Consider the following 144179-nt stretch of genomic DNA (forward strand, 5'->3'; position numbering starts at 1 on the left):
TCTTTGAAAATGTATTTATATCAAAGAACTTATTGCTTTATTTTTGTGAAGAAATAATGCATGGTAGTTACTATTTTTCCATTCACTGTCAGGTGTTAGCAAACAGGTATGAAGTGAGTGCTCCAATCAAGCCAAACTTGCTTGAACATCCCTAACCAACAGCATAAAACACTCACATAAACAACAGGTGTAACTTAATTAAGATGATCTCTTATTGAAAGATTGCTGAATGAGATGAATGATGTAGTGAAATAGAGCTCAAGAAGACCTTGCTGGAAAAGTTATTTTTTTCCACTACATTTACTGACAATGTTGAACAAGACTTGACTGTGGACCTCACAAGAGAGCAAGAGATTTGATTATAACATTAAAAGGGGCTCAGTTTAACGAATTACTCCAGGTATCAACTGCTGGCAACATTAGAAAGTGAAATCGCTCAATTTGGAACAAGAGACAATCTAGCAGTAGATGGAAAGAACTAATAAGAAGAAAATAAGTATGCAGAGAAGATAGTGAGAAATTGATGGAATTATTATCAAATTTGTAAAAAGCAACACAGAAATGGAAGAGGTAGCCTATAATTAAATAATAATAATAAAAAAGAGACATTAAAGCTGAAAGAGAAAACAAACTACAGTCCCATCATACATTTAATCATGTGTCACCTGTTAATTTGAAGATAGTTTTCAATGTTTGGAAAGCAATAGTAACAACCATTTCTTGCTTTCCAAGACATATTTGTTGGCCACAAAAACTTTCCATATGACAAAATATTGAAGTCTCACTTACACACACAATTGTATCCATGAATAAATCCAGTTGAAACATATAAAATGCACTAGCCCATTACTCTATAATGCGTGAGTCACAAACAAGCTGAACAGAAGAAAATAAAATTACCTATCTACTGACTGTTCTGACATAGATGTTCAGTGGGGTTTTAAAGTCAAAAAGTTTTATCCAATATTCAGAATGTTTTGCTGTCAACAGATTAGGGGGATGTTTTGAATATAGAAGATAACTAAATCAATCTGTGGGCAATGCTGACATAAATATGTCAAGCCACTTGTCTCTTGAAAAGAGTGCTCAGCAGTAAGAATCTCAGTTTCATATTTTCCAGAGGATGGGGTTTTGATCTGATATGTGTGTAGAACACACTAAATGTTATGTTACTTAAATATCTTCTGGTTATTAATGCTATTATATTACATGTTAATAAAATATATATGAAAACATAAAGAAGCTGCTTGGTTGACATGTAACCTAACAAAATGTAGCAGCCATGCAGCTGCAAGCTTGCAATAATTCCTTCACTAGTGGAACAATGAAGGCAAATTCTTCATATCCAAAATTTCTTACCACAAAATATTTATTGTTACAAAATTTCTGTCCTTTATCATTTACACATTGTTCAAAGTGTCTAACCATAAAATAGGAACATCATCATTTCCCAAAGTTAATATCTGATGATAAATTTCTTTCTTATATTTACAAAAATCTAAAACCAAACACATAAGTCATAAATATTTAAGTCAGTCAATGTAAACAGTCATACAGATTTCTCTACTAAAATATACTTTGGTCATACAAAATTGTAGGCTAATATTTTACAGTTTAAAAAATAGGAGAAAAAATGAGAGTAACTAATCATGACTGGTATTTGCTCGTGAAGAAAGAGCCATCACTTTGCGGCTCAAGCGAGCATTGTGCTCACGAAGGTGTGTTATTACATCTGCCTGGCGTTCTAGAAGATCTTGCAGATGATCACTGTGTATCCTGCAGGTCAAAAGAATCTAAATTAATTTCAATACAGAAGATGCTGAAGCAAGGAATGTACATCAATCATTTGAATACAATTTTTAGTTACCAAGATTCCATCCTATAATGCATTCCATACCCTCCTCTTCCCCCCAAAAAGAAGGAAATTTCTTCTGGATGTATTAAAATTACATCTTGGACTCCTTACCTTTCATTTGTTCTACCTATCTCTTGATTTATTGAATTCCATTTTGCTTTACACAAATGTATCTTCATATACTTCTCTAAGCTTAAGTGCAAGCCATTCAGAAAAAAAAGTAGAAGAACCTGTACTTAAGGAATTAGAGTCCCTACTTAACTGGAATTATTTAGTGCAGTATTATTTCATTATATCTGCCTAAAGACTGCTCCCTCATTCATTAACATTATTTGCTCCAATGTATTACATTATATCTCCCTAAAGATGGCTGTTTCAACATTCTTTCATTTTTTTTCTGTGTTCTTTCAGAATCCAGCAGGAATTTCAGTTTCAACACAATGAAGTTAGTGTCAATGCCGCCTAGTGCAAGACTTCCGTTTAAAGAGGGTAAGAAAGAGGCTGGACAAGAAGTATCATACCACTGTATGCCTCAAGCTCTTTCTCATGCACTGTCCTCACTCACTCACATTACAATATTGTATCAATACCAGAATGATGCTGAAGATGTTTAAAAATATATCTATAGCCATATTCTGCAAACTACTGATATGAGAGTAGAAAGAAGCATATGTTATGCTACTGTTGTTTGCAATGATGATATATTTGTGTATATAGGGTGACTTTTTTCACCATGTACAAACTCTAGGAATCAATCAATGTGAGGATATGGAACAAAAAGAGGCGTAATGAACTTATGTCTGGAAATGCATAGTTTCCATGCTAGAGACCATTCATTCAGTCATGCATTGTTACAGAGACTGTGGTCTAATATGTGCTGTACCATGCAGCCACAGTTACAGTATGTGTTGAAAATGGTTTCCATGTACCTCAATGCATGCGTGTATGCACCATAGCGTGTTCTGTCTGACACGTTCACATTGGCTAGGCTGCATCTGAACAGTGTCAAAGCCAGCATGAATATGCTGCTCCAGTGTCTCCACATCTGCAATGGGCTCTGCATACACAATACTTTTGAGATGGCCCCATAACCAGAAATCGCAAGGGTTGAGATCTGTCAAATGAGCAGGCCATGCAACTGGGCCCCCTTGTCCAATCCACTGACCACGGAAGACACAATGGAGATGCGCCTGGATGTTAATGGTGAAGTGGGCTGGAGCACCATCAGGTAGCGGCCACATAACCTTTCAAATTATCAATGGCGCATCTTCCAGCAGGCATGGCAAAATAATTCACAAGAAATGTCAATAGTTCTGGCCTGCTATGTGACATGGGAGGAAGACCAGTCCCAAAATATGGTCGCTAATTATTCCAGCCTATATATTCTGGCTGCACTGAGGCTGATGATTCACTTCATCATATCATGGGGGTTCTTCATACTATTCCACAGATGACTGTTACTAAAACTGAAGATACAACTCTGCATAAAGGTGGCCTTATCTGTGAATAGGTTGGATGACACAAATCCTGAAATCATGGTTACCTGATGAAGAAACCAATAACAAAATTGCTCCTGATGTGGAAAGTCTGTCACTAGTAGGACCTGCACAAGGTGTAAGTGATAAGAGAAGTAACAGTTGTGGAGAATGTTCCACAAGGTCATCTGGCTTACCTTGTACTGGCAGGCCAACTGCCTGGTACTGACATGGTGGTCGCCTTCCACAGTGTTAATCACATTTTCCTTTTCCTTTCGGGTACGCCCTTCTTGATTTCCAACTTCCTGAAGCAGCCCTGTCTCAGACAAGCAGCAAAACACTATTGCAAACATTCAATGCTGTGGCTGTTATTGGCGGGGATAAGTCTCCTGATACAGTCTTGCTGGTTGCTGTCCATTGCCATTTGCCTTTCCCTAAGTACACACCATGTCAGCAAGTTCTCGATTTGAATATGGAATCATTGTATGCAACGTTGTATCACATCCACTACAAGGTGAGTCAGAAAAAGAACTGAATCAGACACATCACTACCAATTACTATGGCAGGAGAGGATGCTAGGACATGATGTATGAGGAACAGTACCATTCTCTAGGAGGAAACCATTGCATACTGTAACTGTGGCTGCATGGTACAGTGCATATTAGACCACAGTCTCTGCAACATGATTGAATACATGGTCTCTAGAATGGAAACCATGCATTTCCAGGCATAAGTTCAAGAGACCTTTCTTGTTCTGTATCCTCTCATTGATCAATCCTTATAGTTTGTACACAGTGGAAGAATCACCCTGTATAGGGCCAATTTTCTCCACTCTGGACATATATAAAATGGCTGTAAATATAAAACTTACTGAACACACAGAGAAGGAACCACTTTTCAAATAGTTGCTGCTTTTCCAGCCACAAGTCAGCAAGTAGTGTGGTAGAAATAGTTCCCCTGTTAAGGAGTGTCTCTTCAATATTTTGAAGGCCAATACAGAGAGAGAGAGAGAGAGAGAGAGAGAGAGAGAGAGAGAGAGAACAAGGAATGGAACAAAATATATTTTTTGTAAAACTTATTTACGATGTCATTCAAATCACTTTTATAGACAATATTTGTCAAGGCATGATCATTAGTGATGACTTATCACTTATGAAGTTCACTGAAATGTCCACAAGTTCACATGTCAGCACAAATAGAATTGCGGCAACCTTCTGCGTTACCATTTGTCATGTACCAGCTCCTCCACCATTGCTATTACAATGCTTTATGAGGCACAGACATGAGACTTGCTATTCAATTCATGCTCGTCAGTGCCACATGACGCAGGGCCATCCGCCACATGGCGGCGTGATCAAACATTAGAGAACAGCATCGCATCACGGCCTCATGAGCTGAGGAATATCAGTGACGCTGTGGCTCACCAACAAACAAACTACTCTCTCTCTCTCCCTCTCATTTCCCTATTGTACTTCAATATAGTTACTTACTTGGAGTCTGCTCTCGGGAACTAAAAGTGAATTGTTTTGTGAACTTGGGCTAGACTGTACTCTGGAACTTGTATGGAACATCAGATATGTGTTCTCATTAAAACTATTGGGTCTTCGCATGTATACTTAGCTGTGGTTGGGTTACTACACTGACAATGACAGTGTTTGGGCTTTTGTGTGTCTTTATTGCTGATTCAACAATGACAGTTAGTGTGTCCTTTGTGGTGGTACTTCAAAGTTTATTTCAACAGCAACAGGAGAGCCAGTAGTGCTAGGAACTGCAACTGCAAGAACACATGGTTCTGCGGGACAGCATGTTGATGGGACTACTGGCCCAACCACAACAGCTTCCAGCACATCTGCCTCCCTTCCATGCTTACAATGAGTCTGCAGAGGATTGGGAGGCATACAAAAAACAGTTACAGCAGCATTTTGCCATCTACGAGGTAACTGATCCCGATAACATTAAAGCTCATTTTCTGTCATGGATTATTCTCCACATGCATCACTTGTTAGGCAAGTTGGCTCTGCTTCAGGAATCCACTTCCCTTTCATTTGATGAAATGTGCTGCTTACTGCCAGCATGCTGATGTTATTTATTTGAGGGTGGAGTTCTATCGTGCAGCAAGCAACCTCACCAAACGTATTGTGCTTGGACAGTGGAATTACAGGATCTTAGTCAAAAGTGGTGATTTTTTGCCACTCAATATAAAAAGTCTTACACTGACACTATGGTCAAGGATTCTATCATTAGGTTGGACCCCTACAAAGAGGTTCACCAATGGGTGCTGCAATTTGAAGACCCAATCTCGAAGAAGTACTTTCTGTTGCTCATTTGTTTGACATTTCCCATGTGGTGGGTTGCCAATTGGAATCCAGGGCAGAAATGGCCACAGTAAACAGTGCCGACAGCAGACGCTTAGGTTCTGGCATGTCATCCGAGGTAAAACTGTGGCAGTGCAGCATGCCCATAAGTCACATTCCACACGTCTGCAGTGGGCTGCTCCCCACAAGCTCCTTGCTTTTTGCCCAACTTGTTTAGTTCATTATGTCTGGTCTGACTGCCTAAAGTGTTGGTCTTCCTGCTGTAACTATCGGAAGAAGGGACACATTTGGCAGTGAGTGATTCTCTGCCCATTTGCTCTGCAGCCTCGGCTCCCCACTGCACGGACGTCAATGTTGTCAGCCCTATGGTGACATCCTTGTGGCAGTATCCAATAGTTGCATACTATTGTGCATATCAAAGGGAAGCCACTTCATTTGCAAATCAACACTGGCACCACGGCTTCTCTCATTAATTATCACACATATGTGCACCTCAGTGAACTGTCACTGTCACCAACGACGCATCATCTTGTAAGCCGGAGCAGGCAACATATCCCCATACTTGAGCAATTTATGGCAGACACAGCATGCAAGACTGTGGTTCACCTATTAACCTTTCTTGTGGTGAACAGTGCCTCCACTGACAACTTGTTTGACTTGGGTGCTTTCATGGCCTATGACTTTACAGTCTCCGATTTGGTTCGCCTGTTTTCCAAACTAGTGCTGTACAAGGAACTTTAAGAACTCTGCAAGGCATTTTCGTATATTTTTTTTTTTTTTGCCTGGACTTGGCAAAGTTAAGGACTTTCCTGCTTGTATTACCCTTAAACCAACGGCATAGCCTCGTTGTTTTTTGGACATGGCTGTACTGCTAGCAATTCATGACCAGGTCGAGCAGGACCTAGGCAGTTTGACAGCTTTGGATATGATTGAATCTGTTCCATTCAGCCAATGGGCTATGCCACTGGTGATCATCAAGAATCCATCTTTCAAGCTCTGTATCTGTGGTGATTTTAAAGTGACAGTCAATGCTCAAGTGGTGACACACCCCATCCTGTATCCAGATGAATTGGTGGTGAAACTCACAGGGATCATTATTTTTCAAAAATAGATCTTTCTAAGGCATATTTGCAGCTTCTATTAGATGAGGCACCTCAGCAGTTCCTGGTAGTCAATGGATTGTACAAATACAAATGGTTAGTCTTTGGCAAGTGCACCGGCACTTTTTAAATGTTCCTTCAAGCAACTCACTAGACACATTCCTCGTTGTATTAACATCTGCATGATATTGTGGTCATTGTCCCTCCAGGGAGGAACATCTTCGGAACATTTGGCTTCTTTTTCAGAACCTACACAACATAGGTCTCAAGTGCAGACTGGATAAATCGTGCTTCTTTCCACTTCTATTGAATGCATTGGACACGTATTTTCCTGCCAGAGTATTCAGCTGACAGACAGTCACATCACTGCCATTATATACATTCAAAGCCCACAAATCTTAAAGGAACACTAGGTTTTTTTTTTTTTTTTTTGAAGGGGTGGGGGGAGGGGTCAAAATTGGTTATTATCATAAATTTAGCACATAAACTGCTGCCATTGCTTCTCCTCTAAATCAGTTACTGAAAAAGAGTGTACCTTTTATCTGAACAGCTGCCTATGACCAAGCATGCACTATACTGAAAGACAGTGTTCATTCAGCCTCTTGCTTAGCCATATTTAAGCTGGGTAAACATGTCTTCTTGGCTACGGATGCATCCCAGTTTGGGCTTGGGACTTTTGTTGTTCATCACAGTTTTAACCGTTCAGAGCAACCGATAGCTTTCACCTTAAAGATGCTCAGTGTGTCACAGCAAAATTATTTCCAAACTGAAGAGGGGGCCATCATCATTATTTATATGATCAAGAAATTTTATGTTTTTATACATGTTGTGGAGTTTCAACTTGTCATGGATAACGAGCTGCTCTTCACCCTCTTTAGCCACTTGGCATATCTACTGGACACGACAGACCACAAGCTGCAATTATGGGGGCCCTGTTTCTCAGCTGTTACAGTTATGAGATCCACTTCCACCTGATGGCTCAGCACTTCAACGCAGATGCCCTCTCTTGTTTCCTATTGGTTCTGGCCCCTGCATTGACCAGAAAGAAATCCTATATTTTTATTTCGATGAGGAAGCTGAGCAGGCAGTGGATGACTTTCCTCCAAAGAGCTCACATATTGCTGACATCGTTAGCACAGATTCTTTTTCATCAGGCGAGGCAGCGTATCGAGGTAGGGTGGCCAGAATGGTCTCCAGCATGGGCCTAGGACCCCGCCCCTTAATTATTTTATGCTGTTCTACAAACTGATTCTTATTAACAGTGTGATGTTGTTGATGATGGAGCACACCGTGTTAAAGGTGGTCAATCTCGCATCCCTCCAGAGTGACATCCTTCAGTCCTTCATCACAACCACTGGGGAGCATCACCCATGAAGATGCTTGCTCGCTGCTATGCCAGACTTGTAGCCAGATGTCAAACGACAAAATGAACACAGTTGTGTTTCCAAATTTAAAGTTCATCAAGACACTCTCCTGTGATGTTATTTGCTGGCATCCATGCAGCCACGGAAACAAGTTCACTTAGATTATGCTGGCCACTTCTTGGAAGCATTTTGATTGATAGTCGTGGATGCATACTCCAGCTTCCCATACATCATCAACTGCTGCCCCCCGATGACAGAGTCTCATATCTTTTCCATTGAAGATCTTCTCCACACACTGGTGACAGGTAACGAGCTGCAGTTAATTTCTCAGATCTTTCAAGAATTTTGTGGGCAGCACGGCATGCACCATATCAAGACACCTACATTGCAGCTGCGTCCATTGGGGAGACAGTGTCTTGTATGGACCTTTAAAGCACAGATAAAGAAATACATCAGGGACACTGCAATGGAAGAGGCACTTACATTCTTGCTTAGTTTCTACAGCTGGAGCTGCTGCATGGAAGCCAGTCACACACCTTGCTGCACCTCCTGCTGGTGACCTCTTGCCCACCTCCTGTGTCGCTGGGACCTCTGACTGGGTTTGTGCCTTCACTTGTTGTCAGTGATGTATTACAGCACTGGTCCATGGGAAATGGAGTCAGCATGTCTTTATACTACAGATGGAAGGCAGTCTGGAGGCCTGCCATTGCAATCAGTTACATCAGTGGGTGGAGGATGCACACACCCCGGCCCATCTCATACCTCCCACACCACTCCACTTCTCGGATCCTGATTTCCCGCTGTCTCCTCTTGGTCATACCCTTCCACTCTTGACTGGCCCCTTGCATTATGCTGCCCTTTGCTCCCAGCACTTCACCCGCTGTTTTTTACCAGCCCTCCACAGGAGGGGACTGGTGGCAGAAGATGTCCTTCCATGAGAGGAGACACTGAGTGGACTGCTGGAGGCACCTCAGCACATTCCTGCTCCTGCCTCTGAAGAACTGGATGTTCTCATGACTTCCGCTCCAGCAGTGGGGAACCTGGTGGCTGTCGGTGTGGCATTCGCCCATCGCAGAGTCATCAGTGTCAAAACCACTTACAGCCCTCCTCTCCAGTTGCTCCCAACAGAGAGATTCTGTCTGTGCCTTGCTTGGTGGCCTCTGATGCCTGAGAGGCAATGAACAGCACTTTCTTCACCACAGTAAATGGTGCAGTGTGGGAGTGAGGGGGAAGGGGAGGGTGGGATGCCTGGTTAGCACTGGCAGAATGTCTTCCTTGCCCCCCAAGGGAAGAGGACTGTGGTAACCCTCCATGTTACCACTTTATTAGCGCCACTACAACCACAATGCTGCATGAGCTGCCAGTGTGAGCCATCGCTACTGAACTTGCCTGTGCCAGTGCCAAGTGACATAGGGCCAGCTGCCAGGAGGTGGCATGATCAAACAGAGGACAGAGCACTGTCTTGCAACCTGTGTGTGCCACTGCCAATCAACACAACCATGGCTCACCAACACACAAACAAACAACATATAACACAAGAGCGAAGAGCTCTCTCTTTTATTTTGTTATTGTACTTCAAAGTAGTTACTTGGACTCTGCTCTCAGGAACTAACTGTGAATTGTATTGTGGACTCAGCATGGGCTGCACTCGGGAACTTGTATGGAGTGTCGAATTTGTGTTATAATTAAAACTGTAAGGACTCTTAAGTGCGTATTTACTTGCTATCATGGAAAAATCACTGTTTGTGTTTTAGAAGATTTCCACTGTGATTTAATCATTAATGTACAGTAGTTTTATCATAATATACACACTGATGAAATTAATCATGAGAATATGACTGGTCAGTGAAAGGACAGAAGATTAATGTTTAATGTCTTGTTCGTGAAATGCTCATTAAATACCGAGCACAAACTCATAGTGGATAACAATATAAAAGGCAATCAGCTGTGCTCTTTTCAAAGGAAACATCCTGGCATTTGCCTTCACTGATTCAGATAAATGACAATAAACCTAAGTCTGGGCAGATGGATGGAGTTTTGGACCCCACTACTCCCAAATGTGCATACTGTGTCAAAACCAATGCCCCACAATACTCAGGGGCGTAATACTGAGGCCCAATAGCTATAAATATACTGTATTATGATGGTTATATGAAATGAAAATAAAGGTGGTGTTGTGTGAGAAAAATTCACTATAGGTGTAAACTGTAACTTAATTTTTTAACTCCTAAGAAGCATATGCCATGGAACAAATATTGCATCTGCAAATATGTTGACTTTTGATAACAGTTTAAGATACAGATTTCAAATTGTAGCTTACTAGTAAAAGCAAATGAATTTCTATTGCTGTTAAAATGGAATCTTAAAAAAGGCATAAAAACAAAGGGATTTTGAGGTGGGGAGGAGTAGTCTTCGAAACATACTTGTTATAATTTGCTTATGACTTTTCCTGTGTTTTGCATCATCATTTTTGTGTACTCATATTCACAGGTTGAGTCAAACCTTGAAAAATGCAATGTACTATTGAAAAATACTATGCTGTCAGAGACTGTGTGGTACTCAAAACATTAGCTACAAAGACATAGTTCATGATTCAGAAAGTGTATAGAAGTGAAAGCCTATAAAAACTGCTGTTTTGAGATGACACAAGTACTTCAAAGATGGTTAAGGGAGTGTGGGATGTGAACTCCATACAGGATGCACCATCCATCAGTGGGAACAGGGACAATGTGCAACATGCCTGTAATATATGGAACTCAGCCCAGTGGTAAGCCTTCAAAATGATCACAGACCACACAGGAATTGATAAAATGACTGTGCACACCATCTTTGCCCAGGATTTACAGATGAAAAAAATCTGTGTCAAGCTCATCCCAAAACAATTGACACATGACTGAAGGCAAAACTGTGTGCTTCTTTGTGAAGTTCTTTTACAGTGCCTTGAAAGGAAACTTCAATTTTTTTGACAATGTGATAACTGCTATAAAATGTGGGTTTCTGAATACAACCTCCAAATAGCACACACTAGCATCCTCTCACTAAACAAAGACTCGAATGAGCAGTTCAAAGGCCACAGTCATGGTCTTCTTTGATGCGAAAGGTGTGGTCCATCATGAATCTGTACATGAGGGCCAGAACATCATAGCTGCTTTAAGTGCTGCAAAAACTGAAGGGAAGGGTGAACTGAGAGATGCTAGATGCTATTCCCAATTGGATTTAGCCACTAAAGCTTTGATGTGCTGCTTGAGGGACATTTTGTAAAGGTTCTTCTGGGCACCTTTCAACTTGTCAGAAGTGTGTCAATGCTGAGGAGTCCTGCTTTGAAGAATTTTAATTGTTTGTAGCAATAGCTTCAGTATACAATTTTCCCCAAATTTGGACTCATTACTTTTTATAGACACCCTGTTTATAAAATTGACATTAGATGGAAGATATTAAAATCTGGAACATAATTAGCAAAGAAAAAATTCTCTACAACAAGAATTTTTTGTCAGAAAGGAGTGGAACAATATTCTGCAGCTCATTAAGGCTTTATGAACCACATTTCTGTAAGAGCCCACTTGATAGATAATGAATAGGACAATTTATAAATACACAGAGAATACTAAGTAAAAAAAGTCATGTACATACCTGTAACCAACTTCTGAAGCACTACGTTGTCCTGTTTCTCTTTGTAACAGCCATTCATCACGCTGCGCATCAGGTAGAGGACATTTCTTGTTAAAGTTGTACACCTTTCCTAGTGTGTGCAGAGATATTTTGCCATTACAGTATGCGTAATAATACAAATGAATGTATAAATGCTTTTACTTTTCAATGTTTCAAAGCACAGAGAAAGCAAATCAATATGAGGTCATTCTGAACCCCATTAGAACTACTTAATTTTCATAGTAAAAACTGGCTCCAAGTTTGCAAAGCAGATAAAAATGTAATTCAGTTATATACATTACTTTTGAATCTTATCCGAGCAGAAAAATCCGAAAGTGAATGCTAGGCAAAAGATTCAGGAAACAAAGATTTGTTTTGGATGCTAATTAGGAAAAAACTGCATAAGCAAATATGAGTAAGCTCGGATACTGTGATACAGAAGGACAACAAATATGTGTGGGGGACAGGGGAGCGGGAAATTAATGGGACTGTAGTCATAGTCTCACAAGTAATGATGAACAGTATAGTAACCATATGCAATGCAAATCTAAAGAAAGAATAACATGTCGAGAGAGGAAAACTCATCTTGTAACAAATCAGACACAAGCAAAGACGGATTGGAGATTGAGGTATTTTGAGAGTAGGTTAAACCAAGTAATTGAGGAAAGTTAACAAAACAAAAGCATCCAGTATGAATTTTCACTCTGTAGCGAGTGAGCACCAATTTGAAACTTCCTTGCAGAGTAAAACTATGTGCTGGACCAAGATTCGAGCCTGGGATATTTGTTTTTCTGAGCAACTGCTGTACCAACAGCTATCCAAGCACAACTCATGTGCTGCCCTCACAGCTTTACTTATGGGTCATGAGTCATAGTTGGAGAGCTCAGTCAGTAGAGTACTTGTCCATGAAAGGCAATGAGTCCAGATTTGAGTTCCGATCCGATACACAGTTTCAATCTACTGGGAAATTTCTAAATAAAAGTAGATGACAATGATGATACAAACAGATATGAAACTAAATTAAACATTTACTGTCGTATGAAACACTACTAACAATTTTAGATCTGCAAATACGCTTCTCGGGTTTGCCACCAGATCGTATTGTGTAACTCGCACAAATTTCATCGATGCAACTGCTCGACATCATCAGGTGGTGATAACTGCTGCTGTCACTGCTGCAGGGTGTGGCTGATGATAACTGCATGGCAGCGTCGGAATTATGCTGGGAGCAGGCAATACGTGTGCGCAGGAAGATGCTCGTAGTTGGGGAAAAGTGGCACTCCTGGTGCCCCTGCTGGAACCCGCTGGGAGATGGCCAACGACATACACGAGTTTGACAAGTTGTGTAATAAGAGAGGTAGATTGCCGTGCACTATGGCATTTTTATTGAGATGCCATGACAAGCAAACTGTCCCAATGTTTGCTAAATTTAAAACATAATATTGAGTCTGTGGCCGCTGTTAGAATTAAATGACATGCGAGTGTAGTCCTAGTGAGAGAGAGGGTACGTTATACAAGACGGGAACTGCACATGGTGTCCACAAAATTACTATCACTGCATCTGAAGATCTTTTCAAAACTCTCAGCATTATTCTGGGATTGCATAGATAACACTACCTGGGTGCCAGCTGACTGGTCAAAACAACAGGCTAAGGGCCGCCAAATGACCAAGTATTACCATCTCGAGACCCAACAGCAAGAAGGGAATGCACCACGCCAACGCACCGTGTTTAATCTCATGGATAGAATCCTGGATGATGCAGCTGTTGCATTGCTCAAGAAAGGTTTGAACTATGCACCAACACCACGGACAGCTCCAATCAGAGATCTCATAGCTGGCATAGAACAGGCAATGTTCAAGGTTCCCAGTGACGTTGCAGAAGAGATTAGGAGGCACACCCGCCAAATTTTAACATGAGCCCCACCGAGCAAGTTCAACATCAGCTCAGCAGAAAGGAAGTCTCTATGAGACTTGAGAGCAGACAAAGGACTCATCATTTTACCTGTCGACAAGGGGAACGCCATCATCGTCCTCTCAAGAGTTTAATACAACAGCAAGGAGGTGCTGCTCGACAATCCTGCCTATCGCAAGCTAAGAGAGGATCCGACTGACAAAATCCAGAGAAAAACATTAGATCTTCTCCAGAAGAGTTCTATTCCTTCTAAACTGACCAAAGCCTTCGCTAACAGGCTGCAGTTCCCCCAAGACTACAGTCTACCTGAGACACACAAGGATGGGGCACCTCTTCACCCAATATTGAGCAACATTGGAGCTCCTACATATTTTCTGGCCAAAGATCTTACTACACTGTTGGGACCTCTCATAGGCAAGTGTGATCACTATATCCGGAATTCAGAGGACTTCATAGGACACCTGAAGAGACTCAAGCTACAAATATCACATATTTTGGTTAGTTTTGATGTTATATCTTTGTTTATGAAAGTACCTCTGCAGGACTTGTTAGAGCTTATCAGCAGCCAGTTTTAGAGAGAGATTGTAGCATTATTTAAACATGTGCTTACCTCAACTTATTTCTTATTCAGTGAGCAAGTGGACGGTGTTGCCAAGGGGAGTCCTCTGTCTCCCTTGGTGGCCAACTATTTTATGTAAGACTTTGAGGAAAAAGCACTGCAGTCGGCAAGTCTCAAACCTTCTTGTTTCTGGTGGTATGTAGTTGATACTTTTGTGGGTGTGGCCCGATGAAATAGAGACATTATCTGTGTTTCTCCGGCATCTCAACTCACTCCATCCCAATCTACAGTTCACAATGGAAGTGGAAAAGGGTGGCATCTTATCACTCCTGGATATCTTAGTCAGCAGAAAAGCTGATGGTACACTGGGACACAGCGTCTATCACAAATCAACTCATACGGAGCTATATTTGCAGGTCACATGTTGCCATCATCCTGCGCAACGTGGTAGTATCCTAAGCTCTTTGGTGCACAGAGTACTCAGATGCCGACAGTCTACCTGGTTAGCTACAACACCTGAGAATGGTATTCCAACAGAATGGCTATTCCGATAGGCAGATATGCCATGCATTCTGTTCTAAGCAAACTTGAAGCAGGGATGTAAATGAAGATGTGGAGGCACCAACTGCAACAGTGTTCTTGCCCTATTTTGGTGGCATGTCTTCGAGAATAGAAAGAATCCTCAAAAAGCATGACATCAAGTGTGTTTTTTGGCCACCAGCAAAATTTAGCAATTTATTGTGCTTGGTCAAAGATGACCTTGGCATCAGGAAACACTGTGTGTATAAAATCCCATGCCAATGTGGAAAATCTTATACTGAACAGACATGCCAAACCATGCAAGAACGTTGCGTTGAACACCATTGTCATACATGCCTGAGGCAAGCTGATAAATCAGCAGTAGCAGAGCATTGCCTAGACACAGGACATCATATGATTTATGAACAGGCAGAAATTTTATTCCCAGTATCATCTTTCTGGGACTGTGTTGTTAAGGAAGCCATAGATATCCATACGGCGGACAATCTTATCAACAGGGATGCAGTTTTCAACTAAGCACCACCTGGAATCTAGCACTGGCTGCCATGAAATCAAAACATGGAACACAAGAACTTCCAATTCATCAAGTGATGCAATGCGCAACTGAGATTTAGTTCAGACTTTAACTGCAGGAGCATCTGGCAGCACAGTCTTTGCCCATAGTGCATGCACAGATGGCCTTTCTGCGGCTCCCAGCAGGGGGCACCAGAAGCACCGCTTTCCTCCAACTACGAGCATCTTCCTGCGCACGCATATTGCCTACTCCTGGCATGATAAATTCCGACGTCGCTGCGTGATTATCATCAGTCATGCCCTGCAGCAGTGACAGCAGCAGCTACTACCACCTGTTGATGTCGAGCAGTTGTACTGGTGAAATATTGTGTGAGTCACACAATATGATCTGGCGGCAAACCCGAGAAGCATATTTGCAACATATCCATTGGAAAGCATGAAAAGTCACAATTTTAGATCTGCTTATATGACCTTAGCATTGACTGTCAGCATTTAAGGATATTTTAAATGACACATTTCACATAACTGGCAAGAAAACAATTAGGTCAGTGGATCAAGAAAACAGATTGTGCTCCTTGTAGATTCTATCGCCCGCTGCTGCAATGTGCTACTAAACATTGATATTGCTTGCTAGAGAGGTGGAGCTAATCTTAAAAGATCAAATCTTGTCAACAGAAGATTTTTTTTTTTCAGCAGAATTTGACCAATATGAAGAGCAGAGGTGATAGCTTTCAGTTCCTGGTCTTCAGACAGTGCATCAATTCATTGGGTTTAGTTCCAAAACTATGCAGCGCCTCATGGAGTGAAGGCATGTGATTCTGTGATTCATCCATCAGACTGTTACATAACACTCACTGACCCCTTGCTGCTACAAGGAGTCTGTTTTTCATGTTTTCCTTAATCATCAATTATACAAACACAGCTACCTACACTAAAAAGTTAAACGTAAGATACAACAATCACACATTATGTTAGATTTAATTACACTGATTTTGATGGTGAACAGTTGGTCCCTGCACCACGTGTTGATTCCTGCAGTTGTTCAGGCATTTTGTCAGTTTTCTAGTGCTGCAACTTTTCTACATGCAACAACATAGTCCTGAAATAGCATCATGGAGTTTCCTACATCATCCCAGATTTGTGTGTGTGTGTGTTTGTGTGTAGTAAAAACCCCAAAACACTCCCTTGGCGTACTCTCAAAGTTACCATTATTAGCTGACGATTTGGTCCCACTAAGAAAGGTGTGCTGAATTCTACCTGTATCTACTAGGAAGTCCTGATTTCACTCGAAAAATCACACAACCCTTCATGAAAATACGAACCATCTGTGCCGTTTTCCACTGACAATTTTAGCTGATTTTCTCTTTCACAATCCCTTATCTTGTTGTTCGACATTTCCTTGTTTGTCTAGTGACAAAGTGGAAACTTTACTACAGTCTTCTGAGGTGAAACAGTTTCAGAAGACTGAATTCACTGTTTTGACCTTCTACCCATAATCTTCAGTTTGGTGCCACTATGATTATAAGTGACTGACTAAGCGATTTTCATCCATTGATTGATTTCATTTGCATCCAAACCTTCTTTTAATTTCTCAGCAGACCAGTTAATAAAATTTTACTTTTGAATTCTCTGAATGCTTCTCCAATTGCTCTCATTACATGCATTTTGGGTTGATTCAGTTATTGTTTTTCAGTGTGCCAAAGACTTCAAACATGGCTATTGAACCAACGTGAGTTCCTCCCATCTCTCACAACCTTACATAACACAAACATGTTGAAATGAATCTCATACATGCAGTTATAGAAAAAGTATTCATACACTGTTGTTTATGTAGAATAACTTCGTTTATTAGAACTAGAGGTCACAACCAGAGATCTTATTTGGTAAACTAGCAGTATGGGGTTTCCTTCTTAATCTGAACACAGAAAAGGATTAACAAAATCAGCCTTCTGCAGAAAGTAAATTAAAATCTGTACAGCGGGGTTCACACTGCGGGGAAGAAAGTATTCATAAATACAAAGAAAATTACAAAGTACTTAAATATAATTACAATGTTAATACTGTGTACGCATTCCTCTTCTATGTACCACTTTTGTTAACCTCTTTGGCATGAAATCAGGCAGTTTCTTGGTAGCCTCTGATGTAATATTTTGCCATTCTTGTTGTAGACATTGTTTCAGGGCAGTATTACTTTGTATTTCATGTTATATGACCATTCTTTCAAGTTTATGTCAAAGATGTTCAACTGGATTAAGGTTTGCAGTGTCTGGGAAACTTGAGAACATGGGGACTATGGTACCACAGTTAAACAATTTTCACTGTATGCTTAGGGACACTGTCTTGTTGAAGGTAGTAATCTGTGCCTAAGCTCAAGATGTCAACAATTTTTCATATTTTCCTTTAGGGTATTTAAATACTGAAATCTAGTCATGCTGCCTTCAACAAAAACAAGCTTCCCAACACCAGTTCCTCCAACACTGCTTTACTGTGAGCTGAATGTGTTTGGGATCCAGCTCAGTATTTGGCTGGCCAAACACCAAAATTCTGCCATCATTTAAAAATATCGCCGGTGAAGAAACAATACCGTGTGACTGACAGCTTCTTGGTTTTGCGTTTTTCTGCCACTTCATATCCTTGAGTCTCAATGCACCTACTCTTACAGCCAGAATGCCGATTTTTTTAAAATTATCTACATAAAAAAAGTACTAACACAATACCACATATGTGGCACAGGGAGAAAAGTGCAAAGGAACAAAATACTGCATAACTAGATTGTTTTGCATGTAGTAAACAGTACCGTGTAAATGCAAAAGTGCGTGCAACCACAGCACATTGTTATTGCTTACTACATACCTTCCAGTGTTGGAATGTGGTTCCTTGGTTCTACTTGCAGTTCATGAAAATGGACATTGTTTTACAGGATGATCTCTTTACTTAGGAAGAAATTGTTTCCCAGCTGAACTTAGCCCATGAAAGTGGAGAATCATTCTTGAGAGTGACTGGCAGTGGTAAGAAAATTTTTTTATTACTTACCTCGCATTAACAGCAGTCTGCTAAAACTCTAAAATTTAGTAGTAACACAGCTGCTTTATATTAGTGCCACACTTCACTTATTGTGCATTTTAGTCCTTTCTGCTAAAAATGTTTTGAATACCCTCTTGATTACAGGCTCTCATGTAAATTCAGAATGACAAACAAGAGAGAACAGTAATGACAATGAAATTACAAGCAAAGAAGAAGAATTAATTTTGTATATGTGGTTCTCAGTCACTTTTTTTGGGTCATCTAATAACACAGGTAATTTTTTATTGTGAGCATAAGTGTTATAAATTATACAGTAATCATCTTCATCGTAAAGACTTAATTTGAAATTCAACTTGGGTCTGCTTAAGTTAATTTTTCAAACATTTCTCGTCTAGAAACTTCACTGACTGCATCCAAGAATGCTCAAAATGATACAGCAATCACAGTTGCCACTGGAGATGACAGTACTTCTTCACATTTATTGCTGCATGATGCTGCTGATTTTTTTCCATAAAATTCAGATAACTTGTTGGGAGTTGACGGAAGCAAGGATGTTGAAAGTGGAAGTCAAGAATTTTGTAGTGACTTAAGCAGTAACAGAAAAAGGAAATCTAAAGCCTGCCCTTAAGATTGGAAGAAAAACACCAACAAAACTCTGAGAATTTGCGGACAACTATATGTGGGATATAAAAGAAATTGTGGCAAAATTACTCATAACACTATACAAGAGGCATGAAAATTAGGTCCAATGTGTACTTCAAAGATGTGTCAGAAATAATTTTAAAAAAGTGTCATCAAATTTCTGCTGGTACAGGCAGGCAATTTTTAACACTTTCTGCGAAAAAATGTCATGGGAGCTGAGGAAGATTTACATAATCAATCCTGTGGACATAATTCCAATCAAATATCCAGGAAAGATCACTGGTGAATCCAGAACAAAAGGCAATCTGGTTTATTATCAGAGAAATAATACGGGAAAACATCAAGAATGCAAAAAAGCGTTTCTCATTACTCTTGGCAGTAAAGAATGGACAGTGAGATATTGGCTGGATAATTCCACAGCTGGGATGAGCCCTGATTCAGAATTGTCATGTTCCTGAATTAAACACATGAAGAAGAAAGATGAGGAAAACTTTTTAAAAGAATTCCTGGACTGTCTTCCGAAACTGCCATGACATTACTGCAGGAAGTACTCTTCCAAGCTGTACCTTGAGCCTAATGCAAGAAGCAAACAACAGCTGTATGGACTCTACACTGAAACATGTAGTAAAGAACAGGTTTCACCATTAAGTCGGGCTACCTTTAATTCGATTTTTGAAGACTGTAACTTAGCTCATTTTCCCCCAAGAAAGACCAGTGCGATTTGTCTTGTAGTTACTGGCTTAGAAACTTGAGTGAAGACACATGGAAGCAGCACATGCAATGGAAAGAGCAGGCAAGGTTGCAGGAAGATCTAAATAAGAAAAATGTGAAGCAAAGGCTCTGCATACTCTACAACATGGACTTACAGGAGGTAAAAGCAGCATCACCTTTACAGGCAAGTTCAGTTTATTATAAAACAAAATTTGCTGTCCATAACTTCACAGTGTATAATTTAGAAAGTCATGATGCAGTGTGTTACTGATCCCATGAAGCACAAGGTGAATTGACGTATTCAAGTTTTGTCTTGTGCATCGTGCACACACTATCCAAAACGATTAAGGAAAATCCTGTTCCAGTTATTTTGTATTCTGACAAACACTCTTTTACAATTAGCAATTGATTCAGGAGTACTGATTATGCAAAAGTTTTTGGAGAGAAGTCATTCTCAGATGGAATGTGACTCTGTTTACAGTTCCACTGAGTGCAAGATCAAAGTATGTGAAGTTACACTTCTTAGCCAATATGCCTTGATCCCTAAAGCGTCGAGAAGAAAGCCGCGACCTTACAAAGTCCATTACCTAGGTTACTCCTTTTTCACTAACTATGCAGAGAAAAGTTTGTGGCTGTATGACTCAATTAGGCCTGGAAGAGCTGCAAAGAATGAGCCAACAGTTACTGACCTGAGGGTGATACAGTACCATCCAAATGGTGGTATTTACTAAAAGAGCACTTTGAATGATGTGTGGCAAGAAATACCAATACGTCCAAGAAAAATTTCTGTAAAAGTTTGCTTCCCAAAACTATACAAAGAAAAACTGAAAATTAGGAAAGTCAAATGGGATCATTTACAACAATTTAAAGCCATTGTTCCCAAGGATTGTCACTGCTATTATGACAACGTTTCTTACGAATGATGATCATCTTGGACGTTACTGTTTCAGTAGTGACAGTGCAGTGGAGTTGAGTTCTTTGTTTAGCAATTTTTTCTTGAATAAATCTACAGAACTTATCAGACCTATGTGAACCATGTATATATTTGATGTTTTTTCATGAAGTCTTCCAATAAAGTTTTTGGAAAATAATGATGTTACTGTTTTTTCAGCACCAAAAACACCGTAAAAGCACTAAGTCATAAAGGAGACTGACAAACCAATGCCACATAAAGAACACTCCTCTTCCATAAATACCAAAACAATTCCACGTATCTGCTGTAATTTAAGCTTTCTGAAGAGTATTTTCTTTGTTTCACTTTTTGTTATGATCTGGAATATCATTGTAGTGCAACAATGCAAATTCTGTAACCTTATGAAATGCATCAGATACTCTAGACAGTTTTTTGTCTCTCCCGTAAAATTAGTGTTTCGCTACTTACACAGTATTGCCTCTTCACTGATGATATGTTACATTTACTTTGATCTGTGAACAGTACCTTGTCCTAGAAACTTATATTCTTGCATATATGTTTTCAAGCAAATTCGTCTCAATTTCTTGCTTTTTTGCTGATATATGGTTTTCTTCTAGGTACCCTAGCTACATAATCTGCACTACTTACAAAAGAATGTACATCCCTTGGTGTGTTTCCTTCCCAGACTGATCATTAACATGAACACAAAATGCAGTAGCTGCCACTTTACTATCTTTCTTGACCACCCTCATCAACTAATTTTGTTCTCCTTGCATTATCTCTTGTGGTTGACGTCTTATTTAGCTATTAACGACATTATTTCTTTGTCTAAATTGTGAAATTATGGACTACACAGTTGCCAAGCTTCCTTCAGTAATATCAGTTGTTTCTGAAAATAGTCTTCTCGTTTTGTATTAGTAGGGAACTATTTGCCTTTCCTCTATAGCTGTTTCCCTCCCTTTGCAGCCCATTCTCCTGTTGTATGCCATTTTCCACTTATCATAACCAACAAACACAAGGTGCAGCTTGCCACTGAATGTGTTCTTTATTGCAAGTGATTCGTTAATCATTTCTATGTTCACATTTCTGGTAGTGTAGGAACACTTTTTTCCACTCTGTGTGAAGTCAGCTGGTACAAAAGTTTTATTTACTTTTTGCACCACAACCAGTGTGCACTGTTTTAACAAACATTTCATCCCTCCAACTGGCATCATAATTTCAAACATAGATGAGCATAGTGAGAAAATACCCTTCTTCTTGTCAAATGATAGCTTAAAACTAGAAAAGTAAAAGAAGAAGACATATGCAAACCTGTTTAAATGACAGAGTAAACCAATTACATATTTGAACAATTCTGTCATCACAGAATGCATCAGTGAGAACAGCGTGCAAAATGGAATCAAAGGAGGAACTTTTGAACTAAAGACCAATAACTTTAATTCTCAGAGTTGGCAACATATTTGAGATTGTGAGGCTAGCTCAGATTAATGCCTTCTCCCATGAAACAATTTTCAAGTAGAGCCCAGAATATTTTTGGAAAACACCACAAGAAATCTAAGGTTCTTATGGCACTTCTGCACACTATTTTGACAGAGGGAAGAATGAAGAGAGTATATTTTCAGACTTCACAAAGACATTTTATCTGGTCAGCTAAGTACTGTTTTGGAAGAAACTAATGGCACCTAATAACAATTAACTCATGTTTGCATATCAACACAATCGTGAAATTGGAAAAATATGAACTATCAATGCAATCAGAAGAAAATCAATATTCAGCCCATAATTGAAACAGTACTGCACAGTGTCCCACAGGCCTCGATTTTTGTATCAATTCTATTTCTCATGAATGAGGCATGTTCACAAAGTAAATGTACTAGATGTTTATAATTGTAAAAAAAACTGTATTTGAAAAAAAAACAGGATATTGTTATTTACTTGTTGACTATTTTTACACAAAGCCCCCCCCCCCTTTTTGTTTCAAATGCTCTTTTTCAGCTCTTTTAGGGTCTCACAATATTGCTGTGCAGTGACGGTCTCCCCCTGAGCCAGAAATGTGACCAAAATGATGCCCTTTCAGTCGCAAAACACTGACGTCATGATTTTTTTTGCACAAATTGTGGTTTTGAATTTTCTAGAAGATGGGGAATTGGCATAATGCCACTGTGATGTCTGTCTTTTTGTCTCAAGCATGTAATGAGCCACCCACGTTTCATCTCCAGTCTCAATAGAGCTCAGACAATCCTCACCTCCTATTTCAAGTCGCTCATGAAACTCGCAGGCGCTACTAACCCACAGTAATTTTTCTTGTGCTGTTCTGTCAGCTGTTTTCAGATCTATCTTGCACACAGTTTCCAGTAACCCAGCATTTCTATGGGTGTCCCATATAATAGAGTTGTGGAAACAGTGCAGAATTTCACCCACTGTCAATCGGCTGTCTTCACAGAAAGTTTCCTCTATTTTTGGTACAAACTCATCAATCAAAATGGAAGGCCTTCCACTGCTCTGTTCATCATGAAAATTTTTCTGCCTTCACTTCACTCATTATACCGCTCAAACACACTCATTCTGTTTATAACACCTTCGCCATAAACTGTTTTGAATCACGAAAAAATTTCAGTAGGTACTATTCCCTCAATGAGTAGGAAAAGGATCACAGCACGTGGTCACCTTGTAATCAACTATCTGTTGTCTTTTGAAGTAGTTGAAATTAGTTATGGTACCATTTCTATGACATAAGACTAAAAATGCAATAAAATAATTTTGTATTTAAAAACCATAAAATGTTTAAAAACTTTTTTGCAAACTGAGGCATTCTACCAAAATCCATAACTCAGAGTCTCAATATGGCACAAGAAATTATTGGATTACGTATACACACATAATGAGGAATTACTTAAAACTAAATTAAAAAACGTTTCTCATAACCAAGGGGACATATTCATCGAAGGAAGTCTCAAGTTTTTAACAGTTTGAGCAACAGACCATGAACAATAACTTAATCATAGCCAACACTTGGTTCAAGAATCATAAAAGAAGGTTGTATACCTGGAAGAATCCTGGAGATACTAGTAGGTATCAGATAGATTATATAATGGTAAGACAGAGATTTAGGAACCAGGTTTTAAATTGTAAGACATTTCCAGGGGCAGATGTGGATTCTGACCACAATCTATTGGTTATGAACTGCAGATTGAAACTGAAGAAACTGCAAAAAGGTGGGAATTTAAGGAGATGGGACCTGGATAAACTGAAAGAACCAGAGGTTGTACAGAGTTTCAGGGAGAGCATAAGGGAACAATTGACAGGAATGGGGGAAAGAAATACAGTAGAAGAAGAATGGGTAGCTCTGAGGGATGAAGTAGTGAAGGCAGCAGAGGATCAAGTAGGTAAAAAGAAGAGGGCTAATAGAAATCCTTGGGTAACAGAAGAAATATTGAATTTAATTGATGAAAGGAGAAAATACAAAAATGCAGTAAATGAAGCAGGCAAAAAGGAATACAGACGTCTCAAAAATGATATCGACAGGAAGTGCAAAATGGCTAAGCAGGGATGGCTAGAGGACAAATGTAAGGATGTAGAGGCTTATCTCACTAGGGGTAAGATAGATACTGCCTACAGGAAAATTAAAGAGACCTTTGGAGAGAAGAGAACCACTTGTATGAATATCAAGAGCTCAGATGGCAACCCAGTTCTAAGCAAAGAAGGGAAGGCAGAAAGGTGGAAGGAGTATATAGAGGGTTTATACAAGGGCGATGTACTTGAGGACAATATTATGGAAATGGAAGAGGATGTAGATGAAGACGAAATGGGAGATAAGATACTGCGTGAAGAGTTTGACAGAGCACTGAAAGACCTGAGTCGAAACAAGGCCCCGGGAGTAGACAACATTCCATTTGAACTACTGATGGCCTCGGGAGAGCCAGTCATGACAAAACTCTACCATCTGGTGAGCACGATGTATGAGACAGGCGAAATACCCTCAGACTTCAAGAAGAATATAATAATTCCAATCCCAAAGAAAGCAGGTGTTGACAGATGTGAAAATTACCGAACTATCAGTTTAATAAGCCACAGCTGCAAAATACTAACGCGAATTCTTTACAGACGAATGGAAAAACTGGTAGAAGCCGACCTCGGGGAAGATCAGTTTGGATTCCGTAGAAATGTTGGAACACGTGAGGCAATACTGACCTTACGACTTATCTTAGAAGAAAGATTAAGAAAAGGCAAACCTACGTTTCTAGCATTTGTAGACTTAGAGAAAGCTTTTGACAATGTTAACTGGAATACTCTCTTTCAAATTCTGAAGGTGGCAGGGGTAAAATACAGGGAGCGAAAGGCTATTTACAGTTTGTACAGAAACCAGATGGCAGTTATAAGAGTCGAGGGGCATGAAAGGGAAGCAGTGGTTGGGAGAGGAGTAAGACAGGGTTGTAGCCTCTCCCCGATGTTATTCAATCTGTATATTGAGCAAGCAGTAAAGGAAACAAAAGAAAAATTCGGAGTAGGTATTAAAATTCATGGAGAAGAAATAAAAACTTTGAGGTTCGCCGATGACATTGTAATTCTGTCAGAGACAGCAAAGGACTTGGAAGAGCAGTTGAGCGGAATGGACAGTGTCTTGAAAGGAGGATATAAGATGAACATCAACAAAAGCAAAACGAGGATAATGGAATGTAGTCAAATTAAGTCGGGTGATGCTGAGGGAATTAGATTAGGAAATGAGACACTTAAAGTAGTAAAGGAGTTTTGCTATTTGGGGAGTAAAATAACCGATGATGGTCGAAGTAGAGAGGATATAAAATGTAGACTGGCAATGGCAAGGAAAGCGTTTCTCAAGAAGAGGAATTTGTTAACATCGAGTATAGATTTAAGTGTCAGGAAGTCATTTCTGAAAGTATTTGTATGGAGTGTAGCCATGTATGGAAGCGAAACATGGACGATAACTAGTTTGGACAAGAAGAGAATAGAAGCTTTCGAAATGTGGTGCTACAGAAGAATGCTGAAGATAAGGTGGGTAGATCACGTAACTAATGAGGAGGTATTGAATAGGATTGGGGAGAAGAGAAGTTTGTGGCACAACTTGACTAGAAGAAGGAATCGGTTGGTAGGACATGTTTTGAGGCATCAAGGGATCACAAATTTAGCATTGGAGGGCAGTGTGGAGGGTAAAAATCGTAGAGGGAGACCAAGAGATGAATACACTAAGCAGATTCAGAAGGATGTAGGTTGCAGTAGATACTGGGAGATGAAGAAGCTTGCACAGGATAGAGTAGCATGGAGAGCTGCATCAAACCAGTCTCAGGACTGAAGACCACAACAACAACACCATGAACAATTGTTGAATCACAGAAACTGTAAGTTACTAGCACACACAGATTACTGTATCTAATCATAAAAACAGTATTATGAAACAGATAGATCACTACTCGCCATATAGTGGAAATGGTGAGTCGCTTTATATTGAGTAGCAATCTATGCTTTTCATACTGTCATTATTCCATCCTGAATTTTTCCATTGTTTGATTAAGCATAAAAACAATTACCTATTGATGCTCTTTTGGTTTTTCAAAATTAGCTATACTTATATAAATATTAATACAGGGTGTACATATGCCCAAGAACACTTTCAATTATTTACTGCACAAGAATTAAACGTTGTACAAATGTCAGACATACTGCATTTTGAAGAGAAACTCTGAAAGTTTTTTTTACAAACATTCTATATGCAATCCATGAGTGACCCGGCAGACATCAATATGGTAATCAAATTCTTGCCATACCCGTCCCAGCAAGGCATAGTTGACTGTGGCAGCCGCTTACCGTATTCTCTCTCGGAGATCTGCTACATCACGTGGTAGAGGCGGTACATACAACAGATCTTTAATGTGTCCCCACAGAAAAAAAGTCACACGGAGTGAGATCTTGTGACCAGGGAGGCCATTTCATGAAACAGCTGTCACATTCTGTAGCACGGCTGATCCATTGATGCAGCAGCTCTGTGTTCAGGTACCCATGAACTTCACGAAGAAAATGGGGTGGAGACCCATCCTGCTGAAAGATGAATGGAGAGTCTGATTGCATTTGAGGCATCAGCCATTGCTGCAACATGTCCAAGTAGGAATATCCAGTGACAGTGAGTGCTCTCGGCGAAGAAGATGGTCCATACAGTTTTCAATGTCCGCTTCTCTTTGCTGGGCACAAGCAGCTGGTCATAACAAATTTGTTGTGCCAGTGGTAAATGGCCTTCCTTGTTAGTGGCTTCTTACCATGCTTGGTTCTAAACATCCATTGAACAGCTGTAGCACACTTGTTTTTGTGGAACTCCAACACACAGAATGCTCGCTCGGCACCTGAACTAGCAATGTTTGCGACTAGCGCTACTATTGGCAAATAACCAAACTATGCTGTGGCGGTATACGTGGAAAAAAAAAAAAATCAGGGTTTCTCTTCAAAATGACGTATGTATGATATCTGTACAATGTTTGATTCTTGTGCAATAAATAATTGAAAGTGTTCCTGGACTTTATGTACACCATGTATATGTGCACTTCATATATAAATCATCAAATTTTGTGTGTGTGTGTGGAATCCAGCACCACAAAAATGTAAATAAAATATTTAACACGTGATCTATGTGAAGTACAGAATGATAATGCTAAACATAACTACACTAATTATTCAGTGTCTGTAATTTTATTTTGAACTTTTGTCTGTAGTGTTGAATCGACAGAGATTAAAATGTTGCTATCATTATTGCCAATCTTACTGCTGAAGAGTGAATATGGAGCACTATATTGTCGGGATCATGCAGTTAACAAGTGGCATAGTAAATTTAGTGACTGGCCGTGGAAACTCAAAAAGCATCTATACATGATGGGAACAGATAAAGAAGCCGCTAAATGTAGACTATGAGGGATGAAGCCACAGATTTAATATTCCAATGCAGAGTATGGAGACCAAAAGGACACAAAACATTTCAGCCACTAATTCCTGAAGAAATTGTGTCTAACACAGACCTAGTAAACGGACTTATACTACTCTCCAAGGGTACTGGTTGATTTTACTTGAATGGCAGGAAGACATATTGCATAATAAAATTAATTTCAATGTGGGCAACAGTTGATTTATCTTCCATATTAAATCAAATCAATACCACATACTAAGTTAGATGGCTTGAAGGTGTAAAAAAGACACAAGCAATTGAGGCAGACTGTACAAGGAAATCAGATTTTTCTACTTACTTATGTAACTGCCAATGCAGATAACCAGTACAATGGTCTCCAGTGATAAGAGTATAACGAGGTATACAATGGGTCGGACAAGTCCTCCTGATTCACAGTGAGCTGCCATGTCTGGATACAGTTGATGAAGCAGTGAATCAACGACGAGCAGCAGCACACTCCCTAGCAAAAAGATAAATGAAATCATACTCACTCATGGCACAAGTTTTACAAAGATTTTGTCACCTGTTCACATGTCTTTGCATATACTCAGATGACAGGATGACCACAACAAATAACAGTTCTCCACAACAAAATACATTATCACTTCCAGCCAAAACCCTTAATCAGACTTTTACAGTGTCATAAGTCAATGTAAAAGCTATTCTAAGGTATATGATTTGTTCTAAGATATATGTTTTGTTCTCACACATAGAAGCCATTTCATATAAAGAAAATGATCCAGTAGATTTCTAAAAACGCATGAGGAAGAGGCTTTGTATGCTTCCATTTTCTTGCATACCATCTGGTAACATTTAGGTTAGTCACATGCGAGCTGTTCAAACTATGTACTGAGCTGTTTCCAGTGACTCTTGTTACCCTTTACTATGCTCATGAAGTGTAAACTCTGGTTGCCAGTGTCCCCCCCCCCCCCCCCCCCCTCCCCCAAGAAAGGATATTTTTCAGTAGGTGTCTGTAATATATTTCAACCGTATGTCACATTCCTTTCCCTGCCTGTAGAACTGTGATTTCCCTTTCTGGCAAATTTGCATCAGTTTTGGCATTTTTCCAATTTGTGATAAAAAGGTTGTTCTGTTAACATATTTGTTTAGTAAAAAATAATGATTCTGTAATTTCTAAATCTGATTATTTTGCCAAAATAGTTAATAAATGAGACTTATTCTCTGACAATAGCATTTAATAGTTTTAAATTCTTCTTTTCACACATTAATACCGTGATGTTACCTTTAGGCTATAGATTCCTGTGTGAGTAAAAATCAATCATAATAATCTGTCCAATAAATTATAAATAATTAACCACTTATAGATACTGACGTGACTCAAATTTAGTTATATTAGACCTATAATAATATGTTCCTAAGAGTAAAACTTAGTCTTGTGAAATTCAGCTGTTCCAACATGCTTTTTGACTATTTAACACATAAACATTTATACACACTAACAATAGATTTACATACATGCAGAAACCACATGATGAGGAAGTCTGAACTGATCTTCTGTTTCCTTATAAAAATCAAGGTAGCCATAGATCTTTAGGCTATCGTGTTTCTTTTTAAGTAAGTGATGCAAAATCTGGAACAAATTGCAAAATGTTATGCAAATGTTATTGCCATCTGATTCTTACATTACTGGGGTGTCAGTATATGAAATTGTTTATGAGCATGTCATTTGAATACACTGAAATAGTAATAATCACTCAGTTATACAACATCGCAAATTTTTCACCCAAACAAACCATGCTCAATGATGTAGAATTAAGAAAATTAAACAGTAAGGAGCAAAGATTAGTGTCAAATGTCCTATTGATGACAAGGTCATAAGAAATGCAGCATAATCTCGGACTGCAGAAGGATACGGAAAGAAGCTGGACGTGTTTATTTACAAGCAACTATCCTGGTGTCTATGTTAAGAGATTTCGGGAAACCACAGAAAACCTACACCTTAATGGCTACACTGATTTGATCTCAGTCCTTCAAAATTCAAGAGCAGTGTCTTACCGCTATGCCCCATTCTCAGAAAAATTACCAAGAAATAACTATTCAAGTTTCTCTGTGACATTTGAGAGACGAATTGTATGTGAGATCTTAGTGGTGATGATGGTACATGTGGTGCAATTTCCAAAATTAAAGCCAAGCAAAATATAACTATCAGACATACACATGAAAAGAGTTATCTAGTGTCTAGCTGCATCAAGTGGTTAAAATTCCAAGAGCTTTTGACCAAGCACTTTTTGCCCATGGTCAAGTGGTAAGACTATCAGTGGAATGGCCAGCTGGTATGCTTTTACATACACTAGCTGGTAACTGTGATATCCCTGGTGCTCGCACCGTCGCCATATATAGGCTTACATTGTCTCGGCATTCTAGGTGTCCGTTTCAACTTTGCTGTCACTGGATGCCCCGCTGCACTAAGCTGCAGGCCACCATCTCTATCAGTGATCTTTATGTTGATTGTTTGTTTAACTACACAGTCCTAGAAGCCATTAGTGCAAGCTACAACAGAGGTTCCATCAAATGTGATCCAGTGACCATTTTCTAAAGGATGTTGAAATAAAGTGGATTTCTTAAGGTAGCACAAGTGATAAAATCTCTCATGTTTGTACCTGCATTTTTCTACACTTTGTTCAGACACAAGACTGGCCACATTTGAACATCGTCTTGCAGACCCCAAGTGTTCTGAGACCTTCAGTAGATGCTAGATTTTGTCAGTGTCAGTTTGAATTTGTGTCTTTTCAGTAGGCAGCTTATCTTACCCTACACAAAGCCACAGAGCAGCAAGAAAGCAAGTTTCTTTTCCTGCTCTGTGTCAGTGGTCTTATTGCCTGAGATCACTTTATTTATTTGGTGAACACTGTTGCTTCAGGAACAACTGATACATATTCACTAACAGTTGTGTGTCTGGTATTGTTCTTGCACGATGCACCAGTGTTTGTAAGACAGTGCACTTCTGTGCCAGGTGGTGGTGATTGATGGTGTGCACTTATTAACTGGTGTGAGTAGGTTTTCTATAAACACTGTGGCCAAGTCATACATTCTGTTTACGATGTTTGAGAATGCTGATGAAGGGCAATGCAATGTCTTCTTTTTTTTCCTACCTCCATGGTGAAATGGATGTTGCTGTTAATGCCACTAAGATGTTCCAAGAACTCAAGTTTCTCACATCCATGGGGCCAAATGATGAATGTGTTGCCAACATATTGGAAGAAACAACTAGGCCTTAATAGTGCCATGTGTAGGACAATATGAAAAAGTTTGTAACATCAAGAGCTAGTGGGCTTCCCATTGCAACACTATCTGTATGGCCATTGTATAGAAAATGAGTAGACATAAGAGTGTGCTTAAATAGCTTGACCATGTCACTTACAAAGAAATAGGATACTAGGTACAAAGAATCTTTGATAGGCACATTTGTAAACAATGCCACCATGAAAATGGCTTGAATTTCACATTTGTCTTAAAAATATTACAGTTAGTCTTAGACAAGAAGAAATCAATTTATTTAACTAAACTTTTATGTGCAGGGTATATATAATGGCTAATCACTATTCAAAGGCAAAATATAACTGAACAACTGGAAGTGAAAGAAGGCTTCTGCTGGTCACATATATAGATGAATGCTCAGAATTCAAGGTAACATTTTCATCCTATTTACCCTGATCAGGTTGGGGCTTCAGACTATCTACTACACCAAACCAGGTACAGTCTAAAGATACATCTGTATACAAACTCTAGAATCACTGTGAAATGCATGGCAGATGACACTTAGCGTTTAGAGTTTCCGTTTGTTCCAATTGTGCATGGAGTTTCTTTTTGTTCCGTATGTGTATAGAGTGTGGGAACAATGACTCCTTTCAAACCTTCATATTGCAGCACTTAGTCTAATCCTGTCTCTGCCATCTCTACAGGTGTACTATGTAGGGGGCTGAAGTATACATCTGTATTCTTCATTTAATACTATTTCTTGAATCTCTATAAGTGGGCTCTCAGGGGATAATTGATGTCCATCTTCAAGTGTCTGCCAGCTCAGATTTTTACCATTTCTATGATGCTCTCATGTAAGTCAAACAAACCTGTGGCCAGTCATTCATGCTGCCTTTCTTTGTATATATCCAATATCCCCTATTAGTCCTATCTGATATGAGTCCCACACAATTTAGCAATATTTTAAGATAGGGTACACAAGTGTTTTGTAAGCTGTCTTCTTTGTAGAAGTGTTTGGGACAATAATCAATATAATTCTATCATCAGAAAATATTAGAGTTTTCGAAAAGTCCACCAATTTCTCTGGTAAATCATTTGTGAAACATAAAATTGATTTTGTCTCGATCATAAATTTATACAAGGATGACTTCTTTCATATGATATTTGCTGAGTTAGTTACGGTGACAAAGTTTTGATGATCTGAAGATGATGGCCTGGACAATAAAAACTGGTCATTCTTGTATAAATTTGTAACCAAGACAAAACAAATTTTATTTTGAAAATTGAGACTGCATATGCCATGAACTCAATCATCCCAAGTCATACAAAATTTATGTAGGTCAAGAACAGGAAGGGGCCAAGCACTGAGTTACGCAGGGACACTATAATTAATATTTCTTCATTCTTAATTTAGTCTTATTCCTGTTGTATCAGTTGCTAACATTACATTCTGTTTTCTGTTGTTAAAATACTTTTTGGCATGCAAGGAGAATGTCTTTAATGCTATACCAGTTTAGTTTTCACAGCGAAATAATATAATATACACAGTCAAAGGTCTCGGCAAGGTCAAAGAAAATGGCAATGCGATAAATTCTCTCAAGTCCTACCAAAAGTGAGTTTACACATTGCTTTCTCCACACAAACGCCTTTACTGAAGTCAGACTTAGATGATGTGAAAGGGTCATTCTCAGAAAGACGCTTCAATAGTCTGTTGTAAGCTATCATCACAAATAGATAAATATGAGAACATGGGACGGAGGAAGATGTGTCTATAGTTGGAGACCAGTTGTATATTTCCACCATGATTAAACATCTTCACTTACTGACTGGTTACACAGATAACTCAAGGGAGATGCTGCTGATGCTACAAAAAATTTTAGACTTTGATGGAAATCCGATCTCAGAAGATTTACTACTCGTCAACAACCTAATGATTTTTCTGATTTCCTTAACAGTTGATTTAGCAAAACTGATGTCTAATGGTGAATTATACAATCTCTTCAAAGTAAATCTAATGGATGCACTTTCAATGGTCAGTTTTTTTGTTGTGTGTTTTTTTTCTACATTTTTATTCACTACATTTACTCACCAATGATCTGAATTTAGTATGATCTGCTTCACTGCTATTGCCATCATTTGCTTTACTATATTTGTTCATTTCATGCCTAATAATATTCCATATTGTTCTTGCCTTGTTCCAGAAATTTTTGTTTTTCTGATGTCACTGTGAAGAAGTTCACAATACTACTTGCAGTGCATTTTTATGTTTTGATTAATGTGAATTCCTGCATCATTAAGTAAAGCTCCCCCTAGCCCAAGATACTTTGATTCCAGATCTCTTCTCATAGTTGCCCTGACCTACTGAAAAGAAAAACTGGATCAACTTTTTTTTTTTTTGGGAAAGAACTAAATAAACCGTATACTGTGTGACCTTGATAAACATTTCCATCCTGTACATTTTCCCTTAATAATGTATCTGCATCAACACATACAATTATGTGAAATTTTTCTTTTTCTTTCATAGTCCATTCTGATTGGGATGTGGGATGTTTTGTTGATCCCTTTTGACAATATGCTCACATAAATTATTTATTATGAGGCTCACATCTATTTCATGAAAGACACTTGGATTTAGAACTAAATTATCAGTCACTATTATACTATGTCCTCCTGTTTTTGTTGGGGATGTTACTATCGATATCAAACCAAAGCTTAACATTGCTACCTCTAGGTTCCCTCAATCAAAACTATCCACAATGAGATTAATAGTGAAATCTTCACATACAATCAATTCCCAGCCATTTCTAGCAAGTCATTTTAGTAGCCTCTCTAACTGCTTACCGGCATTTAAAACATCTCTTGTCAGGCAATTTACAGACTGTCAGAAGTGCTATCTTGTATGTTTCCAAGGCTATTACTGAAGAACAGCACTGAAAGAGGAGTTCAATGCAGTACTTATTCAGGTATCTAGCCTGCAATTTTATTCAACATTTTGTGTATTAGCCACTGCCTATTTATTTAAATTATGCCTACAGTATTGTGATAGTAACTTGTACACATCTAGGAACATCTGTTCAATTTCTGTGACTTCCAAGTGACATTCTGTTATGAATAGCATATCTGAAGAAATACCTTCAGGTTTTTCGCTTTCCAATAGTGATCAGAGATGGTCATCTTTCTTACTTAACAAGCTTATTATGTTCTGATGGGAATGTTGAAGAGTATTACGAATGCTACTCTTTGTCTTGTGCGAGCAGCTGTTTCTTCGTTTCTCCACTGATTGATGCAAATGTGTTCATATTTATTTTGTAGCTTTATCTTTTGAAAATATTTACCTGAAAGAATGCCTTTTCAAAATACTGGAAATCACAAGGATTGGACAGCCAGTGCTCTAGTTGCACTGCATGCTTCCAGAAATTAGTCTGCAAGTAACTTCTTACTAGAAACATTCTGATACACACGATGCCATGTGTGGTGTGACCGTTAGAGGTGACACTTTAGTCACACTCACATGGGACTGTCCCACTCCGTTGAGGGGCTCTTAGGTCTATACGTTTGTACGTTCAATGGAACACATCATTCAGAACTTTTCTCATAACTAGAAAACTTACACAACCTTCACATCTGTTTGAGGAGCATTCCCTGTGATGGGTCAGGTCATCCTCAACAGTGTGGTTGAGGTTATGGTCCAGACTGTTCCTGATACCCACAGCAACCACTACACAATTTTCTTCACCAAGATCTTTCCCCAGAGAGGCTAAATAAAAGGTGACATTATTGGGCTCTGCACTCGTGTTTTGTACTAGTTCAGATGTTCTGCTCCCATGACTATTCTCTTGCAAAAGGACCTACTTGTCTTTTTGACTATCTGTTCTTTCTCCTCCCACCACCATCACTCTTACCTTGTACCTATTTTCCTGACCAGTCAGGGTGTTCCTGAACTCCTTCTGTACTGCAATGCTAACACATCCCATAGATGCTGATCTGATATGTGTGACAGATTTTTTATGATATTGCCTGTAACATGTTTAAGATAGAATCTTTTGGGGCTATTGTGTTTTATGCCTCCCATGAAATAATCAATAATTCTCTGTTTTATTTGAATTTCGATGATAGCTGTTGGCAAAGTGAAATACTGGTTTAATTCCCTGGTTGAACCAATGGGATCAGCTATAGCTTTTACTTTGGCTGTACTTAGACCACACATATTATCATACATGGTAGCTGATCTCTGTCTGTTGTTACTTAATGTTTGACATTTCTGACAGATTGACTGACTTTGTTCTGCTTCTCACTGTAAGCAACGTGATTTTCAGACATGGAGCGTTGCTTGTCCCAATGTGCAGTGTTTCTGAGATTCATTAGTTGTTTTACATCAACCATTAGGCAAAGTTCAGGTTTCCTTCTCATTTCTATGCTCTTATGGGGAAGATACTTGTAATATAGTTGAGTAAGTTTGTTAATAAATCCATTATGTTTGTTATTTATGCCTGGGAATGGAACAAGTCCTCTCCAAATCTCTCTCTTGCAACTCATCTGCACATTCAGTCACATTAAAGTCTCTGTATGAAGTTAACTGAGTGACTTATGAAAATTATGTCCTGGACAGGTATGCCAGGTCTGATGTCTAACTGGTATGAATTAATCGATTTGATGATTTCATTACAAATTTATCTATGAGACTGTGACTATTGGTTATATGCTGGGTAGGAGCAAGCTGAAGTAGCATTACACTTGATGAAAGCATGCACTTGAATTTACATGTAAAAAGAAAATTTATACTAACCTCATCAGCAACAACATTACTCACATGACAATTTGAGACCTGAAAGGGCTATTTCAAAAGATCATCCCACCTATTTTTGGTTTGTTGGGATCACAGATAACGGACTTTCACTTAAGTGATTTGATCTCAATGAACATATATTTTATTTGAGTTCATTACAATTGGATGTGCGTACTGTAGTATGTAATCAGTCTGAGAGTATGTATCCACTTACTGTTCGCCTCGTCTGTTACATCTGTCATGTTGTTGTTGTTGTGGTCTTCAGTCCTGATACTGGTTAGATGCAGCTCTGTATGCTACTCTAACCTGTGCAAGCTTCTTCATCTCCCGGTACCTACTGCAACCTACATCCTTCTGAATCTGCTTAGTGTATTCATCTCTTGGTCTCCCTCTACGATTTTTAACCTCCACACTGCCATCCAATACTAAATTGGTGATCCCTTGATGCCTCAGAACATATCCTTCCAACCGATCCCTTCTAGTCAAGTTGCGCCACAAACTCCTCTTCTCCCCAATTCTATTCAATACCTCCTCAATAGATATGTGATGTACCCATCTAATCTTCAGCATTCTTCTGTAGCACCATATTTTGAAAGCTTCTATTCTCTTCTTGTCCAAACTATTTATCGTCCACGTTTCGCTTACATACATGGCTACACTCCATACAAATACTTTCAGAAATGACTTCCTGACACTTAAATCTATACTCGATGTTAACAAATTTCTCTTCTTCAGAAACGCTTTCCTTGCCATTGCCAATCTACATTTTATATCCTCTCTACTTCGACCATCATCAGTTATTTTGCTCCCCAAATAGCAAAATTCCTTTACTACTTTAAGTGTCTCATTTCCTAATCTAATTCCCTCAGCATCACCCGACTTAATTCGACTACATTCCATTATCCTCGTTTTGCTTTTGTTGATGTTGATCTTATACCCTCCTTTCAAGACACTATCCATGCCGTTCAACTGCTCTTCCAAGTCCGTTGCTGTCTATGACAGAATTACAATGTCATCGGCGAACCACAAAGTTTTTATTTCTTTTCCATGGATTTTAATACCTACTCCGAATTTTTCTTTTGTTTCTTCACTGCTTGCTCAATATACAGATTGAATAACATCAGGGAGAGACTACAACCCTGTCTCACTCCCTTCCCAACCACTGCTTCCCTTCCATGTCCCTCGACTCTTATTATATCTGCCATCTGGTTTCTGTACAAATTGCAAATAGCCTTTCGCTCCCTGTATTTTACCCCTGCCACCTTCAGAATTTGAAAGAGCGTATTCCAGTCAACATTGTCAAAAGCTTTCTCTAAGTCTACAAATGCAAGAAACGTAGGTTTGCCTTTCCTTAATCTAGCTTCTAAGATAAGTTGTAGGGTCAGTATTGCCTCGCGTGTCCCAACACTTCTACGGAATCCAAACTGATCTTCCCCGAGGTCGGCTTCTACTAGTTTTTCCATTCGTCTGTAAAGAATCCGCATTAGTATTTTGCAGCTGTGACTTATTAAACTGATAGTTCGGTAATTTTCACATTTGTCAACACCTACTTTCTTTGGGATTGGAATTATTATATTCTTCTTGAAATCTGAGGATATTTCACCTGTTTCATACATCTTGCTCACCAGATGGTAGAATTTTGTCAGGACTGGCTCTCCCAAGGCTGTTAGTAGTTCTAATGGAATGTTGTCTACTCCCGGGGCCTTTTTTTGACTTAGGTCTTTCAGTGCTCTGTCAAACTCTTCAGGCAGTACCATATCTCCCATTTCATCTTCATCAACATCCTCTACCATTTCCATAATATTGTCCTCAAGTACATCGCCCTTGTATAGACCCTCTAAATACTCCTTCCACCTTTCTGCTTTCCCTTCTTTGCTTGGAACTGGGTTTCCGTCTGAGCTTTTGATATTCATACAAGTGGTTCTCTTTTCTCTGAAGGTCTCTTTAATTTTCCTGTAGGCTGTATCTATCTTACGCCTAGTGAGATAAGCCTCTACATCCTTACATTTGTCCTCTAGCCATGCCTGCTTAGCCATTTTGCACTTCCTGTCGATCTCATTTTTGAGACGTTTGTATTCCTTTTTGCCTGCTTCATTTACTGCATTTTTATATTTTCTCCTTTCATCAGTTAAATTCAGTATTTCTTCTGTCACCCAAGGATTTCTACTAGCCCTCATCTTTTTACCTAATTGATCCTCTGCTGCCTTCACTACTTCATCCCTCAAAGCTACCCATTCTTCTTCTACTGTATTTCTTTCCCCCATTCCTGTCAGTTGTTTCCTTATGCTCTCCCTGAAACTCTGTACAACCTCTGGTTTAGTCAGTTTATCCAGGTCCCATCTCCTTAAATTCCCACCTTTTTGCAGTTTCTTCAGTTTTAATCTACAGTTCATAACCAATAGATTGCGGTCAGAATCCACATATGCCCCTGGAAATATCTTACAATTTAAAACCTGGTTCCTAAATCTCTGTCTTACCATTATATAATCTACCTGAAACCTGTCAGTATCTCCAGGCTTCTTCCATGTATACAACCTTCTTTCATGATTCTTGAACCAAGTGTTAGCTATGATTAAGTTGTGCTCTGTCCAAAATTCTACCAGGCGGCTTCCTCTTTCATTTCTTACCCCCAATCCATATTCACCTACTACGTTTCCTTCTCTCTCTTTTCCTACTGCCGAATTCCAGTAACCCATGACTATTAAATTTTCGTCTCCCTTCACAATCTGAATAATTTCTTTTATTTCATCATACATTTCTTCAATTTCTTCATCATCTGCAGAGCTAGTTGGCATATAAACTTGTACTACTGTCATGTCTTTTAAAAACAAAGCCATCTACATTTATGGAACTGGAAGGAGTGCTTGGCTTTAGCCAAATCTCCAGTAAATGTATTACAGTGATGTCTATATCTTGATATATGTGACAGAACTTAACTGAGTGAGCTGGCAAGGACCCAAGATTTGCTCATGTGGCACAGTGCATCGTACATTCAGGTGCAGTTTGAGGATACTCTTGGTTGAAATGATAGCCAGCTTTGGGTCAGCCCACACCCAGTGACAGAGCATGACATGTCTTGCAGAATGCACAAGGGGAGGGATACTTGGAAGGGGTGAGACAGAGGAATGGAAAAAAAGTTGATTAGGCAGGAGCAGATAAAAAGTGGTGTGTGAAAAAGAGAAAAAAAGGTTTGCAGCAGATGTGGGACAAGAAAGGGGCAACAGGAAAATGAATCTTGCTAAACAGAGCAAAAATAATCTGAACACAATAGCATTAAAAGCAAAATGAAAAGAGTAATAGCAGTGGCACTAGTGTTAGGTAAAGGTAAAGAGCTGATAACAGTGTCCCTTGATATCAGAAAGGCATACAACAACAAGAAAAAATAATAATTCTGGAAGTACCTGAGGAACAGAAATATGCCTGAAAATTTGGCAAGGCCAACTCAGATCCTGTATGAACAATGCACTGCTTTATGCAATTTGGCAAAAGTCATTTCATTCTGGTTTTAAACAAGAAGTGGAGTCCAGCCAGGTAGTGCTCCACCACTACCGCTGTTTATCACTTTCATGGGTGACATAATGAAGAACATAAAGAAATCCCATGTGCAGTGTAATGCCTTGGCTTTTGCTGCAGATGATGTGAACCGGGGAGAAACAGAGGTGGCTGCACAACTGAGACTGCACTGGTGGATGGATGAATTCCACAAATACAATGTCCAAATAAGTGGTGTCAGAGCAGTAGTAATGTCACTGTAAGGGAGGGAGATGGACAGGCGGCAATTGGGGGGAGGGGGGGGGGGGGGTTGGGGGTTGCAGAAAACATTAAGATACATAGTTACCCCTGGGAATTGTGGAAATCGTTGACTAGTTTGGAAGCGTAATTTGTTGAGGCAATCTCGCCATGAAAGTGATTGTAAATAGGGTCAGTCAGCTTATATTTATACCAACATGTTAGATCACTTTTATGAGATCCGAAGATGCCAGGGAAAGTAACATTGAGTAAATCTAAGGGAAAAGTTGAAGAAACTCAGTGGGTAGGAAAACCAAGAACATGTTAGATGACCACTGCAGCAAGAGGAAGAACACTATGGTGTCATGAATAATAGGATTTAACATGATCAGAATATATGGAGAAAGCTTGTACACAGCATAGGGAAAATGAAGCTGTTAAATGATAATGATTGTAATGATGATAAGGATACCAATGTTATAATAAAGTGTCTAAAATAAATGAAAGTAAGACAAACATAGTAGGTGATAAGCAAATTATAAATGTTAGTGAGAAGGTAAAGTAAATCAGTATTACACCGTAAATTGTAGCAATGTATAATAAAGCTATGTTCTATGGTAATAACAGACACAGAACGAGAATAACAGCTGTACAAATTGACATATTCTTAGCTCCTAAAGCACAGGCTTTGTCATTTGTCCATACATTGTGTAGCCCAAATCTGGAGCCCTCACTGTTCAAGTTTTTTAAATATTTCACCAAGTTTCTTAAGTGGTGACTGATCTGACTTTGTGAGTTTCTTGTTCACTCTGAAGATTTAAATATTTTCCTCTTATGATATAAATATCATGATTTAGATCAGATACTATCTGCTGTATTACACACAGGTCTAGCAAGTTAGAAGACATGAGAGGCAGAGCATATCAGTGCACTGTATCTGTCACTCTCATTATTGCAAATGTGGTCCAAAAGGCTAAAATGGAGAACTGAGGATGCTTTACATTTTTAGGGCCATTGCACCTCACCTGAAATATGATTATGGCACAGTTTACCTTGTAGAATATTGTTCACATTAGAAACTGTCTCACTTGTGTGGCAGTATTCTGCTGTACATAGTAAGTTATGTCCATAAGAGTATCTTTCTTTCTTTCTTATGGTAGGCTTTGACAGCACACAAATCTAAGCAAGATACTTGCAACATCTCACTCAAAGTTAAGCCACTTCAGTCACGTCATGCCTCATAATTGACAGACTATCACTGACAGTGTGATTTGTCTTGTGAAACAAGTGACAGCACTGAAGCCGGAACGTGGGGAATGAATTCCAGCATATACTTCATGATAATGAATAGAACAGTATCATGGAATTGAAGAATTTGTAGACATGCGGGAACAGGATTCTGGCACATCAGAATAATGGCAGTGCAAAAATGAGTTAAAAAACACATCACAGTAAAATCCTTTATGGAGCACATTCCAATTGGAATATTCTTTTCCTGGGTTGGTGCATACTGTTCCACTAGTTACTGAGTTACAAGGAAGGAGAGTATTGGTTGCAACAGACAAAAATTTTTCTTATGAATCAAGGGTTTCTTCTGTGGACAATGATATGGAAGAAGTGAAAGGCTGAAAGTTGGCAAAAATATCCATGGAGCACTTCACAGTACCTGTGCAACACTGTGCCAGTCTGTGGCTGATGTTTTCCCATGTACTTGGAATATTTCGCATTATGGATGGTCAGCTAGATTCTCACAGAAAACAGTAATTTTTCAATGAATGGAACAACTAAAGACTAAAAAAGTAATCTGCTCCCAGACCAGCTTTCAAAATACAAGTGTATGGTAGCTCATATGCAGGTTACGGAAAAAAACAGCCTGTTGCTCTTAGCTGGTCATATCTTGCCACAGATCGCAGTTGGTGGGACGGAGAGAGGGGGGGGGGGGGAGGCAAAAATGAAATAAATATAGGAAAAAACTTGCCTGCCTTTACATTAAGAACCCAAGATGACCTCTGGAATGTGACTGTGGTTGCCAGGGATAAGGTGGCAAGGGCTGAGTTATTTATTATGCACTTCACATATTCGGTAGAAACAATCAATTGTTGATCCCAAAGACTTGTAGACAAGATGTTACACAATGAAAAAACCATGTGCGCACACAGCTACTGAAACAGTAGGGCCTATAGGTTTACATTGCTACTGTTCCATCCTTCACTACATCTCACCACATCAAATCTCTTTTCCAGTATAACTACACCTACATACATACTACGCAAGCCACTGTATGGAGCATGGTGAACTGTATCTTGTACCATTACTAGTCATTTCCTTTCCTGTTCCACTTGCAAACAGAGGAGTGGAAAAATGAATGTCTATATGCCTCTGCATGAGCCCTAATTTCTGTTACCTTATTTTCATGTCCTTACACAAAATATAGCAGCCCACCTCTGAATTGCATTGATGCCATCCTTAGTCCAACCTGTTAGAGATCGAAGGCACTTGAGCAGTGCTTAAGAATGGGTCACACAAGTGTTCTGTATGTGGTCTCCTTTACAGATGATGCACACTTTCCTAAAATTCTCCCAATAAACCAAAGTAGACCATATGCCTTCCTTACTACCACCCATACATGCTTTTTTTATTTCATATCACTTGGCAATGTTAAGCCTTGATATTTAACTGCTATGGCTGAGTCAAGCAGCGCACTACTAATGGTGTATTCAAACATTACAGGATTGTTTTTCCTACTCACCTGCATTAAATTACATTTTCTACATTTACAGCAAGCTGTCACTCAACACACAACTAGAAATTTTGTCTACGTAATCTTGTATCCTCTTGCAGTCACTCAATGATGACACTTTCCCATACGCCACAGCACCATCAGCAAACAGTTACAGATTGCTGCACACTCAGTTTGTCAGATCAAATACATGGCAACCTATTCTATATGCATGTACCTTCATTAACAGTCTGCAGTGGGGCACAGTGTCAAATGCTTTCCAGAAATATCATATACTGAATATGCCGTTACCCTTCATTTATAGTTCAATCCTAGGAATCAGATTTCCTGCAATGCGTTTTGATGGGATGTGGCCATGCTGTCAATAAGAAGTAACAGCATCATTCATGTATACATTTTAATGCAATCTTGACTTTCATGAGAAGTAATGTATATCCAATACCGCAATTGGTTCCTAGATGACATGGAAAACAGGCCAATTTCCAAGTCCATCCAATCTTTGTGCTGTATCAAATGAAAATTCTACCAAGAAAATTAACAAATATGAGGCATAAGTGCTGGCCAAAACTTACCTTCATGAGATTAAATGTTTAGTACTGTAAATAGACACACATAAAAGTAAACATTGTGAGACCATCTATCTGAACTATCAGTTGACTACTTCATGGAGAAGAGAGGAACAGAGTGTGGAAGATCAGAAAGGAAGGGCAGATCACTCAGACCCCAGGACGAGAGGGACCCATCTGTAGTGACAATAAGGGAACACAGAGGTAAAAATTAAGGGTAAGACATCAGAGTCAGAGGTCAGGAGAGTTTTGGGGCACAAGGAGTGTTGGCTGGCAAGCTCCCATCTTCACAGTTTAGAAAAACTATTAGCACGTGGGAAGTATCAAATAATTTCAGTGATGTAGGAGGCAATAATTCCTTTGCTGACAACAGAAATCGATTAAAATAAAACAAGGAGGCGTAGGGAAAACATAAGTATTTCTGCACTTCGTCTTATGGTCATCAAAGTGTTATAATTTGCAGAAGTACGTACCCATGATATACACCAAAACAGTGCATGCAAATACAGCACAATGAAATATGACAAGCAGTGTCGATTGCTGGTATCATTCACTGCACTAAGCACCACTGACACCAAAAACACGCCCACCTGGAAAAAATAATACTACTTCTATAGATACTTGACCTCAGTACCAGTCAATGAAAGATGCATGTGAACATATACGTACAGCAACGGACAGATGAAACGCAGAGAGCAGAATTGTGTTTAGGGGTGCGAAGTTGTCACGCCTATTAGAACCGGCAGCTGGCTGCAGCAGCTGAGCGTCATCTTCTGACACTGAGTTGTCATTGAAAAATATTCCTCCCTAACAATAAAAATAAATTTCTGTTAGACATTTTGGGCTACGTAACAGAAATAACGGCAGTACTGAAACTTACGCTAGTCGATGTGTTAAAACTTCTGGTAAGGCTAACCATCCCTGCCTGACATTACAGTACAACGACAGGACGAACAAAACCGTAACAGAAATGTCGAAATCCGCAATATTTACAAATACCCGTCACTCATGCAAAGTATGTTTACTTTGTGATTGCACGCTTCACTTGTTTACACGGCAGCCAACAGCCCAAAATAAAAAATTCTCTTCAGACGTCGGTTGCCAGAGATCCCTGCCACACTGTCGAACAGGATTATTGTTAATCTTCCATTTAAATGATATAGCTATAAATAATAAGAAAGAAGCAAACCTGAAATTTCAGTTATTTTCGTTATTCATGCACTTCTTTTACTTATTTGGCCGCCAAAAAGCGCACAGTTTGCGTTCCAGTATGTAAATACTTCTGTATTCAATTATTGGGATTTTAAAAGGAGCTATTGCAGCCAATGTAACAGGGTGAGATCACAGAGTTTAACGTTCCACTCAACAGGACGACGGTACAAGTGTCGTCCTAGCCCCCCAGATTTACATTTTCCATGGTTGGCTTAAGGCAAATTCCAAGATGGTTTCTTTGCAAAAAAGGCAGCCGATTTCCTTTTCCTTCCTAATCTGAACTTGATACCCATCTCTAAAGAACACGTCGTCGTCGTTTCATCTACATAGGGAATGTCATTACGGCTTGTGCCTTCTCTTCATGCAAATCAGTTATCGAAATGTGGCAAGTGGTTTTATAAATTCATCCACGTATCATCTCACAATGATATACTATTTATCATCTACTTATTTATTTATTTCCATTCTCTGAGATCCCCCCCCCCCCTTCTCCTTTTCACTCACAGCGAACACCTCCGCATTCCATAAACTTACCGTAAAGTAGATTTCGATAACCCGATTGTACCGCCTCTGCTCGCCAACCCGGTATGCAGCCGCGCCTTCACAAACGCATCCCTACACCTACACATACTCCATATCCTCTCTCAACGCAACTTCAACATAATCCCTCTTCCAGACAATGAGATCCGCCTCGATATTTATCCCTATCAGTTTTAATCATTCCCCACCTGTCCCACTCAACATCAGGGCTCCTCTTTCCTTTCGTCTCTGCACCCAACCGTATCCCTTTCCTCTTGTACCACCAGCCTTGCCACGCAGTACTCACCATTACTCCTCACACCCCGTCCTTCCCTCTGTCTGAGTATCTGCTTCACCTCCTATCATCTCCTAGTGTCCCCACCTAACAGACCCCTATTACTTACCCACATCCTCCGGACCTCTATGGAACATACGCACTCCTACCAGAACACTTTTTTACCCAGTGCAAGTCATTCTGAAGTTATGTGAAAGTGCAGTGCTGAAGTGTTTTTTCATAAAAGATTTCACCTCATCGCAACTGCGCTTTTAAATTCTATATATTCCTGTTTTTTTAGCTGTCCATCATTAATATTTTAATTTAAAATGAAAACAGCCCTCAATTTTATTTTTCTATCATCTCTGTTATCTTTTTATGAATACACTTCGCTGAAGAGCAATGTATCGTACAGCTCAGTCCACCACGCCGCTCAAATGGGGCGTGTGGGATGAAACACTAAAAGAGAAAGCAAAAACATTGTGTGAGATCTTGTGCAGGTATAGGGCAAGTCAACAGAAATTATGTACGGGATAGACTTGAAGCAGCCATAAGTGATTGGTGTGATCAAGTTTGCCTGTTAATGCAAATGACTATGTTAGAACTGAAATGCATACTCGGGCAATGCCGGCCGCCGGGTGCTCAGCTACAGTTTCGCCAACGTTACAAACACATAGACCTGGTGGCAGACCGACTCATATAATTTCCTAAGTTCGCTGATAGTTGGTCACACTGTAGTCTGTGTGATGATCACAAACTTGACGTGACAGCAGTTGTTATGGCAGTATGTTTATCAAGCGTTAAACGCAGTAATTGTATTGGTGTTACCTTTTTGTACACCATTATTTTCACACAATGGAAGGTGGTGGGAAAGTAGCCGTAGAAGAATATGTTGAAAATTTCTTAGCCGAGGTAAGTTGCATCATTTGACAGTTGTTCGGTACATATAGGTTGCCGGTCAGCTGTGCAAAACATTCGTATACATCTTACGCTTTAGAGTTGTAAATCCTGTAATTAAAGACTAATTAATCGCTAAATGTAAAATCCTTTATCTGCAGCACCATTAACAACTAAAACACTTCAGCATTAGTTAACTTAATGCCCAAAAGAGATAGAAATCGCATGTTTTCTTACCGTATGCTCAACCAAGCTAATCCCTACTATAATTATGGACTTTTGAGAACATCGAAAGAGCCATCGGAATTAAATTGATGAAAAATATTATTTAAAGGCAAGAAAACATTTTATTAGCTTTGTAATTACACCCTGGATACGAAAAAAACAACACATTTACTGTAAGAAAAAAAACAGAAGTTACACACAAGCCAAGAATAAAGATATTGACAGCAGAGTCATGGAGCAGCACATAAATATAGACGTCAAGGAATATTTTCTTTTAACACTTCCTCCGAAAGAAAAAATCATGAAATTATAGCTTTGTCTCTTGCATGCCAATTTCTGAACATAGAAAATTAAATCAAACTCGTTCAAGAAGTTTCATCAAAATATCTGCCGACTGGTTGTGTCCATCAATGTGTTGCCAGAAAATCTCACCGTTCAGATATCTATCACGAACATAGAAATGTCGGACCTCTATATGTTTAGAACGTCTATGATATTCTGGATTTTTTGTCAACTTCAATGCACTAGCATTGTCAATGTAAAGAACTGGAGGCTGCCCCGACATTTCCACTAATTCTGATAGCAGACGACGTAACCAAACTAACTCTTTTGCTCCTTCACTAGCTGCAATTATTTCCGCCTCGGTTGTGGATGTGGCCACTACTTTCTGCAACTGACTTGTCCATGACACTGCACCACCTGAGTACTTTGCAAGAATTCCAGTTGTTGAGCGCCTTGTCCGGTTATCACCTGCGAAATCTGCATCAGCGTAAATCTTTAACTCTTCTTTTTTATTATATACAATTCCAAAATTTAAGGTCCCTTTCAAATACCGGAAAATGCGCTTTACTCTATTCCAGTCTTCAGTGGTTGGTTTCTCCATAGCTCGAGCAGCTTTATTGCCTGCTAAAGTGATGTCTGGACGAGTTACTGTTGAAAGGTACATGAGACAACCAATTGCTTCACGGTAGGGTACAGATGATGAAACTTGTTCGTTTTGATTATTGTCCTGACGTCCAATAGGAGTTGAGATTGTATTGCATTCTGCCATTCGAAATCTTTGCAGAATTTCTTCTGTGTATTTCTCTTGACTTATTATTGCTCCATCTTCATATTGCTTTATTTTTATGCCAAGAAAATTGTCAAGACTGCCAGTTGTTATTTCGAATTCATGTTGTAAAACATCCATAAAAACAGCAATTTCTTTCTTGTTACTGCCGACAATCAGGCCATCATCAACGTAGATTGCCACATAAAGGCTATTTCCATTTTGTCTACAATAAAATAAGCATGGGTCTGCATCACTGTTTGAAAAACCAGCTTTCTTCATGAACTCAACAAAACGTTTGTTCCAGCAACATGGCGCTTGGTTCAACCCATAAAGACCTTTTTTTAAGAAACATACTCGGCCTGTACCATCTTCGAAACCTTCTGGTTGTTCCATATATACTTCATCTTCAAGTATTCCATTCAAAAAAGCTGTCTTTACACCGAATTGTTCTAGCAGCATTGTCTTTGAAGCAGCTACAGCCAACAGAGTTCGTATGGTGTCATAATGTGCCACAGGGCTAAAGGCGTCATCATAATCAATTCCTGCTTTCTGAATACAGCCTTTTGCAACCAGTCTGGCTTTAAAGCGAGTACCTCCATTGACTGCGACCTTTCGCCGTAGAACCCAGCGGTTTTGCAATACTTTGGCATTCTTCGGACGGTCAACCAGCACCCAGGTATTGTTTTCCTTAAGTGATTGAAGTTCTTCACTAATAGCTTGCATCCATTCTTCCTTCTCGTTTGACTGCAATATTTTTGAAAAACAGTTTGGATCTTTGTATCCAAGTGCATCAACTTTTGTTGCCATACAAAATTCACCACTTTCCATCCAGGTTGGTTTTCTTTGTTGTCTTTTATTCTTCTGTTTCTCTTCATTAGAAGATTCAGCAGCTTCTGCTTTTAGAAATTCTGTTAATTCTTTATTTTCTTCAGATTCACTCGACTCTTGACTTTCTCTAGAATCGAGAGTGCCAATTTTTTCTTGAGTTTGGCTTCCTCCAGAAGTGTACAGCCTAAGAGATTTACATTGGTCATCTTTAGATGAATTCGGATCATTAAATTCTTCCCGAGGGACTTCAGATTCAACATGATCACTATGTAAATTACAAACAATTTCTGGCTTAAATTTTACATCGTGACTCAACACCACTTTTCTTTTAGATGGAATCCAAACTCTGAACCCATCTTTGTCATTAACATATCAAACAAGTCGTCCAAAAACTGCCTTATCATCAAACTTGGAACGGAATTGTTTGTTAATGTGAACATAGCAGCCTGTGCCAAAAATTCTGAGATGATCAAGTCGTCCTACCTGGTCGATTAAACCATAGTTCATAAGGGGTTTTATTTTCAACTGAAGATTTTCCAGTACGATTTATTAGGTAGACTGCTGTGTTACATGCCTCTGCCCACAACCCTTTAGGTAATTTACTCGGATTTAGCATTGACCGGGCAGCTTCAACAATGGTCCTATTTTCCCGTTCAGCCACACCATTTTGTTCAGGAGTGTAAGGAGGAGGAATCAGTAGCTCTATTCCCCTGTCTGCAAGCAGTTCACTGACATTCTTATTGTTAAATTCTTTGCCACCATCACATCTAAATTGTTTGACAACATGTCCATTAGTTCGTGCTTCATTTAAAAACTGCTTGAGCACAGTACACACTTCACTTTTGTGTCTTAAAAATTATATATATATATATATATATATATATATATATATATATATATATATATATATATATATATATATATATATATATATATTTTACAGGGAAACATTCCACGTGAGAAAAATATATCTAAAAATATCTAGATATATAAAAAATAAAGATGATGTGACTTACCAAACGAAAGTGCTGGCAGGTTGATAGACACACAAACATACACACAAAATTCAAGCTTTCGCAAATTCGACGAAATTTACTAAAATCGTTTTGAAACATACATAATAATGCTTGCCTCCAAAAGATTTCGTGCTCATTGGTCCATTTACATCCGCGTGGATTAATTCACCAGTACTGGTAGCGCGTATTGTTCGTGTTTTGAATGGGAGCCTATGCATCTTTCCAACCGCTCAGCCGTCACAAAATTCACTCTTGGCATCTTCCACATTAATGTTCATTCCTTTTAAAATATTCTTCACATGTTGTTTATTCTGATGACCAAACCTTTCATGGTACACTTGCAATGTTTTGGATGAAGTCATCAAGCTCATACGATTCATTTTTGCATTTCTAACAACACGCATGTTCAACACATAAAGTCCATTTTTCACATAACCTGTCATAACAATATTGCCACTGACTTGTTTTCGAACACAGACATTATTATAACTAAAATTAGTACTGTAGCCTCTGCAGGCAATGGCTCTCACAGAGAACAGATTAGCACTTGCATCAGGGACGCACAAAACATTGTCCATTCTAGCATTGTACCATTTATTGTTTCGTCGGATTTGGATGTAAACTGTTCCTTGACCATACGCACACATTTTGACATCTTGTTTTCCCAATGAAATTACTTGAGGAACATCAAATTCACTATACGAAACAAAATACTGTTTGTTGGGAGTGATATGATTTGTAGCGCCACTGTCGCAATACCATTTATTTGGGTCACTGTGAGTACTGGTACAGACACCCATAGCGTATGTAGTAAATGCAGCGTGTTCACTGTCTCGCTTCTTCTCTTTTCTTTTATAGCTGTCACGAGTGTTCTGTGGACACTCTGCTTCCCAGTGACCTAATTGTTTGCATTTATTACACGGAAACTTCTGTTTTAATTGTGACTTCGTCATCTTTACTTGCTGATTACTTGTTTGCCATTTTCTTGTTTTAGAAACGACAAAAGCTGCACTTCCATTAACGTCTTGTTCACGCAGTTCAATAGTACAGATTTTTTCAATCAATAAATTCAAGCTTTGCTTTTCTATCGGTATCGTATCCCAGAGATCCTTAAAATTGTTGTAGTCTTTTCCCAGTATAGACAAAATTCCAAAATTTAAGGTCCCTTTCAAATACCGGAAAATGCGCTTTACTCTATTCCAGTCTTCAGTGGTTGGTTTCTCCATAGCTCGAGCAGCTTTATTGCCTGCTAAAGTGATGTCTGGACGAGTTACTGTTGAAAGGTACATGAGACAACCAATTGCTTCACGGTAGGGTACTATAATTATGGACTTTTGAGAACATCGAAAGAGCCATCGGAATTAAATAACACATTTTTCACGTTTCAGAAATTGTGTAATGCAAATACAAAACATTATGTATTCATTCACGTCAGGAGAAGACACTGACATAACTTCTTCGGGTAGTTTTTCCACTACTGTCACATGGCCCTGTTGCATTCCATTTATAAATTGAAATTTACTTGAGTTGGCTAATACGTAGTTATATCACAATCATCTTTGTATTATATGTAAGTTATTTAGGAATTATGTATGGGAAGGGTGAGAAAATATTTTTTCGTGCAATTTCTTGAAAATGTAACAGTATGCTCCGTTTTTTCAAATGTGATCTGCCTGCGACCATTACATCTGAAGAAGACCTCTTTTGATGCTGTTTGGAAACTTAAATTTGATTGCATGTTGATTTCCTGTTTCAGCGATGACATTATAATGACCATGATTTTTTTCTTTTTTTTCGGTGTGGCATCCCCATATTCTCTTTTATTGTGCAAGTATTTGATTTCTTTCATTGTGCTATCAATAGGGGCTGTATTTATTTTTTATTGCAATTGCTACCCTTACAATGTAAACAGATTTTTAACTCTTCTTCTCCATGGAAGAGTGAACTGACCCTATCAATACTGGGCGTCTTCTTTGAGTATCCACATAACGATGTTGTGTTTGATGTCATACACAATGTTAGCAGATTAAGATTGTACACAACAACCAAGACATAGAAGAAGCTGACTCAGTCAAATTATTAGGTTTAAATGTAGATAAAAATTTGAGCTGGCAGGCACACATTGAATGCCTAGCAAACAAACGGAGCAGCTTTGCATTTGAAATGCAAATATTATCAACTGCAACTGACATGGCCACACGAAAAGTAGCATATACAAGCTACTTCGAATTCGTTATTAGGTATGGTAATTTATTGTTTTTTGTTTTGGTAATTTGACAAACATAGTGCAGATACTAAAACTACAGAAAAAAAAAATGGTTTGAAATGTGTGCACTGCAAATCACGCAGAGCCATGTTAATCATTATTTATAAAACTTAAAATATCAACTCTGCCATTATTAAACATATGAGATTATTATATTTTTGTATACCAGACATGAATTATTTGAAGGAAAACATTTTTTCCATTCACATGATACTAGAAACAAAGAAAATTTAATGCTCCCCACCCACCACCTCGTACTGTATGCCCACGGACCTAAATACATGGGCGTGAAAATTTGTGATAAATTAAAAGGGAACAAGTTGATGCAGATGAATTTAGGTCCACTTAACAGAAAGCTGTGTGAGGTACTGACACTGAAGTGAAGTGTTATTACTCGGTGGATCTATTCATGCAGGACAAACTGGAAGTCTGAGCTGGATAAACTGTGTTACATATTGCAAGAAATATCCTTATAGCATTATTATTTATTTTGTAGTGCTATTATTTATTAACGTAAAAGTCATTGCATCTGTATTATAAACTTTTGACATATCTCCAGTACGCAAACCAAATGGATTGCAGATGTATGCCATGAGTTGAATAAAACTCAGTTCAACAATTCATGCTAACAGTAAGAGAACAGAATACTAATAACATTTGCTTTGTGATATATGTCCTCCCCACTCCACCAAGAGTGTCTTTCCGCCGTCCACCTAACCTTCGTAACCTCTTAGTTCATCCCTATGAAATCCCCAAATCAACTTCCCTACCCTCTGGCTCCTACCCTTGTAACCGCCCCCGGTGTAAAAACTGTCCCATGCACCCTCCCACCACCACCTACTCCAGTCCTGTAACCCGGAAGGTGTACACATTCAAAGGCAGAGCCACGTGTGAAAGCAGCCACGTGATTTACCAACTGACCTGCCTACACTGTGAAGCTTTCTATGTGGGAATGACCAGCAACAAACTGTCCATTCGCATGAATGGACACAGGCAGACAGTGTTTGTTGGTAATGAGGATCACCCTGTGGCTAAACATGCCTTGGTGCACGGCCAGCACATCTTGGCACAGTGTTACACCATCCGGGTTATCTGGATACTTCCCACTAACACCAACCTGTCAGAACTCCAGAGATGGGAACTTGCCCTTCATTATATCCTCTCTTCTCGTTACCCACCAGACCTCAACCTCCGCTAATTTCAAGTTGCCACCGCTCATACCTCACCTGTCATTCAACAACATCTTTGCCTCTGTACTTCTGCCTCGACTACATCTCTGCCCAAACTCTTTGCCTTTACAAATGTCTGCTTGTGTCTGTGTATGTGCGGATGTGTGTGTGTGTGTGTGTGTGTGTGTGTGTGTGTGTGTGTGTGTGTGTGTGTGTGCGCGCGCGCGCGAGTGTATAGCTGTCCTTTTTTTCCCCCTAAGGTAAGTCTTTCCGCTCCCGGGATTTGAATGACTCCTTACCCTCTCCCTTAAAACCCACACCCTTTCGTCTTCCCCTCTCCTTCCCTCTTTCCTGATGAAGCAACCATTGGTTGCGAAAGCTTGAATTTTGTGTGTATGTTTGTGTTTGTTTGTGTGTCTATCAACCTGCCAGCACTTTCGTTTGGTAAGTCACATCATCTTTATTTTTTATATATCTAGATATTTTTAGATATATTTTTCTCACGTGGAATGTTTCCCTGTATATATATATATATATATATATATATATATATATATATATATTTAAAAAGAAAGATGATGAGACTTACCAAACAAAAGCGCTGGCAGGTCGATAAACAACACACAAACAAACACAAACATACACACAAAATTCTAGCTTTCGCAACCAACGGCTGCCTCGTCAGGAAAGAGGGAAGGAGAGGGAAAGACAAAAGGATATGGGTTTTAAGGGAGAGGGTAAGGAGTCATTCCAATCCCGGGAGCCGAAAGACTTACCTTAGGGGGAAAAAAGGACAGCTATACACTCGCGCACACACACACATATCCATCCACACACATACAGACACAAGCAGACATATACAGAGGCAAAGAGTTTGGGCAGAGATGTCAGTCGAGGCGGAAGTGCAGAGGCAAAGATGTTGTTGAATGACAGGTGAGGTATGAGTGGCGGCAACTTGAAATTAGCAGAGATTGAGGCCTGGTGGATAACGGGAAGAGAGGATATATTGAAGAGCAAGTTCCCATCTCCGGAGTTCGGATAGGTTGGTGTTAGTGGGAAGTATCCAGATAACCCGGACGGTGTATCACTGTGCCAAGATGTGCTGGCCGTGCACCAAGGCATGTTTAGCCACAGGGTGATCCTCATTACCAACAAACACTGTCTGCCTGTGTCCATTCATGCGAATGGACAGTTTGTTGCTGGTCATTCCCACATAGAATGCGTCACAGTGTAGGCAGGTCAGTTGGTAGATCACGTGGGTGCTTTCACACATGGCTCTGCCTTTGATCGTGTACACCTTCCGGGTTACAGGACTGGAGTAGCTGGTGGTGGGAGTGTGCATGGGACAGGTTTTACACCGGGGGCGGTCACAAGGGTAGGAGCCAGAGGGTAGGGAAGGTGGTCTGGGCCGAAAGTTGACAGTTTGGTTGAGGGTTTGCAAAGCCAATATGAATTTTAATACAAAGTCTTTAATTGTAACGACATGTTGTTGTGTAGTCCAAGGTCTATGTTAGGTTGAAAGCATACAGGCTGCTTGCGGCATGGTGAAGGCAATGAATGTTATCTCATGAATGTGACTGCAATTATTGTTGGGGTATGTATGCTACAAATACTGTATTTCAGTTAATTATTTGTCTGTCACTTCAGTGCCATCATTGGTCAAAGCTGACAGGTGGTGTCAACAGTTTCAATTAATCCCCACTTAACTGACTAGTTTTTTTTTTCCGTGTAATATATAAATGTGACTTGGGTACCCTTGAAATCTCTCTCTCTCTCTCTCTCTCTCTCTCTCTCTCTCTCTCTCTCTCTCTTCCTCTCTTTCTATCTGTGCTCCCCACCCTCTCCTTTTCTCTCCATCTTTTGCTTCCTGCTTCTTTTACCTTTTTTTCTTCTGTATTTATTGCTTTTTTTTTTTTTTTTTTTTTTTTAGAGTTTGCTGACCTCTACTATATTCCATATAGTGTTCTTTGATTTTTCTCAATCCCCTTTCTGACTTTTTGAAGTGCCATTTCTATTGTAATGTCTTTTCATCTTATGGTTCTTACATTTGTAATCTAAGTTTACTCATCATCCATTTCTGAGCCTAACTAATTTTACTGCTTTGGTCAAAGAGTGTTAGATTTGCCGTTCGATTGCATTTTGTTGACGGTGTCAGTGTAAGCCCTTTATTTATTCTTAGCTTCATCTTATTTTGTTTCTGTAAATTTAGATCATGTAAAGTATTTGTGACAATTTCTCATGTACTATGCAACCAGCAGTTTTGCAGAAAAGGATAGCTCTATAAAATATCAGATAGAGTGAGCTGTTGCTGTCAGCTGGTGTTTCAAGTGGTTTGTAAATTCCGCTGATAAATTAAATATAAATGTTTATTTTCTGAAATGGCTTGTAGGTCTGAAGGAAGTTTATCTTGGAATATACACACGATTGTGACAGGGATTGTGAGCAAGAAGTGCTTTGCTTTATGGAAATTGTTAAAATGTTCTTTCTTTGTACAGAATTCTGCTTTAAGAAGAAAGCTGCAGAGTAAGGCTGAAGCATTGTTAATTCTTAGCAAGGAATTAGACCAATGCCGAACAGAGAGAGACCAGTTTAAGTTGATGGCGGAGCAGCTTCAAGATCGATATTCTGCTCTCAAGAAAAAATCTCATGAGATGGTAACTATCTTTCTTTCTTTCTTTCTTTCTTCCTTCCTTCTTTCTTCCCATCCCTCCTTCCTGCCATTCTTCCCTCATACCCTATTGTAGGCTACCACTTACTCAAAGCTTCTTTGTGCTGGTCCTATATGTAAAATCCATTTAGAGAAACACATTTAAGAAAATGTCAGGTTGCAATAAAGTGGCAGTGTTGGTAATAACAGTGGCAAATCTTGACATAACTCTATACTGAATCTTGAACCCGACTTACCTTCTGTCAGTTGAGACAGTTGAACTTGACCCTTGAAGTTGATTCATAACTGTTCGTCCAAACTCTGCATGATAGTTTTCACTCTCACAGCTCAGCAGCAGTTGTCATATCACAAAAGGCATCTGCGGTGTAAGAAATGTAAAAATAACCATCTTTACAACTGCACTGTGGGCCAGCGCGATTAAGTGAAAGTTTTTAAAGCATTGGTCACTGATTTCAATTGTGTTGAATAATTTTTAAATATTTTATCTAATTGCACTAGTCTTCATTTGCAAATTCTCAGCAATTTGTGATGTAGATGTTGTGTACCCATATACAAACAACCAACCAGCTGAACAGTGAGGATCACTAAGCTGTACATGTTAATGAAGAGATTAGTTGAGAGGAAAATCAGCTGTGAATGAAAAAAAAGGCGGTTTGTAAAGTTCTTATTTTCTTTTTGGGCATTTGGCATACACAGAATAGCACCGATAACTTATTACTTAGTTGGTACATCTGATGATTAAATAATTTGTTTAAGTATTTTCAGACCACATAAGAACTAACAACAGATCATATGAACACAACATGGTAAGTGCCAACAAATGTAATTTGTTTACTGAGGAAAAAGAAAGGTGAAGAATGGTGCAAGTACTATAATTTCTTCTGAAATGAAACTGCTATTTAATCTTTTGGTTATAAGATGAATTTCATTGAATGATGTATAGATATAAAACTAAGGTGCACTTATGATGTCTGCAGCTCACCAGTTGCATGCTGCTGTTGGCAATTTGTTGTTGTTGGTCATAGCTGGTCAGATGATAGTATAGAATAGCCCGTGAAAATTGCCCAATCTAATAACATTTTTTCTGAGTATGTCGAGATTCCTTAGGTGGTTGTTAGGTTGGGACCTGATAGATATTCATAATCTTGGTTGTTGCCAATATTTGGCTGTTTTTCCGTAGTGTATCACAATTGCTGAGGTTGTTGTTAGGGTGGAATGTAATGTTGTAGTGGTCTTTCAGTCGAAAGACCATTTTGATGCACCTCTCAATGCTGACCTACCCTGTCCAAGCCTCTTCATCTCAGAATAACTACTGCAACTTACATCTATTTGAACATGTATACAATATCAGCCCATGGTTTCCCTCAACAGTTTTTACCCCATTATTCCTATCCAGTACCAAACTCACAAATCCTTGGTGCCTCAGAATTTGTCCTGTCAAATTTTCCCTTCTTTTTGTCAGGTTGTACCATGAATTTCTTTTCTCCCCAATTCATTTCAGTACCTCCTCATTTGTTACATGATCTACCCATCAAGTCTTCAGCATTCTACTATCGAATCATATTTCAGAAGCTGCTATTCTTTTCTTGTCACAAATGCTTATCATCTACCTTTCACTTCTGTATGAGACTACACTCCAAACAAATATATTCAGAAACCCAACACTTAATTTTATATTCAGTGCTAACAGGTTCCTCTTTTCGAGAAATTTTTGCTTGCTACAGCCAATCTTTATTTTATATCCTCTCTAATTCAGCTATCATCAGTCAACTTGCTACCCAAATAGCAGAACTAATCCACTACTCTGAGTGTCTCATGTGCTAATCTAATTCAACAGCATCATCTGATTCAGTTAAACCACATTCCATTACCCTTGTTTTAATTTTATTGATACTAATCTTATAACCCCTTTAAAAACATTGCCCATCCTGTTCCTCTGCTCCTCCAAGTCTTTTGGCATCTCTGATAGAACAGCTGCAAGCCCTTGGAAAAAAATAAGTGCATTAATTCCCCCTTGTTTTGAACCATTTGCAGTACTGTCACAGCAAGGCTACACTGGCTAACATTAGAAGGCCAGATCAGCATAGCCTAAATTGCCGTAGCCGAAACAAAATACCAGCTAACTTCATTTGCGAAGCATAGGAATGTATGAACAAGCAATTTGATTGCGTACACTTACCTGCCCTGGCCACTAATGTAATTTCAGGCAGTGTCCTTTCCTCACCTGTTGATGCTGTCCAACATGGTGTGTAGTTTTGAGAGCTTAATGCATATTTCATTGTGGATAATCACATCCATAACAGTTGGGTCTTTGTGTTTTTATGTACTGATTGGTGGCTAGCAAGTTGTTTGGTCGGTTGGTCCATGACCTTCTCTTAGTTGGGTTACAGATGGATCAAGTGTAGTTGGGCCCACCATCTGTCTCACCTAAGTGAACGTTAATGTTTCGAGGGCAGGCCAACCCCCCTCCACCATTCCACCCACCCCCTGGAGGTGTCTGAGTGCCATTGTCTATACTGTCCTTTTCATGGGTGTTTAATGGTATGTTGGTAGTCTATTATAGACAAAGCTTTAAAAAAAAAATTATTGTGTTTTATGTAAATCAATTTATGAAAATCAATTGTGGGCCTTCAGTCACTTAAAACCTTATTCTTAAATTTAGTTATTGTCATTGCATTGCTTTTTCACTTAGTGTGCATTCCCCCATTGAAAACTTAAAGGTTAAGGTATTTTGGAATTTTTGGAAAATCTACTGTGGGCCTTCAGCCGCTTAAAGCCTTATTCTCAAAATTTCCACTTAAGTGAAAACATTGCAGCCTTCTGCCCTAAAATATTGTGGTAAGCTATTCTAGCTTCATCTAATATTCTATTTTCTCTGTACCAAATGAGGTGATGCAGTGCTGAACAGCACCAACTCTACTGGAGAACGGCAGTTCAAATTTCGATTGGGCCATCCTAAATCTCCCTAAATCACTTAAAAATAATGCCAAGAGGGTTCCTTCAAAAAGGACATGGCTATCTTCATTTTCCTAATCTGAACTTGTGCTCTGTTTTTAATTACATCATTGATGGAAACTTAACCCATAACCTTTCTTCTTTCTATTTTCTCTGTGTTGTTCTCTTCTGAGTTGTAGACTGCCATCTTCACCTCTCCTAAGTTATCAGATGCTCATATCTTATTGACATTTAGCAGTAATGGTTGATATCTCACTTTTTCTGTGCTATTATGCCTTCCATTAATTTGGCTTTAAAGTGATTATCACACTTAATTCTGGAAGAGTCAGGGTTCCTTTCTCCTGCAAGACGAAAGAGCGATTTCTGCCTCTAGTTTCTTCACTTTGCTGATTGTTATTTTGCTTTTGCATAGCTTTGAGTTTTTGTTTCATACTTTGTTCTTGTATTATGAATCGATTAGATGTTAATGCTATGTAAGTTTGATCAGAAGTTTGTTTTATTTTAGGGTTTGAGTAAGCTGTCTTTATATTATGACGGAATTGATTCATATGGTGCTAATGCTCCGAGCATACTACAGGTGCTAGGGGAGACCAAAGAACAAAATAAAGCACTCAAAATGGAAGCAGAAGATCTGAAACAAAAACTTAGAGATGCTCAAGGTGATATAAAGGTACGTATCATCATATTTTAAAGCTGGTATTGTGATGTGGGTTTTTAGGCATTTTTAACAACTGTGGACATAAAATGTTTGTAATATGCTGTAATGATAAGGTAAAATATAATGGGCACAGTGATGCAACTGACAAAAAATACTGAATGAGATCAAAGAGGAGTAGAGAAATAAATAAAGCAACACAAAGATCTTGTGATTAGGGGAAAAAGTTGCTGGAAAAATGAAATGGAGGTATTATGCAAGGAGGGAAAGGGGGGGGGGGGGGGAGAGAGAGAGAGAGCTATGTCAAAATAGTCAACAGCAGCAAAATGCTAGAGAAACTAGCCATTACAAAAGTCATTGTTCTGAAACTGTTGGGTTTGGTGACTTTAGCAATATGATGATTGTCTACTTCGTTGCCCTTATGTCACAGAATTGTTTCACATTTGATTAGTATTTACTATTCTGAAGATAAAGAATGAAATACAGGAAGTGAAAGTTTATCTACAATATGCACAGAAACGAGACAGCAGTTTTGAGTCATGAGAAAATGAAAGGGAAACAGTAATTGAGACGTGACTTTTCAGGTTATCATGATGGGTCTGTTGCAAATACACTTCTCAGGTTGGCCACTGGGTCATATTGTGCAGATACCACAGTCATCCGTACAACTATTCAACATCTTCATGTGGTGTTAATTGTTGTCAGTACTGCAAGACATGATTGATGCTAATTGTGTGGCGGCATCAAAATTTATCATGCCAGGAGCAGGCAATACACGTGCACAAGAAGATGCTTACAATAGAGGAAAGCATTGCTCATAGTGTCCCCTGCCAGGAATTGCAGAAAGGCCTTCTGCACATGTACTTTGGGCAATGACTCTACAGCTGAACACACCTGTGATTAATAGCTGAATTAAATCTCAGCTGAAGTGCTGTGTCAAACTGTGAATTGAAAGTTTGTGTGTTTCCTGCTTATTTTAATGGTAGCCAGTGCTGGATCCTAGGTGGCACCTAACTGAAAACCTGCATCGCTGTTGATAAAATTGTCCCCCCCCCCCCTCCCTCCATACAGATATGTATGGCCCCCATAAGAGCATAGTCACAGAAAGATGACACTGAGGATAAAACTTAAGTCTTTTCATAAAACATGCAGTGTCCCATGTCTAAGCAATGCTCTGTTACCACTGATTTATCAGGTTGCCCCAGCCATGTATGATGATGGTGTTCAACACAATGTTTTTGCATGGTTCGGCATGTTTGGCCAATATATGGTTTCCAATTGTCATGGGAACATATATATGCCATGTTTCCAAAGGTCAAGATCGTCTTTGACCAAACACAACAAATTCTTAAATTCTGCTGCTTGCCAAACAGTGTCATGCCTCTTGAGGATTCTTTCTGTTCTTGAAAACGTGCCACCAAAGCATGACAGGAACAGCATTGTAGTGGATGCCTCCACATCTTCATTGACATCCCAGCTTTGAACTTGCTTAGAATGGAATGCATGGCATGTCTATCTCAATAGCCATTGAGATGGAACACCACTCCTGGATGTTGTAGCTCACCACACAGACTGTCAGTATCTGAGACCACATGTGCTCAGTGTGCCAAAGAGTGTAAGACAGTAACGCATCGTGTAGGATGGTGATGGCTTGTGGCTTACGAATATAACTCTGTGTGAGTTGGTTTGCAGTAGACACTGTGTCCCAGTGTACCATCGTCTTTTCTTCTGACCATGACATCCAGAAATGGCAAGATACCATCTATTTCCACTTCCATGGTGAACTGTATATTCAGATGGACGGAGTTCTGGTGCCAGAGACAAATTAGGTTGTGTGTCTATTCTATGGGGCCACACCACGAATGTATTGCCTACATTCTGCCAGAAGCAGGAAGGTTACAGAGGACTTCCCATGGCAACACTACTCATTTGTTCTAAATATTGGTTATTGAATAAGAAATAAATTAAGCACATCTTTAAACAATGCCACAATGTCTTTCTCAGATTTGCTGCTGATAAACTCAGTCCTGCAGAGGTACTTTCGTAAATAAAGATACTATGTCAAAGTTAACCAAAAGATCCAACTTTTTGTATGTACATCTTGTGCCAGGAGGTCTGGGGGACTGCGGCCGTTCTTTGTTGTAAGAAAGTGAAACACCTACACTGTCCTTATGTTGTCATTTATTGATGGTTGACTGTTGATGCTTGGAGAGACGACATCACAGTTACAGGTTGTCAGTGTAGTTACAGGTAGTCAGTGTAAGCCAGTTGTTGGCCACTAATGCATCGTATGCGTGGATTCTAATCCCTTCAGCATCAACTATGGTCTGAAGACAGTGTACTGAAGTGCTGAAACTGGTAGCTACACATTAAATGACAACATAAGGATGGCTGTAAGTGTTTCATTTTCTTACACATGATCCAGTGGTTGTAGCTTAAGTGCCTTCAAGTGTCCTATGAAGCCATTGATTTCCAGATATGATGCACACATTTGCCTACAGGGGGTCCCAGCAGCAAAGTAAGATGTTTAGCCAGGAAATATTTAAGAGTGCCATTGCTGCTCACTGTTGGTGAAGAGAAGATCCATCCTTGTGTATCATCAGCAGGCTGTACAGTCTTGGGGGGGGGGGGGGGGGGGACTGCAGCCTGTTGGCACAGACCTTTAATGACTTTAGTTGGAATAGAACTCTTTGTGAGGAGGTCTAATGTTTTTCTCTTAATCTTGTCTGCTGGATCCTCTCTTAGCTTACAAATGGACACTTCACCGTGGAAATGGAAAAAGATGGCATCTTACCATTCATGGATGTCATAGTCAGAAGAAAAGATGACAGTTCACTGGGACATAGTACCTACTGCAAACCAACCTGCACAGTGTTATATTTGCAGACCACAAGCTGTCATCATATTGCACAAAATGGTAGAATCTTACTCTCTTTGGTACATCAAGCACATGTTGTCTCAGATACTGACAGTCTGCCTGGTGATCTACAACACCTAAGAACGGCGTTCCATCAGAATGGCTATTTTGATACATATACCATGCATTCTGTTTGAAGCAAGTTCGCCGGCCGGTGTGGCTGTGCGGTTCTAGGCGCTTCAGTCTGGAACGGCGTGACCACTACGGTCACAGGTTCGAATCCTACCTCGGGCATGGATGTGTGTGATGTCCTTAGGTTAGTTAGATTTAAGTAGTTCTAAGTTCTAGGGGACTGATGACCCCAGATGTTAAGTCCCATAGTGCTCAGAGCCATTTGAACCATTTTTTTTGAAGCAAGTTCAAAGCAGGGATGTAAATGAAGACTCAGAGACATCGCTGTTCTTGCCATGTCTTGAAGAATAGAAAGAATCCTCAAGGGACAAGACATCAACCATATTTTTCGCCCACCAGCAAAATTGAGGAATTTGTTGTCTTTGATCAAAGGTGGTCTTAGCATTATGAAATGTGGCGTATGTAAGATCCCATGCCAATGTGGGAAATCTTATATTGGGACATGCTGAACCATGCAAAAACGTTTTGTTGACATCATCAACATACACACCTGGGGCAGCCTGATAAATCATTGGTAGCGGGGCATCATATGTTTTACGAGAAGATTGAAGTTGTATCCTCAGTGTCGTCTTTTGGTGACTGTGTTCTTAAGGAGGCCATACATATCCATATGGCAGACAGTCTTATTAGTAGGGATGCAGGTTTTCAGTGAAGTGCTGCCTGGAATCCAGCACTGTCTTCATTTGGATTAAAACAGGAGAAACAAGAGCTTATAATTCATGATCAGCATAACAAACTGCAGAGATTTTTTTCAGCTTTTAACCACAGGAGCTTCCGGCGGCACAGTCATTGGGCATGGAGCAAAGCACGGGAGGCCTTTCTGTGGCTCCTGGCAGAGGGCACTACGAGCACCACTTTCTTCCAACTGACTGTCTTCCTGTGTGTGTATTTCCTGCTCCCGACCTTGTAAATTTCAATGCCATCGTGTGATTATGATCTGTCATGTTTTGCAGCACTGACAATAGCAACTACCCCCACATGAAGATGTCAAACACTTGTATCGAAGAATGGGTTATAACCTGTCCCTGATGTTTTTCGATCTGTACATTGAACAAGCAGTAAAGAAAACTAAAGAGACATTTGAAAAGGAAATTAAAGTTCAGGGGAAAGAAAGAGAAGCTTTGTGGTGTGGCTATGACATTGTAATTCATCAGAGATGGCAATGAACTTGGAATAGCAGTTGAATGGATATTGTCTTGAAAAGCGATTGTGAAATGAACATCAGTAAAAGTAAAACAAGCAGTTCAGACAAAAAGAGAATAGCAGATTTTGATACATGGTGCCTCTTGGAGTTTGCTATCATATCCTATATCGAAAGCGTTATCTCGCATTACCTGCTATGTTCGCGAGAGGTGAATGTGTTCCCCCACCCCTGCCCTGTCCACCACCTCCTTGGCTCTGTGCAGAGGTCAGTACTCAACCTGGACTTCCAGACAAACACTAGTCTAGCTTGAAACATTGGCTCGACTTTTCTGGAACTTCTTATGCCATTTGGGGAGACCATCTTAATTTGCACCGTCAGCACTAAGGATGACCACGGCATAGGGCGCACCTTTGTTGGTGGCGAAAAGATCTTTAAATATCACCTTGCTTGATTTTTACTGCATAGTTGTTTGCCCTGTACCAGATCACCTTTTACATCTGGTAACACAAATTCTCTAAATCTGTTGTATGCTCTGATTCTGCCAGGTTCTCCAGAGCCTCTGTGCAATGAGCAAGTACCACTCTTTGGCACTACGAATCCAGGAATTCCTTCACTTGCTCACTGAAGCTGGCAGTAATGTGTCATTTGTTTGGATTCCTGGATTGAGGCTGTTGATGCTGCTGCCAAGACAGCAGCTCAACTACCCATGGCTTTTAGCTGTTCTGTGTCCTTGAATACCTTCAGTGTTGCTGTGCATCTATCACTCTGGCATGAATATTGGCTATCCCTAATGCCTAGATGACTTCCTCCTGTTGCAAGGAGATCATTTTAATTAGGCTACATATCGGTTCTTTCTTTTTTCCTCAGCTATCCTCATCTGTTATGTGGTGACCTCATACCACTCTGCTCTCATTGTAATGAACCACTGACGGTGCACCACTTTCCAATCTAGTGTCAATTTTTTAATCCTTTACACTTCGCATGTTTGTCAACAGAACTATCCTAGTTTTAAGTAGAGACTGCACAGGCTGTGGAATGTTCTCTACACTTTACTCACCCAAGCATTGTGATTTAATTTTTGACTGTGAACACTGGTTGTCCTAGAAACTCTTTCTGAGCAGCCTCTTAAAAAAGGATGGTTGTTGTAATTGTACATTTTACCTTCATTCTTTTTGTACCTCTTAATGAGCATTTCAGGATCACTGTTGTTATGCTTCATGGCTTTACTGGCCTACCAATGCTGATTATGTTGTTATGTCTCGACTAGCTTCAAGAGCCACAGAATGCTTATCCTAGAAAACAACCCATTGTAACTCAGGATATGGGTGCTTATGACCTAACCTGTTTTGTGCCCTAAAGCTACTGCCCCCTGCCAACCCCCCCCCCCATCTGCCCCCCCCCCAAAAAAAAGGTAGGGCTTGGAATGCTTTAGGCTGGGTATCAGACGATTCACTAAGTAATGTGATCAGTTGTAGAGCATTGAATCATGTGTTGCTGGGCATCAGTCACTTCGGTTGGAGTTTCCGTGCTCTATTTCAGTGACTGATACTTGTAACTGAAATGGCAATCCTTGATCAGTTGTCTGTGATACTCATACTTTCTTAATATCATAACAGTTGACTTATATTCCTATGTTTAGCAAGGATAACAAAGTTTGATGACGAGCTGTAATGGCAGCTTAGTTTGAAAATATGCAGTAATCCAGACCCTATAGATTGCGACGCAATTTGAATCACAATAGTACTCAATATAGTATGGTAATAACTGCAAAGTTTATATGACTATATAAATTACTGCAAGATAGAAGCAGAACATAAATTGAGTAAATACATAATTTGAAAAATTACTTATTACACAAAGTAATTACCTTTTTAAGAATTTATATCTCATCGGAAAGCTTAAGTGACAGGTTATCCAAAATACATTTCACATTTCATCAAACTTGCTGGGGTTAGTTAATATTGAAATACTAAATACTTAAATTGTATTGTATTTTTGAACTCCACAACAGCTCCTAGCGTACAAATGTTAAGGGCATATGTTGATGAAGAAAGTTGTTTCTGGGGAGTATAAATAATATCTAACAGTATCCAATCCCAGACTTAAATTGGTACAAATTTTAATTTCTTGTGAACTCTTAGACTTCTAGTAAATGTCAGCTGTTGTCAGATTAGCTTACATGGGTTGGTAAAGCAAGCGAGGAATAAAAATTGCAAACTCAATACAAATTGGTTGAGAGTTGAACTAAAGAAATAAAATTGTCGAGTCTTCAAGCTGCATGTGTACCACCGTAGGTAAATTGTGTACATGCTTGACTATAAATTGGAACATTAACTATGGCAGTTTCAAACAGAACATGTCTAAAGCTAATACATTCTGTGTTGCCATACTACATATGACAAGAAATTTTAACAATGGTTTCATGATGAAATGACTTCTAAGTTGTGTTACAGATGGTAGGTCTTAAACAGGAAACAAAAGAGTGTTTGATGCATATACTGTAGAAGATTATCTGTCAGCCCTAGCGGACTTTAAGATAGATTAATATTCATACTCAGTGTACAGAAAATTTTTTACACTATTATGAAAAGCCTTGGAGTTACACTGTGCTAAAACCTAATAAATATTTCAGTGTTGAACTTTTTCATCTCTGTATTGATCCAAATCATCTCCAATATATAAGATTGATGTTCTTTTTTAGGTACTCAGAGAGCACTTAAATCAGCAGCGTAATGCTCCGATTGTCAGAGATAATGAAGCATTTCCTTCCCACCAGAGGGAAGAATTAGTTCAGCAGTTGGAGACACTGAATCAAAGGGTATTGATCCATTCATTTTTACTTATTATTTCTTACAGGCTCATTAATAACACAACATAATTAAAACTCTTTGGTTACAGTACTATTTTTTATTATTAAATAGCTAAAATACCAACTTTTTTTGCTGTCGTAACTAATCTATGTTCCTTCCTCATAGAGGACCTGAAATTCGAATTTTGCTAGAAAGTTATTAAATATTTATCTCCTTCATTGAGCATAATTCGTGACTGCCAGTTTCTAGTGTGTTATGATGATATCATCTATTTCCCCCATTCTTTGTGGATTTGAGCAGTAACACTACCCACCCATGCACTACAGCCTGCAGAAGGCCTCTTACTGCCTCTTGTCATTGCCCCATACACCTATGACTATAATTTTGCACATATTTGTTGCTTTGCGTTGTACAAACATGTCTTGATCTGATTGTGAGTGACTCACCTCCCACCTCTTTGCCTCTTGTTTTATTTCCATCAGGAAGTCAAAAATAAGAGTATGTTTCTCAAAAATTTGTAAACATTTGAATTTTGTTGATATGGTTAAGTTACAAACCATTGGAATATGTTCAGTGTAAACTCCACACAACAGTAATATTTTGTTGAGAGTGTGTGATATTAATGCTAGCAATCTCCACAGTGCACACAGATGGCTCTTGATCTTCAGGCTGTTCTGGATGAAAAGGAGGATTTAGTGACAGAACGAGATGCATACAAGTGTAAAGTTCACCGACTTAACCATGAACTGCATGTAGTTTTGAAGGGCGACAGTAACAAGGTTATGGACGTTGATGCTTTGGTCATGGAAAATAGGTGAGGCACATTATGTTTTAGTAATTTCATGAATAAACCCTAAAATCATAATTGTGAAGGGTAGCAGCGATAGTAATGTTTCTTGATGCTTTGATCGTGCAATACAAGTGAGATAAACTTGTGGAAAAAAAAGAAAAAAAAATTCTCTTGAAAAGTGAAATGTTTTCTGCAATTTTCATATGGGATGAATTGTGTTAAGTTTATTCTGTATCAGACTATAGATTTGGTATTGGAAGCAATGTTCGTAATGTTCACAGTATTTCATATGTTGTGCAAACTGATGTCCAGCGTAGTGACCTTAATCATGTGTAGGTGATGAACTGTAGTAACAATTCTGAGTGATTTCACCTTATAGGACGTATCAAGAGATTCTGCTATATCTCCACAATTAAAGGGGATAGAAAGTATTCTAAATAGTTTTCATGAAAATAAATGCCAATGTAAGCTGGAGAGCAAGTCTTGTAATGACAAAATCATCACACAATGAGAGAATTTTGAAAAGGAGGTGGGGGGGGGGGGAAGATTGTACCATTTAGAAAGGACTTTAATTGTCAGCTACTGTGCTGAAATTCTGGGGGGGGGGGGGGGGGAGAGAGAGAGAGAGAGAGAGAGAGAGAGAGAGAGAGAGAGAGAGAGAGAGATTTTTTTTTAACTGAATGTTTGCATGTATAACAATTGTCCCATTTGTGTATGCTCATATAATCTTCATTTTCTAAAATAATGAGCTTAATTGCATACTTAATTTAATCTTGCTCTTTAAATTATTTACACACCATCAGAACTTTCAATCATTGCCTCTATGTATTCTAATACAAATCCTCGTAATCTAAATATTCTCTCCTGCTAATGAGTCTGTTCATTTCTAGCTTTTTATGTATTTCTACTCTGCATCTTACAGATTTGTGATTATTTGCAGCTCAAAGGTGGTTTGAAACTATGACAGCCTGTAATTTTTTTTCATTTTTTGATATAATGGAGGAAATTTTATTTTCATTAGGTCCTTATCAAGTTGCTATGGGATTTGTTTTCTTCTGGGAGAATGGATGAAGGACAAATGTGTTGTTCAACACAAATTCTATTAACATATAACCTTCATTATTTCTAGTACTGTACCCAGAGTTTTCTGCTACACAATCAATATTTTTTTCTGCCATACTTTCTTGATTAAAATCACCCTTTATTGCCTTTTAGTGAGATTACTATGATTTATCAACTTCTGTAACTCTGCAAGAAGGTGTTCTGTTTCCAGAATTCGAGCATATTTGTGCACAGACTCAAACGATTTCTATAGAATATCTTTTTTTAAACCAACTCATCCTTTTACACTGGAAATTACTTATAAATCTGAATTATTGTTTGTAATTTTCATATTTTAAAATTAAAAATGTCACCTGAATATCCTTCTTGCTCTTTCCTTCCAAGCATGCAGAAAAAATTCAGTTTAATTCTTTTTTTATGCCACATCTTAATTTTAACTCCTCAACCAACTTAAAACCCAAGTAGCTTCAAAACCTCAAATTCTGTCTTATTCAGAATGTGCCTCAAGTACCTGTATAATTCAGAGCTACCTCCTTGTTATAGGATATGGAAGTCTCTGCTCCAGATGTGTACCCTTTTCAATGCACATCTCAGGGTATAGAGATTAGAGTGGATGCCGGAAGACTGCCATTGGACATTCAAAGTGTGGAAGTGTCACCTAGATTATTGAATCATGGTACATGTTGGTCCAGAACTGTATTTGGTGACATATCCTGTTTACCAGCAGGACACTGTTGTTGCTGGCCATGGGAGTACTCTTTTGTGGGGGATGTTTACATAGGGTGAAATGGGGCAACCAACACATATGTCTCATTTTATTCTCACCAGTGAAAGATGCAGTAACTACTGTTTGATTCTGTGCATCCATTTCTTCATCTTCACATCCCAAAAACAATCTGTGCCTTCGCCAAGATAATGGACCATGAAGGCCTCCCTTTGATTTTGGTCTCTGGTTGTGTCCATGCCACACTGTGCTGTGCGTTTGTGAGAGCAAAAGGGGCTGTATTAAGTGCCTAAATCAATTGCTTTCAGTTTATTGTCTGTTAGATGTGGAGGTTAAAGTTTTGCTAATAGTGTAGTGAAAGTTTCCATATCTTGTCATTTTTTAATGCATATGTCGATGTGGGCTAAAGTGAAAGGCATAAATTTGCACTTAAACAAATGCCAGTAAAAAACTAGACAATGAAATAGGATCATGTATTTTATGTTAAAATTTATAGTGTAAATGTTTTATATTGTTAGTTGTAAAAGAAGCTGCAAAGGGTACAAATCTTTATGATAATAGAAAGTACTTGTTGAAAAAAGAGTGAGTGACAATTCAGGGAAAGACCAGCTTTCATTCATTTTGATGATGTGCCTACTGATGGGGGGACATACAAAAATGGAGGCTGACTGCTTGTCATTGGAACTGTCGCGCGTGCACATGTGCACATGCATGCACGTGCGTACATGTACACACACACACACACACACACACACACACACACACACACGCTCTCTCTCTCTCTCTCTCTCTCTCTCTCTCTCTTGTTCTATTCTGAGTGTATGTGAGTATTGTAGTAGTAATGGTTTTGTGTGTGTGTGTGTGTGTGTGTGTTTGCGCGCGCGCACGCATGCGTGTGCGTGTGCACGCGTAGGTGCGCGTGCATGCGTAAATACGATGATAGATCATTTGTTTATGGTAATACTAGACAAAAATGATCTTGTGTTCTAGTAACTGATTATTTATTCCATTTCTTGTGTAATTGTGTTACAAAATGTTGTTTCAATTCCATAGATATTTACAAGACCGACTGCAACAGTGTGAAGAAGAAAAAGAATTGTCAAATCAGACAGTCGTGAAGTATAAGGTAAGGCTTGCAAAGCTTTATTGGGAATTGTTGTTATCCATATTGTTCTCGTCCATTATAATTATCCGGGCTGTTATGCCATGGTCGGTTGATGAATTCTGTGGTGATTCCCAACGTTTCGTCTCCGACTGCGGGAGACATCTTCAAGGGGGTCCGTAGCTCGATGGGAGGTCCAACACACACACTGGCTCGCTACTGACTGCCGCTAAATTCCGTGTCCGCGCGCCCCCACGCCGCAGCCTGACGTCACGTGTTTTGAAAACGTCAGTGCAATTGGCCGCTGTCCGTCGCCGTCGATCGCCATTGCCATCACCCAGTAGTGGACGAGTGGTACACATCTTCTTTAACACCAGCATCCATATACCGTTTAATTTGACGTCCCCCTCCTTTCGGTTGAAATTATTTGGGTGTTTAGTGATTTCGATTGCCTCCCTGTAGAGCCTTTCGTAATATCCGCTCGTGGCCGCTAATACTTGCGTCTCCTCGAAACGAATATTGTGGTTCCCTGGCTGGAAAGCATGCTCCGCAACAGCTGATCGTTTCGTTTCTCCTCTTCTACAATTTCCCTTGTGCTCTTCCAAACGTTTAGAAACAGTTCTTTTAGTGGTACCCACATAAACATCACCACAGCTGCATGGGATCCTATACACTCCAGATTTTTCCAATGGTTTGCAAGCGTCCTTGGCAGGCCTAAGGTATTCCTGTATCTTCCTGGTGGGCTTGTAAATTATGGTAATATTCCGCTTAATCAAGATCCTCCCTATTCTTTCCGTTACATTTTCAACAAACGGCAGGAAAACCTTAGATTTTGCAGTAGCCTGTACGTCAGTATGATTTCTGCATGGCTGCCTCAACGCACGTTTTATTTCGGTGGACGAATATCCGTTCTTCATTAGTGCATTGTGGAGATGTTCCATCTCAGCGTCGAGCAACTCAGGTTCACAAATATTTCTAGCTCTGTCCGCTAACGTCTTGATAACACCCCGCTTCTGTTGTGGGTGGTGGTTCGAATCCCGGTGCAAATAACGGTCCGTGTGCGTGGGTTTGCGGTACACTGAGTGGCTCAAACTACCATTTTCGTTTCTAAACACAAGCACATCGAGGAAATATAGTTTGCCGTCTACCTCCTCCTCCATTGTAAACTGAATTCTCGAGTTTATATTGTTCAGATGTTCGTGGAACTGGCTTAGTTCCTCCCTACCATGTCTCCACAACACAAACGTGTCATCCACGTATCGGAACCATACATTTGGTTTCTTGCTGGCAGTACCTAAGGCCTGTTCTTCGAATTTCTCCATAAAGAAGTTTGCAATTGCAGGACTTAGGGGGCTTCCCATAGCCAAGCCATCCGTTTGCTCATAAAACTGTTCATTCCACTTGAAGTATGTGGTCGTCAAACAACACTTAAACAGTTCTAAAATATCGGCAGGAAAAATTTGATCCAGCTGTTCCAATACATCATTAAGTGGAACCATGGTAAACAGTGATACCACATCGAAGCTGACCAATATGTCCTCCGGCTGGACCACTATGCCATTCAATCTGCTGATGAAATGTGTCGAATTCTTTATATAAGAGTCCGAACGGCCCACATGTGGTTTTAACAGCGTAGTCAAAAACTTGGCTAACGAGTAGGTGGGCGAACCAATGGCACTTAGTATCGGTCTTAATGGCACATTTTCTTTATGAATTTTGGGCAATCCATAAAGCCTCGGTGGTAGCGCAACCGAATTGCAGAGACCTTTCTGTACACTCTCTTCAATGGAGGACTTTTTTATTATTATTTATTATAGTGGTACCCACATAAACATCACCACAGCTGCAGAAGAGGAGAAACGGAACGATCAGCTGTTGCGGAGCACGCTTTCCAGCCAGGGACCCACAATATTCGTTTCGAGGAGATGCAAATACTAGCGGCCACGAGCGGATATTACGAAAGGTTCTACAGGGAGGCAATCGAAATCACTAAACACCCAAATAATTTCAACCGAAAGGAGGAGGGCGTCAAATTAAACGGTATATGGACGCCGGTGTTAAAGATGATGTGTACCACTCGTCCACTACTGGGTGATGGCAACGGCGATCGACGGCGACGGACAGCGGCCAATTGCACTGACGTTTTCAAAACACGTGACGTCACACTGCGGCGCGGGGGCGCGCGGACACGGAATTTAGCGGCAGTCAGTAGCGAGCCAGTGTGTGTGTTGGACCTCCCATCGAGCTACGGACCCCCTTGAAGATGTCTCCCGCAGTCGGAGACGAAACGTTGGGAATCACCACAGAATTCATCAACCGACCTCGGCATAACAGCCCGGATAATTATAATGGACATGATATTTCCGGCCGTGAAAGTCTACATTTTAGTATCACATTGTTCTCGTTACTTCTCCTTGTGTCCCCCTTCTCTCTCTCTCTCTCTCTCTCTGTCTCTGTCTCTCATTGAGAGAGAGAGAGAGAGAGAGAGAGAGAGAGAGAGAGAGTGAGGGAGTGAGTTCAGGAGGGGGGAGAAATTGGTACGCAGTTAGTGTACACATGCAATATGGTTAATGAGACAAAGTTCTGTTGATTGCTTATAACAAGTGTAACCGTGTTGAGATGTCTTATAGCACTATATCACACCCTGTGTGGAATTTGGAAGGAAAAGGGAGAAGATCGTTATGAGATTAAGCTTTGAGTCGGTCTGTGGAGGCTGTGCTCGTATGGTGTAAATGTTGACTCACTGCCCTTAAAATGGAATGTTTTATTCCAAGTCCCAGTTTAGCACTCATTTTTAATTTGTCACATGTAATCCATATTGTTGCTACTTGGTGAAAAAATAAAAGATAAACATGAGAATTTGTAAGCCATTCAGAAATTTTCAGGCTACTTATAGTGCTTAGGGCTGAAAAGTATTTCACTTTTATTGTCAAATGTTTTACATATCGATAAAATTTCATGTAGTAAAGCTTCATGTTGGAGTTTCAAAAGAAACTTAATCAATTTGCTATATTTTTAGTATGACTAACAATGAGCATTGGAAATAGGACAGTAAAACATGTTTTCATTGGTATGCATGACATTTATAACTTCTAATGTTTAGTGCTTGTAGTCATTTTCCTACTAACCTTTGCTAACATGTAATGTTGACATTATTTACCTTAACAGAGCATGTTGGATAAGAAACGCAATAAGGGAGCTGTGAAACTGGGAAGTAACAGCAGCACTGGAATGATAATGTCTCATAAGCAAGGTAACTAAAGAATTTTCTGTTTCATAAGTATGTGGTTTGAGTGCTATATTCTTTCCTTTCTTACTACCACTAGGTAACTGATTATCCAAGCAGGTCTTGCCTTACAGCTAAAGGGAAGGAAACTTATCAAGCAACAGAGTTTTCATGTTATTTTTTTAATAAACTTTCTAAAGTCACTTGTGTCATGAATTAATTAAGATTCAGACCTGTTAATTCGCTCTGAATAACCGTGTTCTGTTGTTCCAAGTGGCCTTCTTTTCCTTTGCAGTGTCTTCAGTGCTTGAGGCCAGAAGAGAGCTATAATCCTCGTCAAATCTGACCATATCACAGATAACTCCCATCTGTGTGTATACCATAATCATGTTAAAGTGCTTGATTGCTTACAGGTCTTTTGTCTCATTAGACTGTACAATGTGAATACATTTAGATGGATCAAACATCAGAGAATGACTATCAGAATGACACTTAAAAAACTTGCTGTGTTTCATTTTTATGAAACACTTATTGTTATTGTGAATGATGTTCTTCCATGGCCACAACATACCTCCAAGCCATATGTGCCCCTCATCAGGTGGAGATGCTAAATTCATCTTCCTGTCTTCCAGATACACTGCACCCATATACCTAGTATTACCTGCACATATTAAGAGACCATTTCTCCCATAATATGCTGTCTGAAATTTAACTGTTGATAAAAAATTAATAGATACCATAATCGTATTACGTTGTTTAGAAGGACAGAGTGTGTCCCATCATTTTCTGTAAATTGGTGTGTTGCCACTTATTTTGTCTGATAATTCTGCCAAGGATGAGGCTGTTGAGTATGGAACATCGTTTCTATATAAAAATGAGGGACAAACAGTGTGCATTATATGAGAAATGATTCCTCTTAAGTACAGAAATAAAAAATATCATAAAGTTGGTTCAGTATTCTTGGGTTTAGAAGTTACAGATGGCGCTGGATAGACAGATGAGATGTGGATAGGCCCCAATAGCAACTAAAGGTAGTAGTTGTCACTAACATAATGGGTTGTCATGTTGAAACAACTAACATACCCTGTTTAGAACATTACTGCTACACTTCTACTAATCATTCAAGTAATCATTGTTTTGTATAACATTGTGTTAGTGGGGCTCTCTTTTGTATGAATTGACACAGAACAATTTGAACCTATAGTTTTAGTGATAATTCATTAATGCATCTCGAAAACATTCTTTCTCAGAATTATTTTTCATTGTCAATCAGTTTTTTGTAACAACTGAATGTGTTCAGTTTATTTTGTAGTGTGAAACTGTCTGGATGTTAGGAAATTACAATCTTGAAACTTTTAATTTTGTGGTTCTCTCATTGCTGTTGATTCACTACATTTTGAATTTAACTTCAAATTCAGTTGTTGCCATCAGTAAATTACCTTCAAGTACAGAAAAGGCTCAGGGTTCTAGAACTGCATCCTGTGGAGCAAAACAGTCTCTGTTCAGGTTTTTGCACTGCCAGAGCATGGCAAATCAGAATTAATCATCAGTCTTTGGGAATGTATGAGCAAGACAATGGCGGTTTATTCACGCAGGTATTTTTCCAAAGGTTGTCAAAACGTGCATGGTATGGGATGTAGTAGATGGCTCTCATCAGAGACAACCTTGTTGATCATTGTGAAACTCAACAGCCATGTCCCAAAAATATCTGAATCTTGTTGCACAAAATTGTTAGGTGTCATTTTTTGCGTACTGAAGAATTTGACACAAAACCAGACAGACACGTATCAATGAAAAACAGAAACTGTGGATACTGTATAGTGTTCATTTACTGGCCTTCGGCTTAGAAGGCCATCATTGGACAGTAACCAACTGTTTTCATCACAGAAGACAGAGTTCTTGTCAATAAATTTGAAAAAGATAGTACACATAAATATGTCATCTTCGACAGTGCAGTTTTAACACAGATATTATATTAGCTAAATGGTATATAAATACATTTCTTAAATATTTTACCTCCACATTGTGCTCCAAACAGATTATAGGTCTTATAAATATTAGTTTTTTTTCATTTTGACCCTCCTTTTTGCATGTTACTAAAAAAATGAAATTTTTAATTGTTGTTAAATTCATCATTGTAAAATGTAACAGGTATTCTGTTATTATGACCACAACTAAGAGACAAGAAGAAGAAATTGGTTTAGTCACCAACTGTAATTAACAGCCTGACTTTTCTCTTTCAGTGCAACAACTTCTTGAAAATGGCACTGCTACACAGCTACCAAATACTGCAGCCACTGTGGCAGATCTGAAAAGTCTCTGCCTTGCACTTCTTGAGGCGCTGGGTGACAAGACTCTGGCATTGTCACATCAGAAAAAAGCTAACAGGTGAAGTGAAAATAGTCACTGTCGAGATAGACTTTTAACATTGGCAAAATTTCTAAGTTTGTTAATTAGGAGCCATGTTATAGACATTTCTCTTTGTTGTACTAATTGTTCTGAAAGTTATTATAAACGTTCTTTGTGTAGTTATTAAAGCTAGCTTCTGCTTTTTTTATTCTACTCCTTTTTTGAAGGATGCTAGATTGTTTAGCTCAGTCAAAAAACACTAAAAATGGTCGAATATAGGGAAAAATCATACAGTTGCAAATTTTTGCGTAGTGGTAGCAGGAAGTGTAATGGACAACATACTAAAAACGGCCTCACCGTGGTGTAGGGAGTGTTTAAAGGTCACTTTTTTGTTTGTTTTCCATGAGTAACTCCAAAACCGCAGCTTCTAGCAATAATGTTACCCAATACAAAATTAAACTACATTAAATTTCCTACAAAAAAGATCCTGTTCATTTTTCCTCTATGAATAGCAGTTTCTGCATTGCAGGGGATGGAGATATCACTGATTATCAATGCATTGCTTATGGCTCATGTAGATTTATGTTTTTCCACATCCAACTGTCATGAACGGGTCACATAACTGTATGTTTTTCATTCTGCGAGCTTTTTCTGAGGCCTGTTGCTCAAGCCAGTAACTATTTCAATTTAACAAAAGGTTGTACATGAGTTGGAGGGTTCAGTGCAGTGAACAACTGTATTAACTTATTTTTATCTTTCTTTTTACTGCCAATAATCAGTACCTCGAAATATTCAGTATTGTGGTTGAGGCCTTGTGTTGTATGAAGTGAAAACGGTTGATGGAAAGTAAGATTCTTGCTGAAATGTTTGCAGACAATTGTTCTGAGTGATTCAGATGATGTAACTGATAGTGGTAGTAAAAGTGAAGAAGAAAACCACATGGCTGTAATCAACCAAAGTGAAATAATTGTGAATGATTTAGCTGACAAAGCCTCTGACAGTGGATGTTGTCGGAAGAAGAACAAGATCATTATTCTAGAAACATTTAGAGGAATTCCAGGTGTAAAAATGCTTCCCAATGAGATGCATAGCATTATAAGCACTGTGATATTATTTGTAGGGATGAATTGTTCGATCAGATGTTATCACAATCAGACTAGTATCACAAACAAAACAGACAAAAACCATTATAATGAATCTCCCAAGTGTCCAAAATTTACAAATATCACTGCTGTTGAACTGAAAAAAATTTCTGGGCATGATTATCTTAATGGGAAAATAAAAAAAAAGATTATTTGAAGGACTGTTGGTCAACAGATCCTCTAACAGAGACACCAATATTTGACAAGCTAATGAGCAGAAATCAATTCGAGTATATATGGAAATCGTGGCATTTCAATAACAATTCCAAACAGAGTGGTCAAAAACAGACACACTACAAAATTGAACTTGTGCTAAAATACCTCCTAGATAAATTTCAGAGTGCGTATAAACCTGAACAGGAGCATTCTCTTGATGAAGCAATGATATCATGGAGAGGATTGCTTTGTTTCCAGCCATATAATCCTGGAAAACTTATCAGATTTTATTTGCTTGTTCATATGGTTTGCGAAAGCATAAGTGGATATATCTCCAGTCTAGAAATATCCAGTGGGGAAGGAAAAAATCTTCAAGACACTATTTCTCTCTGTACTTTCACCTCACCGTGGCATGTGACACCACGTTTATCAAGACAGTAGAGCTATCGCCGAAACACTTCTAGAAAGGAAAACAAGAGTTTGTGATGCAATTTGAATCAATAGAGGTATCCCGCAGTGCCTACAAACAGAAGTCAAATATCTAAAGAAAGGTGACACTACCTTTTGAAGAAAAGGTGACTTTTTCTGCAAGGATGGGAAGATAAAATGGAGTTGATAACGATAACAATAATTCACGATGTGTCTGTTGTTGCGACAGGAAAAAAACACAACAGGAAATCATACAGAAACCAAAATGTATTGTGATGCACAATAAATTTATGAAAGGTATGGACAGAGCTGATCGATATCTTTTGTATTGTGGAACAATGTGGAAAACCAATCAATGGACAAAGGAAGTAGTATTGTTTCTCTGGTGTCAGAAGGCACGGAAGTTGAATGTGCGCCAGAGGGTATGGACCTGGATACCCACTGGGGGTATCTGTGCTCAGGCGCATGCTTGCACTGCGAGCCTCACTGTGCAAGTGTGCCAGTCTCTGTACCATGTGAAGTCCGTGGCCAATCGTGTTTCCTGCGGTCATGTATTCAGGCAGCTGCGCAGCCTTACCCCGACAGTCTGTTACTCGCCATAGTTCTTGTGTGCATCTCGACTGTACTGCATTCCAATTCTGTGTGCTGAGATACATACTGTCGTTGTTTGGAGTGTTCCTGTGTTGTTGTTGTCTTGCCGTGTTTATCATCTCAGTTCTTGCTTGCTTGTCTCGTATTGTGGCCTGATGGGTCGTAGTGTTTGTCATCTTCTATTTGTTTGTCTGTCCTGTCTGTTCATTGTTAGCAATACCTCCAGCAGCTCCATTGCCTGGTGGCTTTGTGTCTCCGTTCTCTGCAATGCACCTCTCACCGTCGCTCACGGCTACAACAGTTTCTAATAAATTGTGCTTTGATTAACACATACAGAGGGTACAGAAACCTAAATCCAGATATACAAAAATAATATAAAATGTTGCTAAAAGAAGTTGAAAGAGTCTAGACAAGTGACCATTAAGTTGGTGCAGCAACTGTGGAGGAAACTGAAGCAATGCGACCTGCAAAATGAGTACCTGTTAAGGATCCACCTGGGGTTGTCAGGGATCGTGAAAGAACATACTATTCAGACTATTGTGAGAAATGGGAAAAGAAAATATCTAGCACGGCCATGCAGAGTTTGTGCAGTGCATTGTAAAAAAAGTGAAACAAGATATTACTGTCAGTTCTGTAAAGTACCATAATGTAAAGATGTGTGTTTCCAGAGATATCACAGCCTTTGAGAATATTAGAACAACATACGAACATGTCTTCCAAGTTTCATCAGCATCGGACACCAGTAATTACAGCTACATTCAGATAAGGAAGGCATTCAGACACACATCTTATGAAAACTGCTGGAAACTGTGACAATAACTGTGGTCCCCAGGGGGCTCACCACTCTTTGGGAGGTTCATGCTTGGCTACCAATGGCACAGGACCCTAGCCTCTGCAGTGCTTTTTCCTATCCGTGCTGCATGTCTGTCTTCTTGCTATTCTTTTTCCCGTCCCTTGGGAAACATGTTAGGATATTATTGGGATTGTTTTGCATTGTCTGTTGCTGATGTAAGAACAGTCTCACCTTTGTTTTCTGCTCCCTTTTCCTTTCTTCATTTCCTTTCTCCTCTCATTGTGTACTCCTGAAGGGCGGCCCATGCACCTGACACACAACAGGTGACTGGGTAATGCATAATTCCCAGCCCCGGGTCGACAGGTAGGGTTCGCACGTACCCCTTGGTACCAGCCAGGCCCAGGGAAGGGTGATTGCATGAGCTGCAACCTTGCCAAATTGCTGATTGGTCCCTTTGTCAGATGTTCGGGAGGTGTGGCCGGAGATGTGAACAATCACCTAAGGCGTGTGTGTCGCCTTGTGAAGGGAGCCCCCAGTTGGAAGGAGCACGCCATCGGGGACGCTGGCAATCATTGGGGATTTTCTCGCAATGAGTCAATCATCTTCCCAATCAACGTCAGCTAAACATAAATGTAATGAGGCTAATGATTCGAAGACCCTTCCTGCTGCACCATGGTTCCATGTGATCTCACATACTGAATTCGGTCAGTCCTTCGCCACAGTAAATCCGTTTATTATTCAGAAAGGTGTTGATGCAGTTGCTGGCCCTGTGAAATCCTGCTCACATTTACAGACTGTCACCTTGCTTTTGGTAACTGCTTCTGATTCTGAAGCACAACTGCTTTCTGCCTCGCTTCCCCACGGCTACCCTGTTTGTGTCGGGGCCCTTAGAGCTTTGAATTCTTCCCGTGGTGTAATTTACACGAGGCTGCTCGACGGTCTAACTGTGGCCGAAATCCAATTTTACCTCTCTGATCAGGGTTTCATTGCCATCCATCGTGTGATGAAAAAGGTAAATTCCTCCTTAGTGCCCACCCGTACTCTTTTCCTCACCTTTTATAGAGTGGTGCTGCCGTCAAAGATCAAAGCAGGCTATGAAATTATCACAGTCTGGCCGTACATTCCGACACAATGCATTGCTACCATTGTCGTCGTTTCAACCACACTAGAACATCTTGTCGACACCCAGCCAAATGTGTAACCTGTGGTAGGGATGCACACAAGGGTGATTGTCCGCCTCCTTCTCCCCACTGTATCAACTGCAATGGTGGCCATGCCGCCTCGTCTTGGGAATGTCCCACGTATCTTGATGAGAGGGCTGTCCCAAGAGATTCAGGTAAAGGAAAAAATGCTTTACCCAGTAGCTTGCAAGTTACAGGCTAGTCGCAAACCCTCTGTTCTCCCGTCTGGCATCTATCGTTCTGTTCTTGTTACCCCTCGCTCCATGAAGGGCGTGGTCATGCAGACAGGTGACCTCAAATTCAGCTTTGAGGTTGTGAAATTGCCCATTGTGGAGGTAGCATTGCCATCCTCCCGTCCTGCTGTACAACAAACCGTCAAACTCTTGCCGCAAGGAGTGAAGCCACCAGCTACAGAGCCAGAAGGCAGGAAAGGACAGGAGTAGTACTTCCGTGAAGACTTCCTCCATCCCTCCAGCCAAACAACACCCGAGCCTTCCTGTAACCGGAAAGGCTCGAATAAGTCCACCAAAGGCGAAAGGTCTTTACCTTTGCCAACTCGAAGTTTTTTGATGTTGGAGTCTGTGGGCTGATTGCACAAGGAAGCCGATGCTCTTCTGGACCCCATGGACCAGGATCCTCCTGCTTCTGTACTCTGTAGTTGCAATGCTACACCGGCTGTCACTCGGTGGCCGCTGAGTTGACACCCCTACATCTCTTCCTCCTCATGACTGTCCTCCAATGGAAAATTCGCGGCCTTTGGTCCCACAAAGAGGATTTATGGCTGATTTTAGCATTGCAGCATCCCCTTGTACTCTGCCTTCAGGAAATGAAATTGCACCCTCACAACCGCTTTGAGCTTTCACATTACTTACCAATTTGTTTTGACCTTCCCCCTGAGGTCGGCATTCCACCTCATGGGGCTTCATGCTGCTCATACGGGATGACATTCATAGTCAACCCATCTCCCTGGCTATCCATCTTCAAGCTGATGCAGTTCACCTTTTTTTTCCCACCTGACTTTTTCCCTGTGTACCATTTATGTACCTCCGTCATTTGATGTCACCAGGCCAGACTTCCTTCAGCTTAGTGGGCAGCTACCTCCCCCATTTTTACTACTCACTTTAATGTGACTGACTTTAATGTGCATCATCATCTTTGAGGTTCTCCCAGGACCTGCCTTCTTGGCTGACCTTAACAAACTGAACCTCTTCTGCCTTAACACTGGAGTACCCACTTTCCTTTCCAAGTGCTTGCACACCTATTCCCATTTGGACCTATCCTTTTGCACTGCCCAGCTTGCCCATTGTCTTGAGTGGTCTGTTATTTCTGACACTTACTTGAGCGACCATTTCCCGTGTGCTCTCTGTTTGCTGACTCCTACCTCATCCGAGTGCACACCTTAATGACAGCTTACTAAGGCTGACTGGCAGCTTTACTCCTCTCTGGCGACCTTCGAAGAACAAGATTTTCCCCAGTTGTGATGACCAGGTGGACTATCTAACCAATGTTATCCTTACTGCTGCAGAATGTTCCATTCCTTGCACTTCCTCTTTATCACGTTGTGTCCCAGTCCCTTGGTGGACTGAGGCATGCCACGATGCAATTCGCACATGGAGACATGCTCTCCGCATTTTTAACCATCATCCTATGATGGAAAAATGCATTCATTATAAACAGATGCATGCAAAGTGTCATCACATTCTTCGGGATAGCAAACGAGCTAGCTGGATTTCATTCACTAAGTCTTTTAACAGTTCCAACCCCTCCTCTGTCATGTGGGCCAACCTCCGACAGCTCACTGGGACCAAGATCCATTCCCCCATTTCCAGCCTCAGAGTAGCAGACAATGTTATTGTGGACCCTACTGCTATCTCCAACACCTTGGGCCACCATTTTGCGGAAGTTTCAACCTCTTCTTACTATCACCCTGTCTTCCTCCACAGGAAACGAGCAGAGGAGCCTCGGGTGATACCCTTCTGTTCTCCGAATCGTGGGTGCCACAAAGCCACCTTTACTACGAGGGAGTTCGATCATGCTCTCAGTTCATCCTGATTCTCCAGCCCAGGGCCAGACGCCATCCACATTCAGATCTTGCAGCATCTTTCTCTTACGGGCAAGCACTTTCTGCTTAAACATGTGCAATCGCATCTGGGCAGAGGGCACACTTCACGGATGCTGGCGTGAAGCCACTGTCATACCTGTACCTAAGCCCGGTAAGGACAAAAACTTTCCTTCTAGCTACCGCCCCATCTCTCTTACCAGCTGCATTTGCGAGGTGATGGAATGTATGATTCATGCCCGGCTGGCATGGTGGCTCAAGTCTCTCAATTTACTGACAAATGCACAGTGTGGCAATTGAGCACAGAATTCTACAGTTGACCATCTCATTACTTTGTCCACCCATGTTATGAATGGTTTTCTGCAGAAATCCCAGACTGTGGCCGTGTTTTTCGATTTGAAGAAGGCCTACGACACCTACTGGGGAGAACTGGTATCCTCCGTACTCTTTACACGTGGGGCTTCCGTGGCTGCCTGGCCTGTTACCTTCAGGCATCTTTACAAGGTCGAGTTTTCAGGGTGCATGTGGGTTCTGCTTTGTCGGACACCTTTATCCAGGAAAATGGTGTGCTTCAGAGTTCCATCTTGAGTGTCGTCCTCTTTGCTATCGCCATTAACCGTATCATGGCCTGTCTCCCCCCGAGCATCTCCAGCTCCCTTTTTGTTGACGATTTTGCCATCTATTGCAGTTCTCCATGTCTCACTGGTCATCTTCAGCGGTGTCTTGATTGTCTTTACTCCAGGAGCATTGACAATGGCTTTCGCTTTTCCACTGACAAAACCATCTGTATGAATTTCTGGCAATGCAAGTGGTTTCTCCCATAATCTTTACATCTTGGGTCTGTTGCCCTTCCATTTGTTGAAACTATGAAATTCCTGGGGCTCATGCATGATAGGAAACTCTCGTGGCCCTCCATATATCTTACCTGGCAGCCCGTTGTACGCGGTTCCTCAATGCCCTACGTGTTGTGAATGGTACTTCCTGGGGTGTCGATTGAACCACTCTCCTCCATTTGTACCAGTCCCTTGACCATTCATCCCTCTTACGCCGTCTCAGCACTATCCATCATCGTGGCATCCGTTTGGTCATGGATGCCTTTTACACCAGCCTGGTTGAGAGTCTGTATGCTGAAGCTGCTGAACTACCCCTTGTCCTACCGACATGACTTTCTCCTCAGCAGGTATGCATGCTATTTGTTTGCCTTGCATGGCCACCCATCCTATGCCTCCTTCTTTGATGATTCCTTTGATTGTCAGTATGGAGTTGTCCTCCTCCTCTGTTACCTCCTGGAGTCTGCTTTTGGCACTTGCTATGGTGGCTTTTCACACTACCTGCACCTTTCCTGGTGGGTGTGAACCCTTCACCACCTTGGCTTCGTGAAGCGGCCCATGTTGGCTTCGTGAAGCGGCCCATGTTGGCTTTGTGAAGCGGCCCATGTTAACCTTGGCCTTAATTCGCTTCCTAAGGACACTACTACTACTCCAGCCTCGGTCTATCGCCTTCAGTTTCATGACCTTCACATGGAGCTTCGCGATAGTATCTTTGTATACACTGATGGCTGTCGGTTTGACCATGGGGTCGTGTGTGCCTTCGTCATTGCCGTCCGTGTCTTTCGATATCGGCTTCCGGCACACCCCTCAGTATTTACAGCTGAGCTCTTCGCCATGTATCAGGCCACGGAGTACATCTGGTGACACAGCCTTTTCGATTGTATCCTCTGCTCAGACTCACTCAGTGCCCTTCAGCATCTATGTGTGCTATACACTGCCCATCCCTTAGTGCAGCAGGTCCAGGAAAACTGTCAACTGCTCACTCTTGGTGGAGCCAGTGTGATGTTTCTGTGGGTTCCTGGTCATGTCGGCCTCCAGGTAGCAAGGCTGCTGATGCTGCTGGCAAAGCTGCAGTCCTTGTACCTTAGCTTGTGAGTACCTATATTCCCTCCAATGATCTCTGTGTTGCTGTCTGTCAGGAGGTGGTGTCCCTCTGGTATTGCCAATGGTCCTCCCTTCACGGGAATAAGCTCCGGTCTCCCAGGGACTTGGACAACCTCCTTTTGGCTCTCCCGCTGGGAGGAGGCTATTTTAACTTGGCTGCGTAATTGATACTGCCTTTTTAGCCATTGTCATTTGCAAAGTGCCGCTACCCCACCACTTAGTGCACACTGCACTCAAGTTTTAACTGTCCACCACTACGTTCCCGTTTGGGTTTCCATGTGCCTGTTTCTAGCTGTCTTCTATTATGTCAATTGGGACTGATGTATAGTCGTTTTTTAATTCCTCTCTGTCTTCGTGTTCTATAGTTTTGACTTGGGCGCGTATGACCCCAGTTGTTTTTGTGTCCTAAAGCAAAACAAAACCAAAACCAATCAGAGGTGTCCAGGTCAGAGGACATTCCTCGGGTGATCTCATCATCCTGGAAGGAACGGTGGATCAACAAAGGATACATCTGTCCTTAGTGACGATGTCCACCCCTACAAGCAGTTTGTTTTTCCTTGGCACGAAGGCATCTACCAGCAGGCAGGACAATGCAATGTGTCACACAGCTTGCAGTGTACGTGCATGGTTCAAAGACTGCCAGAATGAGTTTACCATACCCTCCTGGCCACCAAACTCCCCAAATTTCAACCAAATAGAGAATCTATGGGACCACCTTGTTCGGGCTTTTCGTGCCATGAAATGCCTATTGCAGCTGGCCATCTGGAGTCGACATGGCTTCGAGAAGCACATTACTCTCTTCCTGCGTGTCTTGCACCAGTCTGCTCTGTGAAAGGTGGTTATTCAGGCTTTTGACATGTAGTCACATTAATGTGACTGGACAGTGTAGAACCTGTACTCAAAACTCACTGAGCATTTGTTGCGTAACAGTTGTTAGTGCCATAGTGAATGGGTAGCAGACAACTTTTGAGTAGTTTGCTGTGATGTGCCAGTTGAAGAGTAGAAATAGGACAGAAAGATACCACAATTGCAAAGTGACTCTGTTTATCCTTCTGTGGCCTGTAGATGAGTTAAAAAGTCCAAAATTAGGAAAAAAGTAATGTACAATTGTGGTGGACACCAGACACTTGCTTTTGAAAGCCAAAACGTACACAAGGGGTGCATCAAGAAATGTGTATGTTCCAGTATGATTTACAGACTAGCTTGTATATGTGAGTTGAATGGTAGGAAATGGGTGGCATGAGTAGCATTTGCTCAGTTTTGCTGAATAGGTAATTTGCGGGCAATCTAATGAAGTGGAAATGTTCTTATCTTTTTAGTCCACCTACGCACCCCTCCTATTATCTATCTGTAGCTCAGTGTTTGCATGTTCTCTTTAATTCACTGATTGCTTTTAATTTTGTTTTGAATTTGGAGGAATTCCCAATTTCATTCTTTGTTTGTGTCCAGAGAGATAACGAAATATCTTTGCGGCAAAATATATTAAACCACCCAACACTCCCTATTCTTGTGAAACCTAAATAAGGAAGCAAAGTCTACACAACATTTTTTTCGTGACTTGTGTTGTGGTTTTGTAAATTTTACTTCATATGAGACTGACTTTTAATAACATTGTTACTTATGCAGTTCGTTTTTCTCCTCATTCTGTAGTAGATTTTCATATCTACATTTCTCTCCATAACACATGAAAAGGGAATGTTTACTCTTTAAAACTGCATATTTGTGGTGTCAGCAGCTGAATACATTGCTGGAAACAACAAAAACAAAATTTCAGGGCAAGCAACCACTCATTTATATATGAATTATGAGTGGTGCATAAGCTCACCTCAGATGTCTGCTCTTCTCAGGTCTCTTAACAACAATACTGTAATTTTATTGGCCATGGTGGTCTAGCAGGTAGAGTGCTAGGCTCTGGGCCAGGAAGTCCTGGATCTTGAGTATGAGCAGGGATGTTTCCTCATTCCAGTCCCTCAAGGATGGTCCCAGTATGGACTGCCTGCTACCGAAATTAGTACTGGGGATCGTTCCTGAGGGTTAAAGGTATCTGGGGCAGTGGGCTCACCACCCTCCCTTCTTATTGCTGTGGAGGACTAAAGGCTGCACTCCACTTGCAGTCAGGCCAGAAGCCTGTTCATGGGTTGTGTACCATAGACTTTACCTTTTTTAATGGTAATTTCACATTTGTGCATGCAGATTTTTCTGTCATTATTATAATATGAATTAGTTTTGTGTTTTATAATTAAATGATGTGCACATTTCATCAAGTTTTCACAGCGTATTTCTTGATCCATGAAGTTGTAAGAATGTGCCTGTTACTAGTTCTTCTCCTATTCTGATATTTCAGCTTTGGAGGAGCCAGCCATCTTCTGAGAAAGCTGTGTGATGGACACTACAGCCTTCCTGTCTGCCTTCTAAACTTATGGAGTGCAGCAATGTGCATATTGCCATGGACAGTATCAGCTGAAGAAATACAACTTGGACAGCAGAGCTGTGCACTGCCTGCATTCCCTCTACAGTGAACATATTTTGTAAGAACTTGGGTCTGAAGCATTGGCCTATATTGATGGGGGCACTGTATCATGGTCTGAAAACTGACTACTGAAAGTTCTGGGATCCATACTTGCTTAAATTGAGGCCACCATTGGTGTGTGTGTGTGTGTGTGTGTGTGTGTGTGTGTGTTAATGATAAACCTTCCAGCTGAATACTTGCCTCCACATCATTCTTCAAGGATCTGATCATCAAGGAAACTGTTGAAGCCATCAAAGGACATAATCACATTGATGGCTTCAATTTCCGTAGAGTATGGAATATAGTCCTTTCAGCAGTCGACTGTCAGAAGCCGTGATATTATCCCCTTATCAATGTGGCCTAATTCTATAACTAGAGTCCTCCACCAATGATATCTGTTGCAGACTGCATCCAGTTAGTTCACAGCTCTGCAACCTGATTGATATTTCTTTAGCTGCTATTGTATGCAGCTACATGCGTGTCTTATGGTTCACTCCAAAGACAACAGGGCATTTGCAGCCAAAATATCAGAAATGGAGAAGAATTGTTACAGCTGCATTCTCAGAACATGGATCAAAAGGTGTACTGTTCCATATTATCATCAGACCACATAACACTAAAAGAAGTTGTTATTGACTGAACAAGTACTACCGAGCAAGGGGGTGCAGTGGTTATCACACTAGACTGGCATTCGAGAGGATGACAGTTCAAATCCGCATCTGTGTGTCGTGATGTAAGTTTTCCAAGATTTCCCTAAATCACTCCAGACTGATGATGGGATGGGTCATTCAGAGGGGCATAGGCAATTTCCGTCCTCATTCTTGAAACATTCCAAACCAAGGGTGCTCATACCTGGGGATAACGGGAGGGGTGGGGGTCACCCGCCAGCCGCAAACTCGTAGGGAAAGGAAAAAATATAGTTTAATATAGTTTATTAGGTATTTTTCTTTTAATAAAATGATTTAAAAGTCAGTATTGTGCAGCTTTTTGACAGGATCGGAACTGTAACTTTTTTATCTCTGCTTACAAGTCACCACTTATCTTCCAAAATATTAAAAATATACCATACCCCCAGGTCTAGGCCCCCCCCCCCCCCCCCCCTCTACAAACTATCATAGGGGTGCCCTCATTCTGAGCTTGTGCTCCATCCTTAATGACTGTATAGCCAACGTGATGTTAAATCTTAGTCATCCTTCCTTCCTTTGTTTTTGAACTTGTGCATCATGTTCACTTTAGAAGTTGAGGATTTATGAATGCATCATGTTCACTTTAGAAGTTGAGGATTTATGAATGAATTTCCTTCTGAATTAAGTTCCTTACATTCTTTGAAATGCAAGTTATCCTGAAGTTTTGTGATATGAGTGTGTATGACATAAATGTTACTGGTGTGGATGTAGATAAGAAGTATCTTTGTGATGAAGCTATATTTCAGTTATCTAAATATGTTTGAAGATGACAAACTTTTATCAAACTGTTCCTTTTGTGTATTTTTTTAAAGGATTCTGGCAGGGCGCATTAAAGAACTGGAGTATCGATTAGAAAGGATAGAAGGAGGACGGGTTGCAGCATTTCCATCCCAGATACTTCTTGAAGGCTACAGCAGTGCAACCGTAGACCGTGAAGTGGAATGCCTGTTCAACAACGATTCTAGTTCAGAAGGAGATAGCAGTCTCAAAGGTAATTCCCATTTTCTTGCTTTTTTAAAATCCTTCACTTAAAAATAATTATTGGACTCCCTTGCTAACTATATTACATTTAAAACTACTTTCAGGCTCTTAGGAGAGGGGGGGGGGGGGGGGGGGGGAAAGCACAGGAGATTTTGGGTTTATGGATGGCTGTACTTTACTGCTCTCTTTATCACATTATATCAGTAGCTGAGTGGATGGTGGACTGGAACCACAAAAATGAAACCTTTGATCTCCAGTTGGCCTCACTTCTTTTCTGTAACATAGTGTTTGTTTCACATTTGAAATCTGCTTTCTAGGTATGAGAAATGCCAAGCTGCTCAGTGGTTTCAATTTCACATTTGACTGGATATCACTCTAAGTAATTCAGATATCCAAGGGGATACTTCTTGCAATACGGCCATGCTATTAAAGCACTGCTATCTCTCCCTCTCCCTCTCCCTCTCCCTCTCCCTCTCCCTCTCCCTCTCCCTCTCCCTCTCCCTCTCCCTCTCCCATCTCTAAATGCTTATTTTTTGTTTTCCAAATGATGAAAAACTAAGAAACACTATGGACTGTTAAATTCTATTATGCAAGATGGCCTTTATTGCACAATGCATGTACAGGATGGCTATAATTAAAGTTCCAATTTCAGAACACTGTAAAAACAGAACCCTACTCAGAATGACATCAAATTTGAACAGAATCTTGTAGAGGAAGGGAGAAATATTATGGAAACAAAAAAAATTAACAAAAATTTTTACCAGTAGATGTTGCTGCAAGCAGCAAAATGTTTAATGTGCAGAAGTTAATTTTACTTAAAGTTTACTACCTTAAAAATAAAAACAAATAGCCACATGTGAAGTCAAATTATGAATAAAAACAACAGATCATGTTCTCATTCTTCACCAGCGTTCTCTTCTAGTTTGACAACTCCCACTTTCTCTTCTCCTCTCTCAATAGTCTGACATCGGTTTACTCAGTCATCTGGTGCTGCCCTCCAGTGGCAAAAACAGGAGTCATCTGCACAGAATTTACAGAGTCTTATTCCGTTTCAAGTTCATAGATTTTTTTTTTATTGATATTAATCCCATTAGCAGGATCTTTTGTAGGTATCTAATAGAATTTAGTCATAATTACAAAGTGTTGGGTTGTTGTTGTCGTTTAGCCTTCAGTCTGAAGATAAGTTTGATACAGCACATCATGCTAATCTGTTCTGTGCAAATCTCTCTTTTTTTCTCTCTGTGTATTTACTGCTACTTATATATATTTGAATGTGTTTACTACATTCAGAACTAAGTCGTCTTCTAAATTCTTTGCTCTTTCATTACCAAATTAATTTTTCTTTGATACCAAATTTTTGTCTTTATTTAAATTTTTTCAATTTTGACTGGTAAGAACTTATGCTTTAACAAAGAATTTTACTTTAGCCTGCTACTGCAGAACAATACTGCAGCAACAAAACACAGACAAGAGAATAGAAGCAAAATAAAACTTTAGTTGCAAAGAAAATGTGCCATTTACAACAACAAAACACAGTGCACACACAAGACTCTGCCAAGAACAAAATGTGTCAAAGACTGTGTAATACCTTGTAACAAATTGCATTCGACATGTCTTTGTTGTGGGCCTTGTTTCGATGAGCATGACATCACAACTGTTTACATTTCCAATAGGTTGCAGGAGAATATTGTAAATAGTGGTTTGAGAAGCGTTACTTTTAAGTAATTTTCCTTCTACGCAACATGAAATATGTGTGAGAATGTGTTACGAATTTCTTAAATCACAGTGTGTTAGACTCTCATTCAAAACTTAACTCAGGGGACCAGACGTCTAGAAAAATTTCAGGCTCGGAAGACCAACCATTTATGCCATTATTTAAAATGCTAGTGGCACGTTTGTGTCTGATTTATCTTAAAGGATAACACACACTAAAAAAGACAAGTTTCAGAGTTAGTTTTCCATATTTATTTTAGTTGTTTAATAGATTACAAAAGACCAAAAATTGTAATTATCCTCCAAAAAAAGTGCAAAATTAGTGCTTGAGCAGTTTGACACTTATAAGCTTTTTTCTATTGAAAAGTCTAAGTGCTCAACAGAAAACGTATTCAGCCAGGTAACCCACGAAATGTTTGGCGCACAGCAGTGAAATTTAGAATCATGCTTGCCAGAAATATTCAGCAGCTGCAATTTAAGCTCTGCTCTTATGACCCTGCCTGACACCACCTTGGGGAAAAAAATGGCAAAAAGTTTTTGATGAATGATATTGTAGGTCAAAGCTTAGCTTTTCTTGTAGCTATACTGTATTTATATTAATCAACTATTCCTGTGTGTGTGTTCATGCTACTTAGCAGCGATGTTGCTGTTGGCTGATTACATCAAGTGAATATCTGCTATCACTGGCTGGGAAGATCACATGACATCAGCTATCATTGGCTGACAAAAGCATATCACAGTCTCGATTTCAATGCTTCGGAAGCTACCATGCTGTATTTGGTGGAATTCTCGTTTATACTTTTGTAATACCAAAATATGCAGTGCATATGTTACTGCACATCAAAGATCTTTCCAAATCATGTTGTTTTTTGCTGGCTTTCATTTCCTGAAGTGCAGGGAAGGTCCGTACTCTTGAATGAAACCTTCACCATTCAAAGGAATGATAAGTTTTACAGCTGTGAGGGAAAGCGTATTGTCACTTAACAAGCAAAAAATGTGCGTTCACCAGGGGCAGAGTGTATTTTCACCCGAGAAAAAGTGTGTTTTTAACTGGGAAATCTGGGAAAACTCTGGGAATTTGTTTTTCTTGTCCACATAGACACATTATTTGATTCTTAAGACTGCATTCAACTAGTCACTAAACACGTCTGCTCCTCTCTCACTCAAATATAATGACACAGTGAAGTACTTGGGCAGAGCATGTCGGAGATGCCCAAGTGTGGACACTTGACAGCCACTGATTGATGTGTGTAGAAATCATGGGTCCTAGAATTTTCTGTGATGGGCAGTTCTCTTATTCAATAACAAGGGCCAATACTGTGTCAGCATTATGAATATTTTCCCCAGACAGTTTTAGTTTGCCCACACTATCGTAAGACATACTATGGAAATAAAGTTGTAATGAGACAGTAAATTGTTATGTTTGCAGTAAAATAATAAATTTAAGTAATATTATGTGTGTCTTATGCTCCAGATCAGTGATGATTAATATTTGTAACAAATGCTTTCCAGATATGCTTTATGAAACATTTTTAAAACTAATTAAAATTTATTTTTATGAGTATAATGCTTAATAATTTCAGGAAACAATATTTAGAAATACTATTGAAACTAACAATCTGTGTGCAGATCCTTACAGGTAACTAATATTTAGGAAGGATCACGCCTACTTGCGGGACAATATATACTGGCATATTTTTACGTGCACATTCCAAAAATTGTGTGAATCTTATAATTTCCATTTGTTTCCATACACTTGTTTTTTTTCACTCATGGGAACTCAGTAACTAGCTTTAACTGACTTGTGCACCAGATTTCTCCCTAATTTTGTTAGAGTGCTTTTAATTTCTTCTCTGTAGTTCGGTTTTGTTGTCATCATATTTTTTTCTGTTATATAGAATCTCAGTTTAAATGCAATATGCAACAGACATAAATGCAGTGGTGAATGGTGGTAGAAAATTGAGAACATGATAAACCATGTTGAAGGCTATATGAATTGTGCAGTTAATGTACATCTACAATGATACAAATTCTCTGCAAGCCACTACACAGTGTGATAGTAGAGGGTGCCCCATACCACTGTTAGTCAGTCCCTTTCCTGTTCCACTTGCAAATGGAGTGAGAAAAAAATGTTTCTGTAAAAGACCCGATGTCTCTCATCTGGTCTTCATCGTTCTTACACAAAATGTATGTTGGTGGCAGAAGAATCATTCTACAGTCTGTTGCAAGTGCTGGTTCTTTAAACTTTCTCAACTGTTTCGCAAAAAGAACATCTTCATCCCTCCAGGGATTCCCTTTTGAGTTCATGGAGCATTTCTGTAATCCTTGCATGCTGACTGGACCTACTGGTAACAAATCTAGCAGCTCAGATCTGAACTGCTTCAAGCGTCTTCCATTAATCCAACTTGATGGGGATCCCAAACACTTGAGCACAACTCGAAAATGGGCTGCACAAGTGTTTTGTATATGGGTTCCTTTATCGATGAGCTGCACTGTCTAGAATGCTCCCAATGAACTGACATCAATCATTCACCTTTTCTACAACTCAGCTTACGTATTTGTTCCTTTTCATATTACTTCGGAACATTACAGGTAGATATTTAAGTGACGTGACTGTCAATCAGTTACACCACTAATACTGTATTTGGACACTTCAGGATGGTTTTCTTACTTTGCTTCTCCCACATCTAGAGCAACCTGCTATTCATTACAGCTAATAGAAATTCTATCAGATTCATAATCCTGTTGACAATGATTAGGTGACAGCGAATAGAATCATTGTTTTTATTGAAAAGCAAATTTTGGCTTCCTTACTTTGCTAACCATGTATGGAAGTGAAATGTGGATGATAAATAGTTTAGACAAGAAGAGAATAGAAGCTTTCGAAATGTGGTGCTACAGAAGAATGCTGAAGTTTAGATGGGTAGATCACATAACTAATGAGGAAGTAGTGAATAGAATTGGGGAGAAGAGGAGCTTGTGGCACAACTTGACCAGAAGAAGGGATCGGTTGGTAGGACATGTTTTGAGACACCGAGGGATCACCAATTTAGTATTGGAGGGCAGCATGGAGGGTAAAAATTGTAGAGGGAGACCAAGAGATGAATACACTAAGCAGGTTCAGAAGGATGTAGGCTGCAGTGGGTACTGGGAGATGAAGAAGCTTGCACAGGCTAGAGTAGCACGGAGAGCTGCATCAAACCAGTCTCAGGACTGAAGACCACAACAACAACTACTACTACTACTTTGCTAGCAGTTTAAGTAATTGGTAAATTCTTGAAAATATTAACAAAATTTGATTTTGTTCCTGCAAATTTCAGCGAATTTTTGTGTGCAGTGCATCTCTGCATGAGACATGAAAAGAAAATATTAATTATTTTCTAAAGCACTTAATTTTATTGCTTGTAGGTATCCTATTTTGACTTCTCCATTCTAGTACTGTTAAACTCACCAGTGCATTTGAATGTTCCAGAAGTTCAAGAAGAATGTGTTGTTGATAGCATGGAACCAAGTCATCAGATGGAACAGTGTAGCAAGATGCCAGGTGATATGTGTAATCTTTCAGCTATTGGACATCTGTCATTTGGTAGTGGATGCAGAACTGGTAAGTTACTGTAATGGAAAGCACATGTAAAAGCAGAATTGCCATTTTAGGTAACTGTTTAAAACTGCATCTCTGGTTCTATTGCTGTAACAGGACAATGTAGAGCGTACATTAGAAATACTTTTACCATCTTTTGGTGTGACTTGCTAATGCCAAAACAACACAGCCTTGTACATATAATCATTCATCCAAAATTTCATAGTTTTGCTTTCAGTGTGTGTTGACATGAAATCTGACAGCTGAACCAACAGTTCAGTAATTTTCTTAGATAGTGAACCAATAGTTCAATCATTTTCTTGGATCATTAAGAAATATTTTTGCTAGAAGTTAATCTGCTGATGCACTTATTGTGTCCCCTATGGGGTTATGTTACTGTGGAGACATATTTACATTCGAAATTGGTGTAAATTTTAGGTTAATTGATCTTGAACTTGTTCACATGTATAGTAATAGTTTTCTGCTCAACCATAACAGGATATTTGATTTGTGCGTACACATTGTAAGGGACAAGAGTTTGTATTGGTGTATCAAAATGTGTTATCAGGTAACGACAACAGTCATCTAAAGATTTGTGCAGTTTATTGCTGCCTTGATAAGAAAGGATTGATTGCATATATCACAAATAGCATTTAGAGGCTGGCCAAGAATCATGCATATAATTAACCAGGAAGAGTGCATTCTGCTGGTTTTTAATGAAATTGAAGTATCAGCATTCATGTCACCATAGCATTTGATACATCTTGTAGCACTGCACAGATGGTACCTCATGGTGACTCCATTATCTGTATCCTCTTTAACACTTCAACCACAAATCACTAACTTTCGCCAATTTTCAAGCAAGATGGGACAGTGGTTTAGACACACATTTCAGTGGAAGGTAGTTCAATCAGTATCTACCATCCAGATTTAGTTATTTCATGGTTTCCTTAAATTACTTACGGCAAATGCCTTTAGAAAGAACATGGCAGATATCTGAGTTTGTGCTCTGTCTGAAGTGACACTGTAGTCAGCAGTATGTCAAACTCCAATCTTCTTTGCCAACAACAAGTCAGTACAACTGCGAATCCACTGTTTATATCTTCAGTCTTGTTTACAGATGGGGCAAAATTTGGAAGAGGTAGAATACAAATTCTTACAACAAACCTTTGCTACCTGGTGAAAACCTTATTGTACAAGTCAAGTTCAACACCAGTAACATTTGAAGTTCAACGTGTGGAGTGGAGTTGTAGGCTACTGCCTTGTAGGTCCCAGCACATTTTATGTGTGATCTGATGTAAAATATTTGGGTGCCTGCCCAGGTCATGTCGTACGTTCTCCATCATATTTCGGAAACACTTGTGCTATCATCCTGACTGCTGTGTTAGTGTCCTGACTGCTGTGTTAGTGTCCTGTATACATTACCCGTTATCACCTCCATCATTCAACTCCTCTTGCTATCCAAGCAGCCACAGTTGTTGTTGGTGGTGGCAGTGGTGGAGGTGGCAGTGCCCGGCTGCGAACTATGGTCTCCATTGTTGTGCTATCAGTGTAAGCTGTGAACCTCACTATTGTGGGGATCGTTTTCTTTTTCTTGGCTTAGTGCTGGGTTCCACACTTGATTCAATTTTAGACCACTACCTCTGTTAATTATATCTTCTTGGACCCTTATTTCAACAGCCTCTTTAATAACACAACCACAGAAGAGGAAGACTGCTTAAATATCTTGGTTTTATTGTAATCTGTACTATGGCCACTTTTTACACTGTGATTGGCTAGAGCTGCTTTGGTGCTTTGGCATAATTCGTTGTGGCATACATGTTCACAGCAGCCTGTCTTCTACCATTTATATAGTTCCCCCAATGTATGCTTTGCTGCATTAGCAGGGGATTTGGTAAACCCCTGGTTGGCAAAGGCTTAAATCATCCTTGACTGATCGTAGTAGTGTTAAGGTCTTAGGGGATTGGCAAAATACACTTTTAACATTGTGTTCCTGCAGCTACTGCTAACAAGTGAGATGCACTCTAATGATTTGTGCTCCTCTTTTTCTTCCTGTTTTTGTGTAGGTGCAACATGTGTAAGAACATGCTGTATCTGCTTGCTGCTATCCCCATTTCCTTGGAATGTTAGTCTCCAGGTGCTTCAACTCAACTGTAAGAATGTCTTGGTCACAGATGGATCACACCTGTGAAAAAGTGTGTGCAAAACACCTTCATGTAAGGAGTTGTGGTATCTGATGAAGGAATTTTGGGTCATTTTTTTATCAGGAGGTCGAGCAGAGAGCAGGGGTGAGTGATCCTGTAGAGTGCAGGGGTGCTAATGAAACATCATTCAGTTAACAATAATTTATGGCAAGAGTTTTACAGTCACCTTATTCCTGGTGCTGCCTAGCAGCAACTGGGGAGTCCATGCTGGTTGAAAGCATGTAACTTTCCAAGCTCAGGTCTTGCATTGCCTATGGTCAGTGCTGCAGCATCGTGACGGGAGGCTGTGCATCTCCGCAGCGTGACTTGGCTGTGGCTGTCCATCAGTGCCTCAGTGCTCTCGATGAGTGAAGCTCCACTTAGGCTCAGCTCTGGAAATCTGCATGCCCCTGTTGTCGGTTGTCAAACTGGCATGTAGGGAAAGTCCCAGGAGCAACACGAAGGACGGCCCAGGTCGTGGTACCAGCGTACGGCTGGTATGAGGGTACTTGTAATGCCCCAGTAGCAACAGCATGGGCACCCAAGCACCTATGTTGAATAGCATGCAAACAGGTAGATCGGTTCTTCATCCAAAGAGCATCGAGCTCCCCTCCTCAGTCACCTTTGTGACTGTCAGGTATGCAACCTGCAGATCAGAAGTCCCTTCCACAGTTGAATGGTTCTGGATTTGAAGCAGTGGACTTCCAAATTGGCAGCAGCTTGTAGGTGCTAATTGATTCACCAGAACATCCTGGTTTCCATTGATATCTGCAATGCAGGTTGAATGGCCTAGCTCAGAATGAGCTTGAGGAGGGCAGAGGTCTTATAGTAGGCGATGATGTGGTGCCCCCCCACACTGATGATCGACTGTGCTCTCATTTTCTGACTCTGTCAGTGCTCTTGGCTGCTCTAGTGTTTAACTTCAGAGTTTGAGCGTTCATTTATGCATCGTGAAAGGTGTTTCCTGATGACATCTCTAAGTGAAGTTACTGCATTTAATCTTGCTATGGGTGCATATTTCATCTGTTCTGCACTGTTGTCTGTGTGTTGAATCAGTTGTTCGTGGCTTCCCTCTCACATAGACTGATGAGATGTGCTCAAAGCTTGTTTGTGCTTTAGGTCCCCATATTTGCACTCGGTTAGGACACCGTTGCATAGCTGGCAGATGCGCTCCACTTAGCAGTCTCCATTGGTTCTTAATAAAATTTTATTCTTGTCCTTATTTACTAATCTACTGTGCAAGAGTACATAACAGTGTGTGTAGGCGTGCTGTGCACACCGTGTCCAAACTTTCCATCTGATTTCCATTTCATCAGGATGTCAAGAAATGGGAGTGTTGCATCCTGTTCCACCTCCACTTAAGCTGTCCATGTGGCCAAATGACAAACATGTTGTTCATGTAACAGTAGGCTCTGGAGCAAGCCCAACTAAAACCAACATCTCTCCTCCATTACTGGGATGGTATGTTTGTTGTGTGGCCACAAGCATGACACAGCTTAGGTGAGTTTCTCCATAACCTCAACTTGCTTCACCCAACATACAGTTAACGATGGAGGTGGAACAGGTTGGTGCTGTCCTGTAGTTTGATGTCCTGGTGAAATGAAAACTAATTGGAAGCCTGCACACACTGATTTGTATGTACATGTTCACACGTGTACGCAGGGTACAATCCGTGTGCAACCAAAACAGCCTTCCAACCGAGCTGACCCACCTGAAGACAACATTACTAAGAAATGGATATAACAGCAAGCAGATAAAGTGTACGCTTGGACAGATTCTAGCTATGCAACAGCAGGAAGAAAAGAGGAGGTAAATTTCTAGTGTGCATCTCATTTGTAGGCAATACACAAGAAAAGTCAACAGGATATTGGAGCAACATAGCATTAAATGTGTATTTATCCATCTTTAAGATTCTGTACAGTATGATCTAGGATATTTCAAACCAGTTGTCAACCAAATCCCCTGCTAATTTTGCGACATACATATTTGGGAAACTGTAAACACTGTGGAAGGAAGGCGCTGTGATATAAACACCACACTGAATTATGCCAGACCACCATATCAGCTGTGGCTGAAAATAATATAGAGTGTCGCCATATTGCAGATTACAATAAAACCAAGATACTGAGGCAGTCTTCCTCCTGCTTGGAATGTGCGATGAGAGGCCTCTGAAATTAGGATCCAAGACAGTCTAATTAACAAAGATAGTGGCCTACAACTGAATTAGGCAAGGGACCCTTCACAGAGCCAAGAAAAAGAAAAGCGTTAAGTGCACAGTGAGGTGTGCACCCAGTGGTGATAATGCTGTTGCTGAAGACCACAGTTTGCTGCCAGGTGTTTAGTGACAAGGAACAGAGTGATGGGTAGGGTAATCACTAAGATATTTGGGACATTGACATGAACAGAGCAGTAGTCATCAGGAGCCACACAAAGATGCCAATGAGGCTCTTTACCGAAATATCATGGAGAACTTAATGACACAATGTGGGTGGAACTTGAGAGCTCTACAACTTAGCACATCTTGCTAGAATGACTTAATTAAGAACACTCTTCCAAACTTTATACAGTATATGTCCCTACAAATAAAGAGGGAGTGTCTGGTTATTCTCGATGAGTATCCTGCAAATTACATTCATGTTGTTCAAGATCCTCTGGATGATTCCTATCATGTCAGACAAATAGGTAAGGTTGGATCAATTCTGTGTCCTGTACATTCTCCAGATCTCAACCCTTTGTATTATTAATTAGGGGTAGGGTAGGGAACTAAAACAATTGATTTTATCAGCAGAAAATTCCAGATCCATAGGCTCTACATCAGGGGTGGCCAAGATTTCGGCTTGTGCCTGCACCCGAGTGCCGAAGCACTTGGCCTCACCATACATTTCCCTTAGTGTCTTGACACACTGTGTGAGAGCAAGGAAGGGGAAGAGGGGAAAACAGTGAACATGCCACATTTAAATGGCAATGCAGTTGCATAAAACTTGATTTTATATTTAACAGTTGTCAACAACATAGCTCACAAACAAAACAAGTTTTCAATATGATTTAATTAATTTTGGTATACTAAATACATATTACTATTTTTATCTGCTTCAAACTGTCAGCATATGGACAGAGACAGTCAGTTTCATTAAGTTTCACAAAGTTGTCTCACAATCATGGCTTATTTAGTTTGATTTTGGAAAAAAGGTCTTTGACATAAATATGTTGATGAAAATATTGTAGCACTTTTGTGACCTCATAATGGAAACTTGGAAACTTTGCCTGAGGAAAGCAGTGTAAATGTTCTGTACAGTTTTAAAGTAAAGAGATTTGTCATTATAACTGGATTTACCTTGCAGGTCAGTCAGTTACATCTGCACCTGCATAGAGGCACTTTCAACTGAAATGGCAAAAGGTCTCAAAAACAACTTGCAGACAGATGTGAAATGGACAGTGTCCTCAAAATCTTTATAAAACTATCCTTGTAATTTGTTCAAGACCATAATGAATTCTTCAAATCTTCCATTTTCTTTAATGCCTGTGACCTTAGGCAGCTGGACTGTGTTTGTCAGAATGTTTCGCTCTAACAACATGATTTTCTTGTTAAATGTACCCCAACTAATCAGAAAGAAGGTACCGTGCAGTGTCTTTTTGTGGGCATTGTGCAGTAAAGTCCATGTAAAATGTGAAGTCTGCAATCTATTTCATATGTGCTATTTTTCATTCCTGCATTCCTTTTTCCTTCATAAATTCAGCAATAGTGAGTTTTAAATTGAAAAATTATTCCAGGCATGCCCCTTGACCTAACCAATGTACTTTGCAGTAACTTATGAAGTGTGCATGATCACACATTTCATTCAACTCACTCAGACTCAGAAACTGTTCAGCATACAAAGATGGAACTGGTGTCAGTGTGTGCTGAAAGAGCTTCACTATGTTAACATTTTAGTTTTATTTATACAAACAATTTTTAATATGATTACCAGTACTGAAAGTTTACAAAAATGCATTTCCTGATGGCACTGCAAAATTTTTGGCATGCAAGAAGCATCTTTGTGTGAATGTAGGTAAATACATGATGTGAACAAAAGCTTAAGAATCCATTATATTTTCATCTGCTTCAAACCAGAACTATGTCAAACATCTCCAACATGAGATTAATTATTCTTCACACTTACACATCAATAATTAAGTTATTGTCCGTGTGGTTTCATTATGAGAAGCTGTGTTGCTAGGTTTATAAATGACCTATTATTATGGTTTTTGATCACACTTTCTACTTATTCCTAATGTAGCAAAATAAAAAATAAAAAGTTAAACCTAGTTATTCTTGTTACATGAAGTGAGAAAACTTATCATATTGATTCAGAATAAAGAAGAATGGCAATACAAAATAGGTCCCCTCATTCATATTGCAAACAGTGAGAGAGATTTCTTGTGTGTAGTACAGACTGAGTTCCTGATATGAACTCATTCAGATTCAGTTGCTGAGAATAACTTTCTTACTAGTCAAAACTTGTGAAAATAGACTTTTGCCCTGCAGGTGTTTAAACCACATGCTCCAAATGCTCTGCTGAATCTGCCTGTCCACTTACTTTGTGCTGAGAGTGGAAAAACTCTCCTGACATTACTGTTGTTGCTATCACCAACATTGCCAGTTTCATAGTTTAATGCTGTCATCATTTCCTGTACTGAATTTTACAAAATTGCTTAATTGTGCCAGTTTTCTTCCATGTTGTGTAATGTGTGATTTATGGCTTTAATCTTATTTTCAGAGATGTCTTTCTGTCAGTGTCAGTAGTGAGTGCTTTGACTGGGGACAGAATCTCTTTTTTTTCTATGTAACCTTTTACTTTTGCCCATATCAATTCTGTTCTGTGATATTGCCCATATCAATTCTGTTCTGTGATAAAGTGGCAGGTGATAAGTGTATGCCAAGCTCTTCTGTTTCACATGTGGGGAATCATGATTCCTAAAAATACATTAATTCCATAAGCTCCATCTTTTTAGACTTAAGTATGCCATCTCTTCAGTTTTGCACTTGGAATTTTTTTTAAAAAATATTATCTCGTTCTTCAACATTGTGATGCTAAAGACAAACATCTATTTTCTCCTTTTCCTTTTCCTTTGCCTTGGTAGGTACCTTAACGGCTATACCACAGTGGCTGGGAGCATTATCGAGAACAATTAAAGACTGGAAATGGGAAACACTGGAACTGCCAGATTTGGGTATTTTCTTTTTTTCCTGTAAAATGCTAAATGTACCATTGCCAATAACTTGAGATAAGTTGGAAGTACCAGAGAAGCCACCTTGTGCTTTACAGTACCTGCACTAGATTCAGCAGTATCTAAGTACCTTTGTTTGTGACATGAGGAATGCTGAATGTGCCAAGCATACCTGACTGCAGTGGTAATCATGGTATAACCTGTTTCTTGCTCATTTTCCTACTACCAGCAAGAAACAGTACATTTTACTACATTTAAGTTATTTCAAACATTAATCTTTTGTGTCTAGCGCTTTATGAAGCAGAGGAAAGGCAAAATTAGAAACTTAAGGAAGAATACTGAGCTAAGGATTCAGGAAAAGCCACATGTAATAAACAAATGGACATCTGTTGTTCAGAAAGAACCAATGCAACATGATGTAAGCATAAATCATGAAAATTTAACTGCAGAATGTGTAGTATAATGAAATAAAACCAAATATTGTGTAATTTCTGTTGTTCAATCTGCATGATTTTCTCATCTTAGGAATATTACTCGTGTTCCATTGACCAACAATTTAAGTGCTGAAAAATAGGACCTATTAGCCATGGTTGATTTTCTGTAATTGAAATACAGGGAAAATTATTTCTCATTGTCAGTGATGTCAATATTGTATTATTTGTTAATGCTCAGAAATAAATGATGTGATGCTGTGCACAGTCAGTGATTGCTATGAAATGAAGCATGGCACTTAAATGTTTACTTAAATGTTTATTTTTACATATCTTTTTAATTCTAACTTATCGCACTTTTGTAACTTTTTTCTGTCACTTTAAAAATGAAGTGAAACTGTCCTAACTTTCATTCCTTCAAAAAAAGTGATGTGTACTGTGAATCTTTGAGGTTTTTTCCTGTTTTATTTTTTGCACTTTCATTGTTTCCTACCTCCAGTCTATGTGGTGTTAATGTTTGCATATTTCATTTAGCAAGTCTAAGAAGCGCTTAGTACACATACGGGGTCTGTTCAAACAGTTACAGAACTGACACTATGTGCTACCTAACAGATCAGCTTACTAATCACTGAGCCTGCAACAGAACCAAAAATAACATTTAACTGCTCCTGTTTTGATAAATTGATTGCAAGTAGGATAAAGAAAAAGTTATATGGAATTGACTGCATTACTAGAGGGACAAGGGACAATCATATCTCGAGACTAGGGAGAATGCACATTGTATGGGACAAGAATAATGTCTTAAATAGCAGTAGAATTTTGACTATGAAAGTGCAAGTCTCAATAGGTGTTGCAGGACAATGACGGATGTTAGGTCTAAGATGTAATTGGGAAGGAAATTAAAAATATGTCTAATAATCACTCATGTCTAAAAATCACTTGCAGAAAACTGAAGTAGTTTGTATGCGGTTCAGTAGTAGTTGTGCAGATTTTTGTCAGTCATGAGAAAGGATTCTTGCTTTAAGAAAGTCTTGAATGCCTGTTATGGGATTGTGGTGGCAGAATGACTGTTGTCAGAGTTGAGGTTGCTCTGTTTGCTGCTGGCTTTAGTATGATACTTGCCATCATATGTCTGAGGTATGCAAGTGACTAACTGTATCTTATTTTGAAATTCCTTTGCCATTCAGTGATGGTTTGCTGAAATAGGTGCATCCTCATTATAGTCATTACTGTTTTTTGAACTACATGTCAAAGCATGATATTTATGACAGAATCTAGACAGCCCACTTTTGCATATTTGTTTAGGGTGTTTTAGAAAAAATGTCCCATACTCATGCAGTGCTGGTTAAAAATAGAAGGAAAAAGTCCCCGTTAATGATTCTGTGGGCTGTGAACTACTAAACAGTGAAATAGAGTCCTAATATTCTGTGAAGATCATGCAAATATGGTATGTGGCTATGATTTATGCAGTATCTACAGTTTTTATAACAACAACCAAGTACACGGGAAAACACAACTGCAGTGACTTAGCCCTAGTGTTACACATCCACTCAAATGTTAACTGAGAAAGAGCAATCCAAGCTGAGTATGGTAACAGGCAAAGTTTGTTGTAGCAAAATTGCATCGCGAAACTGCCCTAATCAGCAGGTTGAATCTTCATGGAGTGTGAATGATGCTAGAGAGAGCAGGTCCATGCTGGTGGCATGCAGACGTTGGCAGCCCTAGCAGCAAGTGAAATAGGCACTGTTATTTTGGTCTCTCACTGGTGGTGCCAAATATGTACTTCGCATTTGTGGTAGCAGTACAACCACAGTTTAGCCAGTAGTATCAATTAGTCACACCAAAGGACATCCTCAATGCCGCACTCCATCTGGAGATGGACATGGAAGGTCATCGCAAAAAAGACAAGGCCTTGTACAGTTAGCATGCTTGATGTGGAGAAATGATTGGTACAATGAGTAGAGATGATATTGTAGAAAGTGTGCAAAGATTTAGAGTTGCTGAAGGCATAAACCACAATCTTGCATGACCAACTCTTCATGAGTAGTTCTTGATCACATCGTTTACAGGCTGTACCAGATCTCAGACCTCAGGATCGCCATGCCAAATTACAGTTGGATTCTAAGGAGTAGTAGTGATGATCTGCAGGTCAGGCTTTCATTTTATGTATGGGTGAAATAGGACCCACCACAAAGTGGGTCAATAAATTACTGCAATAATCACGTGTGGGCAGATGGAAGTAAGGCATCGTATAACCTTTAGTAACAGTTTGGGTAGGAACTGAGGGTGGTAGATTCGTAGGACCGTACACTTTACCAGCCAGATTAGCAGATGCCGTTTATTACAAGTTTCTATGTGATAAATTACCCATGCTATTGGAGAACTTTACCCTCGCAATAAGACAATGGATGTGACTTATGCACAGTGGGACAACACCCCACCCCTCTTTCTTCATCTTGTGTTACAGTACCTAACACAAAAATTACTAAACAGTGAATTGATAGAGATGGTCTGGTAGTATGAACTTCCCATTCTTTGCCTTTATCCCTTGGATTTCTGGCTGTGGGGACATTTAAAGGCATTAATGTGTTCCAAACCAATCAACATTGGGTATATTCTACAGTAGTGTGTGTACTGTGTATGTTACCAAATTTGAGAGCAGCCAGATATGTTTGCACAGTTTTGTGCTTAAATCAGGAGGGAGCTGTATGGAAGAGTGGACACCATACTGAGTGCCATATTGAGCATCATCTCTAGTGTCAGCAGATGACTGGCTACCACAGGACGGAATGGGTCATCTCCTAACAAGTATTTGTTTCCAGACAAAGTTTGATTGGATATTTTTCTAATTTTGATTGGTCTTATTTCCAGTACAAAATGTGAAGCCAGGGTTCAGTAACAGTTTTTGGGAACAGCTATAGAAGAAAGCTGAGGATCAGTCCACAGCATTGTGTAGATAATGGAACCCTCTCCCAGGCACTTAAATGTGATTTGCAGAGTATCCATGTAGATGAACACACTTGCTTCATTGTGTACAGTCAACTAAGCCAAATGATAATATGTAAGAACATTGATCAGTTGCTGCACCATTATCTGAAAACTGTTGATTTGCGTACTGCTTTGGATCATTCATCTGTACTTGGTTTTAACAATACAATGATAATTATCCATAGTAATGTTTTTCCTCAGGTTCAATGGATGAAAATACCTCAGGGTCTTTGGAAGACTGTCTGCCTCCACAGCTCCAGCTGCTGGTACAGAAAGCTCTTGAAGACATTAGACAACAGTCAAAAACTAGTGCATAACTTTCTTTCAGTTTGCGCCTACCAGTTGTATATGGATTCCCATAAGCTATACAAGATATGATTCTTCCTGCCTAAGGCCAGCATCTGCTGAAACAGCTGTGATTCCCTTTTTTGTTTATATGTATTGTATTTAATCATATATTATATAAATGTTAATATTTATGTATATACAATAAATGTTTTTCTTTTGCAATCAGGTGTAATGTTTTCAATTTATGTTGTCAGAATTTTATACACTCATGTGTCTCCAATGCCCTAGCTGGCTTCTTTGTCCTCTTGCTCTAACGTGGTGCTGCAGATATTGTATAGGTTGAGGATGGGGCATAACTATCTGTAACTAGACAGGCTTACTTTGGGTCAGTACAATTTTTCAGTCCTAATGTAGGAACACTTAGTTCCAAAAACTAGGTAGTGTGTCACATTTTACTTTTATATGTGTGTATTTGCAGAACTACAGGGTGTTTATTGTAAATTGGCAGATTTCTGATGGGAGAGTGAAGGAAGCAAGCAAGTGTGGCCCTGACATTGTACATCATCATCAACAACAACATTCATACTCCACAAGCCAATGTATGGTGTGTAGTGAAGCGTACACTTTGTCACTACTAGTAATTTCCTTTCCTGTTCTGTTTGCAAATAGAGCAAAGGAAAATGACTGTCTATATACCTCCATGTGACCCCTGATTTCTCATATCTTATCTTCATGGCCCTTACATGAAATGTGCATTGCCAACTGTAGAATCATTGTGCAGTCAGTTTCAAATGCTGGCTCTCCAAACTTCCTCAATAGTATTACTTGAAAAGAGTGTCACCTTCCTTCCAGGGATTCCCATTTGAGTTCCTGAAGTACCTCCGTAAGACTTACGTGTTATTTGACCCTGCTGGTAATAACTGTAGCAGCCCATCTTTGAAATGCTTTGATGTCTTTCTTTAATCTGATCTGGTGCATATCCTGTACACTCAAACAGTACTCAAGAGTAGGTCACACTAACATCCTGTATTCATTGTCCTTTTCTGATGAACCACATCTTCCTAAAATTCAGAATAAATTTCTTTTATTTCATGTCTATGGTCACAAACTTGTAGGTCCTCAGACTACTGGTTTTGTTCAGCAGTGACCATCTTCAGATCTGGAGCAAAATATGGGAAACACCACAAATACAACTAGCAGATTGTCTACAGCGTAAAACAATAAAATAGACCATTATGAAAAGTATTACTGACTTGTATGTGAATTTAAATGCCTGAAATATGATGAGGTATACCTGTTTTATAAAAACATGTCCTAATATACTGGAGCCATTGTGGCATTGTCAAGTGCTAAACACAAAATCAGTGCCAGCATCGTCACACATTTATAAATAATAATATACACAAGAGTCATTGTGTCAGCAGCAATACTGTCAAAAACAAACTGTTCTGCAGCAGCCACAAAATGTTTGTGTTGCAATTTTGCCAGATGTCGCTACTGTAAGTGTACACACATTGTTCAGTAATAATTGTACAATGTAAAATAAAAAGGGGGATACAATCAGTAAAGTACGTAGTGGGCTTATAAGGTTAAAAAGTCATTACTGTAATAAAATGCAATACAGTAAAACCACAACAAAAGCCATATTGTTAAAAAGGAAAAAAAAAGAGACAGTTATTGAGAAACGCTCAAGTGGCAATATTTCAGATACTGACATAAATAATAAACAGCTTTCAGAATACACAGAATAACATAACAATATTATGGGAAGGAAAGTTGCTACTCGCCATATAGCTGAGATGCTGATTCGCAGATGTGTCTATCTGTGACTCAGCATCTCTGCTATATGGTGAGTAGCAACTTTCCTTTTCATAATATTGTTACATTCCATTCTTTGACACAATATAAAAAGTACAAAACGAGTAGCTAAAGAAGCCCAATGAATGAAAACGTACTGCCACACATAATCAGTGCCCTTTATTGGCATTAACACCAGAAAGTCACATAGGAAAGAAGTGTTTAGAGGAATGTGACCACTAGATGGCCCCTTGAACTTTGCAGCATGCCGTTCCAAGAAAAGGATGATAAAACCCTGTACCAGTGCATTATCAAGATTATCTAGTTAATGAAGGATATTATATGCACAGAGAAGTGACAAGAAAACACTAGAGTTATGCACACAATGGAAAAAAGAAAAAAGAGAAAAAAAAAGTAAATATGTAAAGCACTCTATACTAGGTGAAGCCATAGGCAAGATACATAAAACAGAGGCATTTAGTGATTGAAGTAGAACATTGTCAAACAAAGCACAGTAGGCATTGGGCATAAAATCACTCTGCCAGTTAAGCACTTTTGTTGGCTCTTATTTTTTTTGCTTGATAAATTTCAAGCTCTTGTAACAAGTTAGGAGCACTACCTTTTCCCACCCTGTGGAGAACATGCATACTATTCTCAATGTTCCCCATAGAATGACCAGTTTCTGATAAATGCTGCCCCAAAGCAGTTTTATTATGTGGCTGTGAATGTTCTTTGAACCTTACATTAAAAGACTAGCCAGTTTCACTGATATGATATTTGTTACAGTTACTATAAGCAATCCTGTATACTCCAGAATCACCAAATTTATCATATGTCCTTTTCTGTTTACATTTTACTTGCTTGTTTGAGTGGTGGTGTTAACCTGAAAGCCACATCTAACATCAGATTTCCTGACACATTTTTTTATTTGTAGGGACATTTTGCCATTAAATTTTGTAGGAATGCTTTTTGTTCTTTCTTCACTTGTTCAATTTTCTGGGGGAGTGTGTGTGCCTGATGTTTATTATACATTTCTTTAGCCTATTGTAAGGGCACTTGATGTCCTTTACGGAAAAACCGTTAGCTACAGCAATTGCTTTAAAATGCTGAGTTCTTTATGTATTTTGGTTTTGGCTAAAGGTAGACAAAGGAACCAGTGAGTCATTGAGGTGAAGAAGGCCTTTATATGTCTGGGAGGATGTCATGAACTGGCTTTGATGATACTCTCTGTACAAGTAGAAAAAAAATCTGCTCACCAAACTGTCACAGAACACACACATGAAAGATTGTAGTAATTGGCAAGCTTTTGGAGCCAGTGGCTCCTCCTTCAGGCAGAAGTGTTGAAGCGGAAGGAAGAAGGGTGAAGGAAAAGAACCGGAGAGGTCTAGGTATAAGGTAGATTTCGGAAAGGTCACCCAGAACATTGGGTCAGGGGAGACTTGCCGTATGGGATGAGAAGGGAAGATGGATTGTTGGAGAGTGCATTGGATGAGACTCTTGTCCAATGCAGTCCCCCAACAATCCATCTTCCCTTCTCGTCCTGTACGGTAAGTCTCCCCTGATCCGCGATTCTGGGTGACTTTCCCGAGATCTACCCTTTTTCCTAGACCTCTCCTGCAGTCCTTTTCCTTCACCCTTCTTCCTTCTTCTTCAATCCTTCTGCCTGAAGAAGGAGCCACTGGCTCCAAAAGCTTGCTGATTACAACATTCTTGTATGTGTGTGTTCTGCTGCCATTTGATGAGTGGATTTTTTATCTCTCCAATTAAATAATTTTGTCAGTAATTCATTATTTTCGTTGTTATAACTGTACAATTAGATTTTCCGAAAATCGAAAACTTATGTTTACTGTCAGTTTTCTTAATAGTAAGGTAAAGATAGTTAATGGAACTCTCTTTTTCAACTTCCGTAGTGAAAGCTATTTTTGGATGCATGCTACCTATTGCTTGGGCAAATGCGTTGGCGTCTCTGATGTCACCCTCTATCAGTAATAAAATCTCATCAACATACCATTTATAATAAATCGTTTTATCATTTATCTGTGGAAACTTGGCAAAAATATTTACATTCTAAATCGTTCTCAAAAAATCTGCTAAAGTATTAGACTATTACCCACCCCAAGCCCATCTTTTTGATAATATGTTTTGTCATTGAAGGTAAAAAAAATTGTAAGATAAAACAAAATCTAGAAATTCAATTAGTTCTGTACACGCTGCAGTACTGATCTTGTTATGGAACAGGAGATTACGTCTAATAATTTCAATAGTTATTTTATTGGGATATTACTGTAGAGGTCTTTTTACATCCAAGGATGCTAATGTCACATTAGTTGGTGTATATATATATATATATATATATATATCCTTGATTGCATTTGCTAGTTCAGAACTGTTTTTGACACAAAAGTAATTATCAAAAATGTAAACTGATTTAAGTTTATTATTAAGAAACATATTTAATGTATGACATGGTGATGACAAATCGAGATATATGGAATCTGCCTGATGCCCTTCATCCATAATTCACAGTACATCATGTGATAAAAGGACAAGCTGTGTTTCGCATGAGCAGTGCTTTCTAAAACCTTGCTAATTCTTGGACAGAAGGGTTTTGGTCTCAAAGAATATCATTATATTTGAACTCAGAATATGTTCAAGAATTCTGAAACAAACTGTTGTTACGGGTATTGGTCTGTGATTTTGAAGGTCCATTCTTTTACCTTTCTTATATACAGGAGTCACCTGCACCTTTCTCCAGTCACTTGGCACTTTGTGCTGGGTAAGAGATTCATGATAAATGCAAGCTAAGTAAGTAGCCAATGCCACAGAACACTCTTTGTAAAACCAAATTGAGGTTCCATCTGGACTGGTGACTTTTTTGTGTTCAACTCTTTCAGTTGTTTCTCTAAGCCAGGAATGCCTATTACTATGTCTTTCATACAGGAATCTGTGCAATGATCAAACAATAGGTGTTGTTCTCCTGTGTGAGCGATTGCTTAAATGTGAAACATGGAGGTCATCGGTCACTTGATCCAAGGTGGCAGAAACTAAGGGAGGAACATCACCAATAGTACGGTCCAGTCAGTGGCAAAGGAAAACTGGTAAACAAAGAGACAGAAGGAATTTAGGGGTGGCAGGAAGAATAAAAAACAGAAGAGGGTGGGAGGGGCAAGAACGGGGCGCTCAGAGATGCAATGCATGGTGGTGCCCTGCAATGCCACTGACCTATCCTCAATCCAATCCCCATACTACATCGTGATCATGACATAATGAGGACAACACCAGAGGAAGAAGACACAAGAAAAGGGGAAACAAAATTGTACAAAACTCCAAACAAAACAAGGGCGGCAGAGGAAACCTGGCTGGCACGGAGGCAAGGCCGAAGACCTCCCAAACTGGTGTCAGCACTAACCAACGGAGTCCAGTATTGTAAGGTAATTCAGGCACTTAAATGTGGGAGGAAAAGCCACTTTTGCAAAGAAAACTGAGGACAGATGTAAGGATTGTGTGGTAAAACGAGTGACAAGCAGAGTGGGAATGCATTTTTAGTGTAAGGGGCCAAAGGTGAGGGCAGTCCAGAAACATGGATCATGATGAGGAAGAGTGCCACAACTACCCAGGTCTCATTATGGCATAAAGAGCCATGGGTGAATCTGGTATGGCTCGGCTCGTATGAAGACGGCAGAGGGTCTTAGATTCCTGCCGGGAGACGTGGAAGGGAGAATGCCACATGGCAGGAGTCCCTTGAATCTCACAAAGTTTATTAGACAGGGGATGCTCCCCCAAGAGATGGCCCATGACTGAACAAAAAGGAATTTGATGTTAAGTTACTAATATGCCCCCCCCCCCCCCACCCCCCATAGGGGTCATGGAGAATGGGGTGTAGGTGGCTGGCCGCTTAATAAGGTACCTTGTGGAATTCCATTCTTCTGGTTCCATGGAGAGCTGAGAACGGTGCCAGGCCAAACTCAGAATGACTGGTGGAACATGAACTGCCAAATAAAAATTGGGAGGGGGTCCTCAAGACCCCATTCGTGGAGTGTAAGAAAGATGTGATCTTGCCAAGCCACGTTGTAGGCCTTTCGAAGGAAAGTGTGACAAGATGGCAGCACTGAGAAAAGGCCTGCTGAACTGCAGTTTCCAAACAAAGCAGGTGATTGATCAGAGAACTTTCCTCCCAAAAGCTGCACTGGTAAGGAGACAAAAGATCTAGAGATTCGAGGTTCCAACTTAGCTGATGAGCAACCATCCACTTGAATAACTCGCGGGGAACATTGGTTGGACTGATCAAGGGAAAACAGATCCTTACTGGGCATAACAATAGGAACCACAATACTGTCCCTCCATTGAGATGGGAAACACCTTGGAGTCAAATACAGTTCAATGCCCAGGTGAAATATTTGATTCTGCCTAGGTCCTTAGCTTTCAGGATATCGTGAGAAAAGGGGAGTTGGATATCACATGGTCAATGTTTTCAGAATACTTGCTGACTGACACAGAGGGAGTCATTCTGTTCAAGATCTCATTATGTTTGAGATCGGAATATGGTAATAAGACTACAAGAAATAGATATGGGTCACCCCTGGTACCCTTCTTGTAGACTGGCATGACGTGTACATTTTTCCAGCTACTGGGCCAAGTCTGTCATTCAATGGGATCTACAGTAGATTAGTGTTAATAGAAGGAGCAAGTCAGCTGCAAATTCACTATAGAATCTGATAGAGATTTCACTGAACCCTCGAGTGTTATTTAATTTTAGTGATTTCAGCTGTGTCTCATTGCCACTGATGCTAATACCTATTTCACTAATCTTTTCAGTGGGACAAGAAATAAACTGGGGCAATACTGCGGGGTTTTCCTTGATAGAGGAACATTTGAAAATGTTCACAATAGTTACTGCCTGCCATCCATGTGGAGCACGTGTTGGTCTCACCGCAGACTTCTAGTACTGAGCCACACACAATTTATTTCATCAAAGTGTACGGGCCTGAAGATGGCGTTGATGCAACGGGGGTATTCTGCTATGGCAGTCATTGAAGGCTTACGCACTAGCAAACTGAGGTTTTCTCTATTCTTTTGGTTGCATCAGAAAGTGAGTCTGGTGGCCATTAGAAGGATCCAATTTTAATTTTATGGTCACTGCTGATACTGAGGTTTGCTGGAACAGTCTTGCATGCAGCTTCAATTTCTATTTCAGTACATTTGAGTTTCTTGTCTGCTGTCTGCCCAGGGGCTCAGCACTCTTTGGTGAGTACGCGTTTGACTACCATGGAGCCTCAGCCTTTGCAATGCTACTTCCCTTTCCATGCTGCCTGTCCTCCTCCTGCTATTCCGTTTCCCTGCCTTGAGGAAAGAATTGTATGCCTTCTTTGGAAAACTGAAGTTCTTGGCAAAATTATGTATGGATTTGTCATGTCCTTCCATCTTTCTTTCCCTGTCCTTCCTCCACTTTGACATTTGAGGTCTCTCTTTTTCCTATCTTCTTCTTCTTCCACCCTGTGTGTTCCTGAAGGCCAGTCCATGTATTTGACATGTGAAAGGTGACTGAGTAACTTGTAATTCACAGCCTGGGTCGACAAGTAGGGCTCGTACATACCCCTGGTAAGGCCCAGGCCCAGGGAGGGGTGACTGCCTGAGGTGGTACCTTCATCTAAGCCAAATGATACCTCTGTGTGTAGTGCAGGAGGTGGGACAATTACCTAAGATGGGTGAGACCCCCTACTGGGGAGAGGGGGGGGGGGGGGGCACCAGGAAGGAGCACGCCATTAGCGATGCTGATAATCACGAGGGATTTTTCCATAATGAGCTCCTCATCTCAAAAGCATAAATGGGTTGAGGTGAAAGAATCGACACCTCTCCCAGCTGCACCCCAATACTTCATTGTGTCACGCACAGAAGATGGTCACAATTTCACGAGTAATTCAGAAGGATGCAGATGCCATTGCCGGTCCAAACACTCACAAGCAGCATCTGCAAGGTGATGGGATGTATGATTAATGGTCAGCTTGTGTGGTGGCTCAAGTCTTGAAATCTCCTCACTAATGTCCAATGTGAATTCTGTAGGTACTGCTCATCTTGTCACCTTGTCAACTCATATCATGAACAATTTTTTGCAGAAGTGTGAAACTGTGGCCATGCTTCTTGATTCAGAGAAGGCATATGACACCTGCTGGAAGACAGGTGGTCTCCATATTATGTACAAGGTTGGCTTCTGGGGTTACTTGCCCCTTTTTATCTGGGAATTTTTAACAGACTGTGTTTCTAAGGTACATTCGGGCTCGGCTCTGTCGGACACTTTTATTCAAGAGAAAGGAGTGCTGCAGGGTTCTGTGCTCAGCATCATCTTGTTTGCCACAGCCATTAATCCTATTGTGCATTGTCTCCCATCAGGTATCTCAGTTTTTGTTGATGAATTTGCAATCTGTTGCAGCTTTCAGTGAACCTGTCTACTTGAGCAGTGTCTTCAGAAAAGTCTTGGTCATCTTTACTTGTGGAGCATTTGCTTTTCGGCTGACAAGACTGTTTGTATGAACTTCTGGTGGTGCCAGGAGTTTCTTCCCCCATGTCTACATCTCAGCCTACTCTTTCTTCTGTTCACTGACATAAAGAAGTTCTTGGACTCACATTTGAGGTAACTCTGTTGGTCTTCTCACATCTACTACCTCACAGTTTGTTGTAATAGCTCCCTCAATCTTCTATGTATTTTATGAGGTACCTCATCGGGAGCAATTTGACCATCCTCCTCTATTTATACTGGTTCCTTGTCCATTTGAACCTGGATTATGGACATATCATATATTCATCCACATGTCCATCTATCTTACATTGTCTTAACACCAACCATCATTGCAGGATACATTTAGCCACTGTTGCCTTCTATGCTAGCCCTGTTGAGTCTTTATGCTGAGGCTGCTGAGTTACCATTGTCCTATTTGCAGGATGTTCTCCTCTGTCATTACACAAACCATCTGTCTTCTATGCCCTCTGTTTTGGTGATTTCCTTGACCACCAATGTGGGCTGCGCCCATCTCCTCTGTTGCCTCCCGGAGTTCACTTTTGTTTGCTGCTTCGATAGCTTTGCTTTATGCTCCTTGCTATGTTCCTTATGGGAGTGAGCTCCTCACTGTCATGGCTTTGTGCCTAAGTACGTGTTCATTTCAGACTCCATTCACTTCCTAAGGACACTACTCCTGGCCTGGTATATTGCAGTAAGTTTCTCGCACTTCGCACATGGCTTGGGGACAGTGTCTTCATCTGCACTAATTGTTCCAAGATCAACCATGGTGTTGGGTGTGCCTTTGTACTTGGTAGTGATCCTTTTCAATATTGGCTTCTTGACCAGTGTTCAGTTTCTACCGTGGAGCTCTATGCCTTTTATCAGGCCACACAGTACATCCAATGACATGGGCTTCCAAATTGTATCTGTTCAGATTGTCTCAGTGCTCTTCAGAGCCTTTGCATGCTGTATTCAGTTCATCCATTATTCTACATCTACATCTACATCCATACTCTGCAAGCCACCTGACGGGGTGTGGCGGAGGGTACCCCGAGTACCTCTATCAGTTCTCCTTTCTATTCCAGTCTCGTATTGTTTGTGGAAAGAAGGATTGTCGGTATGCTTCTGTGTGGGCTCTAATCTCTCTGATTTTATCCTCATGGTCTCTTTGCAAGATATACGTAGGAGGGAGCAATATACTGCTTGACTCTTCGGTGAAGGTATGTTCTCGAAACTTTAACAAAAGCCCGTACCGAGCTACTGAGCATCTCTCCTGTAGAGTCTTCCACTGGAGTTTATCTATCATCTCCGTAATGCTTTCGTGATTACTAAATGATCCTGTAACGAAGCGCGCTGCTCTCCGTTGGATCTTCTCTATCTCTTCTATCAACCCTATCTGGTACGGATCCCACACTGCTGAGCAGTATTCAAGCAGTGAGCGAACAAGCATACTGTAACCTACTTCCTTTGTTTTCGGATTGCATTTCCTTAGGATTCTTCCAATGAATCTCAGTCTGGCATCTGCTTTACCGACGATCAACTTTATATGATCATTCCATTTTAAATCACTCCTAATGCATACTCCCAGATAATTTATTTAATTAACTGCTTCCAGTTGCTGACCTGCTATTTTGTAGCTAAATGATAAGGGTTCTATCTTTCTATGTATTCGCAGCACATTACACTTGTCTACATTGAGACTGAATTGCCATTCCCTGCACCATGTGTCAATTCGCTGCAGATCCTCCTGCATTTCAGTACAATTTTCCATTGTTACAACCTCTCGATACACCACAGCATCGTCTGCAAAAAGCCTCAGTGAACTTCCAATGTCATCCACAAGGTCATTTATGTATATTGTGAATAGCAACGGTCCTATGACACTCCCCTGCGGCACACCTGAAATCACTCTTACTTTGGAAGACCTCTCTCCATTGAGAATAACATGCTGCGTTCTGTTATCTAGGAACTCTTCAATCCAATCACACAATTGGTCTGATAGTCCATATGCTCTTACTTTGTTCATTAAACGACTGTGGGGAACTGTATCGAACACTTTGCGGAAGTCAAGAAACACGGCATCTAGCTGTGAACCCATGTCTATGGCCCTCTGAGTCTCGTGGACGAATAGCGCAAGCTATTACAATGGATCCAAGAATGCCCCTACTTGCTTACTGTAGAGGGAGCCAATATGGTGTTCCTGTGAGTTCCTGGTCTCATCAGTGTGCCAGGGAATGAGGCTGCTGATGCTTCTGCGAAGGCTTCAGCTCTCTAGTCATTCTGTTCCCTTGTATGATCTTCTCATTGCTTTCTCTTGCTCTTGGCATATAGTATCACTTTGAAGAGCACAGTGGTCTTCTCTCCAGGGGAACAAACTCTGCGACATTAAACCTCTCCCTATCACTTGGTCAACTTCCTCTCAGCCCTCACATCGTGAGGTCATTTTAGCCCTGGTGTGGACACTGTCGGTTTAGTCACCATCATTTATTAAGTGGCGACCCTGCCCCCCCCCCCTCCCCCCTCCTCTGTGCCTGCTCCTCTCAACCCTTGACAGTGCACCACTTTCTGATCCAGAGCCCATTTTTTAACTGTGTATGTTTATGTCTATGTTTGCCATCTACTCTGTCAGATGTTTTAGCAGGTGACACATGTTCTGTCGATGTCAATCTTGTCTTACTTTTTATTTGCTGCAGCAGCATGGTGAAGCAAATTTGATCACCCAGTGGGGCCCTCCACAAACTCAACGCTGTTTTGAGAAATTTTCCCTAGGAACCTCCTAGTCCTTAGCTGCTTCTCTTTTAAAGTTGCTTGATTGGATTTGTTTTGCTTAGTACTTGTTTTTCGTTACGTTATGATATGGGTGCTAATTACAATTAAACACCAATGTCATTGTTGCTTTTTATGTGGTTTTTGGGCTCAGGAAAATTGAAAACTGATGTCATTCTTGCTTTTGATGTGGACTTTTGCCTCAGGACAATTAAAACTCAATTTCTGCGATCTGATGTGCTACAACTTTGCCGTGGTGGACGAGCTTACCTAACAAAAAGTACCACAACTGTTGAGTGTCAGACTCATGCGAACATACACATTGCACAGTATGATTGGCTTAATGTGCAGCTCTCATCATAGCCATTGCATTTTGATTCATCTGTCATTTGTAGCCAAACCCGTTTATGTTATAACTCTTACAGCACCATCTAATGAGAAAATTGCCACTAATTTTTTCTTTTTGTTTACACAACATTTCTATCTTCTTCAATAATATCCCATTTAAATTTAACATCATTCTGAGCAGTGGTTCTTTTTTTGAAAGTGTTTAAGCTTTTGTTTCTTTGCTTAGTAGTGGCTTGCTATCTGAGCTCTTGATATTCATACAAGTTCTTCTCTTTTCTCCAAAAGGCAAAAGGCTCTTTAATTTTCCTATAGGTGACATCTATCTCTGTCCTACTTCTGCATGCTTCTTGCTTCTACAGCATTACGTTTGTCCTGTAGCCATTCCTGTTTAACCATATTGCAAATGCTGTCAGTCTAATTTTTATACATCTGTATTCCCTTTCACCAGCTTAGTTTTTGCATCTTCATATTGTCCCTTTTTGTCAATTAAATTCAATTTCTCCTGTGTTGTTTAAGGATTTCTACTAGGCCCTGTCTTTTTACCTGTTTGCTTCTTTGCTGCCTTCACTATTTAATCTCTCGAAGGTACCCAATTGTCTTCTATTGTTTTTCTTTTTCCTCTGGTTCTTTCAATTTATCCAGGTTCTATCTGCTTAATTTCCCACCTTTTTGCAATTTCTTACAATTTAATCTGCATTTCATAAACAACAAATTACGTTCAGAGCCCACGTCTGCCCCCGAAAATGTCTTACAGTTTAACATCCAATTTTGAAATCTCTTGTCTTACGATGACGTGATCAATCTGGAACCTTCCAGTTACAGAATATCTTTTATATTTTTCTTGTAAGTGTAATCTGTGGTGTAATAAGGTTTTACATTTTTTTTAAATAAATAAGTGTAATAAGCCTTCTTCATCCTCATCTTTCTTTCAATGGTTTTCACGAATTAATTTCTGTTTCAGACTTATTTTTCTGCTGTGGAGCATTAGTTTGATGATGTGGTGACTACGTACCATCTGCATACCTTTACATAAATCATTGCTGTGCTCATTTTATAACCTGTTGTCTTATTTGTTTTTAAAATGGAATCCAAAGATTTATCTCATCATATTGTGCTGCAATTTTGCATATGCATCACTTGACTTCTTACTATCCAGCAGTGAACACTGCACCTGCATACAAATCTTCAGACACAACAAGAGCAAGTGCAGAACCAGCTGTGGAGAGAATTGGGTACAAACAAATATCATGTTCTTCTTTTAAAACATCTTTCATCAGCCATTTTCACTCCTAAATCAAATGTTGTAATTTGTTCAGTAGTGAGCAAACTAACAATTTATCTTGATATTTTAACTTATGCAGACTACAGGAGAAATCACACAGTGTCTCCAGGTCTCTTCCATGTACACAACATTTGTACATGATTTTTAAACAAGTGTTAGTGATGACTGAATGATGCTCTGTGTAAAATTCTATCTGGTGGCTTCTCCTTTCATTACTTTCATCCAGTCCGTATTCTATTACTATTTGTCATTATTTCCTTTCCCTACTATAGAATTCCAGCCCCATATTACAATGAAATTTTTGTCTCCCTCACCTTTCAGAATAATTTATTTTATTTCTTCATAAATTCTTTTAATCTCTACATCATCTGCAGAACTAATTGGCATATAAACTTGTATGAAGATAGTAACTGTTCTCGAAAGAACAGGTACCACTGATGACCGTGCAGCTTCTCTAGAATAAATGATAATTAATTGAAACCCTCAGCTGCCGACAGGTGCTGTTGATACACCTCGATGGGGACAGCTGAAAATGTGTGCCCCGACTGGGATGCGAACCCGGGATCTCCTGCTTACACGGCAGACACTCTATCTATCTGAGCCACCGAGGACACACATGAATAGCATGACTGCAGGGACTTATCCCTTGCATGCTTCCTATGAGACTCACATTCCCAACTGTCCACAATCTACATACGTAATGTTCCTAGTAGATATTTGCCCATCCACTCATTACTCGCACACACTAAGGAGACAATTGCCCTAAGAGTTCAGGCAACCTGTGCGCATTTGCACAGACAAAGGTCAATGGCCAGATAACCTTTAACTATATATAAAGATAGTAACTGTTCTCGAAAGAACAGGTACCATTGGTGACACTCTATTCAATTAATTATCATATAAACTTGTATTACTGTGGTGGGTTTGGCTTCATGTCTATATTGGCTATGATAATGCATTCACTATGCTGTTCATAGAAGAAGCTTACCCTCATTTGGGTTTTATTTTGCGTGCCTCAGTGATACAGATAGCCGTACTGTAGGTGCAACCACAACAGAGAGGGGGGGGGGGGGGGGGGGGGATCTGTTGAGAGGCCAGACAAACGTGTGGTTCCTGAAGAGGGGCAGCAGCCTTTTCAGTAGCTGCAGGGGCAACAGTCTGGATGATTGACTGATCTGGCCTTGTAACACTAACCAAAAAGGCCTTGCTGTGCTGGTACTGCAAACGGCTGAAAGCGAGGGGAAACTACAGCCGTAATTTTTCCCGAGGGCATGCAGCTTTACTGTATGGTTGAATGATGATGGCGTCCTCTTCGGTAAAATATTCTGAAGGTAAAATAGTCCCCCATTCAGATCTACGGGCGGGGACTACTCAAGAGGATGTCGTTATCAGGAGAAAGAAAACTGGCGTTCTACGGTTAGGAGCATGGAATGTCAGATCCCTTAATCGGGCAGGTAGGTTAGAAAATTTAAAAAGGTAAATGGATAGGTTAAAGTTAGATATAGTGGGATTTAGTGAAGTTTGGTGGCAGGACAAACAAGACTTTTGGTCAGGTGAATAGAGGGTTATAAATACAAAATCAAAGAGCGGTAATGCTGGAGTAGGTTTAATAATGAATGAAAAAAATAGGAGTGTGAGTAAGCTACTACAAACAGCATAGTGAACACATTATTGTGGCAAAGATAGACATGAAGCACACACCTACCACAGTAGTACAAGTTTATATGTCAACTAGCTCTGCAGATGATGAAGAGATTGATGAAATATATGATGAGATAAAGGAAATTACTCAGGTAGTGAAGGGAGGCGAAAATTTAATGGTCATGGGTGACTGGAATTCGATAGTAGGAAAAGGGAGAGAAGGAAACAGTAGGTGAATATGGATTGGGGGTTAGAAATGAAAGACGAAGCCACCTGGTAGAATTTTGCGCAGAGCACAACTTAATCATACCTAACACTTGGTTCAAGACTCATGAAAGAAGGCTGTATACATGGAAGAAGCTTGGAGATACTAGAAGGTATCAGATAGATTATATAATGGTAAGACAGAGATTTAGGAACCAGGTTTTGAATTGTAAGATATTTCCAGGGGCAGATGTGGACTCTGACCACAATCTATTGGTTATGAACTGTAGATTAAAACTGAAGAAACTGCAAAAGGTGGGAATTTGAGGAGATGGGACCTGGATAAACTGACTAAACCAGAGTTTATACAGAGTTTCAGGGAGAGCATAAGGGAACAATTGACAGGAATGGGGGAAAGAAATACAGTAGAAGAAGAATGGGTAGCTTTGAGGGATGAAGTAGTGAAGGCAGCAATGGATCAAGTAGGTAAAAAGACGAGGGCTAGTAGAAATCCTTGAGTAACAGAAGAAATATAGAATTTAATTGATGAAAGGAGAAAATATAAAAATGCAGTAAATGAAACAGGCAAAAAGGAATACAAATAATCTCTAAAATGAGATCAACAGGAAGTGCAAAATGGCTAAGCTGGGATGGCTAGAGGACAAATGTAAAGATGTAGAGGCATATCTCACTAGGCGTAAGATAGATACTACCTACAGGAAAATTAAAGAGACCTTTGGAGATAAGCGAACCACTTGTATGAATATTAAGAGCTCAGTTGGAAACCCAGTTCTAAGCAAAGAAGGGAAACCAGAAAGGTGGAAGGAGTATATAGAGGGTCTATACAAGGGTGATGTACCTGAGGACAATATTATGGAAATGGAAGAGGATGTAGATGAAGATGAAATGGGAGATATGATACTGCGTGAAGAGTTTGACAGAGCACTGAAAGGCCTAAGTCGAAACAAGGCTCTGGGAGTAGACAACATTCCATTAAAATTACTGACAGCCTTGGGAGAGCCAGCCCGACAAAACTCTACCATCTGGTGAGCTAGATGTATGAGACAGGCGAAACACCCTCAGACTTCAAGAAGAATATAATAATTCAAAACCCAAAGAAAGCAGGTGTTGACAGATGTGAAAATTACCGAACTATCAGTTTAATAAGTCACAGCTGCAAAATTCTAACGCGAATTCTGGTAGAAGCTGACCTCGGGGAAGATCAGTTTGGATTCCGTAGAAATATTGGAACATGTGAGGCAATACTGACCATACAAATTATCTTAGAAGATAGATTAAGGAAAGGCAAACCTACGTTTCTAGCATTTGTAGGTTTAGAGAAAGCTTTTGAAATGTTGACTGGAATACTCTCTTTCAAATTCTGAAGGTGGCAGGGGTAAAATACAGGGAGCAAAAGGCTATTTACAATTTGTACGGAAAGCAGATGGCAGTTATAAGAGTCGAGGGGTATGAAAGGGAAGCAGTGGTTGGGAAGGGAGTGAGACAGGGTTGTAGCCTATCTCCGATGTTATTCAATCTGTATATTGAGCAAGCAATAAAGGAAACAAAAGAAAAGTTTGGAGTAGGTATCAAAATTCATGGAGAAGAAATAAAAACTTGGAGGTTCACCCATGGCATTGTAATTCTGTCAGAGACAGCAAAGGACTTGGAAGAGCAGTTGAATGGAATGGACATTGTGTTGAAAGGATGATATAAGATGAACATCAACAAAAGCAAAATGAGGATAATGGAATGCAATTGAATTAAGTTGGGTGATGCTGAGGGAATTAGATTAGAAAATGAAACACTTAAAGTAGTAAAGGAGTTTTGCTATTTGGGGAGCAAAATAACTGATAATGGTTGAAGTAGAGAGGATATAAAATGTAGACTGGCAATGGCAAGGAAAGTGTTTCTGAAGAAGAGGAATTTGTTAACATTGAGTATAGATTTAAGTGTTAGGAAGTCATTTCTGAAAGTATTTGTATGGAGTGTAGCCATGTATATAAGTGAAACATGGACGGATGATAAATAGTTTGGACAAGAAGAGAATAGAAGCTTTCAAAATGTGGTGCTACAGGAGAATGCTGAAGATTAGATGGGTAGGTCACATAACTAATGAGCAGGTATTGAATAGAATTGGGGAGAAGAGAAATTTGTCTCACAACTTGACTAGAAGAAGGGATTTGTTTGTAGGACATGTTCTGAGGCATCAAGGGATCACCAATTTAGTTCAAATCAGATGGTTCAAATGTCTCTAAGCTCTATGGGACTTAACATCTGAGGTCATCAGTCACTAACTAACCTAAGGACATCACACATGTCCATGCCCGAGGCAGAATTCGAACCTGTGTAACACAGCAGCAGCACGGTTCCGGACTGAAGCACCTAGAACCACTCGGCCACAGTAGCTGGCTACCAATTTAGTATTGGAGGGCAGCGTGGAGAGTAAAAATCATAGAGGGAGACCAAGAGATGAATACACTAAGCAGATTCAGAAGTATGTAGGTTGCAATAGGTATTGGGAGATGAAGAAGCTTGCACAGGATAGAGTAGTATGCTGAGCTGCATCAAACCAGTCCCTGGACTGAAGACCACCACAACCACCACCACCACCACCACCACCACAACAACAACAACATACTAGACCCACTTTTGCATTACCCCTATTTGATTTAATCTTTATAATCCTGTGCTCACCTGACTGGAAGTCCTGTTCTTCTTGTCAGAACACTTCACCAATTCCCATTGTATCTTATTTCAAACTATCCATATCCATTTTTAAATTCTGTATTCTACGTACCTAACTGACGATCTAACATTCCACACTTCAACCCATGGAGTGATGATTTTTTTTTTTTTTTTTTTTTCATTTTGATGATATCCTTCTGAGATCTGGAGATCTGAATTGGGGGACTATTTTACCTCTGGAATATTTTAGGCATAAGAATGCCATTATCATTTAACCACACAGTAGAGCATGCCCTCAGGAAAGATAATGGCTGTAGTTTCCCCTTCCCTTCAGCTGTTCGCAATACCAGTACAGTAAGGTCATGTTAGCTAAAAGTATTCATAATTGTCCATCTCGATCACAGGGGTGGCACTCCCTGTGGGTCACATTATGACTGGTCTTGGCTTACTGCCATCATCAGATCTATTACAACAAAATGGGAAAAAATGCTATTGTACCAATAATAGGTTCAATTCAGTGAAAGCCAAGTCTACTGGAAAAAAAAAAAATTCCAAGGGTACACTATATGAATAACATGACTGAGGACCATAACGTACCATTAAGATTATCTGATATACCAACATCAAATGCTTTGCACATGCAGGTATGTTAAAAAGTGCTAGTGATAGCCTGATGGTATTCTATACTTACGTAAATGTGAACTATAGCTGGCAGCTACTGGGGATGAGGTAACATAACACTCCAGCATCACCACTAGTTTCAAATGAAACAAAACCTGTATTTAAAATCAGAATAAAACGTAAAAGCGGTATGCAAACTACTGATCAAAAACTGATTAGCATGACTAAGGAAATAAAAGAAGACAATGTGCTAAAGGTAATTTAATGACACAGTAACTATTTAAAGTTTCAAAGGTCAGTAGTGCATTCAGGGGACAATCTAGTTGGCACCGCCTCATGACCCTTTGGGGAATGTTTTTCTTTTCTTGTGGTAGTGCTCCTGACTACACATAATTGCCCTACCCTCTCCCCACCTTGTCCCTGCATGCTCCCACAAGCAGCATTCCCCACCCCTACCCTGTCATCCCTACCTCTCCCCGGCAATCTCCAGGCACTTTGGCCAGAATACAACTGTATCCCATTGAGCGGAAGCAACTATCTGGAGTAGGGGTAGAAAAGGAAAGGTGATAGCTGGTTACAGGTGGGAGGCAGAGGAGTCAGTGCTACTTGGTGGAGCATGCAGGGACTAAGTGGACAAGGCTGCTAGGTGCAGTGTTGGGAGTCTGTGGGAGAGGAAGGGGTAGGGGGAAGGGGGAGCAAAACAGGAAAGCTGCAGAGAAGGGGAAAAGACATCAGTAGAGAGTGGAGCAAATGAGGATGAGGGGGCATGAATTGGAACAAAGTGATATGACAGAGGGGATGGAACTGTTGGGTGGAGAGTGTGGGGAAAGTAGTTTAACACAGGTTGACTCTGTGATAATTTCAGGAGTGGAGAATGTGTTGTAAGGATAATTCCCATCTGCGCAGATCAGAAAAGCTGGTCGTGTAAGAGAGGATCCAGGTGGCCTGGGTTGTGAAGCAGCCACTGAAATCAAGCATGTTATGTTCAGCTGCATGCTGTGCCACAGGGTGGTCCACTTTGCTTTTGGCCACAGTTTGGCAGTGGCCATTCATTCTGGTGGACAGCTGTTGGTAGTTGTAACAGTATAAAACCAGTGTAATCATTGCAGCAGATCTTGTTTATGGTGTAGTTGCTTTCTCAGGTGGCTTGGTCTCTGATGGGACAGGGTAAAACTATGACAGGCCTGGAATAGGTAGGGCTTCACCTGGTCCTACTCAACCCAGTGTGCCACCTTCCTGTACATTGACAACCTCTTCTTTGATGGGTCCATCAAACCACTGTCCACATTAAAGCTACCAATGAATAACAATACCTAAATTTCAGCAGCTGCCATCCTTTCAACACCAAAAAATCCCTCCCATGCAGTCTTGTCACCTGGGGCTAATGAACCTGCAGTGGCAAGAACTCCCTTGAGCTGCTGAATCTAAATGAGGCCATGAAAGTGTCTAAGATGATCCACATGAAAGATGTATGAAAAGTGCAACCAACCAGAAATTCTCAAAAGTGTGCACAATGATCCACATGGAAGATGTATGAAATGTGCAATCAACCAGAAATTCTCAAAAATGTGCGCAATATCTTGGAAGATCAGCCTACAAGTATACTTCAAATTGCCAAGATTGTAGGTACCACCTTTTACAAGAATATGTCATTTAAATTTCACAGGTGGAATTGTGCCAAATCGAAACAACAACTGAAATAGTAGACAGATGCTTGTTCTTCAGTTCTAAAGAAGGGGAAGATGATGTCATGACCTAGAAAAAACATGACACTGATTGTTCAGAATGTGACAGAAACTCTGTTAATTGACTATCTTCAAAAAGGTTAAACAATAATTGAGTAATATTAGTCTATTGCAGAAGAAACAATCATGTTTCATCTAGTCAGTGCACCTGACTACACCACAAAATGACTTGACAATGGGAAAATTCAAGAATGAAGTGTTGGAAATCTACTCTATTCCCCAACTTTGAGTTACTCAGACCTCCATATCTTACCATAACTGGAACTCTTCCTTAGTGGTCAGTGTTCCTCATCTATAACAACTTAAATGGGACATTCAAAAAGAATGAGCTGGAGTCTGGAATGCGCAAATCAGTGACAGGAGGGTAATATTGTGGCGTGTATAATGAGATGTAGTTCCGACCAGAGTGTGGAAGTTAGTAGCCGGTCACTAGAGGGTACGCGTGCATATCACATGACTATACAGAGTTAGCAACAGCATGCATCAGTCATCCAACACTGCCAGTCATGCTGCAAACAGTCACATGGAGGCATCAACAGAAAAGAGGTGGTGTTTGTTTTCTGACAGCAGAAGGAGTAGGTGGAATGGACATTCATCGACGAATGTCACAAGTGTACGGCGAACACTGCATGTCCCTTGCAAGGGTCAAGGCATGACACAAGTGCTTCAGGGAAGGAAAGGTATCGTTAGCTGATGTTGCACGGTCTGGAGCACCACACTGCATTACCAGTGACATCGTCCAGCTGGTGGATGGACTCATTACCCAGGATCGCAGAGTGACAGTGAAAGCCACAGCTGCCATGGTCGGATTAAGCATCAGAAGTGTTGACACCATCATGAAGGAACTAGTGCACATCCACAAAGTGTATGCCCATTGGGTGCCCCACAGTTTTCACCTACACCAAGAAAGATGTCGAATGGTCCACAATCTAGATCATCTGCAGCACTATGCTCAGGAATGGAATGTGTTCCTGGCACAAGTGGTGGCTGGAGATTAGTCATGGTGTCATCACTCCGAACCAGAAACAAAACGACAGAGTCTCCAGTCGAATCACCCGCGTCACCGTCACTAAAAAAAGCCAACACCATTCACATGAATGCAGGAAAGGTTATGCTGACATTCTTCTTTGACCAAGATGGTCTCCTTCTGATTCACTTCCTGCAGCAGGGGACAACAGTGAATGCCCAATGTTACTCGCAAACCTTGACCACCCTTCACCAAGTAATCAAATTAAAACAACCAGGCAATCTCATGTGTGGGGTCATTCTGCTCCACGATGATGTAAAGCCTAATATGGCCAGCACAGTCATGGCACTCCTGCAGAAATTCAAATGGGAGGTTCTCGGCCACCATCCCTATGTCCGGATCTCTCTCCCTGTGATTACACCATTTTTGGTCACCTTAAAAACGCTCTGAGGGGCAAACGATTCACCTCAGATGATGATGTCCAGCTGTATGTGTGGAACTGGTTAACATTGCAGCCCCGGGTATTTTATGAGACAGCCATTCACAGCCTTGTGTCACAGTGGGACAAGTGTTTCAACAGCCAGGTTCAAACCTTCTAACATACAGTTACTGATTTCTGTAATTATGCCTCTGGCTTGTTTCTTTTTGAATGCCCCTTATACTTAACATCAAAATTGGGAATGATACAGTAGCAGAAGAAGAGAATCTATATTACTGACATGTTAAAATGGCCACTGCGAACCCAGCCACAAGTTGCCTACCTAATAGCTTCCAGGGGAAATAAATTTGATTTTGAATACTTCATACAATTATTGTTTCATGGAAGATTATTTGTTTGCATAAAGATGAGTTGCTGTTCACCTGGCCTTCCTTGTTCCAAGGCATTCCTTTCAAGGATGTCTCATGAATGACAACTAGTTAATTATGTCTTTTGTAGGTTAAATGGAGCTCATTTGTAAATTGAGTGATCTCTGTTTATAAAATGTTGACATGTCATCTGTAAGTAATTCATCTTGTGGTAAATGGTGAACATTACACATGTGATCTGTCACCTTATATACATACCATCATCATAAAGACAGCCTTGCACAAGGGTCGTGACATCATTGTTGTGGTGATTACAACAGGCGTGGACTGTAATAGCTTTGGCACTATTGTCAACTGCATATCAACTGATATTGGGCATCAGTGTGTACCAAAGGCCTTGAATATCTATGACTGAACCATTTAATTGTAAAACCTATGGGTAGAAATTGATGCCACATTTATGTACAACAGAAGGACAAGAATTTTAGCACCTGACCAGTTCAGTCTGAAATGATATCGGCATCCAATCCGTCAATAGTTTTACATCAAAGTCAGTAAGGTAAACCTGTTTACCTCTTCTCTGGCTAATGATGCTAATCAGTATCATACCCTCAAATGTATAGTTGTCTCATGTGTGTAGGTGATGCAAATGGACTGTGGCATAGCTTGTTTGCATATTATAATTACGTGCTGCACAACTATGGTACAATACACTAGTGGCAAATACACTCGCAATATCATTGAATTTTTGGACTGGCAATATCATTGAATTTTTGGACTGGCAAACTTTCCCACATACATGTGCTGAGGTTGGAAGCTCCTTGTGTTCGCTGGCTCTCATTATCTTTTGACTCGTTAAGGTTTGTGTTAGTTGTGTTAATGTGCTTGTTCAGATTTACAAATACTAATGTAGTTACTATGTGTTTAAATGGTGTTGAGCATACTTGGCTCAACTGCCTAAGATCGATGATTAAAGTGGTGACTCAGACTTTGTGGATTCTTCATAACTTTGAGTGTTTTGACACTGGGCCAGTGCGGAACATTTGCCGACAATGGTACATTTGTGTCATCAGTAAGAGAAAGGGTTCCTTCTTCAGATGGAAGAATCAAATTGTGATATTCACACCATCACTATTTCATCAACACAAGAAGACTCAGCCAGATCAGAGAGGGAAAGAGTCAGTGACTATTAACTTCAATGTCCATGGTGATAATGGTGGAACAATATGTGAACAAAGCAATTGACAGCAACTGTGTTATAGTGTGGATACAACCATACACCAGGGCATATATGCACAGGTGGGTCAATTTTACAATCAGCCAGTGTTATTGTAAGAGACAACTGTGCCAGATTCTACCATGCCAGATTCTACCACACTGGTTCATAACCTGACTTTCTGCCTACTTCACGTTATCCTCTGTGGCTATTGGATTGGCGTGATGTGTATTCCAATGACTCAATCATGCCAGTTTTAACTGCACAGTCACATGAAATGTGCATTGGGCATTCAGGACACAATATGAGCATACTTTTCATCATATGAATCTGGCAATACAATGCCTCTCAAGCGAGTGGTTAGTGCTGAACAGTGGCAAGTGTGAATCATTCCAAAGTTACTGACATTCAACCCCAGCCACCCACAGACTTGGTTTCAAATAACTGAATCCATTTTACAAATGTATGTAGTGTGTACAATACACATAAATTTGTGGCAATGCTGAACATTTTAGTTGAACATTCTCACATCATTAGTGACATTATTGCCACTCCACCTACCTCAAACAAGTTTGATGTGTTAAAGAAGGGCATTATTGTTGCATCTGAACAACAAATACACAAGGCCTTGTATGAAGAAGATATTGGAAGCAAAACAACTTTGCAACTATGGTGATGCATGAGGCACACAGTGGGACTCGATACATTTTCAGATGACATGTTATGCAGACTATGGCTCCTCAGGCCTCCACTGTCTCTGCAAGCTTCACTTATTTGAAGAGAGCACAAGACTATAGATATCAAATTACACTTGACTGATAGACTGCAAGCAGTACTGCAATTACAATAATAAAGTGGATTCACACTTAAAAAATATTACTAATACTACACTGGGAGCCACATTGCTGCAGCAGGACAGGAGTGATTCCAGAGAAGTAAGAACACTTATGAACTCGAAAGAGACTGGCAGTGTGTAATATGAGGGGCATGGGATTCACAGAGACAATGCAGAATTCTGATTAACTGAGCTTTAGCGGAAGTCGACAAAAGGCTCCTCCTGACAGACCATTGACCCAAGGTTCTCAGCCTTGCACAGAGAGCATATCATCGCATCAAATAAAAGTGGCTCATCACTGAAGAACTTATGTTGGTTTCATCAGAAATTCTGAGCGAAAGCATGCAAATTTACTTCCCTTTGCAATTTCACATATCAGTAACAACATAGTGCTACTGGTGCAACAGTCAACAAGACTCAAGAGTAGTGTAGCCGACAATGTGTTAAGAACCAGGCAAACATTTTGTCTTTCCAGTTTAAGAACACCAGGATTCATGTGCAAGATAAGGTGCCTGGTCACTCCTTGCTGGTAGACACTGGTTCTGCAGTAAGCACCGTACCATGGGAACATTACTGTTCAGGCAGCGAACCAATAAGGTCTTTTCTATGTGCCATTAACAACGCACCAGCATGTCACTGAGGAACACATCACCTCACAGTAGGTTTAGGATTGATGTGAACTTTGAATTTTGGGATAGCAAGTGTATCTATGCCAATTGTAGGGCCAGATTTTCTTTGCCGCCACAAAATTTCACTAGACTTAGCAAATGGTATGATTACTTGTTTTATTACAAGATATTCAAGTCAGAAGCACATGGACAATTTAGGCCCAATGATAGGAGCAATAAAAGAAAACAGTTGATGAAATTTATGGTCGATACAGAAGAGGATATCACCAGGGCTCATGCCATATTACAGGAGGTGAACGGCTGAAAGTGTTACTATGTCAAGAAAATTCGGAGTTATAGGAAGCAATAAGGAATTATCAAGAATAGTTGGACAAAGACTAGCACCACACAAGAGACTAGCAGACTGGCAGCATCACTAGCAGCAGCCTCAACCTCAGATGGAGCAGCATATTGACACACTAGGTTGGAAGAGAGGAAATACACAGGTCAACTGAGTGCGAAGCATCAAAATTTTACCAAATCATTTGGAGGTTTTGTTCACAGGACAAAGCATTAAATTCATACATTGCAAGGCCCCCAGTCAATGCCCAAAGGGTTTAGCCAGGATGGACTAGAAAAAAATCTTCCCAGTCCAAACTCTCATCCTAACCTGCCAAACAGACAGACATATCAATTCAGTCTCACTTTGAGAAAGCAAGGACATGTGTAGGATATTTAATATTGACAGAGCTATTTACTGTGAAATCTCCAAACTATTTTCACATTCACTCCAAAACTAACATGAATTATCCCACCTGGCCTCCCTCAACTCAGATCTTAGATATGTTTTTCCTCCGCAAATACAAATGTAAATGGTTTATTTATCTTTGTGCATGTTTACATACAACCAGTGTTATCAAAAGTTAAGAAAAATACTTAGGCAAATTTCAGTAATCAAAAGAAAATAATACAAGATAGATACACTGCATAATTAAGTAAATGACAATAACAATAAATAATTACATGATAGAGCAATTTTAAGATAAATGTACTTCATAGTTAAATGAATAACAAAGGTAATAAATAATTGAACAGGTAAATGATGATAAGTACTAGACAGTAATAAAATAAAATAATGGAAAATCCATGATGGAATAATGACAATATTATGAAAAAGGATATATTGCTACTCACCATATAGAGGAGATGTTGAGTTGCAGACATGTACAACAAAAAGACTGCTACACATTTAAGCTTTTGGCCAAAAGGCCTAATTCTCATTTAGAAAACAAACGCACCTTCATGCAAGCACAACTCACACCCCCACAACCACTGTCTCTGTCCACCGAGGTTGGACTGCGAGCAACTACATCTGAAGGGAGAATCAATCTGTGCTTGTTAGGGATAAGGAGGAGACTGTGTGGGAAGGGGAAGGATAGTGGGGTAGGGGTAGGGGTGGGGAACAGTGACGTGTCGCTTGTGGGGGCATGCAAGATTGTGGTGGGGACAGATTAAGGCTGATAGGTGCAGTCATGAGGTTTGAGGAGTGGACTGGGGAGGGGAGTGGAAAAGGAGAGAAGTAGGGATGGGGAAAAAGATTAGTGGGTACATTGGTGGAATAAAAGACGGCGTTGGGTGTGAGTGGGAGCAGGGATAGCGACTAGCAAAGGTTGAGCCATGGGGGTTATGAGAACGTAGATTTCTCACCTGTGCAATTCAGAAAATCTGGTGTTGGTAGGAAGAATCCAGGTGGTACAGGCTGTGAAGCAGTCACTTAAGTGAAGCACATTGTGTTGGATAGCAAGTGCACCAACTACTAAGATTCCCAATGGAACATCTTCCTCTAGCATTACTTTTCCTCAACAGTAGTTGTTGATACCAGTATTATATTTTGAATTTTGGACAGGTCAGTATTATCTCAGCTGCTTTTCTGAAAACTTTTATATAATTTTATACACAGTATGTTATATTTCAAGTTAAAATTTATGAAAAGGAATTAATTTAGTTTTGATGTTATAATTCTGAATGTGCAGTTAAAATTATTATTTTTTTTTTGGAAAGATTTGAAATTACAGATTAATTGGCACAATTAAAGTTTATATTATTAATTACACAATCCAGTACTGTTTACTATGTTTCCTTTATCAAATAACAGTTGAAATTAACAGAAATTCATTTGCCAAGAAAAACTGTGAATTCTTTGGAATATGATTATTACCGCAGAGTGAAGTAGTAGTAAGCTTGCCTCTGAAGTGATCAGAAATATTTTTGGTTTTTGGGTGAATAATGTAATTTTAGAAGCTTTTGAAATGTGGTGCTACAGAAGAATGCTGAAGATTAGATGGGTAGATCACATAACTAATGAGGAAGTATTGAATAGGATTGGGGAGAAGAGAAGTTTGTGGCACAACTTGACCAGAAGAAGGGATCGGTTGGTAGGACATGTTCTGAGGCATCAAGGAATCACCAATTTAGTATTGGAAGGCAGTGTGGAGGGTAAAAATCGTAGGGGGAGACCAAGAGATGAATACACTAAGCAGATTCAGAAGGATGTAGGTTGCAGTAGGTACTGGGAGATGAAGAAGCTTGCACAGGATAGAGTAGCATGGAGAGCTGCATCAAACCAGTCTCAGGACTGAAGACAACAACAACAACAACAATGTAATTTTAGCTTTGTTAATGTGAAAATTCAAAAAAACTGTATGATATACTAAAATGTTACAAAATATATTAACATAATAAAAATTTTGCAACAACACACTTCAAATTTATTTAGATCAATTCAACCATGATGACCTAAAATGTGAGAATTTCAGCGTCAAGCCTAGACAGGAAGAACTGCAGGCAACTTTATGCAAAATGCTAAGTAAACTAGAAAGTTTATTGTAATCTTCCCTCCTCTCAAATTTTTCATAAAAGACTTTGCTTACTGTGGATGATAACTGAAATTAGAAAAGAGGGGGGAGATTACACCTTGCTACTATTGAACATTACCTTTCCCAACGTCTGACATACTCCAAACCTACAATCTCCTTTCTGGTTACCATGACAAACCATATACTCATCAACAATTACTGTACCTTTGAAGGCATCATCTACAAACAGATCCATGGTATATCAATGGGCATCCACATGTATCATGCTATGCCACCCTGTTCATGGGCCATGTAAAGGAATCCTTCTTAGCCACCAATAATTCCAAACTCGTCACCTGGTTCAATTTACTGATGACATTTTTGTGATCTGGACTGAGGATGAGAATACCCTATCCGCATTCCTCCACAATCTCAATACCATCTCCCAATTCACTTTACCTAGTGCTCCTCAACCCAATAAGCCACCTTTCTTGATGTTGCTCTCCATCTCAGAGGTGGCTACATCACTACTTCCATCCACATCAAATTCAACAACCACCAGCAGTACCTCAACTTCATCAACTGCCACCCATTCCATACCAAGAAGTCCCATACATACAACCCAGCCACCTGTGGCCTTAGTATCTGTTGAGATGAGCAGTTCCTCTCCAAATATACCAGGGGCCTCAATGAGGCCTTCAAAGACCAAAATTTCTCTCCCATCCTTGTACAGAACCAGATCTCCCATGTCTCATCTCTCCATTCACCTACCACCTACCACCTCCCTCATTCCTACCATCTGGCCACAAAGGAACACTCCCTTGCAACTCAGTACCACTGAGGACTGGAGCAGCTGAATCACATTCTCTGCTGATACTTCTCATCATGTCCTTTAATGAGGAATATCCTACCCACTACCTTTCCTACCCATCCTGTAGTGGTATTCCACTGCCTGTCAACCCCACACAACTTTCTTGTCCATCCCTATTCCACCCCTGCTCCTAACCTCTTGCCTGATGCCTTATACCCTTGAAAAAGCCCTGGATGCAAGACATGCCCACATCTCCTCCACCACCAACCACTCCCATCCAATCGGAGGCATTACCTACCCCGTTAAAGGCAAGGCTATGTGTGAAAGCAGTCATGTGATCTACAAACTAGTGGAACCAATATGCTGCTTTCTACATGGGCATGACAACCAACAAACTGTCTGTCCACATGAATGGTCACCAACAAACTGTGGCCAAGAGACAGCTGGACCACCCATTTGCGCAACATGCTGCCCAAGACAATGGTCTTCACTTCAGCAACTGCTTCACAGCCTGTGTCATCTAGATTCTTCCCACTAACACCAGCTTTTCTGATTCGCACAGGTGAGAAATGTTCATGCAATATATCCTTCTGTTATCACCATGGGCTCAACCTTCACTAGTCCCTGATCTTCACACACCTATCCCCTTCCCTGCTCCCACTCCAGCACTACACAGCACCCACTAGCCTTTTTTCCCCATTCCTACTTCCCTCCTTTTCCGCTGCTTTCCCCCCCTCCTCTCCCCCCACCCCAACCTCCCGACTGTACCTAGCAGCCCTACTTTGCTACTTTGCTCCTACAACCAGCATTACTCCCTCCCCACCCATACCTTGCTATCCCTCCCCCTCCAAACCCCAGCCTCCTCCTTACCTCCACCACCAACAGATTGCTTCTCCCATCAGGTGCTGTTGCATGTAGTCCAATCTCAGTAGCTAGAGACAGTGGTAATGCGTGTGTGGGCTGTGCTTGTATGAATGTGCATGTGTTCTCTACTTTAGAATTTAGCTTTCTGACTGAAAGCATTTACACATTTACGTGTAGCAGTCTTTTAGTTGCATCTATCTGCTGGTGAACATCTCCTCTCTGTGGTGCGTCGCAATCTCTCTCTTTCATAATATTGACAGTAGTACAATAGTTACACAGTATGTCATACACTGATGGCACAGTGAATATCATGGAAACGTTGTGCCCTCATGTGTTACCTGTCATGCAACAGTATCGTGGTGATGTTTTTCAGCAAAACAATGATCATACATGCATGGCACATGTCTCTGTGAACTGTATGCATGATGCTGAGGTTCTGCTGTGGCCAGCAAGATCCCTGCCTGCTCTTTCCTTAATAGAACATGTGTGGAACCAGTTAGGATGTCAACTCCATCTCAGTGTTAGTATCCAGTACATTAATGATCATTTACTACATTTTCAGGCCAGATTGCAACTGGAGAGGATACTCGGCTTTATGACACTATTCTCAACTGAATAAGTGCATGCATCCAGACCAGAGAGCTGGCCGGAGTGGTCGAGCGGTTCTTGGTGCTACAGTCTGGAACTGCCCGACCGCTACGGTCGCAGGTTCGTATCCTGCCTCGGGCATGGATGTGTGTGATGTCCTTAGGTTAGTTAGGTTTAAGTAGTTCTAAGTTCTAGGGGACTGATGACCTCAGAAGTTAAGTCCCATAGTGCTCAGAGCCATTTGATCCATTTGAACCAGACCAGAGAGTGCCCAACAACATACCGATAAGTGGGATTGTGTTATCTATTTCTTCATAAATTTGTCTTGATACTGTAATCACTGAAATAACACCACATGCGCTCTCAGCTCAAGAAACTTCATTCCTTTTTCTCTTTCCCTTCTCGGTGTTTCACTTTTTTGTCAGGGAATGCAGATATATAGGCTGTATAATGCTATCACTACGGTTAATTGTCCCTTCATGATTTGCTTGGGCTAAACTCTGTAACACTAATTTTGGACCTGCAGAATTACCCCGTAACAGCACTCCATAATTAGGAGAGAGTGCTAGAATGCAAAATATGGATAAAATACGCAGTTCTTTACTGATGCTGCTTCTCACCTCGTGCAGCAGATAGGTTACACGTGCTAGTCTGGTATATAACTTCCCTATGTGGGTATCCCAGCTCAACTTTTGGTCTATGTATGCTAATAGTTTGAATGTTTTGTTGATATGACTGGGAGCATTGAAACAACAGGCCTTTTGAACCACTGTTGATCATTTGACTGTGTCTTCCGCCAAGAGCATAAGAATTTCTTCTTCATTCGTTTTTCATTTGTGTACCATAGTCTCAGAATAGGTACTTTGCAGCATAATTGGCTCAAAGCGCTACACATCAAAAGAACAGGCGGAGAAATTATTTATCAACGCGTTAGGCTTTGCATGAACAGCACTCTGATGCTGCAAAGGGAATTGAAGCAATGATGTCAAATAATGAAAGTCAACAAGATACGTTAAAGAGATTTAATGTCAAGATAAACCTAGGTTTTTGAATGGGTTATGGAGTCCCATACCTCCGCTCATTGGTAAACTATGATCTTCGGATAAGTTTCATAAGTGCAGACGCGATTATTCCCGCTTTCGGTACGGAGCAGCCTGAAATGCCGAATGCGATTTTGCGGAGTGCAGGCACGTTTCGAGCGACGTGTAAAATTTAAATCTCGAGGACGGCTACACCTTTCTCAGAATATTCAGATACTCTGCGACGCTGCCAGTACGGCGCGGAACCGTAAAAAGCTTAAAGCTGTTTTATGGCTACAGAAATATAACGTAATAACGCGCAGGAGTGCTCGTAAATTTTTTATTCCGCTTTCCTAAAGAGCTTTCCGTCTCCCATAATTATCCTATTCGTTCCCTACTGAGTCCGCTCACTCACAATAAAAGAACCTGTCGTTCCGCTTTTGCTTCCGACGAGATATACTCAGGAGCTACTTAGTTTCTCGAATTTTTCCCGCTCAGCCGTCGTAAGTAGTCCGCCAAATTCCTCTCTGGATTGAGGTTTTCGCTCTTCGTTCATTTTATCTAAGCCCGTAATTACTTAACTAGCAATATTCCAAGTAAGTCGTGTCGGAAGCGAAAACGACGCAGAGATATCCCGCGATAAGCGTCGCAGCTATGCAAGACACTTGCCACATTAAGAGGTTATTTAATATTACTCATTTTACACCCGCACCTATTCTCTGACGTTACGGCTTGTACCGATACGGTGTTTAAAATCTGCAGAAGAACGGAATACTATAAATTTCAAGGAAAGTATTATCATAAGATGGACTGTGCGGCTGATCCCGGCGGAGGTTCGAGTCCTCCCTCGGGCATGGATGTGTGTGTGTTTGTCCTTAGGATAATTTAGGTTAAGTAGTGTGTAAGCTTAGGGACTGATGACCTTAGCAGTTACGTCCCATAAGATTTCACACACATTTGAACATTTTTATTATCATAGGAATGGAGAAGAAAATACGGGCGAATAAATGCGACAACTATAATAACACCATTTCTTTGATACGTCGCGCTTCTAAATTGCTCTTAATCTCGAATTCTTCCTCTTCATTCAAGCGTTAGAGGTAATTTTATGTTCGTTGCCCGTAGTTTCCGTGATTTTCAGGGTCACTGTTACAGTGGAGAACGAACTGTCTTGGTGTCATGTGGGCTAGAGCTAGAAAATAGCTATTTCTCTAGTCATTTACTTTATCCATTACACTGTACATAGAGGAAAACATTCATGTACGTGGTTTCTTTACACACATTTTAGTTCATACGACTATGCAAGAAATAGAAACTGCATTACACGACAAAAATAACGCAGTATGATTACGTATGCTTTTTCGTAACTCCAAATGATTCTTATGTAGAACCTTGTAAATTAGTTGACATGCTTCAGCTAAAATTTTCTGAAGTACCTGTGTTATTCCGAATTACCATGCAATGTTCCATGCATACATATCCGAAGGAATTAACATAGGCACTGCAATATCGTATTTATCCGCCGACACCGGACAAGCGGCTGTCAAGCAAAATGTCTCCCATGTACAGGAATATACATAATGAATGTACGAGTACAGGTTGTAGGTACATGGCTGACGACTTATGGATGTTTGGGTTTGGCCGTGAGTCGTGGTCGAATAGCCTAATGGTAAGGTGACCGCACGCGAGGGAAATCCGGGTTCGTCGTCATTCCATTATACAGATGATGGTTATAAATATTCGCAACTGCGAATAATTTCATGTAGTTCAGTAGTTTTGTTACAGTACATAGATGACATAGTAAATGGTAGGATACCAGTTATATCGATAGCATTGGTAAGGGAAGAAACATAAATCAACATGTGAGGGAAAATGGGCCGACGGCCAAAGCAATTACTTTTGATGCAAGTACAGCTTACCTGAGCAAACAGTATATACAGGGTGAGTCAGGAGGAAAGGTACTTGCTTTGAGACGCGATAGCATTAATGATTCTGAACAAAAAACTTCATATGGACTTATGCCCTATCGCGAATGGCTTCCAGGATATAACACGTTTATCACTTTTTCGCGTTTTTCTTTAATAACTCGAAAGCCCCACACTCCAACGAAAATGCGTTTCAGTACACAATTAAACTAAATTAAATTTACTACAAAAAAGGTCCTATTTATTTTTTGTCTAGGACTAACAGTTTGCGCGAAGAGATCGCGAGAATATTGAAAGTCCCTCGCGACGCGCGTGCGCTATAGCTTAGGTAGGCCAGTTAGAGGTAGTTTTCTGACTTGATTGACCACTAACGTCCTGTATCAAAATGTCGGTCCCAACCTCCTCTATACTACTGTGGTACGTTGTAAACAATGACAATAAATAATACAGAAAATAAATAGAAATGTACATAAAAAGGATTCTATCTCGGAGACCATTCGGAATAGGGCATATGTCCACATCAAGTTTTTTGTTCAGAATCACTAGTGCTACCACCCGTCAAAACACGTGCTCTTGACTCACCCTGTATATAACTGGTATAGGCATACGTATTCAAATTCAAATACGGCGCTGCGGTCGGCAACGCCTACGTAAGATAACAGGTGTTTGGCGCAGTTGTTAGATCGGTTACTACTGCTACAATGGCAGGTTATCAAGATTTAAGTTTGTTGGATTGTGGGGGTTGAACGTGGTGTTATAGTCGGCGCACGAGCGATGGGGAACAGCATCTCCGAGATAGTGATGAAGTGGGGACTCTGTCGTACGATCACTTCACGAGTATACCGTCAATATCAGGATTCCGGTAAAACATCAAATCTCCGACATCGCTGCGCCCGAAAAAAGATCCTGGAAGAGCGGGACCAACGACAACTGAAGAGAATCGTTCAGCGTAACAGAAGTGCAACCGTTCTGCAACTTGCTGCAGATTTCAGTGCCGGGCCATCAAAAAGTGTCAGCGTGCAAACCATTCAATGAAACATCATCAATGTGGGCTTTCGGAGCCGAAGGCCCACTCGTGTACCCTTGATGACTGCACGACACAAAGCTTTACACCTCTCCTGGGTCCGTCAACACCTATTTTGGACCGTTGATGACCGGAAACATGTTGCCTGGTCGGACGAGTCTCTTTTCAAATTGTATCGAGCGGATGGACGTGTACGAGTATGGAGACAACTTCATGACGCCATGGACCCTGCATGTCAGCAGGGGACTGTTGAAGCAGGCGGAGGCCCTGTAATGGTGTGGGGCATGTGCAGTTGTAGTGATATGGGACCCGTGATACGTTTAGTTACGATTCTGACAGGTGACGGATACGTAAGCATCCTGTTTGATCATCTGCATCCATTCATGTCCATTGTGCATTACGACGGACTTGGTCAATTCCAGCAGGACAATGCGACACCCCATAAGTGCAGAATTGCTGCAGAGTGGCTTCAGCAACATTTCTGCTGGCCACCGAACTCCCCAGACGTGAAGATTATTGAGCATATCTAGGCATGCCTTGCGACGTGCTGTTCAGAAGACATCTCCACCCTTTCGTACTCTTATTCATTTATGGACAGCCCTACAGGTTTCATGGTGTCAATTCCCTCCAACACTACTTCAGACATTAGTCTAGTCCATGCCACATCGTGTAGCGGCACTTCTGCGTGCTCGCGGGGGCCCTACACAATATTAGGCAGTATATGAACGTTCTTCGTCATGGTGAAAGGCAAGTTTCTGTTATTATTGGTAAATCCGGAAGTTGTTTATGAATAACAGGAACCTGTTCTATATAAGATCATCGAACCATTGGAGCAATGTCTGATATAGGGTGGTCCACTGATCGTGACCGGGACAAATATCTCACGAAATAAGCGTCAAACGAAAAAAACTACAAAGAACGAAACTTGTATAGCTTGAAGGGGGAAACCAGATGGCGCTATGGTTGGCCCGCTAGATGGCGCTGCCATACGTCAAACGGATATCAACTGCGTTTTTTAATAGGAACCCCCATTTTTTATTACATATTCGTGTAGTACGTAAAGAAATATGAATGTTTTAGTTGGACCACTTTTTTCGCTTTGTGATAGATGGTGCTGTAATAGTCATAAACATATGGCTCACAATTTTAGACGAACAGTTGGTAACAGGTAGGTTTTTTAAATTGAAATACAGAACGTAGGTACGTTTTAACATTTTATTTCGGTTGTTCCAATGTGATACATGTACCTTAGTGAACTTATCATTTCTGAGAACACATGCTGTTACAGCGTGATTACCTGTAAATACCACATTAATGCAATAAATGCTCAAAATGATGTCCGTCAACGTCAATGCATTTGGCAATACGTGTAACGACTTTCCTCTCAACAACGAGAAGTTCGCCTTCCGTAATGTTCGCACATGCATTGACAATGCGCTGACGCATGTTGTCAGGCGTTGTCGATGGATCACGATAGCAAATATCCTGGAACTTTCCCCACAGAAAGAAATCCGGGGACGTCAGATCTGGTGAACGTGCGGGCCATGGTATGGTGCTTCGACGACCAATTCACCTGTCATGAAATATGCTATTCAATACCGCTTCAACCGCACGCGAGCTACGTGCCGGACATCCATCATGTTGGAATTACATCGTCACTCTGTCATGCAGTGAAACATCTTGTTGTAACATCGGTAGAACATTATACAGGAAATCAGCATACATTGCACCATTTAGATTCCCATCGATAAAATGGGGGCCAATTATCCTTCCTCCCATAATGCCGCACCATACATTAACCCGCCGAGATCGCTGATGTTCCACTTGTCGCAGCCATCGTGGATTTTCCGTTGCCCAATACTGCATATTATGGTGGTTTACGTTACCGCTGTTGGTGAATGTTGCTTCGTCGCTAAATAGAACGCGTGCAAAAAATCTGTCATCGTCCCGTAATTTATCTTGTGCCCAGTGGCAGAACTATACACGACGTTCAAAGTAGTCGCCATCCAATTCCTGGTGCACAGAAATATGGTATGGGTGCAATCGATGTTCATGCAGCATTCTCAACACCGACGTTTTTGAGATTCCCGATTCTCGCGCAATTTGTCTGCTACTGATGTGCGGATTAGCCGCGACAGCAGCTAAAACACCTACTTGGACATCATCATTTGTTGCAGGTCGTGGTTGACGTTTCCTGTTTCCTTAAATAACGTAACTATCCGGCGAACGGTCCGGACCTTGGATTATGTCGTCCACGATACCGAGCAGTATAGGTGTGTGTGTGTGTGTGTGTGTGTGTGTGTGTTTGGGGTTTACGGGCGCTAAACAGCGTAGTCATCAGCGCCCAAACGCATAAAAACAGGAACACATGCAGTGAAGGGACTAAGACGAACAGCGAACAAGGAGAACGGCTAAAAGACACGGACCTGATGCAGTTCAAAATCCTCACATACCCGAGCAGTATACATAGCACTCGCCCGTTGGGCATTTTGATCACAATAGCCATACATCAACACGATATCAACCTTTTCCGCAATTGGTAAACGGTCCATTTTAACACGGGTAATGTATCACGAAGCAAACACCGTCCGCACTGCCGGAATGTTACGTAGTTATACGTTTGTCACTATTACTGCGACTTCTATTACAAAATGAAAAAAGTGGTCCAAGTAAAACATTCATATTTCTTTACGTACTACACGAATATGTAATAAAAATGGGGGTTCCTATTTAAAAAACGCAGTTCATATCCGTTTTACCCTTGGCAGCGCCATCTAGCGGGCCAACCATAGCGGCATCTGGTTTCCCCCTTCAAGCTGGACGAGATTCGTTCGTTGTAGTTTTTTCGTTTGATGCTTATTTCGTGAAATATTTGGCTCGGTCACTATCAATGGACCACCCTGTATTTCTGTTCTGCATTTTTTTAATTTTACTTTTTTGTTGAGGAAATCGCGTATTCTAGGGCTATTTGATCAACCTGTACGATTTCCTTTATTTTTACTACAACATCCCTCTGTTTAACGTTACACATCAACAGTTTTCGAGTAAAACCTGAATTAAACATTGACAATTTCGTTTCTGCTGTAAATACTGTTTACCTTTAAGTAACAGACAGGAGGATATCTATGTATAACAAAAATGTTCCGTAGGTTACCCGGGCCTTTATGTATTCTCTCTCAGTTGCTAGACTGTCCACCGCTTCCGGTTCTTAGGATAATCTAATAAGACACTGAAAGTATATGTAAAGAAAGCGATCGGTCTGAGGTAACACGCGATAGATATGCGACACACTTACCGTACAAACTTGTTGGTGCTGGGATTCGCAGCCATAAAAATTTTTTTGAAGGACAACGACATACAAATGTGTTAGCTTACATTACGTTGACATGGCTTAAAGCCATAATATCAGCACTTGATTATGGCCTAAGGCCGAAATTGCAATAGTATAATAAAAACTTATAACAGTCACTGGCTTAAAGATGATGTCCTTCACTTACCGTTCAGGTTACGGATACAACCTTAACTGACTGCAACTACTAGGGAAACTGTCGTAGTCTGCGGTTACTTGAAATAGTCTACGACAGCCCACAGAAGTTTTACAACTCTATCCTAATGTTTTCCCGTAGCTACGAACATGAGTGTCGTTATAAGTAGTTCGTGAGGAGGGATCACATTTTTCCGCACTGGACTTTTTTCTCTCGGCGCCACAAGTGACAAGAGTTGATAAATAGGTACATTCATTAGGGGCGGATTCAGTGGTCAGTTTGTGGGGGGGGGGGGGGGGGGTCTCACAGTTGCTGTAACCCCCTCCACCACCTCCGCAAATATTAGATGTGGTTACTGATCACTGTAACGTGCATTAGATGCCTACGGATTTGATAATAATAACAATATATATAATATACTTTAATGTAACAATAATATAATAATAATAATAATAATAATAATAATAAGTTTGCATCATTACATCGCTTCAACATACACTCTAAGACAAAAAAAAGGAATTATGCAAACGGGACGGACGTGATGTACATGTACAGACAAACAAAGATTACAGTTTCAGAAAAAATGGAAGATCTATTCAAGAGAAAGAACTTTACAAATTGCGTAATTCAGTGACGCATTCGTCGACCTCTGGCCCTTATGCAAGCAGTTACTCGGCTTGGCACTGATTGATAGATGCCCTCCTGAGGGATATCGTACCAAATTATGTCCAATTGGTACGTTAGATCTTCAAAATCCTTAACTGGTAATAAGCCCCTGCCCATAATATTCAAAAGTTCTCAGTTGGGAAGAGATCCGGCAAACCTGCTGACCAAAATAGGATTTGGAAAGTATGGACACGAGCAATAGAATCTTTCGCCATGCGTGGGCGGACAGCATTCGTCCGAAAATCTGAGAAAACATGTGTATGAAATTAATAACGGTAACTCTCACGACGTGGGCAATGTAATAATGTGCATAATATAAAACAGAAGTGTGCTTTCACCATTATCAGTCAGTGTTTTGGTGAAACGTTGTATTCTATACTGAAGCGCCATAGAAACTGGCATAGGCATGTGTAGTCAAAGACAGAGATATGTAAAGAGGCAGAATACGCTGCTACGGTCGGCAACGTCTATTAAGACAACAAGTGTCTGGCGCAGATGTTAGCTTGGTTACTGCTGCTCCAATGACAGTTTAATAAGATTTAAGTGAGTCTGAACGTGGTGTTACAGTCGGCACACGAACGATGGGACACACCATCTCTGAGATAGCGATGAAGTGGGGGATCATTTGACGAGTGCACCGTGAATATGAGGAATCTGGTAAAACATCGAATCTCCGGGGCCAGAAAAAAATTCTTCAAGAACGGGACCAACAACGACTGCAGAGAATCGTTCAATGTGACAGAAGTGCAACCCTTCCACAAACTGCTGCAGATTTCAATGCTGGGCCTTCAACAAGTGTCGGCGTGCGAACCATTCAACAGAGCATCAATGATATGAGTAGGGGGACTAAGTATGTGCCAGGCCATGCTGCATTGTTGACAAATTTATTCAAGATGGCGGCGATGACGTCATCCAAGATGGCGGCGATGACGTCATCCGAGATGGCGGCATGTAAAGTTGGCAACATCACATGACGTCATCCAAGATCGCTGATTTTGACGGGAGAATAGTCCAATTGTGCTACGTCCACTAACCTAACCTCAAGAAAAAATGGCGGGAAGTTTGAATTTTGGCGGGAAAATAGTCCAATTGTGCTATGTCCACCAACCTAACCTCAACAAAATATGGCGGGAAGTTTGAATTTTGGCGGGAAAATAGGCCATTTGCGCTACATCCACTAACCTAAGCGTCCAGAAGGAAACATGGCGGGAAGTTTGAATTCCAACAGGATAATGCATGCAAAGATCATACTTGTCTTTATTAATATTATTGATTATCATTCATTATCATTTATTATTATTTATTATCATTTATTATTATTTATTATTATTGACCTGCCCCACTAGAAAATTCCCTCCAAATTCAAATTCCAGCACGATAATGGTTGCACAACCTTACTTTTATTTATTATTATTCAATATTATTTATTATCATTCATTATCATTCATTCTCATTATCATTCATTATCATTTATTATCAATCATTATCATATATTATTATTATTATTATTATTATTATTTATTATTATAGGCCTACCTCCACTAGAAAATTGCGCCAAATTCAAATTCCAACACAATATTGTCTCGAAAACTGTACTTCTATTTTATATTATCATTTATTATTTATTCAAGATGTACGATTTTCTCGGTGAGAAAGCCATTTTCCTTACACCCATAACAAAAATCTATCACAAGTTCAAATCCCAACACCATAATTGATCACATGTACGAGCTTTCTCCGTCACTTATCTTTTTTTCACTGGTAGCCTATCATAATTGCGTCAAATAATAAACTGCTCTTATAGTAACGTTAGTCACGTCCTTTGATTTTGCAGGGGGGAAGGGACTGAAGACTTTATTTCAAGCAGAACGGTCATCACTTGTTCTCCAACACAGTCAGCACACACATCTTCGTTATCGCAGTGCAGTCACCACGACGTCCGCGCTCCAACTGAATTAGTTCAAATCCTCGCCACCCCCTGGCCAGCGCGCGGAGACACTTCCTACGACTGTCACGTGAGGCGGCTGACCACTAGCGCGGGGGGTGAGCCCACCGATCGCTCCCACGTCGTAAACATGTTTTCGCTGGACTCGCTGGAACTTGTTGAGTTTGACATCACAGCGGCCCCATGTCTGCTCACCACGTGTATTCGTCGCCTCGTTTCCCGCCAAAATTGTCTGTCTCGGAGCTGAATCGTACAATGGTCGGCCGTTTCCCTGCAACACTTTTGGCGCCACGTTCAAACCTGTCGATGCTGACCGCTCACCGTCCACCACGTGTCACTGTGTGAGCGAGAACGTAGTGCTACACTTTTGGCGACAAAGTTTGCTCGACAGTGGAATCCGCCATGACTATATAACAGCACGTTTGGACTGCACTAGAACGCCCGCTAATTGACTCGCTCTCGCGCGCGCGTAATAACTGTACAATCGCTGTGCCGCCGCCCCACTTATGTCACACACCCTCCATACACGCGACGGACATAGCTTTCTGTAAATACCTGGAAAATGACTCTTTATTTCAGACATTACGGTCATGCGGGTGTGTTCCAACTAACTTCTCCATGCTCACACAGCGTAACTCCAGAGCGCAGCTGACGTACACGCAGCCGGCTGAGCCTGCTCCATCGGCAGCTCCCTGGCCGGCTGACGTCAAGCGACCAGCGGTGCCCACACACCCCCACGGCCAGCGCGCCAGGTGGGCGGCGTCTTAGGGTCCAACTACGTAAACATCTTTCCGCGACCGCGAGCACTTAACGCCGGACACGATGGAACCTGTCGACCGCGTGCCGGACAAAGGATACGTTTGGCGCCAGAGTTTGATCGACAGTGGAATCCACCATGACCGTATAACAGGGCGTTTGCTCATCGCGAGAACGCTCGCAAATTCACTCTCACCACCCCGCTATATTAAATAATTGAATTTACAATTTCATATACGTATGCAAACGTGTTCAACTTCCTAATTTCAACTACTTTTCGAGGACCAGACCGCCACCTCCTCCTCCTAGGAACCAGCGCCATGTTTGAAATCCGCCAATAAGCAAAGCTCACTTTCGCTTCCGCCACCAACCTAAGAAAATTGTTTCAAACTAAGCCACCAGCACTCAACTTCTTCATACACGTTTCTGGTAAACGGACTCACCCTGCAATAAGTTCATGGTTGGAGGAACGAATTTACTTTATTTAGGAATGGAGTATATGTATCACACCGACATGTCCCACATCATACAGACCTGCAAAACACTCCTACATAACTCATTTATAATGTTCTAGACACACGCTTGCTAATTGTAAACAGCTAAAAATAACTCATAGCACAGCCTACAGACATGCGAACCGCTCGTAAATCATGCAAAACATTTACCTCCAAATAGCCAAACAACTGCTAATTTTCGGAAATAATTTCATTGCATAGGCTGATGGAAGGAGGAACGAGTGTACTTTATTTATTTGTGACATATCTTTTTGAAACTTTTCCTTCTCATAGGTTTCGATATGTAACACTCACATCAGGCAGTTT

The 144179-nt window shown here is 40.2% G+C and overlaps 2 protein-coding genes across 3 annotated transcripts; one reads left to right on the top strand and one right to left on the bottom strand.

Moving 5' to 3' along the window:
- Positions 1-589: 589 nt before the first annotated feature.
- LOC126169503 (transmembrane protein 192) lies at positions 590-43595 on the bottom strand. Its single transcript, XM_049920647.1, has 7 exons — positions 43440-43595; positions 43229-43366; positions 43033-43149; positions 28996-29110; positions 27818-27979; positions 11741-11849; positions 590-1776 (listed from the first exon to the last, which is right to left on the bottom strand). Exons 1-7 carry the CDS (start codon positions 43476-43478, stop codon positions 1644-1646), a joined length of 813 nt encoding a protein of 270 aa, XP_049776604.1. The 5' UTR covers positions 43479-43595; the 3' UTR covers positions 590-1643.
- A 1690-nt stretch (positions 43596-45285) lies between these two features.
- On the top strand, positions 45286-103625 carry LOC126169482 (coiled-coil domain-containing protein 149). Of its 2 annotated transcripts, XM_049920646.1 has the most exons (11): positions 45291-45476; positions 54512-54670; positions 58145-58309; positions 65189-65305; positions 65939-66111; positions 68927-68999; positions 72144-72228; positions 74445-74589; positions 86843-87021; positions 92197-92328; positions 103316-103625. In XM_049920646.1, the coding sequence occupies exons 1-11, from the start codon at positions 45420-45422 to the stop codon at positions 103429-103431; spliced, it is 1401 nt and encodes a 466-aa protein (XP_049776603.1). In that variant the 5' UTR covers positions 45291-45419; the 3' UTR covers positions 103432-103625. The 2 variants fall into 2 exon arrangements, 1 of the variants encoding a protein (XP_049776603.1); XR_007535457.1 differs by lacking the exons at positions 92197-92328; positions 103316-103625 and adding an exon at positions 85180-85924 and having other exon boundaries at positions 45286-45476; positions 86843-86972.
- The last annotated feature ends 40554 nt before the right edge of the window (positions 103626-144179 follow it).

This window comes from Schistocerca cancellata, chromosome 1, assembly GCF_023864275.1.
Source record: "Schistocerca cancellata isolate TAMUIC-IGC-003103 chromosome 1, iqSchCanc2.1, whole genome shotgun sequence".
Classification (NCBI taxonomy): domain Eukaryota; kingdom Metazoa; phylum Arthropoda; class Insecta; order Orthoptera; family Acrididae; genus Schistocerca; species Schistocerca cancellata.

Bases quoted from the DNA above. Each gene is read 5' to 3' on its own strand.
- LOC126169503 (XM_049920647.1), bottom strand. From the start codon at position 43,478: ATGGTTAGCCTTACCAGAAGTTTTAACACATCGACTAGC. The intron at 43,150-43,228 runs GTACGTATATGT...TATTTTTTCCAG, and splicing joins CGTTTCATCTGTCCGTTGCT to GTGGGCGTGTTTTTGGTGTC. The intron at 1,777-11,740 runs GTATGTACATGA...TTTGACCTGCAG, and splicing joins GCTTCAGAAGTTGGTTACAG to GATACACAGTGATCATCTGC.
- LOC126169482 (XM_049920646.1), top strand. From the start codon at position 45,420: ATGGAAGGTGGTGGGAAAGTAGCCGTAGAAGAATATGTTGAAAATTTC. The intron at 72,229-74,444 runs GTAACTAAAGAA...TTTCTCTTTCAG, and splicing joins GATAATGTCTCATAAGCAAG to TGCAACAACTTCTTGAAAAT. The intron at 92,329-103,315 runs GTAAGTTACTGT...GTTTTTCCTCAG, and splicing joins TGGTAGTGGATGCAGAACTG to GTTCAATGGATGAAAATACC.